Consider the following 144179-nt stretch of genomic DNA (forward strand, 5'->3'; position numbering starts at 1 on the left):
GCCTCCGTAAGCGGATTCTGCATACGGCCGTGAGAGCCTGGCATAATTTAGATCGCTACCTGTAATCCGTATTTTACAAGAAGCCCCGGGAACGCTCGCCTTCATGCAGTTCCAGGAGCAGCTTGTTGAGCGCCTTCTATGTGAGACCGCTGCACCGCAGCAAGATTACAAAGCCTTACAGCGCCACTTTTTACACCCCATATCCGCCGCTGAGGTTACGAAATACCCTCAAGCAAGAGAGGAGGGGGGATACCCGGTTTTCTTGCCCCATGTGCCCAACCCAACCAGCCTCCGTAATTACCCCTGTCTTTGGACATAAAACGCAGTTTATATTATTACCTTTATCTAATATTTAGGGAATGGCAAAAAATGGGGATGGCGGGGGGGGGGGGGGGGGGAGAAATATTTTTAGGAAGTAACATTTTTTTCCGTATAAGTGGGCAATGGGGCCTGGAATTTATTCAGTTCTGCCCTGAAATCCAGCGGGCATTCCCTCCATTATGGGCCTAGCCATGTGTCCTGTAAGTAGATTAGGGCCACAAGGGGTATGTTTCTGAACACGGGACAAACGGGGGGGTCCATTTTGGGGTGAAGATCTTCATTCATATGTACACTGTACAAAAAAAACCTGCTTTTAAATTGACACAATTGCCAAAAAAATGAAAATCATAATTTTTTCCTTCTGCTTGGCTTAGATTCATTCAAAAACTGTGAAGTCAAAAAAGTCATCGTACCCCTAAATAAATTCGTTAAGGGGTCTACTTTTCAAAATGGGGTCACTTGTGGGGGTTCTCCATCGTTTTGGTCACTCAATGGCTCTACAAGTGGGCAATAGGGCCTAAATCTCCTTCAAGCAAAATTTCTGTTCCGAAAGCCACCGGTTGCTCCTTTCATTTTGGGCCCCATTGTGCATACAGACATACGATTAGGGCCACAATGTGTATGTTTCTGAGCACGGGACAAACAGGGGTATTCATTTTGGGGTGCAAGTCCTCATCCATATATGTGGGGTACAAAAAAAAATGCTTTTGAAATGACAGAATTACCGGAAAAATGAAAATCGTAATTTTTTCCTTCTGCTTGGCTTAGATTCATTCAAAAACTGTGAAGTCAAAAAGTCATTGTACCCCTAGATAAATTCGTTAAGGGGTCTACTTTTCAAAATGGGGTTACTTGTGGGCGTTCTCCATCGTTTTGGTCCCTCAATGGCTCTACAAGTGTGCAAAAGGGCCTAAATCTCCTTCAAGCTAAATTTCTGTTCCGAAAGCTACCGGTTGCTCCTTTCATTTTGGGCCCCATTGTGCAGCCAGACGTAAGATTAGGGCCACAATGGGTATGTTTCTGAGCACAGGACAAACAGGGGTATCCATTCTGGGGTGCAAATCCTAATTTTCATGTGTACTATAGAAAAAAGTCCTATCTTTAAAATGACATATTTGCAAAAATATGAAATTTTAGTTTTTCTCTTCTAAATTGCATTGACTCCTGAAAAAAAACTGTGGGGTTAAAATACTCCTGACACCCCTCAGTGAATACCTTAAAGGGTGTAGTTTTTAAAATGGGGTCACTTGTGGGGGTATCTATTATTTTGACTCCTATGAGCCTTTCCAATCTTGGTTTGGTGTAGGAAAACAAAGTGTTCCTCAAAATGCTGAAAAGTAATGTTAAATTTGTACGTCTCCTAAATGGTTAAAAAAAATGAAAGTTTTTCCAATGTGCGCCCAAAATAAAGTAAACGGATGGAAATATATATCTTAACAAAAATTTCTATATTATGTTTGCACATATTTGAGATATTGCAGTTGGAAATGTGAAAAAATGACGATTTTTTTCAAAATTTTCCCAATTTTAGCGCTTTTAATAAATAAACACAAATTCTATCGGTCTTTTTTTCCGCCTAGATGAAGTACAACATGTGGCGAAAAAACAGTGTCAGAATCGCTTGGATATGCAAAACCTTTCAGGTGTTTTTCCATGCTAAAGTGACACGTGTCAGATTAGCAAAATTTGGCCTGGTCATTAGGGAGCAAACAGGCTTGGTCACTAAGGGGTTAAACAGCAGAGAATTCCATGCAGGAAAAAGTGTCATCCACGCTTGCTTGCAGAATAAAATATATAATCTTCCTTTATTTAGACATATTTAATATTGCCAGGTATACACCTCTCTGGACCAGACGTGTATCGGCTACACAGAGCCTTCGTCAGTGGCCAGGTATACACATCTCTGGACCAGACGCGTATCAGCTGCACAGAGCCTTCGTCAGTGGCCAGGTATACACCTCTCTGGACCAGACGTGTATCGGCTGCACAGAGCCTTCGTCAGTGGCCAGGTATACACATCTCTGGACCAGACGCGTATCGGCTGCACAGAGCCTTCGTCAGTGGGATGATCTGAATAGAGTGTGGGACCAGCTTAAAGGGGTGGAACAGAACAAATAATTACAATGGCTGTCAGCTGTACAGGCTATAGGGCAAAAGGGAAAATATACAAAAAACATCAAACTATTGCTGGTAGGATAATACATGGAAACAACATATATGCTCATGCTTTCACTTATCTTTTCACAAAGAGAAATAAGGAAAAGTTTATTTTTTTGTTTTGTTTTTCCTGAACATGCAGGCTAACTTCTTTATAAAGGGGAGCTCAGTATAATGCCATCGCATAGCAAGGGAAATCTTTATGGCCCTCTATATATATATTTTTATCAACTCAATTGTGAGGTTTAACTCAACAGATACAAACATAGTGCAACTAGGGGTTAATCTCGCAACAATTGAAATATATGAAGCCTTGGCAGAGCGCCCCATTTTGCGTTATATTGCTATGTGTGCGATTTGTGTTTATTACAAGTTTCATTTATAAGCATTATCCTACCAGCAATAGTTTGATGTTTCTTGTATATTTTCCCTTTTGCCCTATAGCCTGTACAGCTGACAGTCATTGTAATTATTTGTTCTGTTCCACCTATTTAAGCCGGTCCCACACTCTATTCAGATCATCCCACTGACGAAGGCTCTGTGCAACCGATACGCGGCTGGTCCAGAGAGGTGTATACCTGGCCACTGACGAAGGCTCTGTGCAGCCGATACACGTCTGGTCCAGAGAGGTGTATACCTGGCCACTGACGAAGGCTCTGTGCAGCCGATACGCCTCTGGTCCAGAGAGGTGTATACCTGGCCACTGACGAAGGCTCTGTGCAGCCGATACACATCTGGTCCAGAGAGGTGTATACCTGGCAATATTAAATATGTCTAATTAAAGGAAGATTATATATTTTATTCTGCAAGCAAGCGTGGATGACACTTTTTCCTGCATGGAATTCTCTGCTGATGACGCAGACATCAGGGACACGTCATCACTTCCCGCCAAAGATGGCCCCCCGCACCGGAACACACTGTCTGCATTCGTTCCCTTCTCACCCCATGGTATGACATTTTGTTGTTTGTAATTTACCCTATATATAGCGATGAAAACTTGGGATCACTTATGCTTGACAAAGGCGTTTATTACGCCGAAACGCGTGGCATTTGCATTTATTCTGTTTGTTTTTTTAAAAAGAAGCATGCTACCTCTCCTGATTTTAATAGAATAAACCTCCTGATATATGAGTGAGGTTTTATGTCGTTTTGAACGGGGGAATCATATAAGTAGCGCAGAGGCAACTTTTTACTGTTAGGCCTCATGTCCACGGGCAAAAGAAGAATTAAAATCCGCAGCGGATTTTAACTCTTCTCCCGCGCGCGGATCCGCACCCCGTAGGGATGCATTGACCACCCGCGGGTAGATAAATACCCGCGGATGGTCAATAAAAGGGATTTTTTTTAAATGGAGCATGAAAAAAGCTCGACCATGCTCCATTTTCGTGCGGGTCTCCCGCGGGCTTCTATTGAAGCCTATGGAAGCCGTTCGGATCTGCGGGAGACCTAAAATAGGAATTTAAAAGAATTAACTCACCCGCAGCGGATCTTTCTTGCTTTGGCTCGGCGGATGTGCCCGGTGCATCTGCGCAGCACGTCGGCAACGTGCCGGCGACGTGCCGCCGGTGTGACAAGTTCATCCGCCAGCCGAAAAAGAAGATCCGGCCGTGAGGAAGAGAAGACCCTCCCGGCCCGCTGCGGGTGAGTTAATTCTTTTAAATTCCTATTTTTAGGCCTCATGTCCGCGGGGCAGGAGGGACCCGCTGCAGATTCTAGATGTAGAATCCGTAGCGGGCCTGATTTTCCCCGTGGACATGAGGCCTTAGAGTATTTCATTGACACCCGGCCTTATACAAGGAACAGAGTATTGGTTTGGCCTGCGGCTCTCCAGTTGACTGGATTTTGGACGAACCCCAGATAAAGGAATTGCCCACTTGGATCTTTGCTGCAGATATGGTCACCTGCAGGTGACATGTTGAGCATCGGGTGAGTTTGATATTTACTATTCTACTTACTTTAAAATAGTGAGTTTCTTGAGGTGCAAGGCGCTCTCCTTGATACACATTTCTTTTCAACCTCTGAAGAATGGACCCCTCAGAACTCCTTCCCCACTCTCAGACACTCACATTTATAGCCTCATACCACGTGACAGGACCTAAATTGATACATTCACAGGCAATTTGCAGGCCCTTGCAAACACTTAACCCATCACACGCTGCAGCTGTGCAATACACATAAGAGCATGACTAGACAGATTTGCACAGTACACCAACATAAGACATGACCCGGGGATAACGGAGTTGTCGCTGCTATGACCTTCCCTCACCATTTCCCCACCTACCATTCGCCGCACAAACCACCGACACCATCTGTTGGATAAATTTGGCCACAGCAGCCATTTTATTATCACAAACAACATTAATACATTTAAAACTTATTTCACCCCAACCTCAATAATAACAATATCCCCCAAATGTAACCTGGAAGAGGACCTTGGAGCCCTCCCCCTGTCTCTACCACATCCTGCCGCTTCACACCAACAAGGGGATAGCTGTCCCGGCCACCCGCCGCAACTTGGCTGACTCAGGCGACGCTATCCCCAAAACCTTTTCTAAACTTTTCCTCCCGCCGCAGGTCGGCAGACTCGGGAGACCGACGACACTCTCCCTTAACCTCCGGCCGCCGTCTCTTACCGACCCCGAGGCCGGCTAGCCACCCCTGGCTAGCCTCTCCCCCCGACTATCAGGGCTCCGCCCTGTAACCCCGGAGGCGACAGGCCACAAATTACAACAAAGGAGGGGAAAAGGGGGCTATGTAGCCCCTGCCATTCCCCCACTACCTTCTATACGGGCTCCAAGGGTCCCTCTCCCTCCCCCGCCACTGCAAGCGAGGCTCGACCCCCTTGAGCCTGCGCCGCCCTCCACACCACCAGCGCGCGCTCAATGCCCTCCTGCAAACCCTCCATCCATAAGTCCATCCCGATGTCATTCAGATGGACGCCATCTGACCTCCAATAGTTGCCAGTACCTTTCTCCAGGTCTATGTGCCGCACTGCTATCCCCCTTTTCCCCCCCACAAATCGCGAGACTTCTTTATTTAGCTTCACCCTCGCTCTGTTTAGGCCCTTTTCTGAAAGCGCTCCCCTCCAAACTTTCCTTGGCACAATTTCGGACCAAACCACCACTACTCCCGGGTATGACGCTTGTAACCTAAGGAAGTCATACCGAATGTCCCTTGATAGGTCCCTAAATCTCCTCTTCCCCAAGTCATTCCCCCCCGCATGTATCACCAATACATCCGGTGCCCTGTCCCATCTCACCCTCCTTTCCACCTCCTCTAAAACAGTGCCCCAAGACATGCCTCTAATCCCCAGCCACCTAATTAATGCTTCACTCTTAGGGAACCTTAATTGTCTGCCGTTGGGCCGCACCCCCGCTCTCTCCGCCCCCCAGAAGACATATGAATGGCCCAAGATCCACACTAAGGCTGGGTGACCATCTGCAAAACAAAGAAACAACGGTACAATTTGTTAACAACCGCCCCTATATGCCCCCCCCCCCCCAGCCTTAAAGCAGGTGGGGGCGTACATAAGATTCAAAACGTCCTGACTCCCAACGCCCTATTCTCTTTATCGCTTCCACTCCCATGCCTCTTACTGACGCCTCCGTTGCTGCTCCCACCCTAAATGAATGTGACCCAAACTGCCCTTTGTCAAACCCCGCTACCTCCAATGCCTGTTTAAATATTGCTATGAATTGAAAACGGGATAAAAATTGGCCATTCTCATGGCGCAACAAGGGGCCTGACCGAAATTCTAACCCTCCACTATACTGTTCCCATGTCCTCCTGGGGCACATAAAGGCCCCTGGCACCTCGCCTAGCTGGATTACCTGTCCCCGACCCTGCTGGTCCGTCTTAGATCGACGAATCCGCAACTCCAACCTCCCTTCTACTACCCTTACGTCCTCTGCCTGCAATCCGCCCCCGGAAGTCTTGCTGGGAGACACCAACTCATTTATCCTGAATGCACCGAAAAATGCCAGTGAAAAGGCCACCCTGAACAACCGCCTCTCAGACTCGCTCCCGCACACAATGTCCAATGCTCTACCCAATTTCTCCAAGACGTCAAAGGAAACCGGCCACCTAGTGTCTAAACTCCCCCTACCTTTCCTTAAACCCTTCATCGCCTGTTTCACCAAAAAATTCTTTGTCGCATCCCCCACCCCCCTTAACTTAAAACCAAATGCTATCCCCGCTATAAATTGATTTACTTGTGCCACTGATCTACCCAATTCAGCGCTTCTCCCCAACCAGCTCAACAGCAGGCCTACTCTATCGTCCTCTGAATGTGCGCCCCCCCCTTGCCTCAACCAGTCTTCCCACTCGCGCCACGCTGCGCCATACGCTGCCCTAGTTCGCCGAGCCAGTGACCGCTCTATCAGGCCCCCCACTGCTCGCTTACCACGTTCCAGATTTGATCCGGGCATTTCCTCCCCACCAGCTCTGCACCCGGCGCCAGTGTCCGGAACCGCTCCCACTGAAACCGAGAGAGAGCATCCACAATTGAATTTTCGACACCTGGAACGTGAGCCGCCACCACCCACATGTTTAGTGACAACGCTTGGAGCACTAAGTGACGCAGCAAGTTTACCACAGGGGGGGGATGACGCCGAAAGGCTGTTAATTACCTGCACCACCCCCATATTATCGCAGTGGAATTTTACTTTTCTATCACGGAAGTGGTCACCCCACAGCATGATGGCCACCACTATTGGGAATAACTCCAATAGCACTAAATTCCGTACCAAGCCTTCTTGCTTCCACCGCTCCGGCCATTCCCCTGCGCACCATCTACCTTGGAAATAGGCCCCGAACCCTGCACTGCCTGCCGCATCAGTATATAACTCCCAGTCCACATTATTGCTGACCTCCCCCATGATTACCGACCTGCCATTATATTTTTTAAGGAAGGTGGACCACACTGCAAGGTCTGCCTTGTGACTGGCCCCCAAACGGATAAAATGGTGGGGTGCACGAATCCCCGCCGTTGCTGACGCCAGCCGTCTACAAAACACCCGGCCCATGGGCATGATCCTGCAGGCAAAGTTCAGCTTGCCTAACAGTGACTGCAGCCCTCTTAGCGTGATTTTTTTCCCTCCTTGCGCCGCGCGTACTTCCTCCCGTAAGTCACACAATTTATCTTCTGGTAAACGACACACCATTGCCACTGAATCGATGGTGATGCCCAGAAAACTTAAACAGGTAGTGGGCCCCTCCGTCTTATCAGGTGCTAACGGCACCCCGAACCGCCTCGCCACCCACTGTAAGGTGCCCAGCAAGCTCGCACAAACAGGCGATCCCCTGGGCCCCACACACAAAAAATCATCCAGGTAATGAATGATCGACTGCACAGCCGCCGTATCCTTCACCACCCATTCTACAAATGAACTAAATGCTTCGAAGTATGCACATGAGATGGAACATCCCATGGGTAAACAACGATCCGCAAAATAATCCCCTTCCCAAAAACACCCCAACAACCTAACACTTTCTTGTGTTACCGGGAGCAGGCGAAAGGCTGATTCAACGTCAGCCTTCGCCATCAATGCTCCCTTCCCGTATATTCTAATCCACTGAAGCGCCGCATCGAACGACGTATACACCACCGAACATAGCTCAGGGTCTATTCCGTCGTTCACCGATGCGCCCTTTGGATACGATAAGTGGTGAATTAGCCGAAATTTATTCGGCTCCTTCTTTGGAACCACCCCCAAAGGCAACACCACGAAATCTTGCACCGGCGGTTCTTTAAACGGCCCCGCCATGCGCCCCAAACTCACTTCCTTTTTTAACTTTTCCGTCACCACTCCCGGATAATCTAACGCCGATCGTAAGTTTTTTAACGAAAAGGGGACCCCATGTAACGGGGGAGGGATGTGAAAACCATCCCTAAAACCCTTAAACAGCAACTCCGCCTTCTCTCTATCAGGGTATCTACTTAGATGAGGTACCATCTCTTCCAGAATCACCGGGGTCATCCCTCTTTGTAAAACCGCCGGGACCCTTTCCCTTTCCTTTCTTAAAACATTTAGCTGCCCCGTGGGACCCTGCGCTACAATCGGAGCAGGCATGGCGAAACTTGCACGTTGCACCGAACTTGCACTGCCCCTCATTGTACTGCCAACAGTACCCGGGCCTACTTCCCCCCGCTGAGCTCCCCTGCCCCCCTGCCGAGCTAGAGGCCAGGCCGAATGACCCGGCACTGCCCTGAAAGGGCTGTCCAAATCGCGCGGGGGCCATTACTCTCAACCATAATCCTATGTCTTTATGCTCCCATCTGATAGATGGGCGCACCGCTTTACGCTGCCTGAACTGCTCATCATAGCGCAGCCAGGTCTGTCCCCCGTATACCTTATATGCCTCACCTATTGAGTCCATATAGCAAAAAAGGCCGGAACAATTGTCCGGCGCTTTTTCGCCTATCACGCTCGCTAAAATGGCAAACGCCTGCAGCCAATTAGCGAAAGTCTGGGGAATTAGGCGCCATCTCCTCTTCTCCTCCTCTTCTTTCTTAAACTCCGTTCTTTTCCCCTTGTCCAAATTAAATTTTTCCAAGGGGAGGAGGGAGAATATCTCGACATATTCATCCTTCCAAATCTTTTCCCTCACCTCTTTTTTGAGATGGGCCCCCAGCGGTCCCTCAAAGCAGACGTATACTTCGCCTTTCGCTTTGTCATCTAACCGTATACCCTCCCCGTCCTTTTCTGTCTGTACCGCCACCGTAACCCCCGATACTGCCCCTACCTCCGTAGTACCCGCTATAGCCCCCGTTTGGAGGCTTTCCCCGGTGACTTGTGATGCCACTACGGGCCCCCGTTCTGCCAACGGGGGGGGGGTTGCATGGATCCCATCGCCTGTCCTACCCCAGTCCCCCCAGCAAGCGGTCCTACCAGTCCGATCCCCATGCTGGATGACGCACTGCACGGCGAGCTCCATGCTGTGACAGGCGACGGGTTATAGCCCCCCCCCTGCCTTCTCAGGAAATCTAACATAAACCCCAGCAATGCACCTGCCTCGCCGCCTACGCCTGGTGTGGTTCCTGTCGCTGCGCTACCCCCCGCCACTTGCGCAATGCTATTCCCCACATGCTCTGCGCGGCTAACATTGCTGGACATACTGTACATAGAGCTTAACTCACCTGGCTGCGTAGGGGCTGTGAACCCACCAGCCGCCGAACCTCCAGATTGATTTTCTTCCTGCCCTCCGCTGTGCTGCGACCGCTCTGCCGGAACCGCAACCGCCTCCGCTCTTCTCGGCCCCGCTTGACCGTGGGTCACCTCTGTCATTGTCCACCGCCTTCCTGATGCGTTCGCCGTCTGACCCAGAGATGTTCCGGGCCGCTCCACACCTGACCCGCTGCAGGGCTGTTCTCGTCCTGCAGAGCCGCCCCCTCCTCTCTCTCTGCATTCAGATTAGCGTTCGGCCCCGCCCCCCTCTCAGCACGGGGCCTCGCGCTGTACGCCGCACTCTTCCGTTTCGCGGGAGTTCTCCCCGCCTTGCTCCCCCTGCCTGTTGGTGTTGCCGGGGGGAGCCTACTACGCGGGGGGGCCGGGGAGGGACTCCGCATCCTCTGCCTGCGTGAGGGACCGTGCTCGGGGCTCAACCTTTCTGGCGCACGGGCCCTCCGCGGCCTAAGCTCTTTTGTGTGCCCCGCTGGTGCTGCCGCCGCCGGCCCCGCACCCCTAGTTAACCTCCTTCCTTCCACCCGATCCGCTCCCGTCATCTCCGAGTCTCCTGCCGCCACCTCTTGTGTTGCTGCCGATGCCACATTGGTAGCATTTGATGATGGACCTGCCGCTGCGCCGAGTGCTTCATCCAAGAGCTCTAAGAGCCACTCAAGACCCCTTTCTTCCGCCGCTGCCCGGATTCTGGAAAGGACCGCCTCCATCTCTTCGGGAACTGCAATCTTCGGGCGCTTCCTTGCTGCGTTCGTTGCTGCTCTCCTCCTCTTCCTGCTTCACCGCTCAGGACGGAGTCTCCCCGCTTTTGCCGCTGTGCGGGGCCCACGTGTCTTCCAGCGCTTCGAGTAAGCCGCCCGTCCTCTGCACACTTCACCGTCTGCCGTTCGCCGCCCCGGCTTGTTCCTCTCAGCGCTCGTCACCCGCCGCCTTCAATCGCCGCTCCCGCTTCTTTTTTCAGTGCTCACCCTTCTTCAGCGCTCGATACCCCGCTCCTCTTCTCGCGCCCGCCTCTCTTGCTTCAGCGCTCGCCGACACTGCTTCCGCACCCGCCGCTCCTGCTTCAGCGCTCGACGATCCTCTTCAGCGCTCGCCGCTCCACCTTCCGCGCTCGCCGATACTTGATCTCCGCTCGCCGCTCTCCGAACTCCGCCACTCTTCTCCTTGTTCTTCTTCCTGCAGTTTTCGCTCTTTTGCTTGCTTCCCCTCTTCTTCTTTTCGCCGCTCTGGGCCTCTCCCGTGCTTGCTGCTTCTTATATAGTGCCTCCCGGTTGAGGCCACGCCCCCTCCCAGAACCCACTGCGCCTGATGACGCCTCTCCTCCCCGTTAACCCTTTCATGCCGCCTCCCGCCCTGCGGGCTTCCGGCTCCGGCGGTTCTGGACATGTATGAGATTATGGAGTGAACCAGGAAAGCATGTACTGGGCCACTACACAATCCTAACCCTGGGGCCGACCCACAAAGTACCTCATATGGGCTGGGGCCTATTCTGTTAGGTATGTACCCTACGGAGAAGACTGCCAGGGGGAGACACCCGGTCCATGGTCTATTGGGCTCTGCCATGGCCTTCTGGATCGTGGTTTTTAAGGTACCATTTAAGCTCTCTGCTCTACCTCTGCTTTGTGGATGGTACGGGGCATAAAAGGCCTGTTCTACCCCCAAGGCTTTCATTACTTTCTGTATCACTTCTCCTGTGGAGGGAGTACCTCGGTCACTCTCAGTTATCCCTGGTACACTGTACCGGAATACCACCTCAGATATCAGTTCTTGGCGGTCCTGAGCGGGAAAACCCCAGTCGATCAAACGAGGATAGGTTATCAATAAAAATAGCCCAGAAAAGCCCTTCAATCCACAATCAGGCTCTGGTGGTGGCTTATCTCCTAGGGAATAAAAGGATGGGGTATTAAAAATGAACATCCCTATCCGTCTTTTCCTTGACATCAGTCAGGTGACAGTTGAGCTACCCTAATACCCATTAGAGAGTCGTCTGGCCCTGCCGTTATCAGCAGGTTTGGATGACTAAACTTTAATATGTATGGGGACCTTAGGCTTCCTTCATATGGGTGACACGAAAAAAAAAAGATTGCTCACCTATTCTGGTGGCACCCATCCATCGCTGCAGTCTCAGTATCTGCCACTCGGAACCCAGCGGAAGCGGTGGGCGGTCATGTGTCATTCATTGTGCATGTGACCACTCAGCCATTTGTAGGAAGGTGATCGGGTGCCCGCTGGTATACACTGGGATCGCAGGTGAAGCCACTGCTCCATCCCCTGCCTACTGGCCGGCGCTTGGAATTGCAGGAGCAGCTCCTATTGATTTCAATAAAGGCTGTTGCTGCAGTTGCAAGCGCCGGCCACTACACAGCTGTCGGAGCAGCGGCTCCTGCTGCGCCCCAGTGTATATCAGTGCTGTTAGTGGGCGGTCAAACAACCCTTGACAACCTATTCTGAGGATAGGTCAATAACCCTTTCCAATCAATTTTTGGATAGAGGGTTTCCTAGAGGGCTTGTGATTTCTGCCGTTTTATATAACGGCGCCATCTACTGACTATATTCAATAACTACATGATGGGATGTGTGGGAGCAGCCCGACGAGTGGCCGGCAGAATAATATAAGTATACACTGTCTAACAAGCATACATCTTCCGATATTGGAGCTGTACTGACTTCAGTGGTTAACATATTTGTTATCCCGAATCCTGTAAGAGTCTGATTTATTAAAATAACCCCCAATTTCTCCCACACAGTGACCGTCTTCAGACACCGTGCCGGAGTTCCACTTTTTTAGTCACCCAGTCTGCAAGAAAAATGTTATACAAAGTGATCACAAAGCTGTATGTGGCCCAAAACAGAACCAACGGAAACTTCAGGCTGCCGCACAAAAACTGCACCGTCACACAGCTGCATCGATGGAGAAATACCGTGATGGGGCTCAAAAGATGGGGGCAGTCATGTTCTTATTTCTTAAAAACATGGAAATTTGGTATCGCCGTATTCATACTGATCCACAAAATAAAGTTAACGTCATTTTTTCTGTACTATTGACGTCATGAAAACAAGACCCCTTAACAACAGTGGGATTGGGTTTTTTCAGTTCATTTTATGGCACCCTTGTAAAATACACCTCGCCCTCACATGGCAGTGCCATCTGATACACCAGAGAGTTGCGTCTCAGTCGTAACATCTATACTCCTTTTTTATTTAGGAGAAGCCATGTTCACATCAAAGCTGTTGACCCTCGTCCTAGTGGTCCAACCACAACCAATTTTGCTGGGCATGAAGAAATGTGGCTTTGGTGCCAGTTGGTGGAATGGGTTTGGTGGTAAAGTACAGGACGGAGAAACAATCTAGCATGCTGCAAAACAGTGAATATGGGGTCTGAATACAAATTACTTCCCAACATACAACTTCCATTGAAAGGATGAGACTGTTATATATGATCAGACAGAGCAATCCAATCCTTAGGCTCCGACTACTAGAGGGGAGGCTCAACTAGGAAGGTCCAGAAAACAAACCCGCATGCTTTAATTAAGCTGCGGGCGCCCATGAATAGCCTATGGGCGGCTTGAACTCCGAATCATCCGCGCAAGTGACCCACGTGGATCCTGGGACATGAGCCCTAAAATAGAATTCAAGTTTCCCACACAATATGCGAATAGCTGTAGGATATTCCATAGACGGACCCGTACTGTCTATGCTGCCCCCATTGCATAATCCAGCCCCTCTCTTGATCGGTGATGTGGATGACATCTCCTACATCATCCACAGCACTGTCCGAATCTGATGCATGCGCCGTGACCACACACCAGCGCATGCGCAGAAAAATCACTTGAGTGCATCCACAATAGGGCCCGGCGATCCCACACTGCAGCCCCGCAGTCCTTCCGGTCTTTGTTGTGGACCGGCTACCACCTGATCACTGTAGCCAATTAGAGGCCTCAGTAGTCCGGTATCCTTCTCCTGGCATAGATGCTGCTAGTGGATATGCCAGGAGAACAACAGCTGGCCCTTGCAGCGGTCAGGTGGTAGTCGTTCCACAACACAGATCGGGAGGACTGGGGGGGCTGCAGCGCTGGATCGCCGGGTCTGTCAGCGGATAAGTCCCTCTATGATGTTATTTTAGCATGCGCAGACATAAAGCCCCATTCACTGGAGCGCATTTTCGGTCCATATTTTTTACTGACTGAATACGGACGGCGCACAAACCCCCCTAATTTGTTGTATTCAGATGTGCGGTTTTTGGGGGTATTTCTTAAATGTGAACTTATGTTGCGCAAAAAAATTAAATAAAATGGAAATACGTCCTACTATATTCCATATTCACGGGCCAAAATCACCCAATAAAGTCTATAAAGAACATTTTTTGCACGCTCCGTTTTCTGTGGATTGTGACAAAATGGACATCACATGGGCCTTCTTGCTTTTTTTTTCGCCCACACATGAAAAACAGCTGACACATGGATGCAGCATGGACATAAGAATAAAACACACGCACGGACAACCCCTATACGGCCGGCTCCACACGGGCGAACACATATTTGCAAGCGATGGGACACTGTGAATTTGCGGAATGAGCAATGCTTTTTTGCACGCGCATTGAAGTATCGTACTATATATTCGGCCCCGCAGGACATGTTCATTTGTGTGCGGCAAACAAAAACACCCCAATTGAAATGGCTAATTAGTTCCCGAGGTGTTCTTTTCCCAGTGCGATTACAGTGTTTCACGCATCTCCATGCGTATTGTGTGCCCCCATTGACTTCTATGGGGACCTGTGGTGCGCAAATGTGCAGAAAAATAGAGCAATGTTTTATCTTTCTTTTGCGTAAGCGAAATGTAAATGAAGTCATTGAGATCAGCGGGTTCTGTTCTCTGCATATTGCAGTGTGAAGCCAGCCTAACTGAATGGCTGCCCGTCTGGCCACATGGCATCGCCCGCCCTATATATATAGCGGGGTTATCTCTGCACTGACACACTGGATACATACATCCTCCTACTCACCAATAACCTCCGCACGCCGCGGTCAGGGGAAAAACTTTATCAGCACAACCTATTTAAAAAAAAATAGAATTTGAAGCAGCAAAATCTACAATGAAAAACAGCAGCCGAGGCGAAACCGCGAGAGGCCAGCGGCGCGGTCTAGACCCAGATAGACCCCGCAGCGGTGCGCCTAGTGCCGGGTTATATGGCTGTACCCACCAGTAACATCACAGTGCACAACACCAAGGCTTGTATACACCGGTTAGTAAAAGGTCTCCGCAAATCCTTGAGTCATCCTCTTATGGAAAGATGATTCTTAGTGATATCTGGGCGGTGACCACTATGGGAGTTGTAGTGGCGGCCATATTGATTGTGACCCAACTTTCCCAGAAACAGAATGACTCAAGTCCATAGACTTTCACTGCCTCCATTCACCACGTGTTGCACACAGGAAAAAGGCGTGCAAAATACGGGGTGACAAGACCCCTTGTGAATGAGACCTTCTGTACACACATCGCTTCTGCAGGAATTCTAGTTATTGTCCTAAACTACAGTTCCCAGCAGGCATTGCCAGACTGACAGTCTAACTAATCGCACACCTATCTGAATTTTAAAGATACAGAAACTTTTCTAATCAAAAGCATAATTCAACCAGACAACATCAAAAGAATTGCCTAGAAGTATAACTCAATAGTATGTGAGCGCAGAGCCCGTCCATATCAGTCCGCTGGTCGGCTTCAGCATAGAACACTGTAGATGAGAGACAAATAGAAAGGCAGGAAAAAAAGGAATTAGGCCTCATGTCCACGGGCTTAAAATCTGCAGAGTTTCTCCCACATGCGGATCCGCGCCCCATAGGGATGCATTGGACACCCGCAGGTAGTTAAATATCTGCGGATGTCATTTTTCCCGTCAGGCGCGGATCCGCGTGCCAGAAAAAAAAATGACATGCTCCATTTTAGTGCGGGTCTCCCGCAGGCTTCTATTGAAGCCTATGGAAGCTGTCCGGATCCACGGGAGACCCGTACCAGAATTAAACTCACCTGCTCCGGACGATACAGTTCTTCCCTTCGCGACCGGAAACCTCTTTCTTCGGCCCGGCGGATGTGCCCGCCGCTGGTGTGTCGAGCACATCTGCCGGGCCGAAGAAATAAGATCCGGCCATGAAGGAAGGAAGATCTGCATCGTCCGGAGCAGGGGAGTTTATTCTGATTTTTAGGCCTCATGTCCATGGGGCAGGAGGGACCCGCTGCGGATTCTATATGAAGAATCCGTGGCGGGCCTGTTTTTTCCCCGTGGACATGAGGCCTTATAGACCTGCTTAGGGAGATTAAAGGGGCTCTCCATTTGTGTACATAAAGTTAATTGAAGCACGAACGGGACGTTCTACTGTTAGAGGAAAGACAGTTCCATCACCAACACAGAAGGATGTTCTTTACTGTAAGAGCAGTGTAACTGTGGGACACAAAATCCACAAACAAGGCCATCAACTAACTTTATTGAATGTTCCTGGAGAATCACAGATACAAGTAAAGCTTACATCACAGTGTAAGGAAAAGTTCTGCAACTTTCTAATATAGTTTGCATTTCAATTTTAAATATTCAAGATCTTTGCCTGCTGTCAGTGAATAGAAACATTGTTTATACCTCAAGGCTTATAAACCTGCCCTTGATCATGTGCTGCTCCTGGCATGTTACAATGTATCAGAGCTCTCCCTTCTAGTGGGCGGTGCAGCTGTGTGAGCAGGATACGTTTTCAAACTCTGTGTTTGCATTCACTGAAAGCAAGCAGAGATTTTGAAAATTGTCAGCAAGTGATACACATATATTAGCAGTTGTAGACCTTTTCATTATACAGTAGCAAGAGTAATTCTGTAGAGACCTCTGGCAGGATGCACTCGGCATTAAGTACCCGATGGCGGCCGTCAGTTGGCTGTAAACAACCTCATTTTCTCAGCAAGGAGCTGGGATCAGAAGAAAAACCTGATACAGTCCAAAGCCGATCTCCTCCTCCATCAGGGGCGAGAATAAATTGACTTCTTCGTTAAAATAGCAAGGGAGGGTCCTGCTGCCCAGATACCCGATGAGCGCCTCTATGACCTGTAGTAAGCGGTCGGCTATACTAGACTCTGACCAATCAGATGAGTCATTACTGACATGGAGAACAACACGTCTTAGATGGGTTGAAGACAGTTGGCCAAGTCCTGAGCGCTAGATTCACACTGGGTGCAGCAATCTAAATGATTTATCAGTCTGTGTAAAAGGGCCCTTATGGTGCTCATAGTGCACCATGGACCATGGGTGAAGTGGCTTGGAATGGACTTTAGCACTTTCTTATGCTGCGTTTACATGGGACGATTATCGTTCAGTTTCACCCTCTCCAATCCAGTGCTGGACGTCGTCTGACATTGAGATTTCCCTGTGAAGCTTCCATGTAGGGCGAAGTCTGACACATGTTTATAATAATATGCAGAAGAGAGCAGAAAGAAACATATGCTATATACATTGTATGCAGTTAGAGGATGTCTCTGTATGGCACTTCATTACAGAGATAGATATCTATCTATCTCATATATAGCTCATATCTATCTAATCTATCTATTTCATATACATTTAGCATTTATCTAATATTTATCCCATATCTGTCTGTCTGTCTATCTAATATCTATCTAGCTCATATATATCTATATCATATGTCCCTATCTATCTTATAATTGATATCTACCTGTCTCATATGTATGTATCAATCTATCTAATACCTATATATCTATCTATCTCATATCTGTCTATCTCATATCTAGCTATTTATCTCACTATCTATTTCACTGTCTATCTAGCTGATATCTATCTCATATGTATGTATCATTTATCTATCGCATATATCTCATATCTATCTATCTAATATTGATCTATCGAATTCATATCTAATGTCTATCTTATATCTATTTATATATCTAATATCTATCTCATATCTATCTAATCTATCTATTTCATATACATTTAGCATTTATCTAATATTTATCTCATATCTGTCTGTCTATCTAATATCTATCTAGCTCATATATATCTATATCATATGTCCCTATCTATCTTACTATCTATCTAATAATTGATATCTACCTGTCTCATATGTATCAATTAGAGATGAGCGAGCGTACTCGGAAAAGCACTACTCGCTCGAGTAATTTGCTTTATCCGAGTATCGCTGTGCTCGTCCCTGAAGATTCGGGTGCCGGCACGGAGCGGGGAGCTGCAGGGGAGAGCGGGGAGGAACGGAGGTAGGATCTTTCTCTCCCTCTCTCCCGCCCGCTCTCCCCTGCTCCCCGCTGCGACTCACCTGTCAGCCGCAGCGGCACCCGAATCTTCAGACCCGAGCACAGCGATACTCGGATAAAGCACATTACTCGAGCGAGTAGTGCTTTTCCGAGTACGCTCGCTCATCTCTAGTATCAATCTATCTAATACCTATATATCTATCTATCTCATATCTAGCTATTTATCTCACTATCTATTTCACTGTCTATCTAGCTGATATCTATCTCATATGTATGTATCATTTATCTATCTCATATATCTCATATCTATCTATCTAATATTGATCTATCAAATTCATATCTAATGTCTATCTTATATCTATTTATATATCTAATATCTATATATCTATCTATCTATCTCATATCTGTCTATCTCATATCTAGCTATTTATCTCGCTATCTATTTCACTATCTATCTAGCTGATATCTATCTCATATGTATGTATCATTTATCTATCTCATATATCTCATATCTATCTATCTAATATTGATCTATCAAATTCATATCTAATGTCTATCTTATATCTATTTATATATCTAATTGATATCTATCTAATCTATATGTATCTCATATGTATGTATCAATCTAATATCTATATATCTATCTAATATCTATGTATCTCATATTTCTCCATCTATCTATCTATCTATGATTAAGGAAATTAGAAATTAATAGTCTTATTATATAAATGTATGTGTAGTGGCCTGAGAGGTCCTACAGGATAGTAACATAATCGCAGGTCCTAAAACACCTGGTTATGTACTCCTCCGAAGACATGACCGATATCAACGTGAGAAAGACCCTGTCTTTCTCCTTTCTTCATGGGCGATAGGCTATTCTGCCCAATAACGCTGGCTCCTGATTGGTTGCTGTTAATAAAAATCCCTGATTGGTGGAGGAGATGCAAGCCCGGGAAAGTGAGCTGCGCGAGACAGGATGTGAGGAGGACTTAGAGAGAAAGTGTGGGAGAAGAGACAGGAAGTGAAGGAGGAGTTTGAGGAGTAGTCATCTGGAGGTCGACAGGGAAGGAGGTGTGCAGCGGTGCTGCAGAATCGAATGTTACCTGGAGTGAAGAGTGAGAGACCATAAGCTGCAGAACAAAGTGCAGGATGGAGGAGAAAAGCTTGGATCTTTCTACACAACTGTGAGGATATATGTATATATTGCCATATGTTTTTTATGCTTTTATACCCATATGCAAGTTCTATTCAATTCCAAATGAGAAAACTTAATCTGTCGCCTTACATCAGATATTCCAAAGGCCTTGCAAGGCGAAGACAAAATGTATCTTAAACACCGCAAGGAAGAACCGGATACGAAGGCCGTGTGCTTGGCTGTTTTCCCAGAAGCGCCGTATCTAGATAACGACTGTTCAACTACGTATATAACTTTCACTGTCTCAGGCGGAAATCCGGACTTTACATATATGGTTATGCGGTGAATTTGAGCCAATGAGACCATCATCCATTCCTAGTGATGAGACCAAAGGGTATAAGATCCTATGTAATCTGTAATAAAGGGCGCAGTCATGTCCCCGTGTGAGGAACTATAACAGACCTCCGTGTGTGGTGTCTCTTCTTTACCGCCGGCAGCGGGGCATTGGGGTGGGCCTGATTGGTGCTGTACGCAGAATTTCCCTGACACAACAGTGAGTGATACGAGGCCCTGCTAAATCTAAAGTCAGGGAAAATACAAGTAACCCCATTCTCCATAACTACAAATGTCCGTAAAGCAATCCTTTGGACACAACGCTCAGATAACTTAGACTGATGGGATTCTGTCTTGAGTAAACTTAAACAAAAAGAGAGCGAGAGTGTTGAAAATAAAGTTGCTTGTGATGTTGATGTACTGGAAGAACGTTATTTTAATGCTGAACTTAACCCTGCATCACAGTGGACTGTGTAATTTCTTTGTTATTTAACACGTTGCTGAGTAAACTGTGTACCTTCAGTTTGCAACTAAGCTACAGTGGACTTGTCTCAATTATTTCATTACCATCTACTGAAGTTCACCCCCCAAAAGGTACTGGCGTCACCGTGACACAACCGTTAACTTAATTGCTAAAGTTATTATCCCTGTTCCACTGCGCGGCTGAGCTGGGCCGTTTTGCCACCATTGTAGGCAGAGTTCACAGAGCCACTCGTGACATCCATCTTCATTACCCGCGGTCTCCCACGCATTAGTCTGCCTGCTGCCTGGACGCCGGATATTTTATATCAATATACATATTGTGAGGGATTAGCGTTTAGGATCGGTTGCACCCTGGGCATAAGCAGTCAGAGACAGTGACACATAGGATAAAGTCTTTAGTCCAGGCTTTTCCTGGGTTTATTTCCAAGCAAACAAAAGCAAAATACAGGCCTTAACATCAGGCAAACGCAAAGTAAATCCTGCTCGTCTGAGCACTTACTATACATGTAGCGTCTCTGTCTACACACTGGTAACAAAGTGGCTCCTGCACACAGCCAGCCAGGACTCTCAGACCTGCAGGGGTCTCAGCTCTCCTCCTGGCCCTGTAGGCCCAGGCTTTATATGGCCTGGTACCAGCCCCACCTGGTACGTGGGAGTGACCATCCCACCCTTCACTTTGGTCACTCCAGGAAAAGCCGGCCCGGATTATGTGGCTTGGAGCCACTTACATACTACAGCGTGTTAGTGGCTTAATGCTACTAACACTATACTGCCGGCTTCCTCCACCGAGCCCAGGCTGCTCGGTGGCACGCATCTGACCAAGCGCTCCCCAAGGCAGCATAGGAGAGCATCCTCGGTGACACATACCTGCCCTCCAGCACCTTGCCGGTCACTGTCTCACATACCCTCTATTCTGACTCAATAACATGGCTGTAAGCGTATCGGCTGAAGTAACTTCTCTTGTAGTTATGAACCAGTACTCACACCAGGTATATGTTGTCAGACAGCATCCAACTCGACTGCAGAGGCATGGGAGAAGATTCCAGGGTTTATTCAGGTATCTTGTATAATGCACATTCAGCAGTAGGTAAAAAGAGTGATGGTTAGCCAGAGCACAGAGTAGAGACCTAAGACATAGGCTATAGACAGGAAACTCCCCAGCAGGAGGAAAGGGAGGGGTTATGCAACACAGGGGGGTACAGAGAGCCAGGAGGGACAAACTAAAGAAGGCAAGCACTTACAGATACAGTACAGGTTATACATGTCAATGAATAGAGTCAGGTAGATGAGACATGACACTCCCCGTCTGAAATCTTTAGATTTCACTGAATACTGTTTTGACATAATGTCCTTCAAAGTCCAGAAATTCTTGTTTAACCTAAAAAACAAGTAAACGAATGCAACAGCAATAATAAATGAACAAATCAACTGTTGTGGCAAAGGTAATCTACAGGTGGACTTCTTCAGTTTCTCTCGGTTGCAGTCTGCGGTGATATGCTCCCCGCCATGAGCTGTGTAGGATAATCAAGCTTCCTTAGCTGACTTCCTTCCTTGGAAGAAGAAGTACTAGTTCACTGATTGGACGGAAGAAAACTCTTACAGTGCCTCCTTTTGTCACTTTGACTTCCACTTTTCGAATTTTCCCATCGTCGTTAGGGATGACCTTGGTGACGAGACCCATGGGCCATTCGTTCCGGTGAACCTCTTTGTCTTTCAGAAGAACAAGATCACCAACCTGGAGATTGGGTTTTGGAGTCTGCCACTTCTGACGACTTTGAAGGGTGTGTAGATACTCCATCTTCCAACGGTGCCAGAACACATTGGAGAGATGTTGAACTTGTTTCCACTGACGTCTGTAAATGTCACTACAGTCAAAGTTGCCTGGAGGAATAGTAGCAGTCCCAATTTTCTGGGTGAGGAGCGTGGCTGGAGTAAGAATAAATGGAGAATCAGGGTCTGAAGATACCGGAACTAGTGGTCTTGCGTTGATGATAGCAGAAACCTCAGCAAAAAGGATGACCAATGTTTCATGAGTGAGTATCGACGACTTGTGATCCATTAACATTGAATCAAGTATTCTTCTTGTAACGCCAATCATGCGCTCCCAAGCTCCTCCCATATGAGATGAATGCGGAGGGTTAAATACCCAGGTACATCCATTGTTGAGCAAGAAGTTGCCTAGTTGTAGTTCCTTGCAGGCTCCTACGAAGTTAGTCCCACAGTCGGACCTCAGCTGTTTGACTGGTCCACGAATGGAGAAGAATCTTCTAAGAGCATTGATGAAACAGGAAGAATCCATAGACTCAATCACTTCAATATGTACTGCACGAATGCTAAGACAGGTGAACAGCACAGCCCATCTTTTGCTATTTGCGGCGCCACCACGCGTCCTTCGTGTGACTACGGACCACGGACCAAAGACATCCACACCAACATAAGTAAAAGGGGGATCGGTACTTAACCGATCTGCTGGTAAGTTCGCCATTTGCTGTTGTTGTTGTCTTCCCCTTAGCTTGTGACACTTGACACATTTATGGAGTACGGAGGAAATGCTTCTCTTCATTCCTACGATCCATAAACCGGCTGACCTGATGGCACCTTCAGTGAACTGTCTGCCTTGGTGATGCACTTGATCATGGTGGTGTCGGATTAGCAAGGTAGCGATATAATGTCCACCTGGTATGATGATGGGGTTCTGTTCTTTATTGCATAGATCGGATTTCTCTATCCGACCACCCACTCTGAGCAATTTGTGGTGGTCAACTACTGGGTTGAGTTTATAGAGTGCGCTGCTCTTGGGCGGACTGATGCCCTTCGAGATATTGTCTATCTCTGAGTGATACACCTCTTGCTGTGTACACTGGATGATGATTTGTTCAGCAAGTTCAAATTCTGTGACTGTAGGGTGTGCTTTACACATATGCCAACCACTACACTTTGACGATGCGTTCTTTGCAAAACACTGAGCAATGTGAGTTAGTCTGCCAATAGCTTGCACGAGAGATCTCCATGTCGAGAAACGTTCAAAGCGATGTGACTTCAGCTTCACCTTAGAAGTTACAGAAGTGTAAAGTGTAGAACTTAGGGCTCTGATTTCCTTGTCAGACGCAGGGTCCACCAGATCATAGATGGCATTGGTAGGTAACAAACAAGGATCTTCGTATAGAAAACTTGGAGGTGAAGACCATATGTGGTCTAGCAGATCTGATGTTGGTGCGGCTCTTGTTCCCCGGTCGGCTGGATTAAGTTCTGTAGGGATGTAATGCCACTGGTTAGGGGTGGAGAAACTTCTGATCCTTTCTACTCGGTGTCCTACATACACGTAGAATTGTTTTGTTTGGTTGTGTATATAACCGAGAACAACCTTACTGTCTGTGTAAAAGGTGAATGAATCAAATGCGACGTCCATTTCATCCCTTATCACTTCGGCGATCTCTACTGCTAGCACGGCTGCACAGAGTTCAAGTCTTGGTATGGAATGCGCAGGTTTTGGGGTTAGTTTGGCCTTACCTAGTACGAATCCACAGTGTAGCTCATTGTTGGCTCCTGAGATCTTCAGATAGGCCACTGCGGCTATGGCTTCCATTGATGCATCAGAGAAGATGTGTATTTCCCTTTTGACAGCAGCTGAAAGAGAACTGGGAGCATAACAGCGCGGTACTTGGAGTTGTTCTAATACTTTCAAGGACCTTTTCCATTTTTCCCACCTTTGTTGTTTCTCAACAGGTAAGGGAGCGTCCCAATCCATATTCTCAGTAGTAAGCTGTCTCAGAAGTATCTTGCCCTGAATAGTGATGGGGGCTATGAATCCGAGAGGATCATAAAAACTGTTCACGACCGATAAAACTCCACGCTTGGTGAAAGGTTTGTTGCAAGCTAATACTTGAAATATAAATGTATCTTGTTCGATATTCCAGAGCAATCCTAGGCTGCGTTGTATAGGAAGAACCTCAGAGCTGAGGTCAAGGTCCCGCAAGTTGATTGCATGATCGTCAGATGGAAAGGCCTTCATTACTTCCTTGCTGTTGGAGGTAATCTTGTGAAGCCTAAGGTTTGCGGCAGACAGCATTTCCTTGGTTCTGGTGAGGAGATCAATCGCCTCTGCGCTTGTGGGTAAGGATTTAAGTCCGTCGTCTACGTAGAAGTTCTTCTCGACGAATTGCCGAGCATCCGATCCGTGCTCCTTCTCACCTTCTTGGGCTGTCCTCCTCAGTCCATAGATTGCTACAGCAGGTGATGGACTGTTGCCAAAGACATGTACCTTCATCCGGTAATCTATGACCTCTTTGCTGACATCATTGTCCTTGTGCCATAGAAACCTGAGATAGTTTCTGTCATCTTCCTTAACGATGAAGCAATGGAACATCTGCTGGATGTCAGCCATAACCGCAACGGGTTCTTGTCTGAAGCGAATTAGAACGCCCATGAGGCTGTTGTTTAGGTTAGGGCCTGTGAGGAGAAGGTTGTTGAGAGAGACACCTTCATGCTGAGCACTGGAATCAAACACAACTCTGATTTGTTCAGGCTTGCGGGGGTGATACACGCCAAAGGACGGAAGGTACCAGCATTCTTCTCCTTCCCTTACCGGTGGCGCAGGTTCTGCATGGTCTCTATCGAATACCTTCTGCATGAAGTCTACGAAATGTTTTTTCATTACTGGTTTTCTCTCAAGAGTGCGTTTCAGAGAGGAGAATCTAGTGGTAGCTTGCTGCCTATTGTTAGGTAGCTTTACTCTTGGAGAACGGAAGGGTAAGGGAGCTACCCAGCTATTGGAGTCATCTTGGGTGAATTCCCTTTCCATGACCTTGAGAAATTCAATGTCTTCTCTAGCAGGTGCCAACTTGTTATGGTCACTTGTTGTATTGAACACTGTTGATCCAAGACTGTCATCCCAGAGGAAAGTGTTTGTACTGTCTTGTTGGTCGTGGTGCCACTTACTGTTAGTCAGTTTCTCCCTTCACCCGATAATGGTGTGGGCATGGATGAAAATAAGTACCGCGACCATTTGGCAAGATGTGTGTTTTAAATGAGGAAATCTTGGTTGGCTTTTTCATCTTGTCTATACAGACATTGCCTATGATGACCCATCCTAAGTCAAGGCGCTGGGCAAATGGTGCATCATGAGGTCCATTAATTTGCTGACGTATTTTGTGCACCCTAAGAATGTCTCTACCCAGCAGAAGTAGAATCTCTGCGCTCTTGTCAAGGGCTGGTATTTCGTTAGCTATAGCCCTTAGGTGGGGATGATGGAAAGCGGCCTCTGGTGTAGGGATCTCTCCCCTATTGGATGGTATCTGATTACATTCAACAAGTGTGGGCAAGGGTATCTCAAGGTTGCCCTTAAGAGAGGCTACTACAAGTCCGCTGGCTCTTCTCCCCGAGACCTCTGTCACTCCACTACATGTACCCAAGGTGTATGGGTAAACATCTCCCTTTATGTTAAACAAATCAAAGAGTTCTGACCTTGCAAGTGATCGGTTGCTCTGGTCATCGAGGATGGTGTACACCTTCATAGTCCTTTCTGGTTGACCCTGGGGGTACACATCGACTAGGCATATCCTTGCACAGGACTGGTCACAAATGCCTTCTCCACAGACTTCTGTGCATGAAGAAGATACAGTGGTAGGACTTTCTGCTTGATCTGTGTTCTCCCCGCCGTACGTTGGTGGGGTAGGGAAACTTGTAGCTGGTGCGGTTCTAGGTTGAGATGGATGAAGAGCTTGTACATGATCTTCACGACCACACTCAATGCATTTGATGGCATTTTTACAGTCTTTAGCGATGTGTTCAGTAGAAGCGCAACATCTGAAACATACCCCAAACTTCTTTAGAAGCTCCTTGCGTTCCTGGAGTGGTTTCTTCCTGAAGCCGATGCACTTCTTGAGGGGATGAGGCTTCTTATGTAAGGGACACAGGCGATTAGGGTTTTCAACCTTTTCATCTTGATTGCTCTTGTAACTGACTCCCTGTGAAGCTGACAAAGTAGAGGGAAAAATATCAGTCTTTTTTACTGACACTGGACCTCTGCGGCCTTTGTAGTCGATGCGTGGGTTGTCAGACTTGAATGGATGTGGACCGGGATTGGATTCCTCATAGGAGAAGCTTGGATCGTTCTTGGATTCTGCAATGTTTTTGATGAACTCACAGAAGTAGGAAAATGGAGGAAAGGAGACTTGATTTTCTCTCTTATATCTTGACCCCAGAGCGGTCCACTTCTCTTGAAGGTTGTATGGCAGCTTTGACACGATTGGGTTTACTCCACGAGCAGTGTCCAGGTAACTGAGGCCAGGTAGGTGAGTGTCTCCCTTGGCCAGCTGTAGCTCTAGCAGTAAGTCACAGAGCTCTTGGAATTTCTGATTGTCTTTACCAGATATCCTTGGAAAGGCTTGCAGACGTTTGAACAGAGCGTTTTCTATTGCTTCAGGACTACCATAGGTTCTCTCCAGTCTCTCCCAAGCGGCTGCAAGGCCTGCTGCTGGATTTTCAATGTGGACAGATCTGAGTCTCTTTACTCGTTCTGTAGACTGTGGGCCAAGCCACCGGATCAGTAGATCTAGTTCTTCCGAAGCAGTAATGCCGAGATCGTGAGTTGCAGTTCTGAAGGCACATTTCCAGCCTCTGTAATTCTCAGGCTGGTCGTCGAACCTTATCAGTCCTGTCTTGGTGAGCTCACGACGTACCATGTATTTTGCAAACTCTGACATGTCGGTTTTCTCTGACTTCAGGTGTGAAATTGGTTGAGTGGTGCTAATCACATCGTTTGTGGTGTTTTGCATGAGAGACGTAGGTACATATGGGGCTGCCAGGGTATTCAGCCTGGGAGCTGGTTTGAAGTCCATAGGTTTGGTGACATGTGGATATGGAACCGTGTAATTGCTAGAGGTTTGGAGAACCGCTGGTATTTTGAATTGTCCATGAATACCGGTATATTGAGCTTGCTGGGGTGCAGAGCCTTGGTGCTCCATATAGGATGGAAGGTTGGTGTGAGGAACAAGCGGAGTTCTGTGCTGACCTTGCATGCCTGGTGCTGTGGAAGGATGTGCGGCCTGCCGCTCTGGAGAGACGTCTGTTTTGTCTGGAATGTTTGCGGCAGGTGGGGAATTGAAGCATTGGCTTAGTACATAGTCTCTTGTACGCTTGAGAGGTTCCTCTGCATCCATTCCGCTGAAGTCAATGCTGTCTCTTTCGCTCTGACTCGCGGCTTGTTCTAAAACTCTTAACCTTGCTACGGCTGTAGCATGTTCGCATTGTTTCTCCAGAGCCTCTATTTCCGCCTTTCTATGTGCAGCTTCCACTTCTGCCTTTCTATGTGCAGCTTCCACTTCCGCTTCCTTATGTGCAGCTTCCACTTCTGCTTCCTTATGCGCAGCTTCCACTTCCGCTCTCTTCTGCGCAAAGACGGCCTGTATCTTAGTCGCTTCCGCTTCTACGCGTGCTTTTAGAAGCTGCTCACTGAGGGTGGAATGCTTTGAAGATCGTGACCTAGATGTACGCTTGGAGTGCCTGGTAGAGTCAGAAATGTGAGATGACACCTTCTGAAGTTGCGCAATTCTCACTTCTGTCTTAGACTTAATGTCGCGTACTAAGCTGTCTCTTCCTACACTGAGATGTTGGAAGCTTTGCAATTCCTCTATGGAATCCTCTGTGTTTAATTTTCTCAAAGCATTTTCGTACTCCTGGACCTTTATATTATAATGTTCATACGTTGCACGAAGCTGTTGCAGGGCTCCCTCTAGTGGTGACACGTGGAGTGAAGACAGACTCTGCTGAATGTTGGAGACATGACTTAGTAATGTTTCCCACAGTTTTAAAATGTCAGAGGAAAGTTCCTGCTTGAGACTTTCAAGGTTCTCTCTAACTTTCCAGGTTGGCTTAGTAGAGCGCCTGTCTCTCTCACTAGACTGCAGACTAGGGTCCATGCTAGTTTGTGCCTCAGAGTGTCCTTCAGCCATGATGCAGCACACAGGATGGAGGTAACACTGAGGAGAGTTATAACTTGGTGGGAGATTATGAGCTGCAGCTGTGGTTGTATGTGGAGCTGCTGGAGGAGTCTTTACAGCGGTGTCTGGCTGGATTTATACATTCTTTTTACTATTCTGACTCAATAACATGGCTGTAAGCGTATCGGCTGAAGTAACTTCTCTTGTAGTTATGGACCAGTACTCACACCAGGTATATGTTGTCAGACAGCATCCAACTCCACTGCAGAGGCATGGGAGAAGATTCCAGGGTTTATTCAGGTATCTTGTATAATGCACATTCAGCAGTAGGTAAAAAGAGTGATGGTTAGCCAGAGCACAGAGTAGAGACCTAAGACATAGGCTATAGACAGGAAACTCCCCAGCAGGAGGAAAGGGAGGGGTTATGCAACACAGGGGGGTACAGAGAGCCAGGAGGGACAAACTAAAGAAGGCAAGCACTTACAGATACAGTACAGGTTATACATGTCAATGAATAGAGTCAGGTAGATGAGACATGACACCCTCCCCCTCTGTTCGAGCCTGTGGGGTCGGACACCTTTCGCCGTCATGCAATGCGTCCTTGATAAGGCATCGGCATTGCCCTGTAGCTTTCCGGCCCTGTGCTCTACCGAAAAACTAAAGTTTTGAAGGGTCAGGAACCATCTAGTGACTCTGGCATTTCTTTCTTTTGCCTGTGACATCCAGGTTAAGGGGGAGTGGTCCGTGATCAGCCTGAAGTGCCGACCTAGCAGGTAGTATTTTAGGGATTCCAGGGCCCACTTGATGGCTAGGCACTCCCGTTCAACAATACTGTAATTTTTTTCTGGCAGCGTGAGCTTGCTGCTCAGATATATCACGGGATGTTCCTCTCCCTCTACTTCTTGGGACAGAACTGCTCCCAGTCCCACATCGGACGCGTCTGTTTGGACAATAAATTCTCGTTTAAAATTGGGTGTGACTAACACTGGACGTTTACAGATGGCCCGTTTTAACTCTTGGAACGCCTTTTCTGCGTCAGGGTTCCACTTGACCATGACTGACTTACTGTTCTTGATCAAGTCTGTTAGGGGCGCTGCTATGCTTGCAAAGTTTTGCACGAACCGCCTATAGTACCCTACAATGCCTAAAAAGGCTCTCACCTGCTTTTTAGTTGTGGGTTGTGGCCAGTTCTGAACGGCTTCAACTTTATTGACCTGGGGTTTTATAATACCCCTACCTATTATATACCCCAGGTATCGGGCTTCTTCAAGACCCAGGGCGCACTTCTTTGGGTTTGCTGTGAGCCCTGCTTTTCTACACCTCTGGGACCGCACCATGGGGGGTGCTCACTGCAGTCAGGGCTTCTCTGTCCTTCCATGGCTTAATTAGGTTTACATGGTACAATTGTTCTGGTTTCCGACTACCTGGCTGGTATACCTTATAATTTACCTCTCCGACTTTCTCAATTATGTCATAGGGCCCTTGCCATTTTGCTAGGAATTTACTTTCTAGGGTGGGCACCAACACTAGTACCCGATCCCCAGGGTTGAAGGTTCTCACCTTGGCGGACCGGTTATATACCCGGCTTTGGGCTTCTTGAGCCTGCTGTAAATGTTCTTTAACAATGGGCATGACCGCCACGATTCGATCTTGCATGAGGGAGATGTGTTCCATAACACTCCTGTAGGGGGTGGACTCGTGCTCCCAGGTCTCCTTAGCTACATCAAGGAGCCCTCGGGGATGTCTACCATACACTAATTCAAAGGGGTAGAACCCAGTGGAGGATTGTGGGACTTCACGGATTGAGAACATCAAATATGGCAGCAGACAGTCCCAGTCCTTCCCATCCTTATTGACTACCTTTTTTAGCATGCTTTTCAGGGTCTTATTAAATCTCTCAACCAGACCATCCGTCTGTGGGTGGTACACCGACGTCCGTAAGTGCTTAATATTCAGCAGCTTACACAATTCCTTCATGACTTTTGACATAAAGGGGGTTCCTTGGTCCGTCAGGATCTCTTTTGGTATGCCCGTGCAGGAGAACATGTGAAGTAGTTCCTTTGCAATACCCTTGGATGACGTATTGCGTCAAGGACCGGCTTCGGGGTAACGGGTGGCATAGTCTACAACCACTAATATATGTTGGTGACCCCGGGCAGACTTTACCAAGGGCCCAACTAGGTCCATAGCGACCCGCTCAAACGGCATCTCTATGATGGGCAAGGGCACTAAGGGGCTCCGGTAATGGGGCATAGGAGCTGTTATCTGACACTCCGGGCACGACTCACAGTAACCTTTTACATCACCATGTACCCCCGGCCAGAAAAAACGCTGAAGGATGCGTTCCTTAGTGTTTTCGCTCCCGAGATGACCTCCCAGCACATGCTTGTGCGCCAGGTCTAAGACCATCCTACGATAGGCCTGAGGTATCACCAGCTGTTCCACAACCTCCCCACGGACCTTGTTAACCTGATACAACAATTCTTGGTTGACTGCAAGGTGTGGAAACACAGTATCAGCCCCTGGGAATTGAGGCTCCCCATTTATCACTTTAACATTTTCCCTAGCTTTTACTAAGGTGGGGTCTCGGAGCTGCTCAGTTCTGAAATTGGCACGTGAGACCTCTAAGTCAGGCATAGCAACTACTTCATCCTGTACCTCCGTCTCACCCGCCAAAACTGTTAAAGGAAAGTTATCCCCATTCTCTTGGGTCACCCCTACTGCTGGAACCGTACCCTCAGGGTCAAACGGTTCGGGACACACATCATGCACATTTGCATCATCATGAACCTTATTTGCAGACGACCCTCGGTGTCGCCACAAGTCCCAAAATAGGGGAAAGTCTCTCCCGAGGATCACGGTGTGCATTAGGGATTTTACGACGCCCACCTCATGGGTGGCAAGTCCACACGGAGTATCAAGTCGTACGAGGGCAATAGGATACTCCTTGGTGCCCCCATGCACACAAACAACCCCCATGCGTCGGCTGGTGAAGGTTGTGGGATCGACCAGGCTGGAGTGCACCAGCGTAACCAAGCTCCCTGAGTCCAGTAGAGCTGTCACCGCAAAGTCATTCACCTTTAGGTGACATAATGGTCGATCAGTCTGTGACGCAGTCTCTGCAGAACATACTGGCCGGGCGAACATCGACCTCCGCCGGGCAGAGTCACAGTCCATTGGTTCCACGGTAAGTGGACAGTTGGCGGCAATATGCCCGGGCTCACGACAGCACCAACATAGTATGGGGCCCCGGTCCCCTTGGCGTTCTACCCGGGACCGGACTGTCCCGTTGGGACTCCTCTTCTGTCCCACATGATCCCCCTCTGAGCCGCCTCCCTTTGGGACATTTTTGACACCCCTTACATACGGAACAGTCTTACCCGGTGCTCCGGCCGATTTGCTGTACCCGGGGTTGGAACGTCGAGGAGGCACGGCTTGCAGGAAGTCCTCTGTGGCTTTATACCTCTCAACGAGGCTCACGAGTTGGTGCACGTCCTGGGGACCTCCTTGTCCCACCCAGCGCTGGATTGCGGTGGGCAGCGAGCGTATAAACTTATCCAGAACCACTTTCTGTACGATCTCTGCCGGGGACGACTCCTCCGGCTGCAGCCACTTTCTCACCAGGTGGAACAGGTCGTACATCTGGGAGCGAGCTGGCAGGTGGTCAGCAAAAGTCCAGGCATGTACGCGTCGGGCCCGCATATGGGTGTCCACGCCCAAGCGTGCCAGGATCTCACCTTTGAGCCTATTATAGTCCTTGGCATCCTGGTCACCGAGGTCAAAGTAGGCCTTTTGGGGTTCTCCCGTCAGGAAAGGCGCTACTACCTCAGCCCACTGAGGCGCCGGTAACTTCTCCCTCTCGGCGACTCTCTCAAAGACCGCGAGATAGGCCTCGATGTTATCGGTGGCCGTCATCTTTTGTAAGGCCGCCTGTACCGCGGTACGGGTGGTGGGGAGCGAACCAGACGACCTCTGCGCACCTTGCGCCAGGAGAGCATTAGTCTCGGCCTGAGCTCTCATGGCCTCCTCATGGATCTTTTGCTGCTGGGCCAATGCTTGCTGTTGCTGCATGTTCATTTGTACCAGCTGCTTTATCAGTTCCTCCATCTTGGCTGTATCTGATGGCTGTGACGTTGCAGCTTTCACCCAGGACATGGGGGTTACAGCACTCTCCAGTCAATCTCTCTTGGGCGGTTGCCCTTAGCAACGGTTCACCAGCTGCCGCAGTAAAATGTCCATTACTTGGTGTATGTCTCTTTAAGACCGATGCCCGCATCCAAACACCATATGTGAGGGATTAGCGTTTAGGATCGGTTGCACCCTGGGCATAAGCAGTCAGAGACAGTGACACATAGGATAAAGTCTTTAGTCCAGGCTTTGCCTGGGTTTATTTCCAAGCAAACAAAAGCAAAATACAGGCCTTAACATCAGGCAAACACAAAGTAAATCCTGCTCGTCTGAGCACTTACTATACATGTAGCGTCCCTGTCTACACACTGGTAACAAAGTGGCTCCTGCACACAGCCAGCCAGGACTCTCAGACCTGCAGGGGTCTCAGCTCTCCTCCTGGCCCTGTAGGCCCAGGCTTTATATGGCCTGGTACCAGCCCCACCTGGTACGTGGGAGTGACCATCCCACCCTTCACTTTGGTCACTCCAGGAAAAGTCGGCCCGGATTATGTGGCTTGGAGCCACTTACATACTACAGCGTGTTAGTGGCTTAATGCTACTAACACTATACTGCCGGCTTCCTCCACCGAGCCCAGGCTGCTCGGTGGCACGCATCTGACCAAGCGCTCCCCAAGGCAGCATAGGAGAGCATCCTTGGTGACACATACCTGCCCTCCAGCACCTTGCCGGTCACCGTCTCACAATATATTTACAGGATTATTATAAATCAGTTTCCCAACGTGAAAATCTCATAACTCACGTTTAATTTTCAAAAAAGTGCTAATAAAATCATCATGCCATCATTTCTATGCATCTCTGTTGAGTAACTCCAAGGAATCCACAACGCTATTTCCCACCCAAAATATATAAGCGCTGTGGAATTTGCAGGTTGCAGGGAAATTGGATTTGAAAGGGTTAAACATGAGCCAATGACTGGACGCGAACGAGCATTGTGTGGTTTTTGTTTGTCATTGAGTTTCAGCTGACATGAAAATCAACGCCAGGCGGTGTGTCGGTCGGGCAGTTTAAACACTGAATGATGAGCGCCCGAGCGACGCTAGTGCGAGTGAGCTGGTGATCTCGTCAACAGCTCGTACCATGGGACAAACGAGAATTGTGAGATTCTCGGCCCACGTAAAGGGCATTACAGTGTTTTCACTACAGCTGAGGATGACAAGCCGGCGCTGATATATCCAGCTATGCTGATAATTCCATTATGGTTCTACATCGAAGCTGTGCTATATTGGACTGTGGAGCTGTCATAGCCATCTTGCTAAAGCTGGACAGCAGTGATCAGATAAGCAAAAAGTAAATTGTCAGTGTCCCTGCTAGGGAGTCTATGGGTGAAGCAGCAGTGGCCTTCTTGCTAAAAGTCGCACTGTTAAAAAGTTACCTTTTTTGCCTCATTGCCAACTTGGAAAGTGGTGCACTATAATGGGAGAAGCACATTAGGCTTCCTAATCAGACAGGCATTCATTGTTCTGCATTCTATGAGCTGTGTTTGGTCTTTTTATGGGCACATTGTGCCAACACTGGGGCAGAACGCTGTGCTGTAGAGCCTGCATCCCAATTAATGGGGGGGAGCTATTTAAACCATAGGATGTGTGCAAGGTAAGCATCCTTCTCTCTCTGCCTATTGCTGATCAGTGATTCTTTTGTAGAATTATATCTAGTGAGGACTTCAAAAAGACATCATGCATCTTGTAAGAATTGTGTAATACCACTTCCAGATGGCTGTCAAGATTGGCTTTGCAGTAAAGGTTTTTTCTTTTTTGCCTAACCTTCCTTAGTATTGAAGGTAAGAGATTTTAATCTATAATCCTATCCTTCTCCTTAGGGGACTTTCTAAATTGGGAGTCAGCACTAGCTTCCTCTACCACCTATCAGGGGATGATGTCCTGGGTAAAGGACCTTGTTCGCACATCCATGAGGGAGCTACGCGAGAACTTGCAAGACCAGGGATCTTCTCAAGAGTGCCGATGGGGTAAAAGTCTAACTTCCTGCCCCTCTGAAAGAGATTTTCAAGTCAGTAAATGAAGTTGGCTGCTCCTCTTCAGAGGTGAGGAGCTAACAGAGTTGCAATTTCCTTTTGATCACATTGAGAAGATTTAAAAGCCTGAACTCACAGGTACAGGCATTGTTGATACCGGGTCAAGTCTCATTTCGCTAGGTGATGACAGGTCCAGGGATGATGTCTGCAACTAACAGGCTGTTTCATGGACTATATGGCACTTCAGGGTCCTACAGAAATGGTTCACATTCGGGAAAAGCTGAACATATGGGTTGATTATCTAAGCTGGTTTCAACTGATTCCAGGTAAGTCGGCACTATACCCAAAAGTGTTTGCTGTCAGGTCAATTTTGGGCAGATCCCATCTGCCCACCAGCTGTTGAATGAGGGCCAACACTAAGCTTGAGAAATTTAACTCTATCACCGGGAGAAACCGTACTTGCTAGATGCCTTTTCCATCGTGCGGAACGTTCAGCTGGCTTCTGTGTTGCCTCTTGTGCCGATGGTCTCAAGAGTCCTGGCAAAGGTCAGGCAAGACCAAGCCCCAGTGATTGCCGTCATACCATTTTGGCCGTGAAGAGCGTGGTTTCCCCTGCTCCTGAGGATGAGACAAGAAACCTAATGGAGTCTTCCGCTTAGACCGCACATGGTGTACCAGAACAGGTTGTTGTCCAAGGACATTAATATATTCAGCCTGACGACCTGGAGATTGACGGGTCCCTATTAGGGAAACCTAGGCCAGTCAGACTCAGTAGTCTCAACCTTGATGGCTGCCTGAGGTGTTGCAAAAAATAAGGCCTACTCCATTATGGTGTCCACCTTTAAATATGGTGTGACCAAAGAAGGCTTTCAGCAGAACAACCCTCCATAGCAAGCCTGTTATAATTCTTAATAGGATGTATTTGAAAAAGGGCTTAGACTTAATACTATTAGGGCGCCCACCCACTGGCGTTTGCGATTTTCGTGCGTGAAAAACGCAGCATTTTCTGGGCGTTTTTGGCGCGTTTTCGCGCCTTTTCCGTTCATTTCCATTGACATTCATGGGTGCATTAAGAGAAAAATAAGGACACATATGCAACTGACCGTTCCTATGTTAAAAATTCCAACGGACTGAAAAAAAAAACGCCAGTGGACAGGAACACAATCAAAACTAATTGCTCTTGAGAAAAAACGCAAAACGCAAAGGGTGGGCGCCCTTAGGGTTCAGGGCTCGACTTTATCAGCTTTCTTTGGAAAATCTCTTGCCAAGCAACCATGGTAAAAAAAAGGGTTTCTGGTGGCCATCCAAAAGCTTTGTCAATCCACAACCAATCTTTTTTTCAAAACAGGACCTGCTGTTGGTACTAAGAAGATTGCATGAACCACTCTGAGCCATTGCAGAAGCAGAGTTATCATCTCTTACAGAAAGGTTGTATTCTTAGTACCAATTACATCGGCCAATAGGATGAGTGAATTGCAAGCACTAGCTGTAAAAGAACCCTTTCTATTGTTTCACCAAGACAAGGTGCTACTAAGAACTCTCCTCTCATTCAAACCCAAGTGTCCTTCCCATACCAACATTGAACCATTCTTGGAGAAGGAAAGGCACTACAGACACTGAATGTATAAAAAAAAGGGGGTTTGGTCCTGTGTTAGCCAGTAGAGCAAAGTGTGATTGTTCTCATTAAGAGAAACCAGTTAATCTTGTAGCTATGATACCTTTTAATGGCCAACAAAAATACATGATATACTACATAGTAACATAGTATGTAAGGCCGAATGAAGACAATGTCCATCTAGTCCAGCCTGTCTATCCTACTGTGTTGATCCAGAGGAAGGCAAAAAACCCCAAGGCCAGAAGCCAATTAGCCCTTTTGGGGGAAAAATTCCTTCCCGACTCCCTAATGGCAATCAGACTGTTCCCTGGATCAACCCCTAATAGTTCCTACCTGCCTATATACCAGGATTGACACTTAACCTAATATTTATATCCTGTAATATCCTTCTTCTCCAGAAAGACATCAAGTCCCCTTTTAAACTCCTCTATGGATTTTGCCATCACCACTTCCTCTGGTAGAGAGTTCCACAGTCTAACTGCTCTTACAGTAAAGAATCCCCTTCTATGTTGGTGATGAAACCTACTTTCCTCTAATCGTAGCGGATGTCCTCTTGTTACCGTTATGGTCCTGGGTGTAAACAGATCGCGGGAGAGATCCATGTGTTGTCCCCTCATGTACTTATACATGGTTATTTGGTCGCCTCTTAACCTTCTTTTTTCTAGAGTAAATAGTCCCAGTTTGGATAGCCTCTCAGGGTATTCCAGTCCCGTCATTCCATGTATTAGTTTAGTTGCCCTTCTTTGAACCCCTTCAAGCACTGTGACATCTTTCCTGAGCACCGGTGTCCAGAATTGTACGCAGTATTCCATGTGAGGCCTGACAAGTGCCTTATATAATGGAAGGATAACGTTCTCGTCCTTCGCCCCTATACCTCTTTTAATGCACCCCAAGACTTTATTTGCCTTTGCAGCAGCTGACTGGCATTGGTTACTCCAGTTTAGTCTATTATCCACTAATACCCCCAGATCCTTTTCCATATCACTTTTCCCTAGTGGTACCCCATTAAGTGAATATTTGTGACATCCGTTCCTGCTGCCCATGTGCATAGTCTTACATTTTTCAACATTGAACTTCATTTGCCATTTTCCTGCCCAATCTCCCAGCTTATCCAGGTCCGTTTGTAGCCGCACGTTGTCCTCCGTTGCATTATTTTATTGTATAATTTTGTGTCATCTGCAAATATTGATATTTTACTGTGCAGCCCCTCTATCAGGTCATTGATAAATATGTTGAACAGAGTGGGGCCTAGTACTGAACCCTGTGGCACCCCGCTAGCGACTGTGGGCCAATCAGAGTATGAGCCATTTATTACCACCCTCTGCTTTCTATCATTGACCCAATTTTTTACCCACTTACACACGTTTTCACCCAGTCCGAGCTGCCTCATTTTGTATATTAGCCTATTATGTGGCACGGTGTCAAAGGCTTTAGAGAAGTCCAGATATACAAGATCAATAGATTCTCCCTGGTCCAGCTTAGAGCTTACTTCATCATAGAAACTGATCAGATTTGTTTGACATGAGCGACCCTTCATGAATCCATGCTGTTGAGGAGTTATTCCCTTAATCTCCTTGAGGTACTCATCGATGGCGTCTCTCAGAATCCCCTCGAAATTTTTTCCCGTTACTGAAGTGAGACTTACTGGCCTGTAGTTACCAGGCTCACTTTTGCTCCCTTTTTTGTAAATTGGAACCACATTGGCAATGCGCCAATCCAATGGTACAACACCGGTCTTGATAGTGTCTAGAAATATTAGGTATAGCGGCCTAGCTATCTCGTCACTTAGTTCCTTTAGTATCCTTGGGTGTAATCTATCTGGGCCCGGCGATTTATCAATTTTAGTTTTCTTTAGACGCTTCCGCACCTCCTCCTGCGTCAGGTATGAGATATTTTGTGAGGGGTTCGTTTTATTCCCCTGCATCTCGTGTGGCATTTCCTTTTCTTTGGTGAATACACTTGAGAAGAAACTGTTTAGTAGATTTGCTTTCCCTTCGTCTTCATCAATGATTTCTCCTGCATTGTTTTTTAAAGGGCCAGCGCTCTCCCTGCAAATCCTTTTGCTGTTAATGTAGTTGAAAAATAGCTTTGGGTTGTTTTTGCTCTCTTTTGCGATCCGTCTTTCTGCTTCCTCCTTGGCAGTTTTGATCGTATCTTTGCATATTTTGTTTTTTTCCCTTTACGATTTTAGCGCTTCTTCGCTGCCTTGTTGCTTTAGTAGTTTGAACGCTTTCTTCTTTTCGTTTATTGCCCCTCGTACCGTCTTGTCGAGCCACATTGGTTTCCTTTTAGCTGAGTTTCTTTTATTTTTAAAGGGAATGGACTGCTCACATGAGGCGATTAGGATCCTTTTGAACTTTTCCCATTTGTCCTCCGTACTGATATTTTTGAGGATGTTGTCCCAATTAATGTTACCGATAGTAGTTCTAAGCTCATCAAATTTTGCTTTACTAAAGTTTAGTTTCTTTGCCACTCCCTGATAAAGCTTCCTATTGATTGACAGCTGGAAGTTGATTATATTGTGGTCGCTGTTCCCCAAGTGCCCCTCAACCTGCACCCCCTTTATACGTTCCGGTTTGTTGGTTAGTACTAGGTCCAGAATGGCCCTCCCTCTTGTTGGTTCCTGCACAAGTTGGTTCAGGTAATTGTCTTTAATTACTCTCAAGAACTTATCACCCCTGTGAGATTTGCAGGTTTCGTTCTCCCATGTTATATCTGGATAATTAAAGTCCCCCATGATAATTACTTTGTTTCGCTTTGACACCTCTTCTATCTGCCTTAGTAGTAAGTTTTCATTTTCTTCTGTTGCTTTTGGTGGTCGATAGAAGACCCCTATCAGGATTTTGTTATTTTTTCCTCCCTGTATTTCTACCCACAGAGATTCCACCTGTTCGTCTCCTACCCCTATATCCTCCCGTAGCCTCGGCTTCAAGTTTGATTTGACGTACAGACATACCCCTCCCCCTTTCTGGTTCCTTCGGTCTCTTCTGAAGAGATTGTACCCCTGCAAATTTACCGCACAATCGCACTTATCATCAAGCCATGTTTCAGTAATTCCGACTATATCATAGTTTTCATCAGTCATTCTCGCTTCAAGCTCACCTACTTTACCGATCAGACTTCGTGCATTCGTGGTCATACAATTTATATCATTTTTTTTGTTTTTTAAATTTGTTTTGTTGCTATTCGTACTTATGGCTGATCTATCAGTTCTAACTGTACTAACCCCACCCCCTGCTCGACCCCCATTCCCTTTACTTGGACCCGGATCGCTAGTTACACTGGCTACCCCACTATTTCTCATTTTACCCTCCCCCCCAGTCCCTAGTTTAAACACTCCTCCAGCCTTCTAGCCATCTTTTCCCCCAGCACAGCTGCACCCTCCCCATTAAGATGCAGCCCGTCCCTACGGTAGAGCCTGTAGCCGACAGGAAAGTCAGCCCAGTTCTCCAGGAACCCAAATCCCTCCTTCTTACACCAACTCCGGAGCCACTTGTTTGCCTCCCTAAGTTCCTGCTGCCTTTCTAGTGTGGCTTTAGGTACAGGTAGTATTTCCGAGAAAACTACCCTGGAGGTCCTCGCCCTAAGCTTGGACCCTAAGTCCCTGAAATCATTTTTGAGGGCCCTCCATTGACCTCTAACTTGTTCATTGGTGCCAACGTGCACCATGACTGCTGGATCCTCACCAGTCCCTCCCAGTAATCTGTCAATCCGATCCGCGATGTGTCGAACTCGAGCGCCAGGAAAACAACACACCGTTCAACGATCCCGGTCTTTATGGCAGATTGCCCACTCTGTCCCCCTAATAATTGAGTCTCCCACCACTAGAACCTGTCTAGCCTGCCCTGCGCTCCCCGTCCCCGTCTCACTGGAGCAGTCATCCCCCTGGCGTTCAGAGGGCACCTTCAAGTCACAGCATCACAGAATAATTTGGGGGTATAAATTTATGGCAATGTCTGATACCCTCAAGAATGGAATGAACCTCAGCCCGGGATTCTTGCATAAGTGGAGAATATGAAAGGTCTGAAGAAAGTCAAGACTTTGTCCTCTTCACAACCATTGTCTGTGTTTTGTTTTTCTAATAAAAATTCTGAAATTTATTGTAGGAATGTTGTCATCCAATAGGTGGTGCTACAGAGCTAGTATTACCATCTTTCCATGTGCAGTTCAAGTAAAAATAAGAGGCATCATAAAACTGTCACATTCTGCAGCTCAGTGGACTAATTAAGCATCTGTGTCTTTGTTTAGATTGAGCGATAAACTAAAACCAAAAAACGTTGAGCTATCACCTTGCGCTTCAAGCGGGGGATGCAGAAGACAAGCCGTATCGCTTGTCTTCTGCATCCAGCTTTTCTCTGCTTGGAGCGCTGAGCTGTTATACAGCTGAGCGCTCCGAGCGGGGTATGAAGAAGGCAGCTGGACAGCTGTGTTCTTCATACCTCGCCTGTCTTCAGGTAGCGGGATACAGCTGAAACAATAGTATCAGCTGTATCCCGCTGTGAATCACTGATAAGTTGTTGCTGAAGGATCAGCAATCAGTTAACGAAAACTGCACAATCTCAGTGCAGTTAGACCGAACGATTATCGCTCAAAAGATGGCTTTGAGCGATTTGAGGGAAAATCGGTGTCCAAGTCAGCCTTAAGTCTCAAATTTCTGTTTGTGAACATTTATTTAGATCAAAAGGTGTATCTCCCACCCCTCCCCCTCACCTCCGCATCTGTGTGTTATAATTGTGTGCCATCCAAACCAGTTTCATTTTAGCCTGATGAAGTGTGGATAACAGAACCATCCGAAAGCCTGCTGTAACATCATGTATTTTTGTTAGCCATTAAAAGGTATCATATCTACAAGATTGCCTGGTTTCTCTTACTGAGAACAATCACACTGGACATTGGATGTAAGCAGAAGTCTAAGGATCTATCTGGCCCGGACAGAAGACTTCTGGAGGACAGATCATCTTTTGTGCTCAATAGTGGCCCAAAAAAGGGGGATAAGACCTCAAAATTAACCATAGCTTGATGGTGGCTACCAGATCTTGTTATAGCAGAAAGGAATATTTCCCTCTGATGGAATTCAGGTTCATTCTACTAGACCAACAGCAACTTTATGAGCAGGAGGTGCTCAAGTTCCAACTGAAAGCATCTGCCGGGTGACATGGTGGAGAACTCTTAATACCTCCATTTGCCATTATAGACTAGACTTCTCAGCAAGGGAAGAATCTTCCGTTGGACCTTCAATATAAAATTTTTGGTATTTCCCACCCTTAAGAAATTGTGCTATAATATATATACACACTAATATATATATATATATATATATATATATATATATATATATATATATATATATATATATATATATAATATATATATATGAGCTGCTGTTTCAGATGGTAGAATTTATTATGCTGGCCTTTGTTGCTGTAGTCCAAACAGCAGCACTTAACTTCCCTCCCAATCAAGTTTTTTTTTAGTTAATGCTTCTGGTACCTTCTTTTAAAATACACAAAGGGGGAGGGGCTTAGGATCCTTTTATAGGGTTGCTCTATACCTTTTAACTCTTCGTGTCATCTGTTCAAAACATGAGGTAGGGGAATAAATATGTATATGCTCTGCTTTTGAACTACAGGAAAGAAGAACATATTAAACTCACCCTATATAACCACCTTATAATGTGGCAGGCTTAGGTACAGCGGATCTGTTCTAGTTTACCTATAAATAATGCAGTCACCATATAATGTACTCAATTAACAGCTCTCTACAGTGATAGTCGTTACAGTGCAGTTACCTCCAGTGATCACAGGTGACATTTCAGCTTGGAATCGTCCATATACGGTTTTCTTCTCTCTATAGAGAATAGGGACTTTCACCTTACCCCCCCATGAATGACCCAACTCCGTAATAGGGACTCCCTCTCCCCATATGCATGCCCCTACTGGGTAATTATGACACTCCCATATGCATGGCCCCACTCTGTAATAGGGACTCCCTCCTTACCCCCCCATAAATGACCCCACTCGGTAATAGGGACTCCCCCCCCCTAATATTCATGGCCCCACTTGGTAATAGGAACTCCCCTCCCCCTTCCCTCAAATGACCAAACTCAGTAATAGGGTCTTTCTCCCCCCCCCTTCCCCATCCCTATATGCATCGCCCCACTAGGTAATAGGGACCCCGCCCATATGCATTTCCCCACTCAGTAATAGGGATTCACCCATCCTCCACATGCATGGCCTCACTAGATAACAGGGACTCCCGCCAATGTAAATAAACCACATATTGGCTTAACAAAGCAGTTAGCAACCGAAACGTTGTCTTTTCTTACATGGGCTCAATAAAGACTCAGTCCCTTTTATGGATGTGACAATTACCTCATATACACGGACACCCTAGGATACTGCTTTAGAGGTAACAAATGTGTGGGACCCCCCTCATATGCATGGCCCCACTTACCACCCATTAATGACCCAACTCTGTAATAGGGACTCTCCACCCCCACCCCCCATATGCATGGCCCCACTCGGTAATAGGGACTCTCCCGTATGCATTGCTCCACTCGGTAATAGGGACACCCCCCTTACCCCTCATAAATGACCCAACTCATTATTAGGGACTCCCCCCCCATATGCATAACCCAACTTGGTAAAAGGAACTCCCTCCCCCCTCTCCCCCATATGCATGGCCCCACTAGATAATAGGGACTTCCCCCTTACCTCCTGAATGACCCAACTCGGTAATAGGGACTTACATCCCCCCCCCCCATATGCATAGCCCCACTCGGTAATAGGGACTCCCCTCCCTCCCCTATATGTAGGCCCCACAAGGTGATAGGGACACCCCCCCATGCATGCCCCCACTCGGTAATAGGGACTTCCCTGCCCCCATGCATAGCCCAACTCGTAATAGGGACTCCCTCCACGCATGGCCCTACTCAGTGATATGGTCTCCCCTCCCATATGCATTGCCCCACTCAGTAATAGGGTTTCCCCTCCCATATGCATGGCCCCACTCGGTAATAGGGTTTCCCCTCCCATATGCATGGCCCCACTCGGTAATAGGGTTTCCCCTCCCATATGCATGGCCCCACTCGGTAATAGGGTCCCCCCCCCCAATGTATTGCCCCACTCGATAACAGGGACCCCCCTTTACCATATGCATGGCCCTACTGGGTAATAGGGACTACCCCCCTATGCATGGCCCCACTAGGTAATAGGGACTCACCACTTACCCCCATCCATTGTACGTCTCTCTACCCAAGACAAGATATATCTCAAACTACACACTCAACATGTTGATTCTGGTGTGTGCATACACCAATAAATACCTCTCCCCAGACACGACTATCTGCCTTGGCTCTCGGTCCACAACAATGATGGTTCAGAAGTCATGTCTGAAAGAATCACACACTGTATACTCCTGACTGAAGGAATTAAAATGAAATTGAATCTAAATATTCATACATTCAGTATTTTCCTGACACTCGGGAATAGGGATCCCCTATGTGGCCCCACTTGGTAATAGAGATCCCACTATGTAGACCCACCTTTATAATGAGACACCCTCTGTGGTCCCGCCTAATAATTGGACCCTCTGTGTAGGCCCATCTAGTAAAAGGGATCCCTCTACATAGATTCACCCTTAGAGGCCCCACCTAATAATTGGACCCTCTGTGTGGCCCCATCTAGTAACAGAACTCCCTTTATCACCCCAGAACTGGTATCTGATCCATGGTAGAGATTACCTTCATCATTAATACACACAATAGCAGTCTGGCAATGTTACACGCATAGCTTCGTTACTCCTCCTCTCCCCGATACTCGCTGTACTCCGAGCACTGGAGCCAGGAGGAGGAGTAAAAAAGCTATACGGTGCACATCGCACGCAGCATCAGACAGCTAGTGCGTGTATTAATGATGAAGGTAATCTCCACTACAGACCTAATCAGGTGTGGGGGTCATTAAGGTGCCAAAAGCCCGACAGCGCTGTTACCTCCTCGCCCCCAGCCTAGACTTTAAGCAATGACCCGTACACAAATTGGCTGCCATTTACCTGCCAGAAGACGTATTCCTCCACTGCTATAAATCATGAAATGTCCTTATTTTTGGAAGAGGGTAAATACAGAAGAAAAGGTGATAAGAAGTCATGGGGCAGTAATAGTATTCTTTAGGATGTCTGTCCATGTGCAATGCGGGCAGAGACTGGGAATGGAAGGGAGACAGTCAGTAGGTCGTTGTCTCAGACCTCGAAGCGGAAGGTCTGGTCGGTGTCAGACATCTCCCTCTTATAACAGGCATCAAGTAATTCATTGTGAGCCACAGTGAGATGGTTCTTCCAGCCGCCGCAAATTCCTAGAAAGGCAGAAGTGCAGGATTTAGTGACCCTAAGTAACACGCTATCAGTAGTTAATAGTAACGCGGAAATAGACGGTACCTTTCCTCATGAAAGGAGAGACCTCGTGGTCCATAACATGGGTCGGGATGGAGCTGTAGTTGGCCATGTGGTTTTACTTCATGGTCTTGAAGGTTGTACGCTGGTAGATCTTCTCCAGAACATCCTCAGGTAGATACTTCCCCATGTACTTCATCACCTTCCTGATCTCACGTTTTGAGTCCTGTACCAAGGAGATGGAGAAGTTTAGAAAAACCGCCTCAACCCCTCATCCAAGGGTACGTCAAGGGTAAGAAAGTTGCACAGAATTTGTAGAGTATCATTAAAGGAGCTGTACAAGAATTTCAAGTTATTCCCTATCCACAGGGCAAAGTGTAACTTGCTGATCGATGGGTCTCATGTCCCCCATCCTCCTCAGTGCGATGTTACTGCACCCCCCAGTAAGGAAGAGACTGAATGAAGCGCTGGTCATATAAGTATACCAGTGATACATTCACTTCTCGCTCGGGTATTTCCATCAGCCCCATTGAAGTGAATGGAGTACTGACCGCACATGAGCAGCCAATGCTGCATTCAGAGTGACGTCACTGCGGGGAGAGAAGCGATCCCCATAAGGACAGGAGAGCAGGACATGGGAGTCCTGTTCTCAAGATTGGCGGGGGTCTCAGAGGTGAGACCCCCATTAATCAGTTATTCCCTATCATGTGGTTAGTGGATAACTTGAAATTCTCTTCTGCGCAGCAACGACCCCAGTTGGGACTAGTTGAACAGCCAGCGTCTTCTTCTTGTTGAACTGAGCCAAATGATCTGGCTCAGCAAAAAGCGAAAAAAACTGTCATCATTGCAGGTTATGTGGGCTTAGAGCGGCATCTATGGGTGTGTGGTACCGCTCCATGAAGTCCTACTCCCCCCCCCCCCCCATCGTTTACTTACAGGAGCCGGCTCGTTAGCGGCCGGCCCATCACTACTAACAGGGACTGTGCAATTCTATGAAACCAAAGGTTACTCGGTGACTAAATGTACCTTCATACTGCGCAGCAGGGGTGCTATAACATTGCTGCTTCCTGGGTCACTGTACTGACCGCAGGAGACGGGAGAGAGGAGACATGTTAAACTCTACATAGAGCGCTCAGCATCAAGCAACAGACAGCGCAACGCATGTGGGATTGTTAGGCTGAAGCCTGTATTGGGTGGCGGCTGGGCACTTTAGTAAGCAGAATCAAAGAAGGGGCACTATAAGCAGATGGGGCCACAGAGGGGACACTAGTAGTAACTGGGGCCACAGTGGGGACAACTAGGAATTAGGGCCATAGATGGGGCAATATTACAAATTTGGGCATTAATAGGAAGCTGGGCCTTAGAAGGGACACTACTAGGAAGCAGGGCCACAGAGGGGACATTATGGGGAATTGGTAAAGTCATCTTGGTATTCTGGGTCGGATGGAGAAGAAAAGGGAAAGTGAACAACTCCAGTCAGAGAGGACATAACCTGTTATCATTAGAGGTAACGGTACTGTAATTACTGATATGGTCTGCAGAGAGCCTGTCTAGAGCAGATATCTACCACTATATAGCGGCAATATTGGTCTTTGTATAGTATTTTTCTCAGTAACAGTATGGCGGTATTATTTGGCTCTTATATAGTTTCACTATTAGCAGTACTGATCTTTGCAGTGGTCTTACTTTAGTAACACTATGGTGGTATTAGTTACTATATGGTGATACTATGTGATCATGGTGGGTCCTTTTTTTCTTGTTAAGATGTTGGTATGTAGATATCTTGGTTCTGTTATTGTATCTATGGAATGAGCTTGGTTCTGGTATTGTCTCTGTAGTAAATATCAGATTATTATAGAACTTTAGACTCCTTGGGGTCCACAGTTTCCAGACAGGCCAAGACCCTTGGTAACCATAATCGGCCCCTGGTGTGCACAATATAGCTACTGATTTGGCTAACCCCCGTCTGTCTAATATAAAGTGAACATTATCTTGGTCATTTCCAGGGTGCTCTGCACTCGGATCTAATCCACAATGGATACCTAGGATGAGTAAATATCTATTGCTACCTCTAACAGGTCCTCGTAGAACAGGTAGAGGACGTCCTTCTGCTGTCTGATCTTCCACCAGCACTTCACATGGTCACTCCATGGCCCAAAGGCAACTATGGGAGAAAGGACAAGTATGAGCATGGACAGGACATCTAGAAGGTGCCTGCTGAGGGTCGTAATTCTATAACAGCGGGGGTCTCACAGGCTGCAGACCACCGGTTTAGTAACTGGTATGTGTTTGGTAGAGGAAGCATTTCCTTGCACCAGAGAAGGCTGCAGTCCAGTTCCCCTACTGCAGACCCCTATAGGAGTTAACCCTTATGCTACCAGCATAATGAGAGGATACATTACTTGTACCTGTTCCTTTTAGGATCTTCTAGATATTCTTCAAGTGTCCCCGGATCTGGGTGCACATAGGACATGCGATAAAAGTGATAATATGACACAAATACATCCTTAGGGTTCCGAGCCACGTAAATTATCTGCAGGGAGAAAAGGCGACAAGAAGTTACTGATTCTGCCATGAAAGGAGGGCGAACTAGAGATAGAGATGTGATCGGCCTGATGAGGGAACACATTGAGTTATGAACCAGGCTCTACGCAAGAGAGATGGCCCTGGGTATAGGAGCAGGGGGTGATCAGGGTCTACAGAAGGGGAGAAAGCTATTGAACGTGTATGACCACCTTAACTCCTTGACACTAAATGGCATACATATACGCCCACCAGCGGCGGGGTTTGTATGGATGGTGAGCCGATCCTGCTCCATACACAGCGAGGGCCAACTACCTCTGACACCATCCACAACAACTGCAAGCAGCAGTCACACCACTTTTGACAGCGGAATTCAAATGACCCAATCGGCATTAGGGTGTCCCGAATGGCCCCGCAGTGATGGGATTGTGCAACACTCCAGAGGGGTGACCCTGAGCACCTGGCTAACGTGAAGACCTGGGAAGGTTAAGTGCTGAGGTGTCACTCGCCATGCTCTGGTCCCAGAGGGATGACATGCTTCCAAGGCCAGTGTAGATTGCATGCCAGGCTTCCATACTCCTTTGGCTGGGAGTGCCAATAAAGGGGATGATGGTGGTGTGTGTGGGTGTTGTAGTAGATATCACTTGTGATGCAACCTTTCCCACATACCATTATTCTATGCGGCGGAGTAATAAACACAGAGAAAGATATAGATATATAACCTCGAGTCCCTAGGAACAGTTAAGGCCCAGTATAACTTTTACCTGAAAAAAGACTTGCACAGGTATTACAGGTACAAGTCACTTGACGTACTGACAGGCTATAGCTCAGAGGTAGGGAGGATACACAGGATCAATATAGTCCAGAGGAGGAGGGGGGGGGGGGTAAGGAGTCCCCCCACAGACTCTTTGGCAGGCAGTTACTCCAGAAAAAGCTTAGCCTAGATACACCCCACATACGCATGGGTGTCACAATCAAGCACCTCTGTGCGGTGATCCTAGAGTCGGATGGCTGCATAGAAAAACACCTGTATTGTGAATGGGTACCTGCTTTTTTTTTTTTTTTTTTTTTTAAGAAGTTGGGGTCGGTTCTCTCTCCTCACATCAACACTACATGGTGAACATAATAAACATTTAAATACTAATAAATAAAAAAAGGCAAAATTGCACTTCTATTGGTCATCCCATCTCCAAGTAGAAACTTAATGAAGTGATCAAAAAGTCGTATGAACTCCAAAATGGTATCAATAGAATCTGCAGTTCATCCCACAAAAAAAAAATTAAAAAATAAAATTATATATGTATAAATTTGGTATCGTCGTAATCCTACTGACCCACGGAATAAAGTTATCATGTAATTTTTGCCGCTGTGTGTACACTGTAAAAAGAATTCCCTCCCAACAAAGATATTAAAAATTGTGTCTTCTTCCATTTTACACCATATATAAATGTTTACAATAATGTGAATGATACATTAAAAATAGTAGAATTGAAAAATATAACTTGCCCCACAAAAATAAGCCCTCAGACAGCCACATTGTTGGAAAAATAAGAGTTAAGATTTTTCGTAAGTGGGAGAAGAAGCAAAAAAAAAAAAGACAGTGCCTTTAAGGCACAGTTATCAAACACAAGGACCGCTGCCTCATTTTATGTGGCTCGCGGCGTGCCGACAGACGCTCACCACTGTAGTGATTACCAGCTGGGGTGCCATAGCTCCCCACTGGAAATCACATTGGCAGCGCTGATTCTGGTGCACACTCTGACGTCAGTGTGCAGCCAGGATCCTCCTCCCCTGAGTCCTCTGCTCCTCAGTTCCGCAGGAGAGGACTCAGGGAGGAAGTGTGCCAGGCTACACACTGACGTCAGTGTGCATCCAGGCTCAGCGCGAGCAGAGGGGGAGTGGTGCTGACAGCAAGGAGGAAGTATATGGGTTGGGGTTAATATTGTTATGGGGTTAATATTACTGACGGGGATTTATTACTATGGGGGGTTACTATTACTGTGGGGGTACCCTGTTACTACTGCGGCTACTATGAGAGTCACTATGACTACTGCGACCACTATAGGGGGGAGAGGGAGGTGAGGGTGTCACCATTAGGGCTCGTTCACGAGGGCGTAATAGTGTTTCGGTCGTACAAACACACTGCGTATTTCCACAATAGAGAAAAAAAAAACGCAGATGGGCCCACTGAAAGAGCGCGCAAATAAGCAGTGAATACACAGGTTTCCTGCGCATTCACCATGTATTTGCGCGGCCCATTCACTTTAATGGCCTATTGCGGTACGTAGTATGTAACATAATAGGTCATGCTTTGTGAAAATCTATATTCATGTGAATGACTAATTGAAATCAATGGCTTCTATTCACTGCATATTTTGTACGCAAATACGCTGGTGTGAACAGGACCTCACTATACTGTCTTACAATCGGCCCTTTGAAGGTCACTATAAGCCTGATATGGCCCTCGGTGAAAATGAGTTTGACACCCCTGCTTTAAGGGAAAAAGAGACTGTGCAACTCTTTATATAGGCTGTTTGCAGGCAAGTAGGCAGATTAGGTTCTACAGCAAGTCCAATAGACCTGGATACATTGTAGTAGGGGACCAAACTCTACAAGACAGATTTTGGTCAAGCAAGAACTGGACCAGACTCTTCCAATAGGCACTGCAAAAAAATGGACCGGGTTCTAGGGGAAGACAGATAGCTAAAGAATCAGGCTGTAAAGAAGGAAAGACCGACCTGTTATATAGACCAGTCTGTGTAATCTAATGAGAGGTAGACCGCATCATACAAGCCTTCTATACTGATAAATCAAGAACTACAGCAACAGTTATAGGCCAGCCATTATAGCATGGGAGGGAAAATGTAAAAGGCCTGGCTATAAGGGGAGGAAAAACGGGGATTCACACCAAAGTGAAGGAAATCAAGACTCCATATCAAACCAGACTCCAGTGAGATCAGCTGTGGTCTACAAAGAACTCACTACCTTGGACTTCTTCTACCAGAAGCTGCTTGGCAGGAGGTGCACGGATAAATGAGTTTTAATCACACGGGGAGAGTCCATAGCATCAAGGATCTCCGTTCCTGAGGAAGAGGTGACAAGTTGGACTTATGTATGAAGGAATGTGATGACAACATAAGACATGGACTCCTACAAGGCCGATGGTTCATCAAGGCTTTGGTGTTATCTGCTCATTTGTTGGGAAATTCAAACCCCAAAAAACACTGTAAAATAACTTTATTGGCACCACTAACCTGACGGCATGTCAGGCACCGCATACTCCAGAAAGGGCACCCACTCAAATATGGCTCCACGTTGGCTTTTTGCAACATCTCCATTTTGGAGCATTAAGTCCACAACCTCCCTCACCCAAGTGGTACCTGTAAAGAGTCAACATCTATTGAGCATGATCATGTGAAGGTCCCCATTGTCAATGGTAATTAGAGGAGTTGTGGGAATTGACACTGTGCACGGTGCCAATAGTCATGGGTTACTGCTCTACGACTTCAGTTATTGAAAACAGTCTGTAACTTTTGTTGTTAAGTGCAGTTATGCTAGAGAGATAATTCCACACCAAGTCAGGTATGTCTCCTGCCATCAAGCACACCATGAACACAGCTCAGCCATACTGGAGGAAATGGCTGGCATGTCACTGACCGCCAAGGGCGCTCAGCAGCTGACCAGGAGGAACCCGCCCTGCCGGCAGCCTCCTAAATAGCCCCTGCACCCGACCCAGACCAGGAAGCTTCTCTATTCTGCCTGCCCCAGTCTTCCACACCAGTGTGGAAATCACCATGTGTCAAGCAGCTTAGGCTGCCTGTCCACGGGCATTGCGGTCACCGCAGGAAACGGTAGACGGATCTCCGCTGTCAGCCTATCTGACAGCTAGGCTGACCATGGAGAATCACAACTATTCGCGAAAGCTTCAGACAGCGTGATTTGCCAGCGATTTACCGCCGGCATCACGCCCATGGACACCAGATGCGTTTATGCAAACAAACCCATTCAAGTCAATGGGTTCTATTCACTACATATTGTACGTGCAAACACTTTGCAAATACATTCGTGTGATGCAGGCATAAGGCTGGTGGTCCATGGGCGGGTTTGGATTGTATTCCCTGTAGTGATAATTCGGCCGCAGGGAACGCAGTGAACCAGGGGCATACCTAAAGGCGTACCACGGGCCTGGGTGCAAAAGTTCAGCTTGGGCCGTCCGCCCTCCCCCCCCAGGCCCTTTCCCCCCCCTCCCTATACCTGAGGGCCAATGCCCACGTGCAGATTTTATTTATAAAACTGGGGCGTGGCCCCCGCAAGGAGATCCGTGCCTCTTGCTGCCCATAGGGATGCATTAGCATCAGTAAGGCAGCTAAAAGCATGCAGATGAATTCCTTCCTGGCGTGCGGGTCGCATGCACGAGAAGGAATCGCAGCGTGCTCCATTTTCCTGTGGATCTGCCACACAGGCGGCTCCCGCCTGCTTCCTTTGAAGCCTATGGAAGATGTCCGTATCCGCAGCTGTTTTTGTGCTGTGCCGCGGATATGCGGAAAGACAGATTTTTAAAAAGAAATTGGTGCGCATGTGCAGGATTCAGCAGTGAAATCCGTGCGTGCGAGTGGACATGAGGCCAGATTGATACTAGATAGATACCCCGGGGCCTGGACTACTTCTGTGGTGAGGAGAGCAGCTGTACACAGTGTCAGCAGGAGGGAAGCAGCAAGGAGAGGACCTCATCATCCATGCTCCATGCCATGCTGTGCACGAGTCTGTGTCCTCTCTGCTCCTTCCCTCATCCCCCCTCCTCTTCCCCTGTCCTCATCTAGTCCTTCCTCCTCCTACTCTCGTCTCTGGCTCATGCTGTCGGCCAGACCGCACTAATGAGGCGGCCGCAGACAGTGCGATCTGAAAGTGTACCTGTATATGGTGGAGGACGGCCTCTGGGCCCCCTCAAGCACAGGGGCTGGGTCGCCGGTTCAACCCCTGACAGTATGCGCATGCCCCCTGTCCACGAGTGGAGAATCATTGCGATTCTTCGCTGCAGCCAGCAAGTCGCAGCATGCTGTGATTTGCTGCGATTTTCTGCGGTCAGCCTATCTGTCAGATAGGCTGACAGCGGAGATCCGTCTGACAGCCCCTGCTCCCATATGGCAGAGATCTGCCGCAAGATACCGCAACGCCCGTGGACAGGCAGCCTAAAGATGGTATTATGAAGCACTCAGGAGCGGGGCAGAGCACACAAGGGCAGGTTTATAGGGTAGGTCAGAGGTAGCGACAAGTCAGACCCGCAACAAGACTGGTGAAGCTACAAGGACAGTGGAAGAGGAGCGGTGCCACATACCGATACCCCAGCCAGCAGTGCTACTACCTGAAGAGAAGAGACTCTGGGACTGACAAGGATAGGGACGCCCCTGTGTATAAAGTTCCTCAGTCTCACCAGATTTCGGGTATGTAGCGATCAGCAAGTCCTCTTCTCTGGCCTGGAAACACTGAACACTCTCCCAGTTTTCTGCAAAAGGCCCTAGGAGGGGCATCCCACCGACCACCTTCATCGCAGGACGATTAGCCATGGCTGTAGCCTATATAAGAGAAGAGAATGCAGCTCTGGATGTGACTAGAGCATAATTATAGAACTTGTTTAACCCTTCCTGCTGCAGCCTTTCTCCGTTCTTTGGTGTACCCCATAATGTGCTGGAAAACTCTGAAGTATTAATGTGTGAAAAGACCTAGGAAATAAAATTGTGCCATTATTGGGGGGGGTTACAAGTTTTAATTTTCTTTCTAATATTTAATAAAAAACTCCTATAAACTTGTTTTTAATGGGATTTAAACTTGCAATCTTTTGATCGCTCATACAGTATACTGCAGTACAATAGTATTGCATTATACCGCGTTCTGAAAGGGTAATCTATGAAGGTGTGCCTTGATAGATGGTCATTCATGGCATCCCTGGGGGCCTTCAGGAGGCCCTAGGCTGCCATGACAACCGATCCTAACTCTCCGATAACACTGAAGGCAGAGTGGGACGTTCAGGACCTCCAAACGCCGATTGGGGCATTTAAATGATGCAATGAGAGAGTGTGCAATGTACCAAATTGATAACACTTTTACCTTTTCAGTTGGAATTAGGAGGTGGTTGAGCGTTGGGTCTCACAGGGTGTATACCGGTGTGTAGGGTCCCCCAAAGGGCGCAAGGCCAAGACAGCCAGACTAGAGAAACCCAAAAGTGTGAGGCAGGAGCAGCGTTGTGCCTGCGGTGGAGCACCACCCGCCTGCAGGCTCCTTCACATCAGCATATCTGAGCAGTGCATTTGTAGTAGACATGAAGATTAGTTAGCGTAAAATGTCTATTGATTTGTAATAAACTAGAAGTATTGCACAGCTGTAGTGATTTAACTCTGTAGAGGCTAATGGCTGCATAATTTCATTATGGTAATTGCAGGACAATGGCATGATGAAAGATGTGTGTTTTATAACTTTAGCCTAATATAAAGCTCCACTACATAAGGAAAGAGTTAAATCACATTCCTATACTGTGTGTTTTACTTGTATGTATTTTGGGCGTTCTCCTCCCACCTCCCCCCACCTTCAACTTCTCCAACAAAGGAATTACTTTAAAGGGGTTGTCTCGAGGAAGCAGTGAATTTTTTTTTTGCCCAGTCCCCCTAATTAAGCATACATTACTAAGCCCCCCTGTAAATGACTTTTCTAGCTGGTTTGTACTTACAGTTCCAGCGTTTCAGCAACTTATAAAAATTTTCCCAAGATGGCCGCCGGCTCTTTTCCCATCGCTTGCTGTAGCCCGACGTGCGCGCTCCCGAGACGCTACCAGCTGTGTCTCCCTGACAACCAGACGCCCCGCAGCCGCCGACCGGACCCCGGGATTGAACGCGGCCGACCAGTCACCCATCGCCAGGGAGCAGGTAACCGGCGCTAGCCCCCGGCTCCCCAGCGCTACGCCCCGTCTCTCCAGTGCTACGCCCCGGCTCCCAAGCGCTACGCTCCGGCTCCCCAGCGGTAGGCCTCGGGGCCCAGCGGTAGGCCCCGGGGCCCAGCGGTAGGCTCTGGGGCCCAGCGGTAGGCTCCGGGGCCACAGCAGTAGGCTCGGGGGCTCAGCGGTAGGCTCCGGGGCCACAATGGTAGGCTCCGGGGCCACAGCGGCAGTCAGTCACGCGTCACCCCCGTCAGTCCGTCACCGATCACTTACCTGGGCGGCTGGGCTGGGCTGGGCTGGGCAGCTCTGCTGGAGGGCTGGGTGGCTCTGCACCTTCCTCTAAGAGAGGATGGTAGCAGAATGGCCGCTCCAGCGCGCTCCCGAGAAGATACAGCTCGTCTGCGCATGCGCAAAAGAGCTGTAGCGGCGAGCACACTGAAGCGGCTCGTGCTCAGAGCAGAAGACCGGACTGCGCAAGCGCGTCTAAAAAAGCAAGCCGCCAGCGAATTTAGACGGAACCATGGAGACGAGGACGCTAGCAACGGAGCAGGTAAGTGAATAACTTCTGTATGGCTCATAATTAATGCACGATGTATATTACAAAGTGCATTAATATGGCCATACAGAAGTGTATAGCCCCACTTGATTTCGCGAGACAACCCCTTTAACTGACCGCATGCTGAGAGGACAAAGTCCACACGTACACTGGACTTGAGAGAAGGTGGGGAGGGAGGCAGGGAATTCTATATGACCCAGCGAATAAGAATATGTATACGTTACTGATGTAATCTGTTATACGCCCATAAAGGGCAGGTATTATGTGTTTCAATAAATTAGGGCTCTGGAATTGTAACTCCAGAGAGCTGTTTGAGATTCAAGGCTGATGACTTTTGTCGGATTGGTTTCTTTCATTATGTGTGCACACTATACAATTAGGAAGCTACAGAATACCCTGAAACCTGCTGGAGAAAAATATGATCCAGTACAATTTGGCGTCCCTTGGTGGGCCGGGTAGATTTGTGATTTTTTTTTTATTCTGGAAAGATACAGAGACTGGTAGATAAAACGCAGAACTCAGGGGCCCGAAAATCTACGGAATATGGTAAGATAGCTTTATGTTAATCTACCTGTGTGAGATGACTTCTGTCTGTTTATCTGCCCACCTCTACAGCCAGAGTAATAAATCACTGAAAGGCAGGTAATATAGTTCTGTCTACCCGATTATCACCGTTTAACCTGTCTAGTGGTATTCTGTATGCTGTGAATGTTGTGTCTGAGGCGGTTAAAGATTGTGTATACAAGACCAAGAGACAGATTCTGTGAGGGTTAATGTGTCAGAAGGGCGGACTTGGCTGTATAAGCCTGAGGGAGCGCGCCCAGGGCGCACTCTCCTATGTAATAGTGCACGGTTTGCTCTAATACACTTGGAGAGCGAGGCCAGGAAAATTTTAAATAGGCGTATGCACTTGTATGATCGAGCGTGGTATATGCTCTCATACGTAAGGAGGGATACGCAGGGGTTAAAATAGGCGTATTTACCTGTATGATCGAGCGTGTTATGTTCTCATATGTGGAAAGGGATACGCGGGGATTATAGCCGTGGTGTGAGACGGCTTGATACTCCAAATACTGTTAGTCTTGGTCACTGAATATAATCGTCAGTCTTTGTGTATAGTCAAAGGTCTTGTTTAAAGAATGTGCAGTGTTTGTTACTGGGGGTTTTACTGATAAGAGAGTGGGCTGATGTTAAGCCACTGAGCATTTCTCAGTTAACCCGTCTGTTCCTTTTGTTTTGTGTTTATACAGTTAATGTACATTGTGATTTGCGAGGTAAGAAGAGATAGGTGGAATCTAGTAAAGTTTTACTGCGTCCAGAAATTTCAAATAGGATAGAATGAGCAGGCAGAATAGAATACGGCATAGATCTAGGTTGTCTAGGAATTCTAGAGAATGGTGGGAAAAAAAGCAAGCAAAGATAAGGATCAGGAAAGTTGCTGAAAGAAAGGAATGTTGGGTTGTAGACAGACCGCAGAAAAGTTTTCAGAAGATAAGCAGGAGGCCCTGGCAGACAGAATGGTGCTTTAGATTGCTAGGAGGTTGTATAATGTAGGAAAGGGGTTCGCGAGCAGAATTGGGGGGGGGGGGGAGTGTAGTGGGGGATGTGTATTGCCTGTATCATGAACAATGTAATGCCTTTGTGTTGACTATAGCCCATCCCTATAATGGCGGCTGCACTTGCAATGTTTAAAACCCCCACATAGTGTGACTCTGCAGCAAGTGTGGTGAGCCCTGCCCCCATCCTGAAATTACTTCCCCCCATTTGCTCACTTTCAGGGTGTGTGACGTTACTTCCGGTCATTCCGATCCGGGACAGGACTAAGCCCCTGCCCCTTCCTCCTCCAGCAGCCATCTTGCCTCACCTGGGCCTTTCTGCCTCTGGTGGCCCCTTTCTGCCTCTGGTGGCCATCTTGCTGCACTTGGGAGGCCTACATTCCCCAATGCCACTGTATCTAGTGCTAACATCAAGATTGTCTGAAGTAAGGTCTTGTTTGACCAGACTTTGTTACACTCCAAAATGTGGCCACCTTGGATGTGTGATAAGTTCAGGGAAACAAACCTTTGTTCTTTGTGAAGATGCAGCTTAGGACATAGTAGATGACTAAGCTGGTTTATAGTGTATAGAAGATTGGAGTTGATGCATGGAGGACAGAAGCCGTGAACCCATGAGTAGGGGACGCCCTCTCATGGTGTGTTCCCAGGGGCTCTGTTTTCCGCTGCCTGCTTCTCCAATGGATGTTCAGACAGATGATGTTAAAGGGGTTGTCCCGCGGCAGCAAGTGGGTCTATACACTTCTGTATGGCCATAATAATGCACTTTGTAATGTACATTGTGCATTAATTATGAGCCATACAGAAGTTATAAAAAGTTTTATACTTACCTGCTCCGTTGCTAGCGTCCTCGTTCCCATGGAGCCGACTAATTTTCGCCCTTCGATGGCCAAATTAGCCGCGCTTGCGCAGTCCAGGTCTTCTCCTGTTCTCTATGGGGCTCCGTGTAGCTCCGCCCCGTCACGTGCCGATTCCAGCCAATCAGGAGGCTGGAATCGGCAATGGACCGCACAGAAGAGCTGCGGTCCACGGAGGAAGAGGTTCCCGGCGGCCATCTTCACCGGTAAGTATAGAAGTCACCGGAGCGCGGGGATTAAGGTAAGCGCTCCGGTAAGCTTTCTTTAGGTCCCTGCATCGGGGTTGTCTCGCGCCGAACGGGGGGGGGGGGTTGAAAAAAAAAAAACCCGTTTCGGCGCGGGACAACCCCTTTAAGGAAGGATCCTACAGATGGAATAATTTCCCTACAGTCACCCAGCAAACTTTTTCACGTAATTTGACGAAGTAGTTTTGGTTTTTACGTGAGAAAGAGGGACTTAATTGCTCAGAGTAGGATGTCAATTCATCCGCATTCTTTTTAGTTTTTTTCCTTATGTCTTTGTATATTCTAGTGTCAGTCTACACTGAAGGTATAATTATATTCTGACAGGATAGTGAAAGTTAAACGGTGAAATTCCCTGGATGCTATTTCACTGGGTGGCTGTAAATTTTGCTTGCGTTGCGCCTCCTTGTGTTAGAAATGCTAACTGCGACTTGAAAAAAAAGGATATTTTCGCTCAGACTTCGCTGCATACAATGTCACCTTGACCTACAAAGTGCTTGTTTTTGTGCCTCTTGGTTTCCTTTTTCAACGTTGTACTAGTTTGAACCCGACTACTCTTTTTTCAATTGAGTATTCCGGTTCAAAGGGGGGAGGCATAGGTGATCTAGGTCATAGGTGATCTAGGTGTTGTAGATCAGCTATTGGATTTTTAAAAAATAAATAAATAAAATAAAAAGGAAATAAATGATTTTGTGCTACAAGACTCTGATCCATGTGAAATAGAACATCAACATGATTATTTAGTACTGATACAGCAAGAAACTGCAGGTATGCAAACAGTTACTGGAACCCCTGTTGACAATGCATATGTTGAGCTTTTTGCAGATGGTACTAGGGTGAGGATTGATGACTCCACATCGGATATGCAGTGGTCACACAACAAGATGTCCTAGAAGCAGAAGCTCTGCCTCCGCATGTCTCAGCACAAGAAGCGGAACTGAAAGCCCTCACTGAGGCATGTAGAGTGGCGAAAGGTAAGGCGGCAACCCTTTACACTGACTCCTGGTATGCATCTGGCATAGCTCATGATTACGGCCCAATATGGAAGGCCAGACAGTTTTTTACCTTAGCAGGACAACCAATTGAGAATGGTGCAGCGGTGCAGAGTCTCATGGAGGCCCTACTACTACCTGGCAGAGGAGAGTTCACACGGATTCCTACAATGGAGAAGTGAGAGACGACACCCTCGCCGACAGCACAGCAAAGGCAGCGGCCCTCAAGCCGTGGAAGAAAGAAGAAAAGATACTGACAGCATGAGTCAGTGGCAAAAACTTTGGACATTGACAGAATTTGGACTTTGATATGCTAAAGACTTTACAGTTACAAGCCAGCAAGGAAGGAAAGGATAAATGGACTAAAATGGGAGCAGCAGAAATAGAACCGTGTATGGTGAACAGTCAACAGCACTTGCCTACCACAGTTCCTGTATCCCATGATGGCCCAGCTGACGCACGGAAAGACCCACCTAGTAAAGCAGCAATGACGTCGATGCTTGAAAGAGGACGAGCGACTCCTGGGTTCTCTGTAGCTGCTGCATCATTTGTCCAGTTTAGCATGATCTATGCCATAGGTGAGACAGGGCAGAAGTAAATTTGCCACATCACACTTGCCTAGACCACTCTACCCATTTCAGGGATTGCAAATTGACTACATTCAGCTCCCACTTGTTGGGAAGTATGAATATGCGCTTGTTGTTGTTGATGTCTTTGCAGGTTGGAGGCCGACCCTGTTACCAAGGCAAACAAGTAAGTAACCGCAAAGAAGCTCATGAACGAGGTAAACTGTGAATATGGGGTACCAGAAGTGATTCAGAGTCAGACAGAGGTACAAACTTCGCAGGTGAATGTAACATGTCATGTCTGCTCTGGGTGTATCCCAGGCCTGTTGCACACTCTACCACCCTTAGAGTAGTGGAAAGGTGGAGAGACTTGGTGGCACGCTAAAAAGCACGATACTTAAAATGACGCCGAGAATGGGGCTACTTTGGAAAGACTGTCATCCAATAGCCCTATTCAGTGTTAGATATGAACCCAGGGGGGATCATGCATTATCTCCCTACGAGATTGTTTGGGCTAGCCCCAAGGCTAGGTTGCTACTATCCTCAGTAGTTACAATTACAATCTGATGTGTTGACTAAGTATGTGATGTCCGTTGTTAAAGCACTAACCAAAACCTATGCACAGGTGTTCTCTTCCAGACTTAGAGGCAGACACTGCGACACATATCTTGCAGCCTGGGGATTGGGTGTGTGTCAAGAAGTTCCTCAGGAAGCACCCTCTTGAGCCCCGATTTGATGGTCCCTACCAGGTGCTTCTGACTACTGCCACAGCTGTGAAACTAGCCGAAAGACCTATATGGATCCACGCTTCATACTGTAAGAAAGCCTCAGATCCGGGAGACCAGTCTTAGTTGTGCCGAGGACATTACTCTGGTTGGGGCTAGTGAGAGAGGAGGGTGGCAACTGGAATCCTTAGTCGGAAGAATATGAGGGTACGGTTACCTTCTGGTATAACTCGTCCAACACTCAAGTGGCCGCATATTCCTTCGACTATTGTACTGTGGTCCAGTGTCTAGGCGCAAAATCCCACCGCAGATCAGATTTAGCTCAGTCCAGCTGGTTATATGACTTATATACCCGGGGAATACAATATGTTTGCGCCACTGATAATGTCTGGGGAGAAGACTGCCGTTATTGGGGATCAGTGGGATGGAACACAGGAACTGACTGGTCCTATAAAGTGCCTTAAATAAGAATAATAAGGATAGCGGGAAATCCCTAATGAGTAGTATGACCCTCCTTAAGACAGTGGGTATTGGAAGGCTGAACTTAGTATGTTACTTGGTTTTAATATGGTTCTTACACTAACCATGAAAAATCCAAGCCCGGGGGACTTACAGTTTGGGGACATACCGGTACGGGAGGACAGATCCCTTAGGGAAGTTTAAAATAAGGTATATGGTAGATGCTCCCGAATGGAGGCCTTCACTTAGTCCTCTGCCCATAATTAACCCTCTCCGCCGTAAGATAAAGACCTTAAAGAACATGATGATCATAGCCGACCCTACCTTTGAGGACACCTTGACAGAAGAGACTGGCTACTCCGACCAGAATCTCTGGTTGGAGTTGATGAGGTACAATGATAACAAGAGCAACAAGTCTAACTGTTGCGTGTGCGGTAGTGCCCGACCACACTCAGGGATGGTCCCCCTAAATCTCACTGTAGATGCTAAAGAGTGTTTCCTTAGTTTCGTCATTAACACTTCCACCAATTACACTGTTTGTGAGAAGTGGAAAAAGGAATACTCTATAACTACTTAAGTGTTTTGCACCAGAGAGAGTATTACTGACTACCCTGGAAACTACACCTGCCATGCAAACGGGCAGGGGGGAGGGAGATTTTTGGGGAATTCACTAACGGGTATTGCTCCTCCTACGGTACGATAGGAGGGGAATGGATGCAGAATCAGGTCCAGTCCTTAGGAGACGTTTACTGGCTTTGTGGGAACATGAGGTGCAGGACCCGCCTGGAAGGTAATTGGGCAGGGGAGTGTGCCTTAGTAAAGCACTTATGCTCCTCCACATCCTGTCAGACAGCATTGAGGATAATGAGGTTACCCCCAATAGTTACTTTATCTCGATCCAACTCTGCTGTGTTCTGTGGTTATCCTGTCATGTTGGTCTATCCTTGTTTTCTGCATAGGTACGGCGGTTCCTTCCAGTCTTGTCACTAGGCAGTATAGGGTCAGTGTTGGCGGCCTGGACCTGACCACCTTCAGGGCTATCTCCAGGAGGGACATTGGTGTGGGTGAAGATCAGGGAGTCCCACGCTGTGCGTACCTGTGCACACTACTAGTATTGTAACATTACACTAGAGCGAGAAGAAAGACCCCTGGTGGTAGTTTTGATCTTCACGCATACATTGACGTCATAGGACAGCCAAGGGGGGTACCTGACGAGTTTTAAAAATTAGAGGCCGAGTTAAAGCTGGATTCGAGTCCATTTTTCCGATCATTATGGTAAATAAAATGTTGACTGGATTAATTATGTTTATTATAATTAGCAGCGGTTTATAAATTACACTGGAGATGCCTTATAGGGACTAGTTGACCAATTAGGACTTACCTCGACTATGACTTTTCAAAATAGAATGGCCTTAGATATGATTTTAACTGAAAAAGGGGAGTGTCTGTAAGATGATAGGGGAGACTTGTTGTACCTACATCTCAGACGACACGTGACCCGCGGGTAAAGACGCAGTTGCCATTAAGAAGCTGACCGTACTAACTAAAAAGAGCTAACCTTCGGGACCAGTACTTTCCATGGATGAGTGGTGGCAAAGGATCCTGGCTCAGATAGCTGTTGCTGTTGTATGTGAACTGATTATCTTTTCCGTTCTAGTCTGCTGTGTTATCCCGTGTCAGAGAGACCTGTGAAACTGATGCTGGAAAAGCCGCTTCCACAATGAGTTTGCTGGATGTATCTCCAGAAGGAGTGGACAAGTCCTACACCGCCTTGAAGACCCTAAATCGAACCTTCAACGTGCTCCAGTTATAGGCTCACGCGCAGAGAACTGGGAAAACTTGACGGGGAGAGTTAGAGAATAGACATTTTAAGGGGGGATTGTAGTAGACATGATGATTAGTTAGCGTAAAATGTCTATTGATTTGTAATAAACTAGATGTATTACGCAGCTGTAGTGATTTAACTCTGTAGAGGCAAATGGCTGCATAATCTCATTATGGTAATTGCTGGACAATGGCATAGTGAAAGATGTGTGTGTTTTATAATGTTAGACTAATACAAAGTTCCACAGCAGCTTCTAAGAGTTAAATCACAATACTATATGTATACTTGTATTCATTATTGGGTGCTTCCCCAGCTCTACCTCCCCCAGACTGAAACTTCTCAAAGGAATTCCTTTAGCTTGAGCGCATGCTGAGAGGACAAAGTCCACAGGTACACTTGAGACTTGAGAGAAGGTGGGGAGGGGGGCGGGGAATTCTATATGACCCAGCGAATAAGAATATGTGTATGTTACTGATGTAATCTGTTGCACGCCCATAAAGGGCAGGTAAATGTGTTTCAATAAATTAGGGCTCTGGGAATTGTAACTCCGGAGAGCTGGTTGAGATTCAAGGCTGATGGCTTGTGTCCGATTGGTTTCTTTCATTATCTGTGCAATTAGGAAGCTACAGAATACCCTGAAACCTGCTGGAGGAAAATAAGATCCAGTACAATGGAGCATGCTGCGGGTGATTTGCCGCACGTGCGATCCACACGGTAGGGAAAAAGGACACCCGCAGGTATTTACTTACCTGCGGGTGTCCAATGCATCCCTATGGGCGTGGATCACGTGTGCGGGACACCAGCGCGGATTTCCTAAATCTATTTAACCAGTGGACATGAGGCCTAAAGAGGTGAAATCTGCTGTGGATATGGACCAAAATACGCATCAAAATCCACAGAAACTGGTACAGAAAATCCCCCCAAATCGGGCGTGTGTGAACAGCCCCCAGGGGGGCCGCTGCTCATGGGCCAGTGCTCAGTGGCCGGCCGGTCCCTGCTGAGCAGGATAGAGTCACACGCTCTCGGCTCGGGTCACTTTCTACAATCTGCTTTGGGCTCTCAAATGGGTTTTCTTCCTACTTACAGCAGCGGCAGCGTTTAGCGCCATTTTATGTTATTCGCCGTTTCTGTATCACTTGGTTTATTTCAGAGGAAACAGGAATTCCCGGATGGTAACTTTCATCACATTCAGCCGCGTTCAGATGGGCGTATTTTACTTCCGTATTTGGTCCGTGTTTTGCGGACTGTAATGCGGCGCTAATGTAAATCTGTGCATCTCTTCACTCCGACGTATTTTTCGCAGCCATTTTTTGAAAATTCAGCATTTTTTCTGTTTTCGCCTCGTTTTGTTGTTCTTTCCTATTGGACAAATCTGGATCGGTATTCGTCCAGTAAGAGAAAATATGCGGAATCCAAAACCTCCAATGCTGATGGCGTCCGGCTGTGATGTCACCTGCAGCATGTGCGTATGACGGATATGTATTGTGGGCGTGTGATAATATGCGCGGCTCAGCCTTAGGCCTGCGTCACACCAGCGGCAGCGGATTTGCGTTCGCATTTGTGCTGCGGTTTTTCGGAATGAGCGTTGCGTATTTGTGCGTGCAGAAAAACACGTAACGATGCCGCAGCCAGTGAAATGGCCAATCAGTGTAATGGACTCACGATGAGTTCTCTTCCTGTGCAAATGTGGAGGAAAATGGAGCGAGCCGCGTTTATTGTTTGAGATATGGAATTACGCAAGCAAAACCGCACTTGTGCGTGAACGCATACGGGCTCTATGTTCTGTATATCGCGCGCACAAAATGTTCAGACGCAAAAACCGCATGCAAATGTGCCCATTTGTGGCAAGTCTCAGGGCGGAGTCACACGGGCGCATTTGCGCATTACATTTTCGTCTGTGCGATATGCTGAGAACAGAACCGCTGATTTCAGTGAATTTGCGCACAAGCGCTTTTTTTGCGTACACAATTACGTTGCACGAACAAACAGCGCGCTCTATTTCCCTGCGCAGTAAATGAACATGTTTGGCGCACATCAAATAATTTGGCCGTTTTGCTGGCTGGAAGCGTCGGCGGTCGTTTTTCACACACAATTGCGCACGACTTGCTTGTGCAAAAAGTTCAGTAAAACCTGCAGTTGTGGCGCAAATACTCATCCGCAAAAACACGTCCGCGCGTGAATCCGGTCCGGGACCAACGCCCTGGGGGTGCGGCCCAATACATAGCCGTGGCTAGTAACACCGCGCACATTGCGGCTATGTCCGCACGGATTTGCAGAATTCGCCCCTCATCTGACGAGGTGAATCGGCACAAGATCCGGCGCTATGATTGGCATTCGGCGGACCCACAATCCCCTCCGCAGTCAATGTCCGCGGCGGATCTCGTCCCCGGCGTGTGGATGACAGTGCGAGGGGCCATGTGGTACATCCATGGCAGATCCCCTGCGTGTGAACACGGCCTAAGGCCTCTCACACGGGCGCAGTTAGCTGCGTGCCAGGAGGTATGCAGTGACATGGGTACTTGCTGCGTGCCGCCATGCCCCGTACCCAGTATTGATGGGTATGTGTGCCAACATGGGGCGCGCCATGATGTTTTGCGCACGTATTTCTCATGCTGAGTCACAGTAAAGTCTATGGGAGATCGGTCCTGCGTATTACACCACACACTGCAGACGTAATACAGTGACCAGACGCTGGGGGGAGGGATTGCTAGTCCAGCAATGTCCTGCCCTCTTCTGCCATCTGAGGTAATATCCCCCACACTGTGGCCCCCGGGGCCCCTGCACGGACATATAGCGGGGCATGTATCACTCTCTCACGTTCTCCTTCCTTCATCCCGGCTGTCACTTTGACAGAAACTGCGTTTTCCCGCGTGAAATTTGCCGTCCTCTCATTGGCTGGCGAGAAGGAGTACTTGACAGTGATTGGCCAATCGCTGCGTGTGCCTCTGGATGATTGGACAGTAAGATTTCAGCACCCAGCTATGGCTGTCAGACTGTGCCGCGTTGTGGGACCGGGAGCAGACAGGGGGCGGCGGAGAGATGAGTGACCGGGGAGGGTGTACGGGGGGCAGCCCGGGGGTCCACAGAGGAGCTGGGGGCGCGGAGGGGGGCGCGGGCGGGCTGTACTGTGATATCAAGTTGGCTGTCATTGAGGTCCGCCTCGGCGGACGGGGATTGTCTGAGCGAAGGAAGGTCGGCTTCAGCCCCGGCGGACGAGGGTTGTCGGGGGAAGGTCGGCTTCAGCCCCGGCGGACGAGGGTTGTCGGGGGAAGGTCGGCTTCAGCCCCGGCGGACGAGGGTTGTCGGGGGAAGGTCGGCCTCTGCCCTGGCGGACGAGGGTTGTCGGGGGAAGGTCGGCCTCAGCCCCGGCGGACGAGGGTTGTCGGGGGAAGGTCGGCCTCTGCCCCTGCGGTCGGGTGCTGTCAGGAGGAGGGGGAGGAGGTCACCTTTGCCCCGGCAGATGGGGATTTAGTTTGTGGTACCGTTCTTTAAGTAGTGTGATTGCTGGTGAGCCGCAGCGGGTACAAAGGTTGGTCCCAGTTGCCCCTTAACCCTTTAAGGACGCCGTCCTCTTTTCCATCTTGGTTTTTCCCGCCTCCGTTATTGCCCGTTGCTGTCGCTGTTATCAGGGTGTTTTGTTGTAGTTTTCCGCGGTTCCATATAATGTACAGGAATCCTAAATGCAGTAAGATGAATAATCCGACATTCCGCCGTTTTCTCGTTTGTCTCGTTTCTACGGCACAAAAACCGCAACAAAAGTGACAGAACGTTATTTTCTGTGAGATTCTTGTTTTTCAGCCATTTAATGTTTTTGAGTTGTTCTGCCGCCGTCCTCCGACCGCTGTATCTTAGTTATTTCCCCGTTGCTGTGCGAGGGTTCATTCTGCGCGGTACGTCCTGTTGTTTGCGTTGCCGCCATCTTGGAATACATACAACTGTTTGATCGCTTCTCATTGCATTTTTACTTTCAGACGGGGGGGGGGGGGGGGGCATTTCTGGTGTTCTGTACTATTTTTCTCCCGGCCGTTTACCATGTGACATAAATAACGTGTTACTCTGATAGATCAGACTCTTACGGACGCGGCGATACCAGATATGGATTTTTGTTTTATTACTCAGGTTTTTATTGTAAACATGGAAAAAAATTTTTTTAAACTTATCATTTTTTTTAATAATTAGTACAACTTTTTTCACATTTTTTCCTTTTTAGCCCCCACAGGGGACCACAGCTGGCGATGCTTTACATCATACTGCGATCGGGCATCCCCACGGGGGCGGCTTGAAAGGCATTCTGCCAAGACAGCCCTGGGGCCTTTCAGAAGACCCCCAGTTGCCATGACACCCACACTGCTCCCTGCGATCTCATCTCGGGTAGGGGGGCAATATGGGACCACTGAACACCATTGAGGGCATTTAAAGTGTAAATAGTGCCAAGCAGCCACGTGGCTGATTGCAGCTATTGCCCGCAGGTGTCCGCTGTAATAAAGATCCGGCGCCCTGCAGCGTTAAGGGGTTAAAGAGCGCTTTGCCTTGTTCCCTCAGAGCCCGGTATCTGGGTGTTTGGTCCGGCTTCGCAGAGGATTACCCGGACCGGATACAACTCTGGGAGTAAACAAGAATGCTTCCATTCATTAACAGCAAGCAAAGATCTTGAAATGCTGCAGAATTAAAGCTTTGTGTTTTGTCTTTGCTCCAGGGGTGAAGTATCTGAGGCAGGATGACGGCCGACTCCCCGGTGATGAATGGCGGGCATGCCGATCTGTGGGCATCTCATAACCAGATGGTCCTGGAACCTCCTGAAACAAATGGTCCAGAGGTCAGACATCGAGGCGCTCCGCTCTGACTGCACTATAGGCGCTTCTACACAGAAGACGGATCCCTGCTGGCTGTAATGAGCGGCTGACAGTATAGCCGGCCGATCAGTCCTCGCTCTGCCGCTCGCGGCGCGGAGGATCACTAGTATTGGGGGGAACGGTCACTAATATTGGTGATCCTTCACCAGCAGCAGCTCTTGTCCGCAGCCGCCCCCCTAATTACACGGAGGATGTCCTGCCCACGGATAAGACCCAGTCAGCCGGTGAGCGGGCGTTCTGGATGTTCATCAGCTGATTGGGGCGCATTCAGGCGGGCGGATGATCGGGGAGATAACCTTCTGACAAATGTTTGTTCCCATGTAAAAGGGTCTTACAGAATGACCCGCACATCCAAGTCTCCAAGGCATCTTGGTTCCCTCCATCAGGTAATAGATGCCGGGTGCTGACCACTAATGGTACGTCACAGAAGGGGAAACCTAAAACAATCACAGGTAACGGCCATATACTTACTGACTAAGGAGGGCAGATTGCTGCATCCTCTCACCATGCAGGTAGCAGACTACCAGATGAGGGAGCTAATTACACCTGTGAGGGACACCGATGAGACAGCCACTCACACAGCCTCCTATATAGTGGGGGTGGCTGCTTGGTGTATACTCCCACACAGAGTAAATACAAAGTGGCAGACCATTCTGATACATGTAGTGCACCATGCAGACCAGCAACCTATTAATGACGCCATAATAGTTTGGCAGGTTGCCCTGCACTTCCATCAGTGAACCACATTGGTACTGCCACGCTGGGCTCCCCCTGGAGTCTTAAAGCCGCACTGCATGTGAATGATAGATAATAAATGCAAGGCATTAGTTGGATTTTGGCCAAGATACATCGGCCCACTAACCTCGTCAAGGTTCCTTGCATGTAGTGTCCCTCACAGGTGTAATTAGCTCCCTCATCTGGTAGTCTGCTACCTGCATGGTGAGAGGATGCAGCAATCTGCCCTCCTTAGGGCTTATTCAGACGACCGTATATCGACCGCGTATTCACGCAGGCCGATATACGGCGTCTCTCTCTGCAGGGGGAGGAGGCTGGAAGAGCCAGGAGCAGTGCTCTGAGCTCCCGCCCCCTCTCTGCCTCCTCTCCACCCCTCTGCACTATTTGCAATGAGAGGAGGTGGGACGGGGGCGGTGCTAATTAAAAAAAAACCCCACAACTTAGCCCCGCCCTGTCCCGCCTCCTCTCATTGCAGATAGTGCCAAGGGGCGGAGAGGGGGTGGAGAGGAGGCAGAGAGGTGGCAGGAGCTCAGAGCACTGCTCCCGACTCTTCCTCCTCCCCCTGCAGAGAGAGACAATCCCGGCAGCGGTGTCCATCATGGAATGGGAGTAACATTTTGTAATTTAGTGAAATGTCTAAATGTGAGTATTGTTTTAGCTTATGTTATGCTTGAAAAGGGCGAGCTTAGGAACGTGCCGAAACGTGTTGCATGTAAAATAAAGAAGTAATATACGGACGGCAGAGTCCTACAGCGTATCCTTGGATCCATGAGCGCGGGGAACTTTTTGTTTATTTTTTGGATTGCTGCTTTGTATCACAGCCCGTGGTGGGCTGCATCCCTTAGTCGACTCTTCGCAATTCGGATTTGGAACCCAGGGTGGTTTACGGGCGATCGTGGATATGGGGTGCCAGCGGGCTCTCAGGTTGGGAGTCCCGCTGAGCACCAGGTGAGTTTGTTCATTATTCACCGAGATTGAAATCTCTAAAAACTATGAGCCGCTGACACCCAACCTTTATATACTGCAGAGAGAGACGGCGGGAATACCCGGCCGAAATACCGTCGTCTGCATAAGCCCTCAGTCTGTAAGTATATGGCCATTTCCTGTGATTGTTGTTGTGCTGACCACTAATGGAATCCATTACGGTGGCCATCGCAGTTGTCATCCAGCTTTCCATGGATTCTGCATGTCATGGACACCTGCATTATGCCATGTTACACTCCACAGTATTGGAGGTCTTTGTGCCATTCGGGCTGCTTTCATGCAGGCAAGAAAATCCCGCGTTGCGAGACGCACGACTATGAGCCCTGTTCTCTTGGTTGGGGTAATATGCATGAGCTTTTTGTTCTCCTCCCCCGCTGCATGTCTTATCTCTGGGCGCCTCACCCCTTGTTTTTAATGGGGCTGGATATATTACACAGCGTGCTATGCGAGGTTTCCCATTGGATCGCAGCCGCACTGAAGTCATGGGAGGCGTTTTTGACACACATGCCCAGCATCCGCGGGGACATCGCACAAGCGTGATACTCGGACCAGTTTCCTTGCCCCAAATAGCGCTCGGCCGTGTGACACTAGTCTCAGTGGGGAAACTAAAGCCTGATGTAACCCTCCAGTCCTAGACAACCCAACATGGCCGCACTGGATCTCTATCTGCTGCACACTGTGAATGAGTACACATCGGTAGTCTAAGACACTACACCTGTTGTGATTGGCCAGCGTTGCCCACGTGCGCAGCATTAACCAGTCGGAGCAGCGTGCCGTGTCTCAGGATGTGGTCATTTACACATGGAGGTTTGGATGTGGATTTTGAAACCAGAACCAGGCGAGGCTCATAAAGGGAGAGACTCAAGGACGGACTGCGCATGTGAACACATCCTTAGACTGCGGCTGCACACTAACACACATGCGCATCAGATGGGCATAGCGGTCCGGCCGTCTGTTTGTCCGGGGCTGGAGGGTCGCTTTAAGGGAGTATTCCTATATTATACACTGGTGATATGTTGCTGATGGAGGTCGGCACTTTACCATCTCTGGGCTCCTCGCTGGTTGATGAAGTGACTGCAGCACTGATCTAGCACTGTGGCCCCTTCACTGCTTATCCGTGTCCAACAGCGCCCTCACCAGGCATTGTGCAGAAACTACAGTGTGGCCTGGTCACTTATATAGGGCTGGCTACACTTCCCTCACAGACGGGGGTCTTTTGTACGTGTTCCTGACTGAATAAAGGTTGCCAGAAGATGCGGACATCCGGGGTATTGTGGATGTGTTGTGGAGCGCTGGATCCGTCACCTGATGGACTTTATTGCTCTAATCTCCTTATAACTTCTGGTTTCAGGTTCCCCTGCAAACGTTGCAGTGTACACGGCTCTGGTGGAGCCTCATGGACGGATCATGGGACTGGACCTGCCTGATGGGGGGCACCTTACCCATGGCTTCATGACTGGCAAGAAGAAAACCTCTGCCACATCCATCTTCTTTGGATCTATGCCGTACCGGGTAAGCAGCCATTGCAGCGGGTCCTTGCAGAGCTCTAGTGATGGCCGTTACACTGAGGGCATCCTTGTATGTCACTTATTCTCTGGTTTCATGCACTCTGTCTATATGGCTCTTCTATTATGAGATGATTTATGCGGCTGCGTTTCAGGTGAATCCAAACGCCGGTTATATAGACTGCGACAGACTAGAGGAAGATGCCCGCTTGTTTCATCCCAAACTAATGATTGCTGGTGAGCACTACAACTGCCATCCTCTAGTTACATCAATTCTACAAATGGCTCACCTGCATTGCTGCAAAAGTTTACAATAAGGGGCCAACTTTTTCCTTGCTGTTATTGTGGCTTGAGAGGTCGGCAAAGAGCGTAATGTTCTGGAAGGAGCTGGTAATGCCCGCAGTTGTCTCGAGGCCCGCATCAGTTGGTCTTTAATATGAAAAAAGGGGATTCGTGCAATACTGTCTCGAGGGCAGGAAGTCGGAAGATTCTGAGCTCTTGGTAGTTTGTGGGCTCGGTCGATGGTAAGATCTAAAGAGGAACACTGTGGGATGACCGCCCGGATCAGGCGAGTTCAGTAGGGGGTGTTGATTCTGGGATACCTCTGGATTTGACGTTATTCCGGCGGTTTCTATCCTCGATATCCGCCGACTTGTTTCGCAAAGTTTCAACTTCTTCTTCTTAGTTGTGATGTGAGTCCACCAATGAGTTGTGGGCGAATTCTCCCATTTTACGCTCTGTATGGTACACTTGACCTCCCAATTCTTCCACCGACGCACTTATGCCAGCGAGGCTGTTGGCAATGTCTTTTTGTATTGAGGTGGGTAATGCCAGCATTGCTTCCTTCATCAACATTTCAGAGGCTGCTTGGTTGTAAGCTGGCATATCTTGTAGGGTCATTTCGGGCGAGTAATCGGGATTAGAGGAGTAGCGAGCTCGCTGCCTCAAGGGCTGGAAGAGTTTGATTTCTTGTTCTTTGTCACTTCTGTATTGGATGGCGAGTTCTGCTTTCCTCTCTTGCTGCTAGTCACGGCATAGTTGGCAGAGGAGATGTCGGTGTGGTTTTTGCATGCCCGGTTTGGGTGGCTGTTGTCAGCTATGGGTGCCAATTTACTCAGAGACTCCTCAGGAGAAGTTGCGTGAGGAGGGGCTCGTATGTCTGAAGAGGCATCATCCTCCCATGCTGGGTTATTGTGATCTTCCAGGAAAGTACCTGGCTTATGGAGTTCAGCATTTGAACTGGCCCAGGAAGCAGACACTGTATTGGTGAAGGCTTTAATTGTCGGCTTAAGACGGCTGTCAGCGTCCGCCCCAGGGCTGGCGGCCCAAAGACTGGCAGGAGATGCCTCCCGAAAGGGACTTCCCCTGCCCGCGGGGGCCCCAAAGGTAGGGTGCAGGCATTTATTGGGGCTTGAAGAAGCGATCCCGGCTGGGAGCCCCGCTACTGAGACAGTCCGGGGGCAGTCCACCATGTCAGCAGAAGTTGTATGCACCCGGTCTAAGTGAGCGGCAGCACTAACAGCAAGCGGCGCAGCTGCGTGCCCGGGAAGAGCAGGAGAGCCTTCATGCGTCTGGACGAGCTGTCACTGCCTGCCTCCATACAGATCGCGGCCGAAGATCCCGCAGGTGTGGCACGGGAGGCTCCGGGACTCTGGTTCGAGCAGCCCTCGGCGCCGGCATCAGGGTGCATAGCAGGGAAATCCACTGGGGAGCCGACCACATCAGCGGCAGGGGAATCTCCCGGCTTCTGCTTTGAGCGGCAGCCCTCCATATCAGCGGCGACCACTGTCAGCAGTGTCTCACACGGTGAAACAGAGGGGAGATTCCTCCTTCCTGGAGGTAGTTTGGGAAAGCTTCTTCCTCCGCCGTGGCCCATGTCTCCCCCAGCAGGTCCTATTATGGCGTCCTGTGGCCCCTCCTCTCCCACGGAGCACAGGAATCCGGGTCCGCCATCTTTAAGCTCCTCTCGCCGGCTTCGTGTGGCATAAAAGTTTCTTGGGGGAGAGCTTTTTCACCCTTTTGGGCATATTGTAAGAGGGTGGTGGTCTCCAGGGGTAGAATGGCGGTGATTTGAGCTGGTTTTGCCGTCGCTTGTTCAGTCACTAGACAGATTAGGAGGAGAGCTGTGACAACGTGCGTCCATCCAGCTCCCCTTCCAGGCCACGCCCCCTGTGCCTTCTCCTTTTGTACACTGTGATGTTGGGACCACCACAACCCACAAGGCCCTGTGCGGCTGCCGAGCTGGCGTTATCTGTTACTGAAAGGGTGAGTTGTCCTCCTCAGGGGGATTGAATGAGGGACTTTTACGAATGCTGAACTAATGGGATTTCTTCAGGAGTTCGCAGTCTGGATCCAAAGACGGGGAAGAAAATGCTGTACAATTATGAGTCTGATTAATCAGCTGTGTTTCCTGGCTTACAAGGTGGACCCCATAATCACGCTATTGCAGGTACGACCCACCGACATTAAATGGGCTTTATGGTGTATCCACCACCCACCAAACCTTTCTGGTTTCATCCGATATATTCCATATGGTGATTTATTCCAGGTATTGCTGTGACACAAACAAGCTATGACCGCAGAGTTCAGGTTGTAGCAGAAACGGGTCATCTCTAATTGCCGGGCGTTGGCAAGGGCATTGGAAGAACTTGGTTCTCACATTGAGACTGGTGGGATGCGTTACAGTTTCTGCATTATGATGATATAGAAGCAGATGTGCCGATACACGGGGGGAATGTAAGAAATCACTACTGCTCATCAATGAGCGGGATGTTCTATATGTACAGGTCCGCTACTAAGTAACTGTGAGGAACATGAAGCAGTATGTGGCACCCGGTGACATCAGGTGTTTGTTTAAAGGGGTTTTCTGGGTCTTCCATATTGTCATAGGTCATCTATATCTAATCAGTGGGGTGGGCTGACTTCTGGCATCAGCTTTTTAATAGGACTGCGATGCTTGGGTGAGCGCTGCGGCCTCTTTATTGTATACCAGGCTCAGTGTTGCGCAGTGTGTAGTGCTGGTTCCTTGTATTGCAGCTCAGTCCATTCACTTGAATGGGGCAGAGTTATATAAATGTCATGGCACGGATGAATGTGACATCACCGTCTGAGGAAGGCGGCCTGCAAGAATTCTCACAGCGGGATGCGACCCATGCCCCGGTATTCACCTATACTCACCCGTCTGGCATCTACTCTCTCTGCACTGGGATGTGCCGGCTGGCGCACAGCTGCTCATGCGCAGTGCAGAGTCGGCGCGTCAGCGGTGACGTTTCTGTGCGGGCCTCTGGGAAGCTTACACAAAAATAGGATGTGCCGTGATTTGTTTACCGTGTCAAATCATGGCTGTCTGCATATTACATTATCTAATACAATCCTATGGCAGCGGGCACAGGCGGAAATTCTGCGGGAAATCGTGCCACGGCATTTCTGCCTGTGTGCAGAGGGCTGAAGAGGTCATAGAGCTCACCCCTTTAACTCGTGGTTCTGAACTCTGTTACATTGTTTCTGGTTTTTAACCTGTTCCTAGTCTACTTGCTGCTCCTACTGCTTGTGTACAAACTGGCTAGCTTGGTGCCTGCGGGAGGGGAACAGCTGGCAGGAGGAGCTCACACTTTATTGCTTAGTGTCTGCCCCCTAGTGGCAGTAGCTATACCCCATGGTCCTAAGCTGTCCCCCAATAGACGAGACAGAGATTTTATTTTAGAGGCTTTAGTGTTTTTTTGCTTTTATTTATTTCCTATGGAGGTAAGTATATTAACGCCGGACCGTAAGCAGGCGGCACTTAGAGAAAAAGGCAACAGGGACCAAAAAGAGAATATATACCAAATGTAAGGAAATAACACACTGAAGGAGCGTGGCATTGTGTTTGAGGGCCCACTGCCCACTTGTAGAGCCCTTGAGTGGCCAAAAACAGAGACACCCCCCCCCCCCCCACAAATGACCCCATTTTGAAAACTAGACCCCTCTTCGAATTCCCCTAGGGGGGTGCAGCGTATTTTGACCGCACAGTTTTTGAATGAATCTAAGCAAATCAGAAGGAAAAAAATAGCAATTTTTCATTTTTTTGGCAATTGTGTCATTTTAAAAGCAGTTTTTTTTTAATTGTACAGCACACATCAGAATGAAGACTTTCACCCCAAAATGGATACCCCTGTTTGTCCTGTGTTCAGAGACATACCCATTGTGGCCCTAATCTTATGTCTGGATGCACAACGGGGCCCAAACCGAACTGAGTATCAAACTTCAACTGTCTTTTACCTGATGGCCATTGAGACGGCTCACCGCGGCCCTCGGTCACTGCTACAGGCTCTCCGCTACCTTCAGTAGCCAGGAGCAAGGACGTTTTACATTTCCCGGGCCCTCCCCAGCTTCTGCGCTTGTGTCTGCTATTTTGGCACAGACGCATGCGCCAAAGCTGGGGAAAGGTCCGCTGTTAAAGATCTTGTCGGGGACATCGCCGGATGCCTTAGGTAACTAATTTCCCTTCACGGATCAGATCAGAGATGGGGGGTGAAACTTACTTTTTTTTACTTTTACGTTATTGCTGTTTTTCTATTGAATAGCGACATTAACGCGACAAAGGACCACGCCCCCCCCTCCCCCTCTGATATGTAATTTCATCTCTCCTCATAGATATGATCCATGAGAGGAGATGAAACAAACTTTTTTTTTTTTTTTACACTTTTTTTTTAGCTTTAACATGATTGCTTTTATCCATTGGATAGCAGCGGTCATGTGACTGGGAACCGCATACAACGGCTCCTGGTGACAGCTCCCTGCTCTCGGCTACTCATACTAGCCGGGAGCAGAGAGCTTTTACATTTCCCTGGCCTGCCAGCCCTGTGTACATAACATAATGATGTCTGGCGCACATACGCAGACCCCGGCGTCTGGTCCTTGAGGACCAGAACGCTGCGGGACATCACGGAGGACGGGGGTGAGTATTCTCAGCTCCTCTCACGGATCCGGTCCGTAAGGGGAGCTGAAACTTTAACTTTTTTAACTTTGTATTGACTTTAATGCAATCGCCGGTATCCAGGTGGATAGCGGCAATTGTGTGACCGGGGAAAACTTTCCATGTCAGCTTCAGGTTGTCAGCTACTTCCGGCAGCTGGCAGCATGGAGCTGTCATGTCCATAGCCTGCAGGTCTTTAATCCCCAGAGAAAGCGTGTTTTTACGACCCTGGGGATTAAAGCCCAGCAAACCAGGGAGCAAAAAAAATTGGGGTGGTCACTAAGGGGTTAAAGGGTTTGCTCTGTTTCTTGTGTTTTTTGCTGTAGATGGCAGACAGCGCCGTACATTGCACAGTGGCCTGGGTTGGTACTGCATGCTGAGTCTTATTGAAGTGAGTAGATGAAAAAAAGAGAAAAGTGCTCCCCGTCTCTCCCCGTGTTACACCCTCTTCATGTCGGCTTGGTTTATCACTTCGGCAGCTTCACCGCTCAGTCCTCCACGGCAATAACGATCAGGAATAAGATGCAGAAAAAAACTTGCTGCTTTTAAAAGGGAAAAACATCCAAAGCCTTTATTACATCAGTGTGAACATGTTTAAAGGTCAGATGTAGAGATGAGCGAGTATACTCGTTTCGAGTAATTACTCGATCGAGCACTGCGATTTTCGAGTACTTCTGTACTCGGATGAAAAGATTCGGAGCGGCGGGGGGAGGCGTGGCGGAGCGGGGGGTAGCAGCGGGGAACAGGGGGGAGCCCTCTCTCTCTCCCTCTCTCCCCCACTCCCCGCTGCAACCCCCCACTCACCCACGGCGCCCCCCGAATCTTTTCACCCGAGTACGGAAGTACTCGAAAATTGCGGCGCTCGGGCGAAAAAGGGGCGTGGCCGAGTAGGCTCGCTCATCTCTAGTCAGATGCAAAGACAGAAGGCGTTTCAATCCGCAGTACGAATCTGGATCACCTTCATCACAGACTGCATCACTTTCTTCTGTATCTGAATATTTAAAACCAATTAGTAGCAGCTGACATATTAACCCTTGCATCCCACCGACCAGAGCGGCCGAGTATAAAGCAGAATTGCATAAATACCGCAAAATACACAGAAGAAAAAGTAAGCTTTATTATGTGAATGAATAAGATATTAAATCATGTACAGAAATAATAACTGCCCCCCCCCCAGCCCCAATAGGTTCCTAACAAATGTATAACAGATCAGACCTACAATTTGTGAGACCCGCACAGTAATAGGGCGTGCCGCGATTTGTTTGCCGCGTGTGTTTTTTACACGGACAAATGGCGGCCGTCTGCCTAGGATTGCGTTTTCTAATGCAATCCTATGGCAGCTTCCACGGGCGGAAATTCTGCGGGAAATCCCGCCGCGGAATTTCCGCCCATGTGCAGGGGTCTTTTGAAGAACACTCAGGGGCTGGCTGCCAAATTTTAACCTGGGGGCAAGCAGACAGCACTGGTCCTTGAGTGGAGACCCTCATACACGAAAAATGGGAACTGTGTGCAGAAATTGTCCGACAGACGTAAGAGACATCCATCCGCCTGCAGAATGCAAATACATAAAGGGGTTTTCCAGGTACAAACCTATTGATGGCCGATCCTCAGGTTAGGTCATCAATAGTTAATCACTTGGGATCTCTGGTGATGCACTGATCGCCCAGCCCGCTGTCAATGCAGCAGCCCCAAGCGTCGTCATAGGAGAGGACAGCCAAAATGTCATAGATGGCTTCACTTTGACTGAAATCAATGCAAGCTGAAGCATCTATTACACTTCTGTCTCTTCTGCCTCTGACACCGGCATGACAGTTTGTTACATTAGTGCATGGGGAAGGGGCTGTCCAGGGGTGGTACAACTAGGACAACCCCTTTAATCACATTAATCCTTGCCTGTGGCTGGCCCTAATATGTGAATGTAAAAAATACAATATACTGCAATACTGGAGTATTGCAGTATATTGTAGAAGTGATCAAACAATTGTAAGTTCATGTCCCCTGAGAACACCAAAAATTGTATAACTTAAGTGAAATAAAGTGGAAAATGTAAAAATATTCTTTCTATATTTTTCCACAAAATGATAAAAAACAAACATATTTGTCATCACCGCATCTGAAAAAGCCTGAACTTTCTAAGGCTGCTTGTCCACGGCTGTGACAGAATATCGCTAGTGATATTCCACCACAGGGGAGGAGGGGGCGCACTGACAGGCCTCCATGATGAGCCTATCTGATAGATGGTCTCACTGAGGCAGATCACAACATGCCGCGATTTCAGTCCTGCGAGCGGAGAATCGCTATGATTCTCTTCTTCTAGACGCCAGGCTGCACTTTCTGTAGTTAGCCTATGGAAAGCGTGTCATGCGAGGTCTGCGGGCGATTTATCATCGCGGATCTCACAATGACAACTCGCCCGTGGACGGACGGCCTGAGTATCGCATTATTTATCAAACACTGTCAGAAAACACAAGTATATAATGCCATAATAGCCCGTCTGGGCCCCCGACTTCACAAGTAAAATTATATAAAAGTGATGGAAAGTTGTCTGTACTCCAAAATAGCACTAAAACTACAGAAACCAAGTCCCCCCCCCCCCCCCCTTCCCCCATTGATGGAAAAGTAAAGATGTCGCGGGGCTCAGAATCGAACTAGGAAAAGTTTACTTCTAAGAAGTAAACAATGAAAAAACTCTAAATCTGGAATCCTGGTAACGGTGCCGGCGTACAGGATGAAGGGGGTGTCATTTGTAAGTCACCATTTACACCACCAAATATCACATATATGCGTTTTTTTTCCATTTCACCCCACTTAAAAATGTATAATTATATGGCACATTAAATGGTACAATTAAAAACTGCAACTTGTCCTACAAAGTACAAGCAGGCGCTCCGTGGCTGCCGGCGGGCAAAGGAAGGGCTCAAAAACAGTTATAGCTTGGAACGGGGGGATGAAAAAAACAGGAACCCGAAAAATCTCTAGTAGTAAAGCATTAAATGTGACCCCAGTGTGCGGGGCACGGAGATAAAACATTACTTTATTATAGTCGGAATACAGCAGATAAAGCATTTTCTATCATTTAGGGGGAAAACTAATAAAACTGAAAGATAAAGTAATCTTCCTAAATGTTGTGTGAATGTGGCCGGAAGCAGAATAATGGCGTCACTTCAGCTCTACGGCGTCACATCTCACACCATGATATAAGGATATCCATATAGTGAGTCTGCAGCTACATCTGTCACCATGGCGACAGCATCCGTGACCAACCAATAGGATCGCAGGATTGGAGTTTGAAAGTCTTCCAACTGTCACTTGTGCTCAGTCTGTTAGAGCTCAGCAGTGAGTGACGACGGACAGCCGCACGTTTCTGCGTGATCTCAGGTAATGGAATGATGTCTCTTCTATGTTCTAAGGGGTTGTGCCAAGTTATACAGTTATCCCGAATTATCAGTGGGGGTCCGATTGCTCCATTCACTCAGGGACTGACCAGAACTGTGTTCTTGGGATCGGTGGGTTTCCCAGCAGTCGGACCCCCGCTGATCATAAAGTTACCCCGTCCTGTGGATCCTGTGGAGAGGAGGCTCTTTATAACTTGGCACAACCCCTTTAATTCACAGTTCTAGAAAGTTCCTGATGACTCCATTGTATTATTCCCCTGTAATGTAACCCAAAGACGCCTCCAGTATAAGCACTTGTGGGTGGAGCCGGGCGGTTATGTAATAAGCGAATATTAATATGTATACAAGGCTGATTTTGTGGGGTCACATATCTATATGAGGACTTAATGGACCATATAATGTATTGGAAGACTTTTATGAAAGAACTTTTCTCACCACTTTTTTCTTTGTGCTTTGGATGTGATGCAGGTTATCAGAGACAATGTGGACTACAGAGCCCAGCAGCCTCGGCTTTGGATCAGGTAGGACTCTTCATTGTCTTCATCATCTGCTGTGAGGGATGGCTCTGCCAGGGCCGGGACAACGGGTAGGCAGGGGGCAAAATAACCCATGCAAGAGGGCTCCAGGGTACACAACATATGTTTTGGCCCCACAGCTGCCTTTGTCCGGGGCGCCCCCTTGCATTGGTTATGTGTTTTTATTTATAAATGTGTAATTACAATAAAGATCTTGTTTTATATTATGGTGTGATACGGGGTTTTCTTTTTTGGTTTTTGTCTTGTTGTGTGGCCATGTTTATGGGAATTTTTCCCTGGTCACCAATTGGCTGAATGTGTCCAGGTTTTTTTTGCCTTCTTCTGGATCAACAATGTTAGGGCTAGGCGCAGTGTAATATTATTATACATGTAATAACAGTGTAATATTAGTATACATGTAATAACAGTGTAATATTAGTATACATGTAATATTAGTAATTACTCTTGTTTCCTATTAGAAACATGAGTAATACTGTAAAAATATAGTAGTTTATGGTTTAAAATATAGTAATATTGAGGAATAATAGCATAGCAGTAATAACCGTGCGATACTAGCAAATAGGAACAATAGTAATAATACTCTATTATATTATAAATACTATTATATTATTTTCTTAATTGCTTAAAGGGGTTGTCCCGCGAAAGCAAGTGGGTCTATACACTTCTGTATGGCCATATTAATGCACTTTGTAATGTACATTGTGCATTAATTATGAGCCATACAGAAGTTATAAGAAGTTATTCACTTACCTGTTCCGTTGCTAGCGTCCTCGTCTCCATGGTGCCGTCTAATTTTCAGCGTCTAATCTCCAGATTAGACGCGCTTGCGCAGTCCGGTCTTCTTCTTTTGTCAATGGGGCCGCTCGTGCAGGAGAGCGGCTCCGTGTAGCTCCGCCCCGTCACGCGCCGATTCCAGCCAATCAGGAGGCTGGAATCGGCAATGGACCGCACAGAAGCCCTGCGGTCCACGGAGGGAGAAGATCCCGGCGGCCATCTTCACCGGGTAAGTAAGAAGTCACCGGAGCGCGGGGATTCAGGTAAGCGCTGTGCGTTTTTCTTTTAAAGTCCCTGCATCGGGTTTGTCTCGCGCCGAACGGGGGGGCTGTTGAAAAAAAACAAAACCCGTTTCGGCGCGGGACAACCCCTTTAAGAATCTTTGATCCGGGGTTCTAGGACTGATCGCCTCTTTCCCGGGGTCAAAAAGGAATTTTTCCCTGGTCACCAATTGGCTGAATGTGTCCAGGGTGTTTTCGCCTTCTTCTGGATCAACAATGTTAGGGTTAGGCATCTTAGAATTAGTAATAGAACAACATAGTACACTGATAATAGCAGTAACCTTATAATACTAGTCATCGGGTACAAATGGTCTAATGAGTCTAGCAGTAGTCTGTAGCTTTATATACAACATAATGGCGTTAGACTAACAATAGCATAATAGTGATGGAATGATAATACTAGTGATATTATAACAACACTGATAGTAAAACAGTGTAATAATACTAGCGATATAATAAAAGTATATACTGGAAATAAACGATAACCCTAGACATATATCCTGTGTGCCGTCTCGTTTTTTCTAGTATACAAGAAAGATGATGTGTGAGATTTGGGTAAAAGGGGCCTTTTTATCCTGAAACAGCGCCACTCTTGTCAATATGTGGCATCTGGTATCACAGCTCATGCCCAGTCAGATCCATTATTCCCATCTCATACAAACTCTTTAAAGAGAACTTGTCCCCTCCTATGAGCACCACAAACTAAGACACATGCTTATAGGACAGGTCCGGCGGAGTCCGGGGATGTAATGTATATACTCCCCATTCCTATACTGTCGCACGCGCTCCACTGTTCTCTATGGGAGTGCGCACACAGAGTGAATGAAGAGTCACGCTGATAGAGGGAGCATTGACTTCCTGGGGAGCCTGGTAAGTATAAACATTACATCCCGGGACTCCGCAGGACCTGCCCTATAAGCATCATACTTAGTTTATGGTGCCTATAGAAGGTGACAGCTACCCTTGAATTCTACAAGGTCCACATATATGTTACAGTTCCTGTTTAGTTCTACCAATTTAACCGTATAAACATTTCCATTTGTAACATTTATTAAATCTTTAATTCCTTGTAAATGGGGCCCCGTGTAGGAATCTCAGTAGGGCCACTTAACTCCAATTACATTCATTCCCTGTCAGCATATCTTCTATCCAGCTATAAAGACTGACAGGGATGGAAACCGTGCGAAATACAGACCAAAGAGGTCTCCTCCTCACATATTGGGCCGTATGGTTCTGTCCTGGCTCCATCCTGGTTTCTGTCCCTATATAGCATTCTGCATCGAAGATGGAAACCTGGGGTGTTTTTAAACTTCTCCCATTTGTCATTTGTCCTTATTTTTGAGGCTGCTGTCCCAATTAAAGTTACCGATAGTAATTCTAAGCTGATCAAACTTTGCTTTACTGAAGTTTAGTTTTTTTTGTCGCTCCCTGATAAGGCTTCTTATTGAATGACAGCTGGATATTAATTATATTGTGGTCACTATTTTCCAAGTGCCCCTCAACCTGCACCCCCATGATTTGGTCTGGTTTGTTAGTTAATAATTCCAGAGTGGCCCTCCTCTAGTTTCTCTCTCACAAGTTGGGAAAGGTAGACGTCTTTAATTGTTCTCAATTTGAGAGTTTTGTCTTTGCATGTTATATTTGGATAATTAAAGTCCCCTATAATAATTACTTCATTGCGGTTTGTCATCTCTTCTATTTGCCTAAATAATAAGATTTCCGTTTCTTCTGCTGCTTTTGGTGGCCTATAGAAAGCCCTTATTAGGATTTAGCTCTTTTTTTTTCTCCCTGTATTTCTACCCACAGAGATGCTACGCTTTTATCTCCTGCACCTAGATAGCCTTGGCATTAGGTAGGATTTAACATAAACACAGTCCTCCCCCTTCTTGTTCCCCATGGTCTTGTCTGAAGAGATTGTTACCCTGTAAATTCACCGCTCAATCGCACTTATCAATCCATGTTTCCGTTATTCCCACTATGTCGTAATTTTCATCAGACATTCTCGCTTCGAGCGCATCCACTTTACCAATCAGACTTCGTGCATTCGTTACCATACAATTTATATGGTTGTTGTTGATCTTTATATTCATTTAGCTACTAATGGTACTATTAGCTATTCTGTCAGTTCTAACTGCTTAACCCCCACTCCCATTACTTGGTCCCAAGTTGCTATCTACACTGTACCCTCTGCTTCTTTTTGCCCTCCCTCCCAGTCCCTAGTTTAAACACTCCTCCAGCCTTCTAGCCATCTTCTCCCCCAGCACAGCTGCACCCTCCCCATTAAGATGTAGCCCGTCCCTACTGTAGGGCCTCTAGCCGACAGCACAGTCAGCCCAGTTCTCCAGGAACCCAAACCCCTCCTTCTTACACCAACTCCGGAGCCGCTTGTTAACCTCTCTAAGATCATGCTGCTTTTCTAGTGTGGCTTTTGGTGCACACAGTATTTCCGAGAAAACTACCTTGGAGGTCGTCACCCTAAGCCTGGATTCTAGATCTCTGAAATAGTTTTTGAAGGCTCTCCATTGATCTCTCATTTGTTCATTGGTGCCGATGTGCACCATGACCACTGGATCCTCACCAGTCCCTCCCAGTAATCTGTCAACCTGATCCGCAGTGTGTCGAACTCGAGCGCCAGGAAGACAACACAGTGTTCGACAATCCCGGTCTTTGTGGCAGATTGCGCCATCTATCCCCCTTATAATTGAGTCCACCACCACTAGGACCTGTCTAGACTGCTCTGTGCTCCCTGTCCCCTTCTCACTGGAGCAGTCATCTCCCTGGTGTTCAGAGGGCATGTCGTGCCGCAGCGGTGCTGGCTCTGTAATGGCATCCCCCTCATCCGCCAACTTTGCAAACTTTTTGGGTTGTTGTGCCAGTTCAGGACTAGCCTCCCCGGTTGTCTTCCCTCTACCCCCTCCCCCCCTTCTAACTGTCACCCAGCTAGCTGCCTGCTCTTCCGTACTACCATCCGCCCCCGCCTCTACCCCAGCGAGTGCCTGCTCAGTGAGCACCAAACTTCTTTCCATGATGTCAATGGATCTCAGTGTCGCCGATCACTCATTCAGATCCAGGATTTGGGCTTCTAAATGTGCGACGTGCACGCATCTTGTGCAACAGTATGCACCCTCGATCGGCTGATCAAGGACCGCATACATTGCACAAGTAGCACACTGGATGACATTGCCAGGCATGAAGATCATCCTAATGGGGATCTACAATTTACTTCTGGCAGTAGTGAAGATAGACTAGATCACACTCCAAACACACCTCTGCCCATTGGCAATTGCTCACACTTTTTTTTTTTTTTTAAATGCGCACACACTTACTGCTTGCTCTCATTCAGTCACCCAATTTTGCTTCACTTACATCGCACTCACACACAGACCCTTACTGACGGGCCCTCACACACAGGCACTTACTGACGGGCCCTCACACACAGGCACTTACTGGCGGGCCCTCACACACAGGCACTTACTGGCGGGCCCTCACACACAGGCACTTACTGGCGGGCCCTCACACACAGGCACTTACTGGCGGGCCCTCACACACAGGCACTTACTGGCGGGCCCTCACACACAGGCACTTACTGGCGGGCACTCACACACAGGCACTTACTGACGGGCCCTCACACACAGGCACTTACTGACGGGCCCTCACACGCAGACACTTACTGACGGGCACTCACACGCAGACATAGACACTGACGGGCCCTCACACACAGGCACTTATGGGCGGGCCCTCACACAGAATATACTTATCAGCCCTTAGCAGCAGCAGCAGACTCCTCTTCAGCAGCCCATAATGTCAGGCTCAGCGTCCAGACCCCTCTCCCTGCAGCCGCACTCTCTGCCCTGATGCCGCTCCGGGATCTGCTCCACTACCTCTGCCCGCTAGACGGATCCTTCAGTGGGAAATCCTCCAACGGCTCCCTCGGTCTCCTGGCGACGGCTCCTGTGCCGCTCTGATGGCCCCTTCCACCCTGCTCCCGGCTTGCTTCTGGCGTCTGACGTCCTTTCCGGTCAGATGCTTCTTTCTCCGCTTCCAACACACCATTTTGAATTAAGCTTGGTAGAACGTTTTGTGAGGCCAAAATAGTTACAAAAACTTTTACGTGAGAATTTAATAAAGAAATGGGCCTAAAAGTTCCAGGAGTCGTGTGCGGCTTACCTGCTTTCCAGAGTGTGATAATTGATGCGTTTAGCATTTCGGAGGGAAGCGAGCCCTGAACTGTGTGGTTAAAGATCTTCAAAAGATATGGGGCAAGACTGCTGGCAAATTAAAGAATATTCATTAGATAGACCATCCGGTCTCCTGAAGGTAGCCGAGAGGCAGGAGATGTCACCGGGGACTGCGGTGAGCGGTCCCTGGCCCTGTGATCGCTGTTATTCATGTGGCACATGCACAGAAGCTCGGAGAGCCTAGCAAATCTAAAAGTCCCCTGCACCCGGCTGTCAAAGATAGCTGAGTGCAGGGAGATGTTACTGGTCACATGATCACTGTTATCCATCGGATAACGGGGATCAGGTAAAGTTAAAAAGTGTAAAAAAAAAAGTTAGTTTCATCTCCCCTTACGCATCGTATCCGTGAGGGGAGATGACATTACATAACTAAGATCCCTGGGCCGGGCTCATAGCTGGGATCCACTGCGGGCCTCCGCAAGCGGATTCCACATACAGCTATGTGAGCCCGGCATTATTTAGAGCGCTACCTGTAATTTACAAGAAGCCCCGGGAACGCTCGCCTTCCTGCAGTTCCAGGAGCAGCTTGTTGAGCGCCTTCTGTGTGAGACCGCCGCACCTCAGCAAGCTTACAAAGCCTCACAGAGCGCCACCTTTTACACCCCATCTCTGCGGCCGAGTTCAAGCAATACCCCCCAAAAAAGCGAGAGAGAAGGGGGATACATGGTTTTATTGCCCCATGTGTCCATCCCAACCAGCCTCCGGAATTACCCCTGTCTTCGGACATAGCACACAGTTTTACATTATTATTTTTATCTAAGATTCAGGGAACGCCAAAAAATGGGGCGAAGGGGGGGGGGGGGGGGGTTATTTTCAGGCAGTCAAATTTTGTTACTGCACAAGTGGGCAATGGGACCTGGGATTTATTCAGTTGTGCCGTGAAATCCAACTGGTGTTCCCTCCGTTATAGGCCTAGCCATGTGTCCTGTAAGTAGATTGGGGCTGCAGTGAGTATGTTTCTGAAAAAACAGGGGTATCCATTTTGGGGTGAATTCATTCATGTGTGTGATGTACAAAAAAAGCTGTTTTTAAATTGACACAATTGCCAAAAAAAAATGAAAATCGTAATGTTTTCCTTCTGCTTTGCTTAGATTCATTCAAATACTGTAGGGTCAAAATATGCAGTACACCCCTAGATGAATTTGTTACGGGGTCTAGTTTTCAAAATGGGGTCATTTGTTGGGGTTCTCTGTTGTTTTGGCTGCTCAATGGCTCTACAAGTGGGCAATGGGGCATAGAATTTATTCAGTTGTGCCCTGAAAGCCAAGGGGTGTTCCCTCTATTATAGGCTTCGCCATGTGTCCTGTATGCAGATTAGGGCCACAATGGGTATGTTTTTGAACACGGGACAAGCAGGGGTATCAAATTTGGGGTGCAAGTCTTCATTCATGTGTGTGCTGTACAAAAAAAGCTGTTTTTAAAATGACACAATTGCCAAAAGAATGAAAATCATAATTATTTTTTTCTGCTTTGAAGAAGACCCTAGATTAATTCGTTAAGGGTCTAGTTTTCAAAATGGGGTCATTTGTGGGGGTTCTCCATCATGTTGGTGGCTCAAGGGCTCTACAAGTGGGCAATGGGGCCTAAATCACCTGCAAGCAAAATGTTTGTTCTGAAAGCCACTGGCTGCTCCTTTTGGTTCGGGCCCCGTTGTTCATCTAGACATAAGATTAGGGCCACAATGGGTATGTCTCTGAACACGGGAGAAACTGGGGGATCCATTTTGAGGTGTAATTTCTCATTTTCATGTGCACTATAGGAAAAAATCCTGTCTTTAAAATGACATATTTGTAAAATAATTAAAAATCTTTTAGTCGCCGTATGGGACTTTAACTAGTGATCACCTGATCTCATGTACAATATTCTGCAATACATCATCATTAACCCCGTCCCTCCATATGACATAAGGGTACGTCATGGCTGCGGGGTACTTCCCACAACTGGACGTACCCTGACGTCATGTGGATAGCACAAGATCATAAGCCATCTCGCGCTATCCAGTAGTGGGAGCCGGCTGTCACTGATAGCCGGCCTCCTGCTGCAACAGCGGGGGACATCGGAGATGCGCCCCCTGCTGTTAACCCCTTCCCTGCCGCGATCTATGTAGATCACGGCATAGGAAGAGTTCACAGAGGAAGCGCACTCCCTCTGTGATGTTATCGGGCTCTCATGATATAATCGCAGAGAGCCCGGCTGCTTGCCATGGTAACAGGATGCCAGATACCAGCGTCCTGTATTGCTGTTGCCTATGATCGCTGTAATAAGTGATCAGGCATTGCAGGAGAGAAGTTCTGCAATGTCTTATCATAGCGATCAGAGCTTGTATGGTGTAAATCCCTCAGAGGGACACAAATGGTGTAAAAAAAAAAAAGATCAAAATAATGTACAAAAATTAAAAATGTAAAAAAAACCCTTTTTTGAGGCTGTTTCTCATATTATCATAAAAAATCCCACATATTTGGTATTGTTGTGTCATTAATGAAGCGTACAATAAGTTGAACATGCTTTTTATCCTGCACGGCAAAAAACGTTAAAAAGAAAACACTAAAAAACTGAGGCAAAATGCTAATTTTTAGCATTTTGCCTCCCAAAACCACAAAATAAATGATCAAAAAAAGCCGTATGTACCCCAAAATGGTACCAATAAAAACTACAGCTTCTCTTGCAAAAAATAAGCCCCCACAGAGCTCCATACATGGAAATATAAAAAAGTTATAGGACTTTGAATGCAGAATTAGAAAAAAAAAGATTTCTAAAAAAAAAAGCGTTTTTATTGCAGAGGAGTGCAAAAACCTAAAAAAATATAAGAATTTTGGAATCCTCGTAATTGTACCAGCCCGTAGAAAGAGTAGTTCGCATCATTAATGCTGCATAATTAACGCTTTAAAAAAAAAAAATCTATGGCAGATTTATTGCGTTTTTTCTCCCTGCGATCAAAAAAAAATACTAAAAATACCCAAAACTGGAACCGATAAAAGCTACAGTTTGCTATGCAAAAAACAAGCCCTCATACGGCCGCGTCGACGGAAAATAAAAAAGTTATGGCTTTTGAAATATGGCGATTAAAATCTGCCAAAAATCGTTGCGTCCTTAAGCCCAAAATAGGTCCTGTCCTTAAGGGGTTAAGGATGCTTCTATACGGAGAGATGCACAGAAAAAAACAGTGTGATGTGAGAGAAAAATTGTAGCAAATTTTTAGTTGATTCTGTTGAAGAATCGGCCATTCTTCCCTTTGGGTGCAGAACAATAAATAATGGACCTGTGAGTTTCATGCGGTAGGTTTTTTTCTCCCATAGGGAATAAAGGGTGATTTTCCCCCATATTTTTCACACAATGCGAGTGCCATGTCGGGGGCCGTGTCTGTCACTCGTAAGCACTGTTTGAAGCAATTACTTGGAAGGTAATTACCCCGTGCTAAGGTACCTTTACACTAGGAGGTTAGTATAAAAACATTTGGGGAACTTGTCCTATGAGAACCATAACTTTGTTTATAGCTGCTGACAGATCCCCTTAGGCCTCATGTCCACGGGGAAAATCAGGAGGATCCATAGCGGGTCCCACCTGCCCCGCGGACATGAGCGCTTAAAATAAGAATTAACTCACCCGCAGGGCCAATCAGGGGCAGCTCTCAGCTGTCATTCAGCTGAGAGCTGCCCCTGAGCCAATCAGAGGAAGCACTCACTCACCTATTCATGAATTCATGAATGGGTGGTGAGTGAGAGCTGCCTCTAATTGGTCAGGCTGTGACCAATCAGAGGCAGCTTATTCAGCAGGCAGGGATTTTAAATCCCCGGCTGCTGAATACTACAGAGAGCAGTTCAGGAGAACAGCCGGCGGCCGCGGCTGAACTCCGTCTGCCGGGACCAGGTGAGGATATATTTTTTTTTTATTTTTACACATTTCTGGATGAATTGCAGGGAAGGGCTTATATATTTAAGCGCTTCCCAACAATTCATCCCGCGATCGCCGGCAGCCCATTGCTTTCAATGGAGCCAGCTGTATTGCCGGCTCCATTGAATTCAATGGGTAAACATCGTTCTTCTCTGCCACAGCTGTTACAGCTGTGGCAGAGAAGAATGATTTGTCTTCTATATGTTCTCAATGGGGTCGGCGCTGCTGCCGCTGGCCCCATTGAGCGCATATAGAGAAGAGAACACAAATCGCAGATCGCAGATAGGTGCGATCTGCGATTTCTGTTCTATAATTTATCGGACGAGTGCATAAAAAGCGCTCATGTGTCTGATACCATTGCAAAGCAATGGTTTTATAAAATCGCCGAACGCATGCGCATGCGCAAATCGTGGCAAAAAACGCCCGTGTGACTAAGGCCTTACAATGTAATCCTTTTTTTGCAACAGGCTTCATCTGAGGTGAGTATAGCATTAATAGGTTTTGCACCTTGGTCGTATGTTAGTGTCAGCTGCCACATAACTGAGACTACTTTTGCGAGTAACGGCTTGGGTACCCCGCAGCGAAGACCAAATGCCCCTTTGAGGTGCAAGAGGTGAAAACCGGGGTATCCCAAGTGCAGCCTCCAGATTTAGCCCAAAGCCAAATCAGTTTGTGGCAAAGCGGGTCCACATCCGCTTGCTGACCTAACGGTGCCCAGTTGTAGGTTTTAGGCACCGACCACAATAATGTGAGCCATTACCTGTGAACGGTGAGGAACTTGCTGTTTTGTTTGAAAATGTAATATTAGTTTAAGGATTAAGGTAAAAGTTGTAAACTTGTCCGGTCTGCATATGTGATATTGATGAGCTCTACTAGATGGTCCTTCTATTTCTCCTAGATAGTCAGCAGATTGAAAGAACATTTTTTTCTACCTACCTTTAATGGTAGAAAGCACACCACGTTTGGAGATGGAAAGGTGGGCTAGAGGGGATATGGAGGAGGCCTATGCGTTTTAGTTTAAATTTTTTGCTAGGTGTGCATTCATCTGTTTGCTGGCAATCTAGGAAAAATAGCTACAAAGTGTCGGGCCAAAGGTGTAATTGTAGTGGGTGGAAAGTTTGTGTTTTACTTGGGCCTTTGGACCTTAGGGATCCCTTCATAATAATAATAAAATAATAGTAATCCTTATTTGTGTAGCGCCATGGGCGGCTTGCTCATCAGCACTGAGATGTGTCACGGTGGCATGTTCTTTGGGGCTGAGGAGGGAGTGGACTGTATCGAAAAGTGGTTAGGGGTGTGGGATAGTGAGGAGACTTATGAGCAGATCAGCAGTATAGATCATTTTAATTGAAGGCCTTGTCAGAAACTTTGTATAGTTGTCCAATAGATAAAAGTTAGAACTTTACGTAATTGTATTGCACGTTACTCTTTGGAAGCATAGTAATGGCTCACAATGTAATCCTTTTTTTGCAACAGGCTTCGTCTGAGGTGAGTATAGCATTAATAGGTTTTGCACCTTGGTCTTATGTTAGTGTCAGCTGCCACATAACTGAGACTACTTTTGCGAGTAACGGCTTGGGTACCCCGCAGTGAAGACCAAATGCCCCTTTGAGGTGCAGGAGGTGAAAACCGGGGTATCCCAAGTGCAGCCTCCAGATTTAGCCCAAAGCCAAATCAGTTTGTGGCAAAGCGGGTCCACATCCGCTTGCTGACCTAACGGTGCCCAGTTGTAGGTTTTAGGCACCGACCACAATAATGTGAGCCATTACCTGTGAACGGTGAGGAACTTGCTGTTTTGTTTGAAAATGTAATATTAGTTTAAGGATTAGGGTAAAAGTTGTCAACTTGGCCGGTCTGCATATGTGATATTGAGGAGCTCTACTAGATGGTCCTTCTATTTCTCCTACATAGTCAGCAGATTGAAAGAACATTTTTTTCTACCTACCTTTAATGGTAGAAAGCACACCACGTTTGGAGATGGAAAGGTGGGCTAGAGGGGATATGGAGGAGGCCTATGCGTTTTAGTTTAAATTTTTTGCTAGGTGTGCATTCATCTGTTTGCTGGCAATCTAGGAAAAATAGCTACAAAGTGTCGGGCCAAAGGTGTAATTGTAGTGGGTGGAAAGTTTGTGTTTTACTTGGGCCTTTGGACCTTAGGGATACCTTCATAATAATAATAAAATAATAAACCTTATTTGTGTAGCGCCATGGGCGGCTTGCTCTTCAGCACTGCGATCTGTCACGGTGGCATCTTCTTTGGGGCTGAGGAGGGAGTGGACTGTATCGAAAAGTGGTTAGGGGTGTGGGATAGTGAGGAGACTTATGAGCAGATCAGCAGTATAGATCATTTTAATTGAAGGCCTTGTCAGAAACTTTGTATAGTTGGCCAATAGATAAAAGTTAGAACTTTACGTAATTGTAATGCACGTTGCTCTTAGGAAGCATAGTAATGGCTCACAATGTAATCCTTTTTTTTGCAACAGGCTTCATCTGAGGTGAGTATAGCATTAATAGGTTTTGCACCTTGGTCTTATGTTAGTGTCAGCTGCCACATAACTGAGACTACTTTTGCGAGTAACGGCTTGGGTACCCCGCAGCGAAGACCAAATGCCCCTTTGAGGTGCAGGAGGTGAAAACCGGGGTATCCCAAGTGCAGCCTCCAGATTTAGCCCAAAGCCAAATCAGTTTGTGGCAAAGCGGGTCCACATCCGCTTGCTGACCTAACGGTGCCCAGTTGTAGGTTTTAGGCACCGACCACAATAATGTGAGCCATTACCTGTGAACGGTGAGGAACTTGCTGTTTTGTTTGAAAATGTAATATTAGTTTAAGGATTAGGGTAAAAGTTGTAAACTTGTCCGGTCTGCATATGTCATATTGAGGAGCTCTACTAGATGGTCCTTCTATTTCTCCTAGATAGTCAGCAGATTGAAAGAACATTTTTTTCTACCTACCTTTAATGGTAGAAAGCACACCACGTTTGGAGATGGAAAGGTGGGCTAGAGGGGATATGGAGGAGGCCTATGCGTTTTAGTTTAAATTTTTTGCTAGGTGTGCATTCATCTGTTTGCTGGCAATCTAGGAAAAATAGCTACAAAGTGTCGGGCCAAAGGTGTAATTGTAGTGGGTGGAAAGTTTGTGTTTTACTTGGGCCTTTGGACCTTAGGGATACCTTCATAATAATAATAAAATAATAAACCTTATTTGTGTAGCGCCATGGGTGGCTTGCTCTTCAGCACTGAGATGCGTCACGGTGGCATGTTCTTTGGGGCTGAGGAGGGAGTGGACTGTATCGAAAAGTGGTTAGGGGTGTGGGATAGTGAGGAGACTTATGAGCAGATCAGCAGTATAGATCATTTTAATTGAAGGCCTTGTTAGAAACTTTGTATAGTTGTGCAATAGATAAAAGTTAGAACTTTACGTAATTGTATTGCACGTTGCTCTTAGGAAGCATAGTAATGGCTCACAATGTAATCCTTTTTTTTGCAACAGGCTTCGTCTGAGGTGAGTATAGCATTAATAGGTTTTGCACCTTGGTCTTATGTTAGTGTCAGCTGCCACATAACTGAGACTACTTTTGCGAGTAACGGCTTGGGTACCCCGCAGCGAAGACCAAATGCCCCTTTGAGGTGCAAGAGGTGAAAACCGGGGTATCCCAAGTGCAGCCTCCAGATTTAGCCCAAAGCCAAATCAGTTTGTGGCAAAGCGGGTCCACATCCGCTTGCTGACCTAACGGTGCCCAGTTGTAGGTTTTAGGCACCGACCACAATAATGTGAGCCATTACCTGTGAACGGTGAGGAACTTGCTGTTTTGTTTGAAAATGTAATATTAGTTTAAGGATTAGGGTAAAAGTTGTAAACTTGTCCGGTCTGCATATGTGATATTGATGAGCTCTACTAGATGGTCCTTCTATTTCTCCTAGATAGTCAGCAGATTGAAAGAACATTTTTTTCTACCTACCTTTAATGGTAGAAAGCACACCACGTTTGGAGATGGAAAGGTGGGCTAGAGGGGATATGGAGGAGGCCTATGCGTTTTAGTTTAAATTTTTTGCTAGGTGTGCATTCATCTGTTTGCTGGCAATCTAGGAAAAATAGCTACAAAGTGTCGGGCCAAAGGTGTAATTGTAGTGGGTGGAAAGTTTGTGTTTTACTTGGGCCTTTGGACCTTAGGGATCCCTTCATAATAATAATAAAATAATAGTAATCCTTATTTGTGTAGCGCCATGGGCGGCTTGCTCATCAGCACTGAGATGTGTCACAGTGGCATGTTCTTTGGGGCTGAGGAGGGAGTGGACTGTATCGAAAAGTGGTTTGGGGTGTGGGATAGTGAGGAGACTTATGAGCAGATCAGCAGTATAGATCATTTTAATTGAAGGCCTTGTCAGAAACTTTGTCTAGTTGTCCAATAGATAAAAGTTAGAACTTTACGTAATTGTATTGCACGTTGCTCTTAGGAAGCATAGTAATGGCTCACAATGTAATCCTTTTTTTTGCAACAGGCTTCGTCTGAGGTGAGTATAGCATTAATAGGTTTTGCACCTTGGTCTTATGTTAGTGTCAGCTGCCACATAACTGAGACTACTTTTGCGAGTAACGGCTTGGGTACCCCGCAGCGAAGACCAAATGCCCCTTTGAGGTGCAAGAGGTGAAAACCGGGGTATCCCAAGTGCAGCCTCCAGATTTAGCCCAAAGCCAAATCAGTTTGTGGCAAAGCGGGTCCACATCCGCTTGCTGACCTAACGGTGCCCAGTTGTAGGTTTTAGGCACCGACCACAATAATGTGAGCCATTACCTGTGAACGGTGAGGAACTTGCTGTTTTCTTTGAAAATGTAATATTAGTTTAAGGATTAGGGTAAAAGTTGTAAACTTGGCCGGTCTGCATATGTGATATTGATGAGCTCTACTAGATGGTCCTTCTATTTCTCCTAGATAGTCAGCAAATTGAAAGAACATTTTTTTCTACCTACCTTTAATGGTAGAAAGCACACCACGTTTGGAGATGGAAAGGTGGGCTAGAGGGGATATGGAGGAGGCCTATGCGTTTTAGTTTAAATTTTTTGCTAGGTGTGCATTCATCTGTTTGCTGGCAATCTAGGAAAAATAGCTACAAAGTGTCGGGCCAAAGGTCTAATTGTAGTGGGTGGAAAGTTTGTGTTTTACTTGGGCCTTTGGACCTTAGGGATTCCTTCATAATACTAATAAAATAATAGTAATCCTTATTTGTGTAGCGCCATGGGCGGCTTGCTCTTCAGCACTGCGATCTGTCACGGGGGCCAGTTCTTTGGGGCTTAGGAGGGAGTGGACTGTATCGAAAAGTGGTTTGGGGTGTGGGATAGTGAGGAGACTTATGAGCAGATCAGCAGTATAGATCATTTTAATTGAAGGCCTTGTCAGAAACTTTGTATAGTTGGCCAATAGATAAAAGTTAGAACTTTACGTAATTGTAATGCACGTTGCTCTTAGGAAGCATAGTAATGGCTCACAATGTAATCCTTTTTTTGCAACAGGCTTCGTCTGAGGTGAGTATAGCATTAATAGGTTTTGCACCTTGGTCTTATGTTAGTGTCAGCTGCCACATAACTGAGACTACTTTTGCGAGTAACGGCTTGGGTACCCCGCAGCGAAGACCAAATGCCCCTTTGAGGTGCAGGAGGTGAAAACCGGGGTATCCCAAGTGCAGCCTCCAGATTTAGCCCAAAGCCAAATCAGTTTGTGGCAAAGCGGGTCCACATCCGCTTGCTGACCTAACGGTGCCCAGTTGTAGGTTTTAGGCACCGACCACAATAATGTGAGCCATTACCTGTGAACGGTGAGGAACTTGCTGTTTTGTTTGAAAATGTAATATTAGTTTAAGGATTAGGGTAAAAGTTGTAAACTTGGCCGGTCTGCATATGTAATATTGAGGAGCTCTACTAGATGGTCCTTCTATTTCTCCTACATAGTCAGCAGATTGAAAGAACATTTTTTTCTACCTACCTTTAATGGTAGAAAGCACACCACGTTTGGAGATGGAAAGGTGGGCTAGAGGGGATATGGAGGAGGCCTATGCGTTTTAGTTTAAATTTTTTGCTAGGTGTGCATTCATCTGTTTGCTGGCAATCTAGGAAAAATAGCTACAAAGTGTCGGGCCAGAGGTGTAATTGTAGTGGGTGGAAAGTTTGTGTTTTACTTGGGCCTTTGGACCTTAGGGATACCTTCATAATAATAATAAAATAATAAACCTTATTTGTGTAGCGCCATGGGTGGCTTGCTCTTCAGCACTGAGATGCGTCACGGTGGCATGTTCTTTGGGGCTGAGGAGGGAGTGGACTGTATCGAAAAGTGGTTTGGGGTGTGGGATAGTGAGGAGACTTATGAGCAGATCAGCAGTATAGATTATTTTAATTGAAGGCCTTGTCAGAAACTTTGTATAGTTGGCCAATAGATAAAAGTTAGAACTTTACGTAATTGTATTGCACGTTGCTCTTAGGAAGCATAGTAATGGCTCACAATGTAATCCTTTTTTTTGCAACAGGCTTCATCTGAGGTGAGTATAGCATTAATAGGTTTTGCACCTTGGTCTTATGTTAGTGTCAGCTGCCACATAACTGAGACTACTTTTGCGAGTAACGGCTTGGGTACCCCGCAGCGAAGACCAAATGCCCCTTTGAGGTGCAGGAGGTGAAAACCGGGGTATCCCAAGTGCAGCCTCCAGATTTAGCCCAAAGCCAAATCAGTTTGTGGCAAAGCGGGTCCACATCCGCTTGCTGACCTAACGGTGCCCAGTTGTAGGTTTTAGGCACCGACCACAATAATGTGAGCCATTACCTGTGAACGGTGAGGAACTTGCTGTTTTGTTTGAAAATGTAATATTAGTTTAAGGATTAGGGTAAAAGTTGTAAACTTGGCCGGTCTGCATATGTGATATTGAGGAGCTCTACTAGATGGTCCTTCTATTTCTCCTACATAGTCAGCAGATTGAAAGAACATTTTTTTCTACCTACCTTTAATGGTAGAAAGCACACCACGTTTGGAGATGGAAAGGTGGGCTAGAGGGGATATGGAGGAGGCCTATGCGTTTTAGTTTAAATTTTTTGCTAGGTGTGCATTCATCTGTTTGCTGGCAATCTAGGAAAAATAGCTACAAAGTGTCGGGCCAAAGGTGTAATTGTAGTGGGTGGAAAGTTTGTGTTTTACTTGGGCCTTTGGACCTTAGGGATCCCTTCATAATAATAATAAAATAATAAACCTTATTTGTGTAGCGCCATGGGTGGCTTGCTCTTCAGCACTGAGATGCGTCACGGTGGCATGTTCTTTGGGGCTGAGGAGCGAGTGGACTGTATCGAAAAGTGATTAGGGGTGTGGGATAGTGAGGAGACTTATGAGCAGATCAGCAGTATAGATCATTTTAATTGAAGGCCTTGTCAGAAACTTTGTATAGTTGTCCAATAGATAAAAGTTAGAACTTTACGTAAATGTATTGCACGTTGCTCTTAGGAAGCATAGTAATGGCTCACAATGTAATCCTTTTTTTTGCAACAGGCTTCATCTGAGGTGAGTATAGCATTAATAGGTTTTGCACCTTGGTCTTATGTTAGTGTCAGCTGCCACATAACTGAGACTACTTTTGCGAGTAACGGCTTGGGTACCCCGCAGCGAAGACCAAATGCCCCTTTGAGGTGCAGGAGGTGAAAACCGGGGTATCCCAAGTGCAGCCTCCAGATTTAGCCCAAAGCCAAATCAGTTTGTGGCAAAGCGGGTCCACATCCGCTTGCTGACCTAACGGTGCCCAGTTGTAGGTTTTAGGCACCGACCACAATAATGTGAGCCATTACCTGTGAACGGTGAGGAACTTGCTGTTTTGGTTGAAAATGTAATATTAGTTTAAGGATTAGGGTAAAAGTTGTCAACTTGGCCGGTCTGCATATGTGATATTGAGGAGCTCTACTAGATGGTCCTTCTATTTCTCCTAGATAGTCAGCAAATTGAAAGAACATTTTTTTCTACCTACCTTTAATGGTAGAAAGCACACCACGTTTGGAGATGGAAAGGTGGGCTAGAGGGGATATGGAGGAGGCCTATGCGTTTTAGTTTAAATTTTTTGCTAGGTGTGCATTCATCTGTTTACTGGCAATCTAGGAAAAATAGCTACAAAGTGTCGGGCCAGAGGTGTAATTGTAGTGGGTGGAAAGTTTGTGTTTTACTTGGGCCTTTGGACCTTAGGGATTCCTTCATAATACTAATAAAATAATAGTAATCCTTATTTGTGTAGCGCCATGGGCGGCTTGCTCTTCAGCACTGCGATCTGTCACGGGGGCCAGTTCTTTGGGGCTTAGGAGGGAGTGGACTGTATCGAAAAGTGGTTTGGGGTGTGGGATAGTGAGGAGACTTATGAGCAGATCAGCAGTATAGATCATTTTAATTGAAGGCCTTGTCAGAAACTTTGTATAGTTGTCCAATAGATAAAAGTTAGAACTTTACGTAAATGTATTGCACGTTGCTCTTAGGAAGCATAGTAATGGCTCACAATGTAATCCTTTTTTTTGCAACAGGCTTCATCTGAGGTGAGTATAGCATTAATAGGTTTTGCACCTTGGTCTTATGTTAGTGTCAGCTGCCACATAACTGAGGCTACTTTTGCGAGTAACGGCTTGGGTACCCAGCAGCGAAGACCAAATGCCCCTTTAAGGTGCAAGAGGTGAAAACCGGGGTATCCCAAGTGCAGCCTCCAGATTTAGCCCAAAGCCAAATCAGTTTGTGGCAAAGCGGGTCCACATCCGCTTGCTGACCTAACGGTGCCCAGTTGTAGGTTTTAGGCACCGACCACAATAATGTGAGCCATTACCTGTGAACGGTGAGGAACTTGCTGTTTTGTTTGAAAATGTAATATTAGTTTAAGGATTAGGGTAAAAGTTGTAAACTTGGCCGGTCTGCATATGTGATATTGAGGAGCTCTACTGGATGGTCCTTCTATTTCTCCTAGATAGTCAGCAGATTGAAAGAACATTTTTTTCTACCTACCTTTAATGGTAGAAAGCACACCACGTTTGGAGATGGAAAGGTGGGCTAGAGGGGATATGGAGGAGGCCTATGCGTTTTCGTTTACATTTTTTGCTAGGTTTGCATTCATCTGTTTGCTGGCAATCTAGGAAAAATAGCTACAAAGTGTCGGGCCAAAGGTGTAATTGTAGTGGGTGGAAAGTTTGTGTTTTACTTGGGCCTTTGGACCTTAGGGATACCTTCATAATAATAATAAAATAATAAACCTTATTTGTGTAGCGCCATGGGTGGCTTGCTCTTCAGCACTGAGATGCGTCACGGTGGCATGTTCTTTGGGGCTGAGGAGGGAGTGGACTGTATCGAAAAGTGGTTTGGGGTGTGGGATAGTGAGGAGACTTATGAGCAGATCAGCAGTATAGATCACTTTAATTGAAGGCCTTGTCAGAAACTTTGTATAGTTGTCCAATAGATAAAAGTTAGAACTTTACGTAAATGTATTGCACGTTGCTCTTAGGAAGCATAGTAATGGCTCACAATGTAATCCTTTTTTTTGCAACAGGCTTCATCTGAGGTGAGTATAGCATTAATAGGTTTTGCACCTTGGTCTTATGTTAGTGTCAGCTGCCACATAACTGAGACTACTTTTGCGAGTAACGGCTTGGGTACCCCGCAGCGAAGACCAAATGCCCCTTTGAGGTGCAAGAGGTGAAAACCGGGGTATCCCAAGTGCAGCCTCCAGATTTAGCCCAAAGCCAAATCAGTTTGTGGCAAAGCGGGTCCACATCCGCTTGCTGACCTAACGGTGCCCAGTTGTAGGTTTTAGGCACCGACCACAATAATGTGAGCCATTACCTGTGAACGGTGAGGAACTTGCTGTTTTGTTTGAAAATGTAATATTAGTTTAAGGATTAGGGTAAAAGTTGTAAACTTGGCCGGTCTGCATATGTGATATTGAGGAGCTCTACTAGATGGTCCTTCTATTTCTCCTAGATAGTCAGCAGATTGAAAGAACATTTTTTTCTACCTACCTTTAATGGTAGAATGCACACCACGTTTGGAGATGGAAAGGTGGGCTAGAGAGGATATGGAGGAGGCCTATGCGTTTTAGTTTAAATTTTTTGCTAGGTGTGCATTCATCTGTTTGCTGGCAATCTAGGAAAAATAGCTACAAAGTGTCGGGCCAAAGGTGTAATTGTAGTGGGTGGAAAGTTTGTGTTTTACTTGGGCCTTTGGACCTTTGGGATCCCTTCATAATAATAATAAAATAATAAACCTTATTTGTGTAGCGCCATGGGTGGCTTGCTCTTCAGCACTGAGATGCGTCACGGTGGCATGTTCTTTGGGGCTGAGGAGGGACTGGACTGTATCGAAAAGTGGTTTGGGGTGTGGGATAGTGAGGAGACTTATGAGCAGATCAGCAGTATAGATCACTTTAATTGAAGGCCTTGTCAGAAACTTTGTATAGTTGTCCAATAGATAAAAGTTAGAACTTTACGTAATTGTAATGCACGTTGCTCTTAGGAAGCATAGTAATGGCTCACAATGTAATCCTTTTTTTTGCAACAGGCTTCGTCTGAGGTGAGTATAGCATTAATAGGTTTTGCACCTTGGTCTTATGTTAGTGTCAGCTGCCACATAACTGGGACTACTTTTGCGAGTAACGGCTTGGGTACCCAGCAGCGAAGACCAAATGCCCCTTTAAGGTGCAAGAGGTGAAAACCGGGGTATCCCAAGTGCAGCCTCCAGATTTAGCCCAAAGCCAAATCAGTTTGTGGCAAAGCGGGTCCACATCCGCTTGCTGACCTAACGGTGCCCAGTTGTAGGTTTTAGGCACCGACCACAATAATGTGAGCCATTACCTGTGAACGGTGAGGAACTTGCTGTTTTGTTTGAAAATGTAATATTAGTTTAAGGATTAGGGTAAAAGTTGTCAACTTGGCCGGTCTGCATATGTGATATTGAGGAGCTCTACTAGATGGTCCTTCTATTTCTCCTAGATAGTCAGCAAATTGAAAGAACATTTTTTTCTACCTACCTTTAATGGTAGAAAGCACACCACGTTTGGAGATGGAAAGGTGGGCTAGAGGGGATATGGAGGAGGCCTATGCGTTTTAGTTTAAATTTTTTGCTAGGTGTGCATTCATCTGTTTGCTGGCAATCTAGGAAAAATAGCTACAAAGTGTCGGGCCAAAGGTGTAATTGTAGTGGGTGGAAAGTTTGTGTTTTACTTGGGCCTTTGGACCTTAGGGATACCTTCATAATAATAATAAAATAATAGTAATCCTTATTTGTGTAGCGCCATGGGTGGCTTGCTCTTCAGCACTGAGATGCGTCACGGTGGCATGTTCTTTGGGGCTGAGGAGGGAGTGGACTGTATCGAAAAGTGGTTAGGGGTGTGGGATAGTGAGGAGACTTATGAGCAGATCAGCAGTATAGATCATTTTAATTGAAGGCCTTGTCAGAAACTTTGTATAGTTGTCCAATAGATAAAAGTTAGAACTTTACGTAAATGTATTGCACGTTGCTCTTAGGAAGCATAGTAATGGCTCACAATGTAATCCTTTTTTTTGCAACAGGCTTCATCTGAGGTGAGTATAGCATTAATAGGTTTTGCACCTTGGTCTTATGTTAGTGTCAGCTGCCACATAACTGAGACTACTTTTGCGAGTAACGGCTTGGGTACCCCGCAGCGAAGACCAAATGCCCCTTTGAGGTGCAAGAGGTGAAAACCGGGGTATCCCAAGTGCAGCCTCCAGATTTAGCCCAAAGCCAAATCAGTTTGTGGCAAAGCGGGTCCACATCCGCTTGCTGACCTAACGGTGCCCAGTTGTAGGTTTTAGGCACCGACCACAATAATGTGAGCCATTACCTGTGAACGGTGAGGAACTTGCTGTTTTGTTTGAAAATGTAATATTAGTTTAAGGATTAGGGTAAAAGTTGTCAACTTGGCCGGTCTGCATATGTGATATTGATGAGCTCTACTAGATGGTCCTTCTATTTCTCCTACATAGTCAGCAGATTAAAAGAACATTTTTTTCTACCTACCTTTAATGGTAGAAAGCACACCACGTTTGGAGATGGAAAGGTGGGCTAGAGGGGATATGGAGGAGGCCTATGCGTTTTAGTTTAAATTTTTTGCTAGGTGTGCATTCATCTGTTTGCTGGCAATCTAGGAAAAATAGCTACAAAGTGTCGGGCCAAAGGTGTAATTGTAGTGGGTGGAAAGTTTGTGTTTTACTTGGGCCTTTGGACCTTAGGGATACCTTCATAATAATAATAAAATAATAGTAATCCTTATTTGTGTAGCGCCATGGGTGGCTTGCTCTTCAGCACTCAGATGCGTCATGGTGGCCTGTTCTTTGGGGCTGAGGAGGGAGTGGACTGTATCGAAAAGTGGTTTGGGGTGTGGGATAGTGAGGAGACTTATGAGCAGATCAGCAGTATAGATCATTTTAATTGAAGGCCTTGTCAGAAACTTTGTATAGTTGTCCAATAGATAAAAGTTAGAACTTTACGTAAATGTATTGCACGTTGCTCTTAGGAAGCATAGTAATGGCTCACAATGTAATCCTTTTTTTTGCAACAGGCTTCGTCTGAGGTGAGTATAGCATTAATAGGTTTTGCACCTTGGTCTTATGTTAGTGTCAGCTGCCACATAACTGAGACTACTTTTGCGAGTAACGGCTTGGGTACCCCGCAGCGAAGACCAAATGCCCCTTTGAGGTGCAAGAGGTGAAAACCGGGGTATCCCAAGTGCAGCCTCCAGATTTAGCCCAAAGCCAAATCAGTTTGTGGCAAAGCGGGTCCACATCCGCTTGCTGACCTAACCGTGCCCAGTTGTAGGTTTTAGGCACCGACCACAATAATGTGAGCCATTACCTGTGAACGGTGAGGAACTTGCTGTTTTGTTTGAAAATGTAATATTAGTTTAAGGATTAGGGTAAAAGTTGTAAACTTGGCCGGTCTGCATATGTGATATTGAGGAGCTCTACTAGATGGTCCTTCTATTTCTCCTAGATAGTCAGCAGATTGAAAGAACATTTTTTTCTACCTACCTTTAATGGTAGAAAGCACACCACGTTTGGAGATGGAAAGGTGGGCTAGAGGGGATATGGAGGAGGCCTATGCGTTTTCGTTTAAATTTTTTGCTAGGTGTGCATTCATCTGTTTGCTGGCAATCTAGGAAAAATAGCTACAAAGTGTCGGGCCAAAGGTGTAATTGTAGTGGGTGGAAAGTTTGTGTTTTACTTGGGCCTTTGGACCTTAGGGATCCCTTCATAATAATAATAATAAAATAATAATAATCCTTATTTGTGTAGCGCCATGGGTGGCTTGCTCTTCAGCACTGAGATGCGTCACGGTGGCATGTTCTTTGGGGCTGAGGAGGGAGTGGACTATATAGAAAAGTGGTTTGGGGTGTGGGATAGTGAGGAGACTTATGAGCAGATCAGCAGTATAGATCATTTTAATTGAAGGCCTTGTCAGAAACTTTGTATAGTTGTCCAATAGATAAAAGTTAGAACTTTACGTAAATGTATTGCACGTTGCTCTTAGGAAGCATAGTAATGGCTCACAATGTAATCCTTTTTTTTGCAACAGGCTTCATCTGAGGTGAGTATAGCATTAATAGGTTTTGCACCTTGGTCTTATGTTAGTGTCAGCTGCCACATAACTGAGACTACTTTTGCGAGTAACGGCTTGGGTACCCCGCAGCGAAGACCAAATGCCCCTTTGAGGTGCAAGAGGTGAAAACCGGGGTATCCCAAGTGCAACCTCCAGATTTAGCCCAAAGCCAAATCAGTTTGTGGCAAAGCGGGTCCACATCCGCTTGCTGACCTAACGGTGCCCAGTTGTAGGTTTTAGGCACCGACCACAATAATGTGAGCCATTACCTGTGAACGGTGAGGAACTTGCTGTTTTGTTTGAAAATGTAATATTAGTTTAAGGATTAGGGTAAAAGTTGTAAACTTGTCCGGTCTGCATATGTGATATTGAGGAGCTCTACTAGATGGTCCTTCTATTTCTCCTAGATAGTCAGCAGATTGAAAGAACATTTTTTTCTACCTACCTTTAATGGTAGAAAGCACACCACGTTTGGAGATGGAAAGGTGGGCTAGAGGGGATATGGAGGAGGCCTATGCGTTTTAGTTTAAATTTTTTGCTAGGTGTGCATTCATCTGTTTGCTGGCAATCTAGGAAAAATAGCTACAAAGTGTCGGGCCAAAGGTGTAATTGTAGTGGGTGGAAAGTTTGTGTTTTTACTTGGGCCTTTGGACCTTAGGGATTCCTTCATAATACTAATAAAATAATAGTAATCCTTATTTGTGTAGCGCCATGGGCGGCTTGCTCTTCAGCACTGCGATCTGTCACGGTGGCATGTTCTTTGGGGCTTAGGAGGGAGTGGACTGTATCGAAAAGTGGTTTGGGGTGTGGGATAGTGAGGAGACTTATGAGCAGATCAGCAGTATAGATCATTTTAATTGAAGGCCTTGTCAGAAACTTTGTATAGTTGTCCAATAGATAAAAGTTAGAACTTTACGTAATTGTAATGCACGTTGCTCTTAGGAAGCATAGTAATGGCTCACAATGTAATCCTTTTTTTTGCAACAGGCTTCGTCTGAGGTGAGTATAGCATTAATAGGTTTTGCACCTTGGTCTTATGTTAGTGTCAGCTGCCACATAACTGAGACTACTTTTGCGAGTAACGGCTTGGGTACCCAGCAGCGAAGACCAAATGCCCCTTTAAGGTGCAAGAGGTGAAAACCGGGGTATCCCAAGTGCAGCCTCCAGATTTAGCCCAAAGCCAAATCAGTTTGTGGCAAAGCGGGTCCACATCCGCTTGCTGACCTAACGGTGCCCAGTTGTAGGTTTTAGGCACCGACCACAATAATGTGAGCCATTACCTGTGAACGGTGAGGAACTTGCTGTTTTGTTTGAAAATGTAATATTAGTTTAAGGATTAGGGTAAAAGTTGTAAACTTGTCCGGTCTGCATATGTGATATTGAGGAGCTCTACTAGATGGTCCTTCTATTTCTCCTAGATAGTCAGCAGATTGAAAGAACATTTTTTTCTACCTACCTTTAATGGTAGAAAGCACACCACGTTTGGAGATGGAAAGGTGGGCTAGAGGGGATATGGAGGAGGCCTATGCGTTTTAGTTTAAATTTTTTGCTAGGTGTGCATTCATCTGTTTGCTGGCAATCTAGGAAAAATAGCTACAAAGTGTCGGGCCAAAGGTGTAATTGTAGTGGGTGGAAAGTTTGTGTTTTACTTGGGCCTTTGGACCTTAGGGATCCCTTCATAATAATAATAAAATAATAATAATCCTTATTTGTGTAGCGCCATGGGTGGCTTGCTCTTCAGCACTGAGATGCGTCACGGTGGCCAGTTCTTTGGGGCTGAGGAGGGAGTGGACTATATAGAAAAGTGGTTTGGGGTGTGGGATAGTGAGGAGACTTATGAGCAGATCAGCAGTATAGATCATTTTAATTGAAGGCCTTGTCAGAAACTTTGTATAGTTGTCCAATAGATAAAAGTTAGAACTTTACGTAAATGTATTGCACGTTGCTCTTAGGAAGCATAGTAATGGCTCACAATGTAATCCTTTTTTTTGCAACAGGCTTCATCTGAGGTGAGTATAGCATTAATAGGTTTTGCACCTTGGTCTTATGTTAGTGTCAGCTGCCACATAACTGAGACTACTTTTGCGAGTAACGGCTTGGGTACCCCGCAGCGAAGACCAAATGCCCCTTTGAGGTGCAAGAGGTGAAAACCGGGGTATCCCAAGTGCAGCCTCCAGATTTAGCCCAAAGCCAAATCAGTTTGTGGCAAAGCGGGTCCACATCCGCTTGCTGACCTAACGGTGCCCAGTTGTAGGTTTTAGGCACCGACCACAATAATGTGAGCCATTACCTGTGAACGGTGAGGAACTTGCTGTTTTGTTTGAAAATGTAATATTAGTTTAAGGATTAGGGTAAAAGTTGTAAACTTGTCCGGTCTGCATATGTGATATTGATGAGCTCTACTAGATGGTCCTTCTATTTCTCCTACATAGTCAGCAGATTGAAAGAACATTTTTTTCTACCTACCTTTAATGGTAGAAAGCACACCACGTTTGGAGATGGAAAGGTGGGCTAGAGGGGATATGGAGGAGGCCTATGCGTTTTAGTTTAAATTTTTTGCTAGGTGTGCATTCATCTGTTTGCTGGCAATCTAGGAAAAATAGCTACAAAGTGTCGGGCCAAAGGTGTAATTGTAGTGGGTGGAAAGTTTGTGTTTTACTTGGGCCTTTGGACCTTAGGGATACCTTCATAATAATAATAAAATAATAGTAATCCTTATTTGTGTAGCGCCATGGGCGGCTTGCTCTTCAGCACTCAGATGCGTCATGGTGGCCTGTTCTTTGGGGCTGAGGAGGGAGTGGACTGTATCGAAAAGTGGTTTGGGGTGTGGGATAGTGAGGAGACTTATGAGCAGATCAGCAGTATAGATCATTTTAATTGAAGGCCTTGTCAGAAACTTTGTATAGTTGTCCAATAGATAAAAGTTAGAACTTTACGTAAATGTATTGCACGTTGCTCTTAGGAAGCATAGTAATGGCTCACAATGTAATCCTTTTTTTTGCAACAGGCTTCATCTGAGGTGAGTATAGCATTAATAGGTTTTGCACCTTGGTCTTATGTTAGTGTCAGCTGCCACATAACTGAGACTACTTTTGCGAGTAACGGCTTGGGTACCCCGCAGCGAAGACCAAATGCCCCTTTGAGGTGCAAGAGGTGAAAACCGGGGTATCCCAAGTGCAGCCTCCAGATTTAGCCCAAAGCCAAATCAGTTTGTGGCAAAGCGGGTCCACATCCGCTTGCTGACCTAACGGTGCCCAGTTGTAGGTTTTAGGCACCGACCACAATAATGTGAGCCATTACCTGTGAACGGTGAGGAACTTGCTGTTTTGTTTGAAAATGTAATATTAGTTTAAGGATTAGGGTAAAAGTTGTCAACTTGGCCGGTCTGCATATGTGATATTGAGGAGCTCTACTAGATGGTCCTTCTATTTCTCCTAGATAGTCAGCAGATTGAAAGAACATTTTTTTCTACCTACCTTTAATGGTAGAAAGCACACCACGTTTGGAGATGGAAAGGTGGGCTAGAGGGGATATGGAGGAGGCCTATGCGTTTTAGTTTAAATTTTTTGCTAGGTGTGCATTCATCTGTTTGCTGGCAATCTAGGAAAAATAGCTACAAAGTGTCGGGCCAAAGGTGTAATTGTAGTGGGTGGAAAGTTTGTGTTTTACTTGGGCCTTTGGACCTTTGGGATCCCTTCATAATAATAATAAAATAATAAACCTTATTTGTGTAGCGCCATGGGTGGCTTGCTCTTTAGCACTGAGATGCGTCACGGTGGCATGTTCTTTGGGGCTGAGGAGGGAGTGGACTGTATCGAAAAGTGGTTTGGGGTGTGGGATAGTGAGGAGACTTATGAGCAGATCAGCAGTATAGATCATTTTAATTGAAGGCCTTGTCAGAAACTTTGTATAGTTGTCCAATAGATAAAAGTTAGAACTTTACGTAAATGTATTGCACGTTGCTCTTAGGAAGCATAGTAATGGCTCACAATGTAATCCTTTTTTTTGCAACAGGCTTCATCTGAGGTGAGTATAGCATTAATAGGTTTTGCACCTTGGTCTTATGTTAGTGTCAGCTGCCACATAACTGAGACTACTTTTGCGAGTAACGGCTTGGGTACCCCGCAGCGAAGACCAAATGCCCCTTTGAGGTGCAAGAGGTGAAAACCGGGGTATCCCAAGTGCAGCCTCCAGATTTAGCCCAAAGCCAAATCAGTTTGTGGCAAAGCGGGTCCACATCCGCTTGCTGACCTAACGGTGCCCAGTTGTAGGTTTTAGGCACCGACCACAATAATGTGAGCCATTACCTGTGAACGGTGAGGAACTTGCTGTTTTGTTTGAAAATGCAATATTAGTTTAAGGATTAGGGTAAAAGTTGTCAACTTGGCCGGTCTGCATATGTGATATTGAGGAGCTCTACTAGATGGTCCTTCTATTTCTCCTAGATAGTCAGCAGATTGAAAGAACATTTTTTTCTACCTACCTTTAATGGTAGAAAGCACACCACGTTTGGAGATGGAAAGGTGGGCTAGAGGGGATATGGAGGAGGCCTATGCGTTTTAGTTTAAATTTTTTGCTAGGTGTGCATTCATCTGTTTGCTGGCAATCTAGGAAAAATAGCTACAAAGTGTCGGGCCAAAGGTGTAATTGTAGTGGGTGGAAAGTTTGTGTTTTACTTGGGCCTTTGGACCTTTGGGATCCCTTCATAATAATAATAAAATAATAAACCTTATTTGTGTAGCGCCATGGGTGGCTTGCTCTTCAGCACTCAGATGCGTCATGGTGGCCTGTTCTTTGGGGCTGAGGAGGGAGTGGACTGTATCGAAAAGTGGTTTGGGGTGTGGGATAGTGAGGAGACTTATGAGCAGATCAGCAGTATAGATCATTTTAATTGAAGGCCTTGTCAGAAACTTTGTATAGTTGGCCAATAGATAAAAGTTAGAACTTTACGTAAATGTATTGCACGTTGCTCTTAGGAAGCATAGTAATGGCTCACAATGTAATCCTTTTTTTTGCAACAGGCTTCATCTGAGGTGAGTATAGCATTAATAGGTTTTGCACCTTGGTCTTATGTTAGTGTCAGCTGCCACATAACTGAGACTACTTTTGCGAGTAACGGCTTGGGTACCCCGCAGCGAAGACCAAATGCCCCTTTGAGGTGCAAGAGGTGAAAACCGGGGTATCCCAAGTGCAGCCTCCAGATTTAGCCCAAAGCCAAATCAGTTTGTGGCAAAGCGGGTCCACATCCGCTTGCTGACCTAACGGTGCCCAGTTGTAGGTTTTAGGCACCGACCACAATAATGTGAGCCATTACCTGTGAACGGTGAGGAACTTGCTGTTTTGTTTGAAAATGTAATATTAGTTTAAGGATTAGGGTAAAAGTTGTCAACTTGGCCGGTCTGCATATGTGATATTGATGAGCTCTACTAGATGGTCCTTCTATTTCTCCTACATAGTCAGCAGATTAAAAGAACATTTTTTTCTACCTACCTTTAATGGTAGAAAGCACACCACGTTTGGAGATGGAAAGGTGGGCTAGAGGGGATATGGAGGAGGCCTATGCGTTTTAGTTTAAATTTTTTGCTAGGTGTGCATTCATCTGTTTGCTGGCAATCTAGGAAAAATAGCTACAAAGTGTCGGGCCAAAGGTGTAATTGTAGTGGGTGGAAAGTTTGTGTTTTACTTGGGCCTTTGGACCTTAGGGATACCTTCATAATAATAATAAAATAATAGTAATCCTTATTTGTGTAGCGCCATGGGTGGCTTGCTCTTCAGCACTCAGATGCGTCATGGTGGCCTGTTCTTTGGGGCTGAGGAGGGAGTGGACTGTATCGAAAAGTGGTTTGGGGTGTGGGATAGTGAGGAGACTTATGAGCAGATCAGCAGTATAGATCATTTTAATTGAAGGCCTTGTCAGAAACTTTGTATAGTTGTCCAATAGATAAAAGTTAGAACTTTACGTAAATGTATTGCACGTTGCTCTTAGGAAGCATAGTAATGGCTCACAATGTAATCCTTTTTTTTGCAACAGGCTTCATCTGAGGTGAGTATAGCATTAATAGGTTTTGCACCTTGGTCTTATGTTAGTGTCAGCTGCCACATAACTGAGACTACTTTTGCGAGTAACGGCTTGGGTACCCCGCAGCGAAGACCAAATGCCCCTTTGAGGTGCAAGAGGTGAAAACCGGGGTATCCCAAGTGCAGCCTCCAGATTTAGCCCAAAGCCAAATCAGTTTGTGGCAAAGCGGGTCCACATCCGCTTGCTGACCTAACCGTGCCCAGTTGTAGGTTTTAGGCACCGACCACAATAATGTGAGCCATTACCTGTGAACGGTGAGGAACTTGCTGTTTTGTTTGAAAATGTAATATTAGTTTAAGGATTAGGGTAAAAGTTGTAAACTTGGCCGGTCTGCATATGTGATATTGAGGAGCTCTACTAGATGGTCCTTCTATTTCTCCTAGATAGTCAGCAGATTGAAAGAACATTTTTTTCTACCTACCTTTAATGGTAGAAAGCACACCACGTTTGGAGATGGAAAGGTGGGCTAGAGGGGATATGGAGGAGGCCTATGCGTTTTAGTTTAAATTTTTTGCTAGGTGTGCATTCATCTGTTTGCTGGCAATCTAGGAAAAATAGCTACAAAGTGTCGGGCCAAAGGTGTAATTGTAGTGGGTGGAAAGTTTGTGTTTTACTTGGGCCTTTGGACCTTAGGGATCCCTTCATAATAATAATAAAATAATAAACCTTATTTGTGTAGCGCCATGGGTGGCTTGCTCTTCAGCACTGAGATGCGTCACGGTGGCATGTTCTTTGGGGCTGAGGAGGGAGTGGACTGTATCGAAAAGTGGCTTGGGGTGTGGGATAGTGAGGAGACTTATGAGCAGATCAGCAGTATAGATCATTTTAATTGAAGGCCTTGTCAGAAACTTTGTATAGTTGGCCAATAGATAAAAGTTAGAACTTTACGTAAATGTATTGCACGTTGCTCTTAGGAAGCATAGTAATGGCTCACAATGTAATCCTTTTTTTTGCAACAGGCTTCGTCTGAGGTGAGTATAGCATTAATAGGTTTTGCACCTTGGTCTTATGTTAGTGTCAGCTGCCACATAACTGAGACTACTTTTGCGAGTAACGGCTTGGGTACCCCGCAGCGAAGACCAAATGCCCCTTTGAGGTGCAAGAGGTGAAAACCGGGGTATCCCAAGTGCAGCCTCCAGATTTAGCCCAAAGCCAAATCAGTTTGTGGCAAAGCGGGTCCACATCCGCTTGCTGACCTAACGGTGCCCAGTTGTAGGTTTTAGGCACCGACCACAATAATGTGAGCCATTACCTGTGAACGGTGAGGAACTTGCTGTTTTGTTTGAAAATGTAATATTAGTTTAAGGATTAGGGTAAAAGTTGTAAACTTGTCCGGTCTGCATATGTGATATTGATGAGCTCTACTAGATGGTCCTTCTATTTCTCCTACATAGTCAGCAGATTGAAAGAACATTTTTTTCTACCTACCTTTAATGGTAGAAAGCACACCACGTTTGGAGATGGAAAGGTGGGCTAGAGGGGATATGGAGGAGGCCTATGCGTTTTAGTTTAAATTTTTTGCTAGGTGTGCATTCATCTGTTTGCTGGCAATCTAGGAAAAATAGCTACAAAGTGTCGGGCCAAAGGTGTAATTGTAGTGGGTGGAAAGTTTGTGTTTTACTTGGGCCTTTGGACCTTAGGGATTCCTTCATAATAATAATAAAATAATAGTAATCCTTATTTGTGTAGCGCCATGGGTGGCTTGCTCATCAGCACTGAGATGTGTCACGGTGGCATGTTCTTTGGGGCTGAGGAGGGAGTGGACTGTATAGAAAAGTGGTTTGGGGTGTGGGATAGTGAGGAGACTTATGAGCAGATCAGCAGTATAGATCATTTTAATTGAAGGCCTTGTCAGAAACTTTGTATAGTTGGCCAATAGATAAAAGTTAGAACTTTACGTAATTGTAATGCACGTTGCTCTTAGGAAGCATAGTAATGGCTCACAATGTAATCCTTTTTTTTGCAACAGGCTTCATCTGAGGTGAGTATAGCATTAATAGGTTTTGCACCTTGGTCTTATGTTAGTGTCAGCTGCCACATAACTGAGACTACTTTTGCGAGTAACGGCTTGGGTACCCCGCAGCGAAGACCAAATGCCCCTTTGAGGTGCAAGAGGTGAAAACCGGGGTATCCCAAGTGCAGCCTCCAGATTTAGCCCAAAGCCAAATCAGTTTGTGGCAAAGCGGGTCCACATCCGCTTGCTGACCTAACGGTGCCCAGTTGTAGGTTTTAGGCACCGACCACAATAATGTGAGCCATTACCTGTGAACGGTGAGGAACTTGCTGTTTTGTTTGAAAATGTAATATTAGTTTAAGGATTAGGGTAAAAGTTGTAAACTTGGCCGGTCTGCATATGTGATATTGAGGAGCTCTACTAGATGGTCCTTCTATTTCTCCTAGATAGTCAGCAGATTGAAAGAACATTTTTTTCTACCTACCTTTAATGGTAGAAAGCACACCACGTTTGGAGATGGAAAGGTGGGCTAGAGGGGATATGGAGGAGGCCTATGCGTTTTAGTTTAAATTTTTTGCTAGGTGTGCATTCATCTGTTTGCTGGCAATCTAGGAAAAATAGCTACAAAGTGTCGGGCCAAAGGTGTAATTGTAGTGGGTGGAAAGTTTGTGTTTTACTTGGGCCTTTGGACCTTAGGGATCCCTTCATAATAATAATAAAATAATAATAATCCTTATTTGTGTAGCGCCATGGGTGGCTTGCTCTTCAGCACTGAGATGCGTCACGGTGGCCAGTTCTTTGGGGCTGAGGAGGGAGTGGACTATATAGAAAAGTGGTTTGGGGTGTGGGATAGTGAGGAGACTTATGAGCAGATCAGCAGTATAGATCATTTTAATTGAAGGCCTTGTCAGAAACTTTGTATAGTTGTCCAATAGATAAAAGTTAGAACTTTACGTAAATGTATTGCACGTTGCTCTTAGGAAGCATAGTAATGGCTCACAATGTAATCCTTTTTTTTGCAACAGGCTTCATCTGAGGTGAGTATAGCATTAATAGGTTTTGCACCTTGGTCTTATTTTAGTGTCAGCTGCCACATAACTGAGACTACTTTTGCGAGTAACGGCTTGGGTACCCCGCAGCGAAGACCAAATGCCCCTTTGAGGTGCAAGAGGTGAAAACCGGGGTATCCCAAGTGCAGCCTCCAGATTTAGCCCAAAGCCAAATCAGTTTGTGGCAAAGCGGGTCCACATCCGCTTGCTGACCTAACGGTGCCCAGTTGTAGGTTTTAGGCACCGACCACAATAATGTGAGCCATTACCTGTGAACGGTGAGGAACTTGCTGTTTTGTTTGAAAATGTAATATTAGTTTAAGGATTAGGGTAAAAGTTGTAAACTTGTCCGGTCTGCATATGTGATATTGAGGAGCTCTACTAGATGGTCCTTCTATTTCTCCTACATAGTCAGCAGATTGAAAGAACATTTTTTTCTACCTACCTTTAATGGTAGAAAGCACACCACGTTTGGAGATGGAAAGGTGGGCTAGAGGGGATATGGAGGAGGCCTATGCGTTTTAGTTTAAATTTTTTGCTAGGTGTGCATTCATCTGTTTGCTGGCAATCTAGGAAAAATAGCTACAAAGTGTCGGGCCAAAGGTGTAATTGTAGTGGGTGAAAAGTTTGTGTTTTACTTGGGCCTTTGGACCTTTGGGATCCCTTCATAATAATAATAAAATAATAAACCTTATTTGTGTAGCGCCATGGGTGGCTTGCTCTTCAGCACTGAGATGCGTCACGGTGGCATGTTCTTTGGGGCTGAGGAGGGAGTGGACTGTATCGAAAAGTGGCTTGGGGTGTGGGATAGTGAGGAGACTTATGAGCAGATCAGCAGTATAGATCATTTTAATTGAAGGCCTTGTCAGAAACTTTGTATAGTTGGCCAATAGATAAAAGTTAGAACTTTACGTAAATGTATTGCACGTTGCTCTTAGGAAGCATAGTAATGGCTCACAATGTAATCCTTTTTTTTGCAACAGGCTTCATCTGAGGTGAGTATAGCATTAATAGGTTTTGCACCTTGGTCTTATGTTAGTGTCAGCTGCCACATAACTGAGACTACTTTTGCGAGTAACGGCTTGGGTACCCCGCAGCGAAGACCAAATGCCCCTTTGAGGTGCAAGAGGTGAAAACCGGGGTATCCCAAGTGCAGCCTCCAGATTTAGCCCAAAGCCAAATCAGTTTGTGGCAAAGCGGGTCCACATCCGCTTGCTGACCTAACGGTGCCCAGTTGTAGGTTTTAGGCACCGACCACAATAATGTGAGCCATTACCTGTGAACGGTGAGGAACTTGCTGTTTTGTTTGAAAATGTAATATTAGTTTAAGGATTAGGGTAAAAGTTGTCAACTTGGCCGGTCTGCATATGTGATATTGAGGAGCTCTACTAGATGGTCCTTCTATTTCTCCTAGATAGTCAGCAAATTGAAAGAACATTTTTTTCTACCTACCTTTAATGGTAGAAAGCACACCACGTTTGGAGATGGAAAGGTGGGCTAGAGGGGATATGGAGGAGGCCTATGCGTTTTAGTTTAAATTTTTTGCTAGGTGTGCATTCATCTGTTTGCTGGCAATCTAGGAAAAATAGCTACAAAGTGTCGGGCCAAAGGTGTAATTGTAGTGGGTGGAAAGTTTGTGTTTTACTTGGGCCTTTGGACCTTAGGGATCCCTTCATAATAATAATAAAATAATAGTAATCCTTATTTGTGTAGCGCCATGGGTGGCTTGCTCTTCAGCACTGAGATGCGTCACGGTGGCCAGTTCTTTGGGGCTGAGGAGGGAGTGGACTATATAGAAAAGTGGTTTGGGGTGTGGGATAGTGAGGAGACTTATGAGCAGATCAGCAGTATAGATCATTTTAATTGAAGGCCTTGTCAGAAACTTTGTATAGTTGTCCAATAGATAAAAGTTAGAACTTTACGTAAATGTATTGCACGTTGCTCTTAGGAAGCATAGTAATGGCTCACAATGTAATCCTTTTTTTTGCAACAGGCTTCATCTGAGGTGAGTATAGCATTAATAGGTTTTGCACCTTGGTCTTATGTTAGTGTCAGCTGCCACATAACTGAGACTACTTTTGCGAGTAACGGCTTGGGTACCCCGCAGCGAAGACCAAATGCCCCTTTGAGGTGCAAGAGGTGAAAACCGGGGTATCCCAAGTGCAGCCTCCAGATTTAGCCCAAAGCCAAATCAGTTTGTGGCAAAGCGGGTCCACATCCGCTTGCTGACCTAACGGTGCCCAGTTGTAGGTTTTAGGCACCGACCACAATAATGTGAGCCATTACCTGTGAACGGTGAGGAACTTGCTGTTTTGTTTGAAAATGTAATATTAGTTTAAGGATTAGGGTAAAAGTTGTAAACTTGGCCGGTCTGCATATGTGATATTGAGGAGCTCTACTAGATGGTCCTTCTATTTCTCCTAGATAGTCAGCAGATTGAAAGAACATTTTTTTCTACCTACCTTTAATGGTAGAAAGCACACCACGTTTGGAGATGGAAAGGTGGGCTAGAGGGGATATGGAGGAGGCCTATGCGTTTTAGTTTACATTTTTTGCTAGGTGTGCATTCATCTGTTTGCTGGCAATCTAGGAAAAAAAACTACAAAGTGTCGGGCCAAAGGTGTAATTGTAGTGGGTGGAAAGTTTGTGTTTTACTTGGGCCTTTGGACCTTAGGGATTACTTCATAATACTAATAAAATAATAAACCTTATTTGTGTAGCGCCATGGGTGGCTTGCTCTTCAGCACTGCGATCTGTCACGGGGGCCAGTTCTTTGGGGCTGAGGAGGGAGTGGACTGTATCGAAAAGTGGTTTGGGGTGTGGGATAGTGAGGAGACTTATGAGCAGATCAGCAGTATAGATCATTTTAATTGAAGGCCTTGTCAGAAACTTTGTATAGTTGGCCAATAGATAAAAGTTAGAACTTTACGTAAATGTATTGCACGTTGCTCTTAGGAAGCATAGTAATGGCTCACAATGTAATCCTTTTTTTTGCAACAGGCTTCATCTGAGGTGAGTATAGCATTAATAGGTTTTGCACCTTGGTCTTATGTTAGTGTCAGCTGCCACATAACTGAGACTACTTTTGCGAGTAACAGCTTGGGTACCCCGCAGCGAAGACCAAATGCCCCTTTGAGGTGCAGGAGGTGAAAACCGGGGTATCCCAAGTGCAGCCTCCAGATTTAGCCCAAAGCCAAATCAGTTTGTGGCAAAGCGGGTCCACATCTGCTTGCTGACCTAACGGTGCCCAGTTGTAGGTTTTAGGCACCGACCACAATAATGTGAGCCATTACCTGTGAACGGTGAGGAACTTGCTGTTTTGTTTGAAAATGTAATATTAGTTTAAGGATTAGGGTAAAAGTTGTAAACTTGGCCGGTCTGCATATGTGATATTGAGGAGCTCTACTAGATGGTCCTTCTATTTCTCCTAGATAGTCAGCAAATTGAAAGAACATTTTTTTCTACCTACCTTTAATGGTAGAAAGCACACCACGTTTGGAGATGGAAAGGTGGGCTAGAGGGGATATGGAGGAGGCCTATGCGTTTTAGTTTAAATTTTTTGCTAGGTGTGCATTCATCTGTTTGCTGGCAATCTAGGAAAAATAGCTACAAAGTGTCGGGCCAAAGTTGTAATTGTAGTGGGAGGAAAGTTTGTGTTTTACTTGGGCCTTTGGACCTTAGGGATCCCTTCATAATAATAATAAAATAATAAACCTTATTTGTGTAGCGCCATGGGTGGCTTGCTCTTCAGCACTGAGATGCGTCACGGTGGCATGTTCTTTGGGGCTGAGGAGGGAGTGGACTGTATCGAAAAGTGGCTTGGGGTGTGGGATAGTGAGGAGACTTATGAGCAGATCAGCAGTATAGATCATTTTAATTGAAGGCCTTGTCAGAAACTTTGTATAGTTGTCCAATAGATAAAAGTTAGAACTTTACGTAAATGTATTGCACGTTGCTCTTAGGAAGCATAGTAATGGCTCACAATGTAATCCTTTTTTTTGCAACAGGCTTCGTCTGAGGTGAGTATAGCATTAATAGGTTTTGCACCTTGGTCTTATGTTAGTGTCAGCTGCCACATAACTGAGACTACTTTTGCGAGTAACGGCTTGGGTACCCAGCAGCGAAGACCAAATGCCCCTTTAAGGTGCAAGAGGTGAAAACCGGGGTATCCCAAGTGCAGCCTCCAGATTTAGCCCAAAGCCAAATCAGTTTGTGGCAAAGCGGGTCCACATCCGCTTGCTGGCCTAACGGTGCCCAGTTGTAGGTTTTAGGCACCGACCACAATAATGTGAGCCATTACCTGTGAACGGTGAGGAACTTGCTGTTTTGTTTGAAAATGTAATATTAGTTTAAGGATTAGGGTAAAAGTTGTAAACTTGGCCGGTCTGCATATGTGATATTGAGGAGCTCTACTAGATGGTCCTTCTATTTCTCCTAGATAGTCAGCAGATTGAAAGAACATTTTTTTCTACCTACCTTTAATGGTAGAAAGCACACCACGTTTGGAGATGGAAAGGTGGGCTAGAGGGGATATGGAGGAGGCCTATGCGTTTTAGTTTAAATTTTTTGCTAGGTGTGCATTCATCTGTTTGCTGGCAATCTAGGAAAAATAGCTACAAAGTGTCGGGCCAAAGGTGTAATTGTAGTGGGTGGAAAGTTTGTGTTTTACTTGGGCCTTTGGACCTTAGGGATCCCTTCATAATAATAATAAAATAATAATCCTTATTTGTGTAGCGCCATGGGTGGCTTGCTCTTCAGCACTGAGATGCGTCACGGTGGCCAGTTCTTTGGGGCTGAGGAGGGAGTGGACTATATAGAAAAGTGGTTTGGGGTGTGGGATAGTGAGGAGACTTATGAGCAGATCAGCAGTATAGATCATTTTAATTGAAGGCCTTGTCAGAAACTTTGTATAGTTGTCCAATAGATAAAAGTTAGAACTTTACGTAAATGTATTGCACGTTGCTCTTAGGAAGCATAGTAATGGCTCACAATGTAATCCTTTTTTTTGCAACAGGCTTCATCTGAGGTGAGTATAGCATTAATAGGTTTTGCACCTTGGTCTTATGTTAGTGTCAGCTGCCACATAACTGAGACTACTTTTGCGAGTAACGGCTTGGGTACCCCGCAGCGAAGACCAAATGCCCCTTTGAGGTGCAGGAGGTGAAAACCGGGGTATCCCAAGTGCAGCCTCCAGATTTAGCCCAAAGCCAAATCAGTTTGTGGCAAAGCGGGTCCACATCCGCTTGCTGACCTAACGGTGCCCAGTTGTAGGTTTTAGGCACCGACCACAATAATGTGAGCCATTACCTGTGAACGGTGAGGAACTTGCTGTTTTGTTTGAAAATGTAATATTAGTTTAAGGATTAGGGTAAAAGTTGTAAACTTGGCCGGTCTGCATATGTGATATTGAGGAGCTCTACTAGATGGTCCTTCTATTTCTCCTAGATAGTCAGCAAATTGAAAGAACATTTTTTTCTACCTACCTTTAATGGTAGAAAGCACACCACGTTTGGAGATGGAAAGGTGGGCTAGAGGGGATATGGAGGAGGCCTATGCGTTTTAGTTTACATTTTTTGCTAGGTGTGCATTCATCTGTTTGCTGGCAATCTAGGAAAAATAGCTACAAAATGTCGGGCCAAAGGTGTAATTGTAGTGGGTGGAAAGTTTGTGTTTTACTTGGGCCTTTGGACCTTAGGGATCCCTTCATAATAATAATAAAATAATAAACCTTATTTGTGTAGCGCCATGGGCGGCTTGCTCTTCAGCACTGAGATGCGTCACGGTGGCATGTTCTTTGGGGCTGAGGAGGGAGTGGACTGTATCGAAAAGTGGTTTGGGGTGTGGGATAGTGAGGAGACTTATGAGCAGATCAGCAGTATAGATCATTTTAATTGAAGGCCTTGTCAGAAACTTTGTATAGTTGTCCAATAGATAAAAGTTAGAACTTTACGTAAATGTATTGCACGTTGCTCTTAGGAAGCATAGTAATGGCTCACAATGTAATCCTTTTTTTTGCAACAGGCTTCATCTGAGGTGAGTATAGCATTAATAGGTTTTGCACCTTGGTCTTATGTTAGTGTCAGCTGCCACATAACTGAGACTACTTTTGCGAGTAACGGCTTGGGTACCCCGCAGCGAAGACCAAATGCCCCTTTGAGGTGCAGGAGGTGAAAACCGGGGTATCCCAAGTGCAGCCTCCAGATTTAGCCCAAAGCCAAATCAGTTTGTGGCAAAGCGGGTCCACATCCGCTTGCTGACCTAACGGTGCCCAGTTCTAAGTTTTAGGCACCGACCACATTAATGTGAGCCATTACCTGTGAACGGTGAGGAACTTGCTGTTTTGTTTGAAAATGTAATATTAGTTTAAGGATTAGGGTAAAAATTGTAAACTTGTCCAGTCTGCATATGTAATATTGAGGAGCTATACTAGATGGTCCTTCTATTTCTCCTAGATAGTCAGCAGATTGAAAGAACATTTTTTTCTACCTACCTTTAATGGTAGAAAGCACACCACGTTTGGAGATGGAAAGGTGGGCTAGAGGGGATATGGAGGAGGCCTATGCGTTTTAGTTTAAATTTTTTGCTAGGTGTGCATTCATCTGTTTGCTGGCAATCTAGGAAAAATAGCTACAAAGTGTCGGGCCAAAGGTGTAATTGTAGTGGGTGGAAAGTTTGTGTTTTACTTGGGCCTTTGGACCTTAGGGATCCCTTCATAATAATAATAAAATAATAGTAATCCTTATTTGTGTAGCGCCATGGGCGTCTTGCTCATCAGCACTGAGATGTGTCACGGTGGCATGTTCTTTGGGGCTGAGGAGGGAGTGGACTGTATCGAAAAGTGGTTAGGGGTGTGGGATAGTGAGGAGACTTATGAGCAGATCAGCAGTATAGATCATTTTAATTGAAGGCCTTGTCAGAAACTTTGTATAGTTGGCCAATAGATAAAAGTTAGAAGTTTACATAATTGTAATGCACCTTGCTCTTAGGAAACATAGTAATGGCTCACAATGTAATCCTTTTTTTGCAACAGGCTTCATCTGAGGTGAGTATAGCATTAATAGGTTTTGCACCTTGGTCTTATGTTAGTGTCAGCTGCCACATAACTGAGACTACTTTTGCGAGTAACGGCTTGGGTACCCCGCAGCGAAGACCAAATGCCCCTTTGAGGTGCAAGAGGTGAAAACCGGGGTATCCCAAGTGCAGCCTCCAGATTTAGCCCAAAGCCAAATCAGTTTGTGGCAAAGCGGGTCCACATCCGCTTGCTGACCTAACGGTGCCCAGTTCTAGGTTTTAGGCACCGATCACATTAAAGTTTGAAATTTGAAAATACCTTTTCAATATATGAAGAGGTGTGCAAGTCTTTATATATTAGGCGCATAGTGAAAATTATTTTATGACTGGTATTTAAAATGCCGGGCTTTATACATTTCCCTTAATATATATAATGGGAGGATAGTGATGTCACATGTACACTGACTGATCACTGCATTAGGAACAGCTGTCACGTGATCAATATTGGCGTACCACGTGACGGCCGTATCACAAACTGCTCCCTGATAATGTGCTGACCTCTCCTCTGCACAGCAGAAGACAAAATTTTACTGTAATGGGTAATGGTTGTGACTTGAGTGACTTTGACTGCAGGCAGATTGTTGGTGCACGGATGTGTGGTGCCAGGTTTTTATGAAAAAGTTTCACTTACTGCGGTTCAGGAACAGCCAATATCAAGAGTGTACCAAAACTGGATGGAAATATGTCATTCAAAAGATTACACTTCTGCAGGCCATGTGTGGTTGATCCTAAAGGTGATCTTTGGATGCCATGTCTGCTATCTCAGCATTGACTTGTTACAGTGGACCAACAGACCCAGCAGTACAACAGCGGGGAAGTTAGACAAATTTCCACAGTGTGTTGCGTGTTATCGATGCTGGATTGGAGTCGCAGGTGTTGTAGCAGAGCCGGTCACTAGAGAGTAGTCAGAATAGCCAAGAGTTGTTATCAGGAAGTCACAGTATGCAGTACAAATGGATGAGACGAAAGCGTAGTCAAAGGTCAGCAGCAGGAGGTATCGATATGCAGTATAAATGGGATGAGAGAAGCATAATCAATGGAAGACATCAACCTGCTTCGGTTCTCGTGTGGCTTCAGTTCTCGGCGAAGGGCTCAGTGTGGATTGTTGGAAGGAATAAGGGGTGTTAGTACCCCAACCCCGCAGTCTCTCTTTTCACCATTCGGAAAGTCTCTGGTCAATCCAGATGCACAGTTGAATGAAGTCTTCCAGGTTGTCTGGAGTCTCCCCTCTGGCAAGTTCATCCTTTACACGATATGATAATCTCCAACAAAATTGGCTCTGTTGTGCAGCTAGATTCCACGTGGTATCAATCACCCTGTGCCAAAACTCTGCTGTATACTCTGCAACGGAACGTTGCCACTGTTAGAGGTTATGTAATCTCCCTTCAGCCATGGCACAGTGGTACGGATCATCAAAAATATGAACCATAGCAGTAGTGAAGGCATCTAGGCTGTCAAGCATATTACTATTAGTCTCTATGTATGGCAAGGCCCATGCGAGTGCCTCATCAGTGAGCAGGTTAATGATGAAAAACACCTTCTTCCTGTCACTGGCAAACAAGGTGGGCTGCATCTGGAAATATATCTGGCATTTATAGTGTACAGAAGTCAATGTACCGGTCTTTCTAGATGTTTTTGAATGGTCTATGTTGTCTTGTGTTGTCAGTGTCTCCCATGTGAGTGAATATGATGTGTATTGTACAGCTGTAGCACTGAATGGGTTACTGTCTGGGTTATGTCTGGAAATGTATCTTTTGTATGTCATGTGACCTTGTCATATGCATGAGTGAGTTTTTTTTACTCTTTTGGTCTTTCCTATCAGCTTTCTGTTTGGGATACTCAAGTCAGGAGCCTGTCTGCACACAGACACCTTTTGGCCCATCTACAGATGGCCAGGTCGGATCCCCTGCAAGAAATCTCCTGCAGGCACCAATGCGGCTCTCACCTTCTCCTGCGGCTCCGGCTCTGTGACGTTCTGGCTGCCGGCCATCCCGTGCATGCGCAGAGCAGAGCCAAGGCACCGAGAGTGATATTTCTGTGCAGGACTCTGCGAGACCCACACAGAAATAGAGCATGCCACAATTTGTTTTCCGTGTATATTTTCACGTGGACAAATCGTGTCCATCTGCCTAGGATTGCGTTTTGTAATGCAATCTTATGCAGGTGGGCAGGGGCAGAAATTCTGCAGGGTAGGGAAGATGGAGGAAGCTGAGCAGATGAGATATGTGTGTCTTGGGTCCCTTCTACCCAGGCCCCATCACTGAAAAGCAAGAGAGGAGCTGCAAGTCTGCCAGACCCCACTGGGCAGCACTGAAAGTATGTCCCACCCCGTAAGTGTGAACCGATAGAGAGTTGGAGAGTGCAAGTTAACCCTTTCCAATCCACTGTCTGACCTCTAAAGACATTATGATTTAAGGCTGTACAGCTCGAATGTTGGAAGACGTCCGTCGGGGTTCTCTTACTGAAAATTGCCAGCCTCTCTGCTGTCGGAGTCTATCCAATGTGTCACCTCACGCAGTACTGGCTTTAGTCACCATATAGCGCCTTTGTATAACACCAGAAAAAGAGTAAGCCCCTTAGAAAAACCAGGATACAAATTGGATTAGAAAGGGTTAAAGAGTGGCTGGGATCAGAGAACCACAGATAACTAGGCCTGTGTAATCCCTCTGTCCTCCCATGATTCCTCCGTCACACCACGAGTCTTCCTGCACCAGTGTCTTGCCGGACTTTGTATGGACTGTTTTTCAAGTTTCTGCAAGTAAACAGCTTTACCGCCCGTTCCTGGTTCAACCTTTGTAAATCAACTGTGTGTGCGTGGACTCTTTATTATACCCTTCAGAATTCACCGCAGAGGATGGAATGGTGGCATCACATGTGACTGTGGTATACCACTATTGAGTTTCCCTATTTAATAGCCTGTTCTCAGCTCCTTGGACGTGTCCCCAGTTACCCTCTGGGTGGGAGACGGTAGGGTCCCATGACAAGGCCCAAACTCTCCCCTGCTGTCTCCTAGGTTGAGGCTCGCTCCTCGGACGCTGCAGATTGATTTAAGAAACCTCTGTATTGGCAACGATCTTCAGTAAATTTTGGTGGCAATGGCATGTGGACGTCTGGCCCTGAATTGTGCATCTCCACGACTTACCTCTGTAACCCCTCGATCTCAGGAGGCACAGAACTCTTGGAGCTCTGTGACCTATTTCCTGAGCATGGCTACTAAGGACTCCATTTTAGGGAACGTGATTTTCTTGTTGCGTCTTACCGATGCTGAATTGGAGCCGCAGGTGTAGTAGCCGAGCCGGTCACTGGAGAGTAGTCAGCATAGCCGGGAGTCGTTATTGGGAAGTCACAGTGTGCAGTACAAATAGATGAGATGGAAGCGTAGTCAAAGGTCAGCAGCAGTAGGTATCAGTATGCTTGTAGAGGAGCTGAAGGAAGAGGCGCTTGATCACGGTGGTGCAACACAATAATCACACACTGGATCTGAGGCATGGTCAGGCTTTTATAGGAAGTCCTAATTAGTAGCAGGGCGGAGTCAGAACTGGGAGACAGGAAGTGGATTTAGCAGAAGCAAGGAAACCTAGCCCTGACACAATGACCATGTGGCATACTTTGCATCTACACAGGCTCAAAAGAAGGAGGATTACAAGGATGGTCCCTTGTCATCGCCAACAATGCCTCACATGGGCTCAGGAAAGATTTCAATGGATCATGGCAGAGTGATGATTCCTGTTTCCTACAGAACCATATGATGAAGGTGTATCCATGGAGTCAATAGGCCAGTGGTTGTGATGTCAGGGTCTAGGGAACATTTTCCTGTCTCGAACCTGCAACCTCCTATATGATCATGTCATAAACACAATGACATGATCATGTACGAGGTTGCATGTTCGAGACAGGAAACCAAGTAATCTTGTAGATATGACTAACAAAAATACATGATGTTATAGCGAGTATTCAAACCTACTTAGGACTCATGCTCAGGCATAATGAAACAGATCTGGATGGTATATATATATATATATATATATATATATATATATATATATATATATATATATATATACAAACTAGCCGTACCTGGCCACATGTTGCTGTGGCTCAGTCTGGTTAAATGGAATAGCTGTAATGGGGCTGCACGTCCGATATACAAAAAAAAGAAAAAGTGCACAACTGCTCCTAGCAGCGACAACAGTAATGCACTAGGTGAGCTGTGGTCCTAAGAAGGACCGTTGGGGTTCTTGTAGACGCTAACACTCTCCCTATAGCAGCAGCAGCAGCACTCTCCCTAATCTCTGCCAGCGTGCGTCTGTGGCGAGCCGCGGGCGGCCCCACTTTAAGTACTCGGCGGTCACCTGATCTCACCAGCCACTCACTGCTGTGGGGTGGGATAGGGCTGGAACGTCACAGGAGGAAGTTGTAATGCCTTCCCTGCATGTCTATTGGCCAGAAACTGGTGCAAATCTTTCAGGGAAGGAAATGGAATTGACTCGAACACCGCGTGGTGCTCGTCTCGAGTAACGAGCATCTCGAACACCCTAATACTGGAACGAGCATCAAGCTCGGACGAGTACGCTCGCTCATCTCTAATAATTAACCCCTTCATCTACTTCCACAACAGTGTTGCCATGTGACTGCATTGCTTTAAATGTTAGACTGATGATATTAGGTTCGTAGACGTTTTTGTTCTTGGCCACAAGAATAGCTCGTTCTCTCAGCCAATCAGGATTCTTAGAATTGGCTTGAATATTGGGAAATTCTTTTTTAACCAATTCTTCTTTTGACATCACTAAATTGCAGACGTTATGAGGCAGTGAAATTCGTCCTGAGGTCCGATCAACCAGCACCTATCCATTCCCAATCTCCAGCAACTGATGTGAGAATATCTCGGCTGATCGATCTTCTGCAGCTGGACACGCATATCTGGAGTTCATTTTTCCGTCTTTACCTGTCGCCACAAAGTAGAGTATTTCAGGCAAGCATTTATTTATCCGCTGGTGGTGATCGAGGAATTACAGGTAATGTTTGCCTGAAATCTCCTGCAAGCAATATTAATGCGTTCCCAAATGGTCTGATGTTTCCACACAAATCTTGCAATGATCGATCCATTTTTTTTTTTGTGCGCCATTGTGCAATCATCCCAAACAATAAACTTGCATTTCTGCAATACTTTTCTCATGCCGGATGCTTTGAAAATGTTGCACGTGGGAGTTTCAATGAATTTGCATGTTCAATGGCAATTTCAAAGCGGAATGAGCAGTTTTTCCAAAAAATCATGTTTTTACCTGTAACAGGTGTGAGAGCTATATAATAGTAGGTATATAAAAATACGCACGTATTTGAATGCAACGTTGTGTCCAAATTTCAAAGCAATCGGTGAAGAACTTTCGGAGATTTAAGATTTTGAACAAACGAACATTTACATTTTTATTTATATAGATATACGCATATTAAGAGGCACAGACATAGCTAGATTAATTTGCACTTAAAACAACACTGCTTCCAAGTTTTTCTGTACCTCTTTCCATACTCCCCGAAGCGTATCTGTGGCGACATCAGCTGCAGGACAGACCGAAGAAGTAGGGATTGCTGTAAGGAAGCGAGGATGCTGACCGTATACACAAAAAAATGGAGATACCCCAGTGGAAGAACAAGGGCGGTTGTTTAGTGCAAACTCTGCCAACGGCAGGAACTCTGCCCACTGATGAGCCTTTTCGCTAGCAAACAACCGTAAATATTGCACTAAATCTTGGTTCTTCCGCTCAGTCTGACCATTAGTTTGCGGGTGGAATGTTGAAGAGAAGGAAAGCGACGTTCCCAGGTTTCTGCAGAAGGCACGCCAAAACTGCGACACAAACTGAACCCCGCGATCAGATACAATATTTTGGGGAACCCCATGTAGTCGAATTATTTCTTTTACAAAAATCTTGGCAAATTCTTTTGCCGAAGGTAGCTTCTTTAACGCCACAAAATGTGCCATCTTTGAGAACCCGGTCGACCACCACTAAAATAGTGGTGCACTTCTGGGATTCTGGTAGATCAGTTATGAAATCTACCGACAACTGCGACCATGGACTGGAAGGAACCGGTAGCGGTCTCAGGGGACCCTCCGGAGGACGCCGCTGACTCTTATTGCGAGCACAGACCGAGCATCCCCTAACAAAGTTGCGGATCTCCTGAGACATGCCTGGCCACCAGAAGTGTCTGGAACAAAGATCCAGGGTCCCCTGAAACCCTGGATGCCCTGCGAGAACCGACGAGTGAGATTCATCCATGACTCTAAGACGTAAGGTCTCTGGCACAAACCATCTGCCCTCCAGCACCCCCGAAGGAGCGTCCTGCTGAGCATTCTGTAGTTGAGGGACGAAGTTAGACTCTACAGCTGCCACCACCACGCCAGGGGCCAAGATATTCTCGGGAGTCATAGTCTCACTATCTGGCACCCCGAAACTCTGTGACAGGGCATCCGCCTTCACGTTCTTCTCTCCTGGGATATATGTCATGACGAAATTAAACCTGGCGAAGAACAACGCCCACCTGGCTTGACGAGCTGTGAGTCTTTTAGCATTGGCGAGATATACCAGATTCTTGTGATCAGTATACACGGTAATTGGGTGTCTAGCACCCTCAAGATGGTGTCGCCACTCTTCCAGAGCCCATTTGATAGCCAGTAGTTCACGGTTACCCACGTCATAGTTGCGTTCTGCTGAATTAAACTTCCGCGAAAAGAACGCACATGGGCTATACCCAGATCTCCCACTGACTTCCTGCGACAATACTGCTCCTCTCCCCACTTCAGACGCATCTACCTCAATGAAAAAGGGTAGTCGTGCGTCCGGCTGTATTAGCACCGGGGCAGTCGTAAATGGCCCTTTTAGATGACTAAAGGCCTCAAGGGCTGCAGGCGACCATTTTTCCAAGTCGACCCCCTTCTTAGTCAGATCGGTCAGGGGTTGAGCAATAACCGAGTAATTCCTAATGAATTTGCGGTAAAAATTTGCAAAACCTAAGAACCGCTGGAGAGCCTTAAGGTTGTCTGGTCTGACCCATTGGGAGATTGCTGCTACTTTATCAGACTCCATCTGAATCTCCGTGGGTGAAATTACATAACCAAGGAAGATACTTGTTTAGAACCAAATGTGCATTTCTCTAACTTTGATACTCGCGCAAACGGGTCAGGACCAACCTCTGGTGCCGCACATGTGAATCCCAGTCAGGCGAGTACACCAGAATGTCATCAAGATATATGACCAGAAATACCCCCAGGAAGTCATGAAAGACCGCGTTCATAAAACCCTGAAACACAGCGGGGGCGTTACAGAGTCTGAAAGGCATGACCAGACATTCAAAATGTCCTAACGGGGTGTTGAACGCCGTCTTCCATTCATCTCCCTCTCTAATGCGAATTAAATTGTAAGCCCCCCGTAAGTCCAGTTTGGAGAACCAGTGGGCCCCTACCACCTGATTCAACAAGTCAGGAATTAGGGGCAAGGAGCACTGGTTCTTCACTGTGATTTTATTCAAGGCCCGATAATCCAAACAAGGCCTTAGTGTCCCGTCCTTCTTCTCTACAAAGAAGAGACCTGCCCCGGCAGGGGACCTGGACGGCCAGATATGTCGGTTTGCCAGAGCCTCTGAGATATAGGACTTGAGGGCCTCATGCTCATGGCCTGACAAATTGAAAATGGCTCCCTTAGGGATGAGACTGTCGGGAATCAGATCAATACCATAGTCCCACTCCCTATGGGGAGGCAAAGCCTCAGACAGTTTTTTGGAGAATACATCCTGAAAGTCTGACAAATACTCCGGAATGAGCACTGTATCTGCGGAGCACATGGCTATAGTAGATAGGTGATTATGACAGGATGATCCCCAATGAGTCAATTCCCAGGTGGACCAATCAAATTGGGGATTGTGCAGTGCCAACCAGGGCATACCAAGCACCACATCAACCGACATTTTTTCCATAACCAGGAAAGACAGTTCTTCCGAGTGGAGAATCCCCACTGTGAACTGTAATCCTGGGGTCCTCCATCATTCCAGGCCTGTGGAGAGAGGGGTAGCATCAATACAAAATGAATTGGCGTCTTCAGCGCCACAAATTCATCCATCAGGGATCGGACAAAACACAGGCTTATCAAGTTAGCGGCTGCTCCAGAATCAATAAACGCTTGCCCTGATCGGGAAAAATCCCGGAATCTAACCTGACACGGTACCAAAAGTTTAGGAAGTACCTGAAGTCCTAGGCGATGCTCCCTACAATTGCCTAGGACTCTGAGTTTTCCGATGGTTCCGGCTGCGAGCGTTGAGACCTCAGGGGGCAGGTTATCACCCGATGTCTAGCTTTCCCGCAGTAGAGGCAGAGACTATGCAAGAATCGGATCCGGCATCGCTCTTTGGTGTCCAGCGGATCCACCTCCATCGGCTCGGGAACAGAGACTGGTAAGGAAGAAGAGGGACCAGGGCAAACGACCTCCCTGACTCTACGGGCCTGCCTGTCTTGCTTCCTAGACCTGAGCCTCCTATCTGCCTTCACCGCTAGCTCCATTGCCTCCCTTAAAGACCCGGGAACGGGGTGGGAAATCAACAGGTCTTTTACTGCGTCCGAGAGGCACTGCAGAAAAACGTCTTTCAGAGCGCTATCGTTCCATGCCGTATCCCCCGCATAGCGTCTGAAGATGGAGCAATAAGCCTCCACACAAAATGACCCTTGATGCAGCGCCAACAGGCGCGAAACCGCCAACCCCGCTCAGTCCACTTCGTCAAAGATACCCCCGAGTTCCTGGAAAAAGGAGTTCACGGACTGCAGGCAGGAGGAACCCTCGGCGATGGAAAAAGCCCCGCAGCAGGGACATTATAAGCCCGACCCTCTGGGCCTCCGACCCGGAAGAACGGGGGCGCATCCGAAAAAACAAGCGACACGCCTGTTGGAAAACAAAACATTTGTTCCTCTCCCCAGAAAACACCTCGGGAAGAGGGCACTTAGGTTCTGGGCTGGTTAAGGCGTCCGGACCCTGTGACAACACCCGCTGCTCCTGGGCTGCCATATGGGCGGATAAATCCTGGACCACCGGCACCAGGGCTTGCAGCTGGTTCGCAAGGGCGCTGATCGCCTCCATAGAAAACAGTTTAAGGGCCAGTAATTATGTTACGGCACTCTGACCCCCGAGTGCCAGGTGGGGTGCCCTGAACTTCCCGCACCCCACTGTCCCTGCCTACTTGCCTCGGTCCTGGCTAACCCCAGGCGGACAACTGGATGGCGGTCCCTACCCTGGCTAGGGACCTGGCGACTGCACAAGATGGATCTAACTAGTAGGGGACAGAGTGCCGACAGAAAGGCAGATGGAAATGACCGACAGAAAAGGCAGAGCAAAAGCAAAGCTGGAGAAAAAAGGAGCTGACAAACAAACTAGAGGCTGAACTGAGACAGACAGGACCTACTAGACGCTGACAGAACCAATAACTGGCAGTGAGCTCAGGTCACTGCCAGCCTTATAACTGCAAGACTCAGCCCGGGGGCAGAGAGTGGGAGGAGCCGACTCTCCCACAGCTGCATAAGAAAGATGGAGGAGTGCGGGCGGCACCCTACGGGCGGACACGCCCACGCCGCCGCACACTGGCTGCCCCACTCTGCCGGGCGAGCACCGCCTCCAGAGCTCCAGGACGCCGGACCCGACACCAGAGCGACGCGCGCCGACCGCGGGACCCTGCGCCGCCCTGCATGGTAACAAACACCAGACAAGATGAGCAGAGGTCATTTTATTCTTGAGGGTATTAAAAATGTCCATAAATTAATACTCCCAAATTCTTCTGTGACGCTGAGACTTGAAGTTGCCCTTAAATATGATAACTCTCATCCCATCTGTGCTATGTTGTGTCCGTGACTAGAAAAATGTTTAGGCGCAGGTAATTCCGTCTTTCGCTCTTTAATTGAGTGGTGATGAGATCTCATCCTGGCTCTCAGTTTTTGTCCTGTTTCCCCGATATAAAGCCCCCCAACAGGACATTTACTGCACAGGATTAGGTACACAACATTGGACGTGGAACATGTGAATATCCCCGGGATCTTATAGTCCTGCTGTGTGTTGGGGATCCGTATCCTGTCCACAGTCAGTATATGTGAGCAGGTCTTACAGCTCCTTACATTACAGGGATAGGTTCCTTTTTGTGTGTCAGAGGGCAATGCACTCCTGACTATAAACAAACACAATTAGGATATTGTTACACATAATTAACATTTAACAGGTACAAAAGACAATTCAGGTTGTAAATGAATGCGAGGAGGACGATCCTGTGTCTTCCATACAGGGAATAGTAATACTAGATCTAATACCAAAAAGATAAAAGGCCAAAAAGAGTAGAATCTGAATCTAAAAAGTTCTAAAAATGTATACAGGTGTATACAGGTGATTTCATGCTCCTAGAAGCGGAAGGTCAGGTCGGTGTCAGACATCCCCTTCTTGTAATATTCATCAAATATTTCATTTTGAGCCACTGTGAAATGACTCTTCTAGTCTCCGCAGGTTCCTGGAATGAAGGAAGTACAAGATTTAGTGACTAGGATGGCAGACATAGATGTTACTGTAATAGACATTAATGGGAGGTAAGCATTCATACCTTTCCTCATGAAGGGTGAGATGGTTTGGTCCATGACGGAGCTCGGGATGGTGCTGTAGTTGGCCATGGGGTTGTACGCTGGTGGATCTTCTCCAGAACATCATCGGGTAGATCCTTCCCTATGTACTTCATCACTTTTCTGATTTCTCGCTTTGAGTCCTAAGTAGAAGTTTAGAAGTTCTGATCAGCTCTCACAAGACGGCCACATTTGTATAAAGAAGCCTATTCTGACGTAATCTCCTCACCTCTAACATGTCCTCATAGAAGAGGTAGAGAATGTCTCTCTGATGTCTTATTTTCCAAAAGTCCTTAACGTGATAGCCCCATGATCCATAAGAAACTACGGGAGGCAAGCAAGACAAATTACAGGGCATCCCGCAGCCACACATTAGACTCAGATCACATTTTGTGAACACATACAACATACAACGTATGCACCTGGAATTCTCTTGGCATATACACCAAACATAGCATCAGGCCCCCATTCACCCAATGGAGGCCAATAGAGGGTATATTGCCCAACACCCCCATACACATACATACTGAGAGCGGGTGGGCATGTGTTTTGAATGTACAGCAGCGAAAAAGCTGCTGCCAGACCCCTCTGTGCCCTCCAGGCCCCTCTTTCCTCCTGCAGGCCCCTCTTTCCTCCTCCAGACCCCTTTTTCCTCCTCCAGACCACTCATTACGCCTACAAACCACTCTGTGCCCTCCAGACCCCTGTTCTTCTCCAAACTCCTCTGTCCTCCTCCATACCTCTCTGTGCCATCCAGACCCCTCTGTGCCCTCCAGACCCCTCTGTGCCCTCCAGACCCCTCTGTGCCCTCCAGACCCCTCTGTGCCCTCCAGACCCCTCTGTCCTCCTCCATACCCCTCTGTCCTCCTGCAGAGCCCTCTGTGCCCTCCAGACCCCTTTGTCCTCCTCCATACCCCTCTGTCCACCTGCAGATTCCTCTGTGCCCTCCAGACCCCTCTGTCCTCCTTCATACTCCTCTGCCCTCTTGCAGACCCCTCTGTCCTCCTACAGACCCCTCTGTCCTCTTGCAGACCCCTCTGTCCTCTTGCAGACCCCTCTGTCCTCTTGCAGACCCCTCTGTCCTCCTCCAGACCCCTCTGTCCTCCTCCATATTCCTCTATCCTCCAGACCCCTCTGTCCTCCTCCAGACCCCTCTGTCCTCCTCCTTACCCCTCTGTCCTCCTGCAGACCCCTCTGTCTTCCTCCAGACCGCTCTGTTCTCTTGCAGACCCCTCTCTCCTCTTGCAGACCACTCTGTCCTCCTCCAGACCCCTCTGTCCTCCTCCAGACCCCTCTGTCCTCCTCCAGACCCCTCTGTTCTCTTGCAGACCCCTCTGTTCTCTTGCAGACCCCTCTGTCCTCCCCCAGACCCCTCTGTCCTCCCCCAGACCCCTCTGTCCTCCTCCAGACCCCTCTGTGCCCTCCAGACCCCTCTGTGCCCTCCAGACCCCTCTGTCCTCCTCCATACCCCTCTGTCCTCCTGCAGAGCCCTCTGTGCCCTCCAGACCCCTTTGTCCTCCTCCATACCCCTCTGTCCTCCTGCAGATTCCTCTGTGCCCTCCAGACCCCTCTGTCCTCCTTCATACTCCTCTGCCCTCTTGCAGACCCCTCTGTCCTCTTGCAGACCCCTCTGTCCTCCTCCAGACCCCTCTGTCCTCCTCCATATTCCTCTATCCTCCAGACCCCTCTGTCCTCCTCCAGACCCCTCTGTCCTCCTCCTTACCCCTCTGTCCTCCTGCAGACCCCTCTGTGCCCTCCAGAGACCTCTGTCCTCTTGTAGACCCCTCTGTCTTCCTCCAGACCCCTCTGTTCTCTTGCAGACCCCTGTCTCCTCTTGCAGACCACTCTGTCCTCCTCCAGACCCCTCTGTCCTCCTCCAGACCCCTCTGTTCTCTTGCAGACCCCTCTGTCCTCCCCCAGACCCCTCTGTCCTCCCCCAGACCCCTCTGTCCTCCCCCAGACCCCTCTGTCCTCCTCCAGACCCCTCTGTCCTCCTCCAGAGCCCTCTGTGCCCTCCAGACCCCTCTGTCCTCCTTCATACTCCTCTGTCCTCTTGCAGACCCCTCTGTCTTCCTCCAGACCCCTCTGTTCTCTTGCAGACCCCTCTCTCCTCTTGCAGACCACTCTGTCCTCCTCCAGACCCCTCTGTCCTCCTCCAGACCCCTCTGTCCTCCTCCAGACCCCTCTGTCCTCCTCCAGACCCCTCTGTCCTCCTCCAGACCCCTCTGTCCTCCCCCAGACCCCTCTGTTCTCTTGCAGACCCCTCTCTCCTCTTGCAGACCCCTCTGTCCTCCTCCAGACCCCTCTGTCCTCCCCCAGGCCCCTCTGTCCTCCCCCAGACCCCTCTGTCCTCCTCCAGACCCCTCTGTCCTCCTCCAGACCCCTCTGTCCTCCTCCAGACCCCTCTGTCCTCCCCCAGACCCCTCTGTCCTCCCCCAGACCCCTCTGTCTTCCTCCAGACCCCTATGTCCTCCTCTAGACTCCTTGGTGCTGTAACTAGTCACAGGTGAGGGTATGACACGGGTTCAGGATGGCATAATAAACATAGTTATACCTCATAGGAGGGTTCCTGTACTTTTTACTGTAAACTCTCGCTTAAACCAGCAGTACTTTACATAAAGCGGCTCAAAATACATGTTTTTCGTCCTTTGCTGACATATACAGCGCAGTACCTCATTAGTTCCTCCTGGCAGCAAAAAGGCACATGACTTTAAACATATTTTATCAGAATAGCTTTACATCGTATTCCTTGCAGTGTAATTGCTAAATACATCCTTATGCTGGCTATAGGCCCTAACTTCCAATGCCACTTACAGAAGGCGTAAAACATGTCATACACGATACTAAAGTCTAGAGGTCGTCACATCATCAACTAGCGGTTTCACTTTCCGGCTTCATTACTCAATCCCATATACACTCTATGCCATGTGCCTAACTGCACCATTACACCTCATCATTATTACAGTCTATTACATCCCATCAGGCACATTACACCATCGCCATTAACCCTTTATGCATAACATTATAAACATCCCATATACCATTACACTTTAATAACACATAAGTAAACCTTGCAGGACCTTGCTCAACTATTAACTATACTGCCATATTAACCCTTTACATTACCAACAGTCCTGTGAGTCCGTTTACCCCACCACCACAGTGGTGGTGCAATTCTTCTGCACCGCCAATGCAGTGACCAGCCATGTGGGGAGCAAGTCTCCCTCTTCTTCTGTGCACAGTATGGGGTGCTTCACCCCTGGGATACAGCTGGTTCTTCATCTTTTCCCTTATGTCGTCAGGGCTTGCTGGTGGTTTATCTCTGGACAGCTTACCCCCTCCAACTGGCCAACCCCACGATGCTGCTCTACTTTCACACGGTGCGCTGTAAAAAAAAATGCTTCTGTGAGAGAATCCATACAGATGAGTTTTTTATCATCACTTTATGCCGAAGCGAATTACCAGGAGCTCCTGAAATGCCAAATAGTGGCCAGAAGGAGCGATCACCACCTCCCTGACTCCTTAGAAAGGAAAGTATTCCTGAGTATAACAGTGGTACTTGTGGCAAGATCCCGCGCGGAAGATATGCATGTGAGGTTCGTATTAGAGGGGTGTTTAGTCTGAGTGTGTTAGCGGATCGGAGTGAGCCGGCTGGGTGGTGTACAGACAGGAGGGAGGCAATGTATGGTGGCATGGTGCCATGCAGAGCTTTGTGGGTGAGGGTGGGGAGTTTAAATTTAGTTCTGCAATGGATGGGCAGCCAATGCAGCGACTGGCATAGTGCAGAGGTGTCTAAGTAATGGCTGGATAGAAAAAGGAGCCTAGCTGCCGCATTTAGTATGGATTGGAGTGGAGCGAGTCTGGTCCCAGGAAGGCTGATGAATAGCGAGTTGCAGTATTCTAGTCAGTAGTGGATAAGGGCGACCATGAGTGTCTTTAGCGTGTTCGTGGTGAGGAACGGCCGGATTTTAGCAATATTTCTGAGGTGCATGTGGCATGTTTGGGCCAGAGATTGGATATGGGGGGTAAAGGAGAGGTCAGAGTCCAGTGTGACCCCAAGGCAGCTGGCATGCTATCTGGGGGTTATTATGGTGCCAGACACTGGATTGGACATGTTGAGGGGAGGTCGGTTGGAAGGCAGAAAGACGAGAAGGTCAGTTTTAGAGAGGTTAAGATTGAGATAAAGAGAGGACATGGTATTAGAGACAGCGGTCAACATTCAGTGATGTTTTGGAGGAAAGGTTCAGAGATCTCACAGGAAGAGGTGTTTAGTTGGGTGGCGTCAGCGTAGAGATGGTATTGGAGGCCGAATTTAAGGATGGTTTGTCCAATCGGGGCTATATAGATAGAGAAGAGAAGGGGGCCAAGGACTGAGCCCTGATACTGAAGGGGGCTGCTGTTTAGTGCTTATTCCTGCACAGAAGAGTAAATACAGGGTGTCAGGCCACATGGTACGTGTAGTGCACCATTCAGGCCTACAACCTATTGGAGATGCCATACTTGAATCCAGCAGGTTGCCCTGCACCCCACAGGCGAGCCACACTAGCACCCTGGGTGACCCAAGGTTTAACCCCTTAGTGACGAAGCCTGTTTGCGCCTTAGTGACGGAGCCAAATTTTGGAAATCTGACATGCGTCGTTCAACGTGGCATAACTCCGTAAAGGCTTTACATATCCCAGTGATTCTGACATTGTTTTTTCGCCACATGTTGTACTTCATTTAGATTGTAAAAAGAGACCGATATAATTTGTGTATATTTATTAAAAGTACCAATATTGGAAAAATTTTGAAAAAATTGTCATTTTTTTCACATTTTCAACCGTAATATCTCAAATATGTCCAAACATACTGTACAAATTTTTGATAAGATATGTATTTCCATCTGTTTACTTTATTCTGAATGCACACTTGAAAAACTTGTGTTTTTTTTAACCATTTAGAGGACGTACAAATTTAACATTACTTTTCAGCATTTTAAGGAGCACTTTGTTTTCCTGCACCAAGCCAAGTTTGCAGAGGCTCATAAGTGTCAGAATAATAGATACACCCACAAATGACCCCATTTTAAAAACTACACCCCTTAGTGTATTCACTGAGGGGTGTCATGAGTATTTTGACCCCACCAGTTCTTTTCAGGAATTAGTTCAATTTAGGGGACAAAAAATAAAATTTCATATTTTTGCAAATATGTCATTTTAAAGACATATTTTTTTCCTATAGAGCCCATGAAAATGAGGATTTACATACCAAAATGGATACCCCCGTTTCTCCCGTGTTCAGAAACATACCCATTGTGGCCCTAATCTTATGTCTGGATGCATAACGGGAGCCAAAATGAAAGGAGTAGTCGGTGTCTTTCAGAACATAAATTTAGCTTGAAGGCGTTTTAGGCCCCATAGCACTTTTGTAGAGCTCTTGAGTGGCCAAAACCAAAGAGAACCCCCACAAGTGACCCCATTTTGAAAACTAGACCCCTTAACGAATTTATCTAGGGGTGTACTGACCATTTTGACCCCACAGTTTTTGAATGAATTCAAGCCAAGCAAAAGGAAAAAATTGTGATTTTCATTTTTTTGTCAATTCTGTCATTTTAAAAACAGCTGTTTTTGTACAGCACACGCATGAATGAAGCCTTTCATCCCAAAATGGATACCCCTGTTTCTCCCGTGTTCAGAGACATACCCATTGTGGCCCTAATCTTATGTCTGGATGCACAATGGGGCCCAAAACGAAAGGAGTAGTCGGTGGCTTTAAGAACATAGATTTTCCTTGAAGGAGTTTTAGGCCCATAGCACTTTTGTAGAGCTCTTGAGCGGCCAAAATCAAAGAGAACCCCCACAAGTGACCCCATTTTGAAAACTAGACCCCTTAATGAATTTATCTAGGGGTGTACTGCCCATTTTGAGCCCACAGTTTTTGAATGAATTGAAGCAAAGCAAAAGGAAAAAATTGTGATTTTCGTTTTTTTGGCAATTCTGTCGTTTTAAAAACTGCTTTTTTGGTACAGCACACACATGAATGAAGACTTGCACCCCAAAGTGGATACCCCTGTTTGTCCCGTGTTCAGAGACATACCCATTGTGGCCCTAATCTTTTGTCTGGATGCACAACGGGGCGCAAAATGAAAGGAGTAGTCGGTGGCTTTCAGAACAGAAATTTAGCATGAAGGTGATTTAGACCCCATTGCACACTTGTAGAGCCCTTGAGCGGCCAAAACGACAGAGAACCCCCACAAATGATCCCATTTTGAAAACTAGACCCCCTAACAAATTTATCTAGGGGTGTACTGTGTATTTTTACCCTACAATTTTTGAATAAATCTAAGCAAAGCAGTAGGAAAAAAATAACAATTTTCATTTTTTTGGCAGTTGTATCAATTTAAAAACTGTTTTTTTTGTACAGCACACATAGGGATGAAGACTTTCACCCCAAAATGGATACCCCTGTTTGTCCCGTGTTCAGAACCATACCCCTTGTGGCCCTAATCTACTTAAAGGACGCATGGCTAGGCCTATAATGGAAGGAGCACCCGTTGGATTTTAGGGTACAACGGAATAAATTCCAGGCCCCATTGCCCACTTATAGAGTCATTGAGCATCCAAAACTATAAAGACCCCCACAAATATCCCCATTTTAAAAACTAGACCCCTTAACGAATTCATCTAGGGGTGTACTGCGTATTTTGACCACACAGTATTTGAATAAATTTCAGCAAAGCAGAAGAAAAAAATAACAATTTTCATTTTTTTGGCAATTTTGTCAATTTAAAAACTTTTTTTTTTGTACAGTTTACATAGGAATGAAGACGTTCACCCCCAAATGGATACCCCCGTTTGTCCCGTGTTCAAAAACATACCCATTGTGGCCCTAATCTACTTACAGGAAACATGGCAAGGCCTGTAATGGAGGGAACACCAGTTGGATTGCAGGGCACAACTGAATACATTCCAGGCCCCATTGCTCATTTGTACGGAATAAAAATTGACTCCCTAAAATCCCCCCCACCCCCACCCTTTTCAGCGTTCCCCAAATCTTAGATAAAAGTAATAATGTGAACTGTGTAGTATTTCCAAAGACGGGTAATTATGGAGGCTGGTTGGGATGGGCACATGGGGCAATAAAACCGGGTATCCCCCCTCCTCTCATGCTTTTTGGGAGTCATTTTTTTACCTCAGTGGCGGGGATGGGGTGTAAAAAGTGGCGCTCTGTGAGTCTCCGTAAGCTTGATGAGGTGCGGCGGTCTCACACAGAAGGCGCTCAACAAGCTGCTCCTGGAACTGCAGGAAGGCGAGCGTTCCCGGGGCTTCTTGTAAATTGCGTATTACAGGTAGCGGTCTGAATAACGCCGGGCTCACACAGCCGTAGGTGGATCCCGGCTGTGAGCCCGGCTGTGACCCTGCGTACGGCCGCGTAATGTACTGCGCATAACTGCGTACTTACACGGGCGGTCATGCGCAGTACACTTTTTTTTTTGTTGTTTGTATTTCCCGCACCGTCGCTTAGCGATGACGCGGGTACCCGCAGCCCGTATACAACGTAGTTGCGTATGGGCTGCGGGTATATCCATGACCATGGAGCACAATGGGCTCTATGTTGCGGATATCCACGGTAAAATAGAACCTGCTGCGTTCTCTTTTCTGCGAGTGGATTACGCAATTCCAACCCGCTAATGTGAGCGGAATTGTGTAATCCAATGCGATTGATCTGCGTATTACTGCTAATCAAACGCATGCGGAATCCGTAATTCCTATCCGGTCATGTGAGACCGGCCAAAGGTAGATCGCTACCATTTTTTCACGTGACCGGGGACCGCTCAACGAGGCCACCCGTCACTGCTCCAGGCTCTCGGTGACCGTTGGTCGCCGAGAGCAAGGAGATATTAAGTTTCCTGGGCTCCCCGTCTCCTGCGCATGTGTCCGGTGTTTTGCCAGCGGTCGCATGCGCAGAATACGGGAAAGTTCGCGGAAGAAGATTGCGTCGGGGTGCAAATACGGAGGCCTCCGGTAAAAATTTTTATCTCCTCTCACCGATCGCATCAGTGAGGGGAGATGAAGCTTCACCTTTTTTTAACTTTTACGTGATCGCCATTAGTCTTTGGATAACGGCGAACACGTGATCAGGAACCGCTTACCGCGGCCCTCCGTGAAATCTCCAGGCTCTCGGCTAAGTTTTGTAGCCAGGAGCAGGGAGATTTTAAAAAACCACGGCTTTTGCGCATGCGCCTGCCACATTGGTGACGGGCGCGTGCGCAGAAGCTGAGTTGAGGTCCGCGGATAAATCCGCAGGCCTTAGGTACGTCATTTCATCCTCCCTCACGGATATGATCCGTGGGGGGAGATGAAACGCAAGCTTTTTTTAACTTTTTAAACCTTTTTTTTTAGTTTTTGGCACTTTTTTTTTTTACCTTTTACCCCTTTTTTTTATTTTATTTTTTTTACTTTTTGCACTTTTTTTTTTACTTTACATGATCACTGTCATCCATTGGATGACAGTGATCATGTCCCTGGTGACATCCCTCTGCTCCGGGCTACACATGGCAGCCAGGAGCAGAGCAATTTTGAATTTCCCGGGGCTCGAGCCCCTCTGTGCACGCGCCCGATGTCAATCATCGGGCGCGCATGCGCAGACGGGGATTTCGGGTCCCGGGACATCGGGACATCGCAGAGGACCGGGGGTGAGTATCTTCACCTCCCCTCATGGATCCGATCCATGAGGGGAGGTGAAACTTTACTTTTGTTTTACTTTTTAAACTTTTTCGCGATCACCGCTATCGCAATGGATAGCGGCGATCGCGGGCCCGGGGACCGCTCAAAGTGGTCCCCGGTAACACCTCCTGGTTCCCGGCTACCTTCAGGAGCCGGGAGCCAGGAGATTTTAAATTTGCCGGGGACACCCGGGCTTCTGCGCATGCGCGTGACGTCATCGTCAGGCGCGCATGCGCAGAAGGCCGCCGGCGGGTCCGGGAGGACCAGATCTCCGGGGGACACCTCCGACAAGCCGTGTGAGTATTTTCAGCTGCCGTGATGGATCCGATCCATCATAGCAGCTGAATTACTACTTTTTTACACTGTTTTATTTACTTTTTTGCGATCGGCGCTATTCATTTTATAGCGTCGATCGCAATGCCGGGGGGGACTGCCCGCATCCTGGGATGACAGCTCCATGCTGTCGGCTACCTGCGGGCACCGACAGCATGGAGCTGTCACGTCCTCAGGCCAGTGGGCATCAATCCAAAGAGGATGCATAAAACTACGCCCTCTAGGATTAAGGCCCACTTTCTGAGGACGTAGTTTCCCGATGGGGCCGTCGTTAAGGGGTTAAGGCTGCATTGCATGTCATTGATAAATGGGAAATATAGCAACAGACAAAAAAGATGGGTGCTTTCTGTGATTTTTTTTGTATATTGCTTTTCTCACAAGCATCAGAAGCAAACTCATACCTTTCATGCGGCACCAGAACTAACCTCAGTACAGAAATATACAACCCCAGAACCAGAATTAATATATAACTACAGCACCAACCAAGCTCATAACAAATACAGCACCAGAACCAAAAACTATATTTCTTCTCGATATGGCTACTTTCAGACAAACGTATTATTACGGACACATTTTACAGACGATTGTTCTAGCCCAACCGTGGGTCTACTGAGCTAAACTCACAGGATCATAGGGATCTATAAAGTGAGTGGGCTGATCAAAAGCTGGGGGTGTACATAGAAGTCATGGGGCTCCATAGCCAAACTCCCAACATAGCATTTCCTGGGCGTCCGACACAAATATGGTGAGTTCAAAAGTAAAGAGCAACCCCAATCCTATAACAGGGTCCTAAGCTCTTCCCTGTTGTATTTTTTGTGCTGCCATTGTACTGGACAGGTGGCTGCTCCTCTCCATGGGGTTTCTTCTTACAAGTAGGCTGATTAATCTGACATCCTGTATTTTTTCCCAATACCCAGAGTACATCAGTATTTGCTTTGTATGGTACATTGGGCCCTTTTACATGGGCTGACCTGTTGGAAGCAGAAGCTTGACCGTCATCGCTGTGATAATTGTTCCGATGCTTTTTGTTGTTCTGGCACGCCCGTCTTCATTCACAAAAGTTCATCAATGAGCGACTGCCTAAGATGAGACCAGACTCCCCGATTTAGGTGGGACATCCCACTTTGGGACCCTGTGTCCCGCCTTCCGCCTGGACCCCAGCGGGACAGGCATTTGTCCCACTTTCATGACATTTGTCTAGTTTTCTGGTGACATCTGGTCACCATTAAAGTGATTACCAGGCGAGGTGCTGCAGCTCCCTGCCCAGTAATCACTGTGCAGCGCCACGGACCGGATGCATACGCTGACAGCTGTGTGTGTATCTGGGATCGTTCTCACCCCTCCCCTCAGCTCTCCTCTTTGGTGCCACTAGAGAGGAGAAGGAGGGAAGGAGCGCTGTTGCTGGTGCACAGACTTCCGGCTGTCGGTAGCAGTGCTGAGATGTGATCATCTGTGATGTGAAGACCAGGAGATGGGTAAGTATATGGGTCACTGTGTAGGTCACTTGGCTCGTATAGGGGACACAAATACTATGGGTCACAATTATTGCGGGGGCAAGTATAGGGGAACACTAATACTATTGGGTTACTGTGGGGGTCACTATTATTGCTCGGGCGAGTATATGGGAGCACTAATAGTATTAGGGCTTCTGTGGGGGTCATTATTATTTCTGGAGATACTGTGGGGTCACTATTATTGTTGGGGCTTCTGTGGGGGTCAATATTATTGTTGGAGATACTGTCGAGGTCACTATTATTGCTTGGGATACTTTGGGAGTCACTATTATTGCTGGGGATACTGTGGGGTCACTATTATTGCTGGTGCGAGTGCATGGGAGTGTTAATACTATTGGGCTACCGTGGGGGCCACTATTACTGCTTGGGTGAGTAAAGGGGAGCACTAATACTATTGGGGCTACTACAGGTGTCACTACTATTGCTGGGGCTTCTTTGGGGTCACTATTATTACTAGGGATACTGTCGGGGTCACTATTACTGCTGGGGATACTGTGGGGGGTCACTATTATTGTAGGGGCTTCTGTGGGGGTCACTATCATTGCTGGGGATACTGTGGGGGTCACTATTATTGCTGGGGCTTCTGTGGGGTTGCTATTACTGCTGGGGATACTTTGGGGGTTACTATTATTGCTGTGGCTGGTATAGGGGAGCACTAATACTAATGGGGCCACTGTGGGGGGGGGGGTCACTATTATTGCTAGGGCTGGTATAGGGGTCATTATTACTACTGAGGCCACTGTGGGGGTCACGTTTACTACTGCCCTTCATAGTATAGATTAAATAATTTATTTAACCTATACTGTGAAGGGCCTTACTACTTGAATAGATTTTTGCCTCTGTGATTAATCACTTTTACTACTGAGGCTGCTCTGCACATGGCAGCGTACCTCAAGCTGACTTAAGCTATGTTTTTTACATGGCGAAAATGCTGCACCATTGGTGCAGATTTTGACTATGAATCAGCTGCAGATATGCAGCGGCGCTCCACCTCACCTCTTCCGAGGGCTTTCCGCTATCAGCGCTCCCCAGATTCCGGTTCCGCTGTTCAGGTGAGACCACTACAGGTAGCTGGGAACCTGAAGCCAGGGAACGCTGACAGCGGGAAGCCTACAGAGGAGATGAGAGGGAGCGCCGCATAATATGACATCAGCTGTGAGTACACGGCTAATTTCCAGTCAAAATCCGCTGGTAGAGATTTTGAATGTTTTGTGGATGCAGAAATGCTGCAGAATTTGCTCCCTGTCTTTTTCTTAACAGCCCTGTACTTCTTATAACGACAAAGTTAAAATCACACCTTCCATGGATCCAAAATCGATTGCAACGGTCAATCTGGACCGGAGATCAAGAGACGGGTTACATTTGGTAGGAATGCAATGCAAGGAATGGAAAAAAACATCAAATTCATACGTTGTGATAAGCCCCACCCCTGACCACACCCATTTGTCCTGCTTTGAGCTTGGGAAAATGGTCACCTTAGACTGCCTGTTTACACGGCCCATCAGTTGTGCATGCAGAAACTGAAGGATAATCATATAGATTCTCACTGGATGCAGCAATCTAAATGATTTATCAGTCTGTGTAAAAGGGCCCTTATGGTGCTCATAGTGCACCATGGACCATGGGTGAAGTGGCTTTGAATGGACTTTAGCACTTTCTTATGCTGCGTTTACATGGGACGATTATCGTTCAGTTTCACCCTCTCCAATCCAGTGCTGGACGTCGTCTGACATTGAGATTTCCCTGTGAAGCTTCCATGTAGGGCGAAGTCTGACACATGTTTATAATAATATGCAGAAGAGAGCAGAAAGAAACATATGCTATATACATTGTATGCAGTTAGAGGATGTCTCTGTATGGCACTTCATTACAGAGATAGATATCTATCTATCTCATATATAGCTCATATCTATCTAATCTATCTATTTCATATACATTTAGCATTTATCTAATATTTATCTCATATCTGTCTGTCTATCTAATATCTATCTAGCTCATATATATCTATATCATATGTCCCTATCTATCTTATAATTGATATCTACCTGTCTCATATGTATGTATCAATCTATCTAATACCTATATATCTATCTATCTCATATCTGTCTATCTCATATCTAGCTATTTATCTCACTATCTATTTCACTGTCTATCTAGCTGATATCTATCTCATATGTATGTATCATTTATCTATCGCATATATCTCATATCTATCTATCTAATATTGATCTATCGAATTCATATCTAATGTCTATCTTATATCTATTTATATATCTAATATCTATCTCATATCTATCTAATCTATATGTATCTCATATGTATGTACCAATCTAATATCTATATATCTATCTAATATCTATGTATCTCATATTTCTCCATCTATCTATCTATCTATCTATGATTAAGGAAACTAGAAATTAATAGTCTTATTATATAAATGTATGTGTAGTGGCCCAAGAGGTCCTACAGGATAGTAACATAATCGCAGGTCCTATAACACCTGGTTATGTACTCCTCCGAAGACATGAGCGGTATCAACGTGAGAAAGACCCTGTCTTTCCCCTTTCTTCATGGGCGATAGGCTATTCTGCCCAATAACGCTAGCTCCTGATTGGTTGCTGTTAATAAAAATCCCTGATTGGTGGAGGAGATGCAAGCCCGGGAAAGTGAGCTGGGCGAGGCAGGATGTGAGGAGGACTTAGAGAGAAAGTGTGGGAGAAGAGACAGGAAGTGAAGGAGGAGTTTGAGGAGTAGTCATCTGGAGGTCGACGGGGAAGGAGGTGTGCAGCGGTGCTGCAGAAACTAATGTTACCTGGAGTGAAGAGTGAGAGACCATAAGCTGCAGAACAAAGTGCAGGATGGAGGAGAAAAGCTTGGATCTTTCTACACAACTGTGAGGATATATGTATATATTGCCATATGTTTTTTATGCTTTTATACCTGTATGCAAGTTCTATTCAATTCCAAATGAGAAAAACTTAATCTGTCGCCTTACATCAGATATTCCAAAGGCCTTGCAAGGCGAAGACCAAATGTATCTTAAACACCGCAAGGAAGAACCGGATACGAAGGCCGTGTGCTTGGCTGTTTTCCCAGAAGCGCCGTATCTAGATAACGACTGTTCAACTACGTTTATAACTTTCACTGTCTCAGGCGGAAATCCGGACTTTACATATATGGTTATGCGGCGAATTTGAGCCAATGAGACCATCACCCATTCCTAGTGATGAGACCAAAGGGTATAAGATCCCATGTAATCTGTAAAAAAGTGTGCAGTTATGTCCCCGTGTGAGGAACTATACCAGACCTCCGTGTGTGGTGTCTCTTCTTTACCGCCGGCAGCGGGGCATTGGGGTGGGCCTGATTGGTGCTGTACGCAGAATTTCCCTGACAAATGGCGCCCAAATGTGCGGCGGTAAAACCGGAGCCGTGCAGCCCTGTCCACCCGGATCCACGCCACGGGGAAGCCGTCCTGCTGCAAACCGAGCCTGATCAACTCACAGAACTCCAGGTAAGACCGGCATATATTTATGTTGTGTTTTACGCTGAGAGTCTTGCAGCAGGAGGGACTATCTGTGTTTTGTGACCGGACGGGTTGGGTTAAGAGTTCTACATGGTAACTCGTGGGCTTCGGGTTTGCCGTCACGGACCACTGACCGTGATAAGCGCACCAATCGCTCACCCAGGAACTAGTCTGTAGTCTATTTGTACTTTGAAGTCTGTAGCATTTTAACGATAGTGGAGATTGTTTGTTGTATCTGCAGAATTTTTTTCTGTTTCTTTTCATTTAGTCTCATAAGAGAAGGGACCCTCGGTTGTTTTGCCATATATATAAGGGGCTAACAATTTGATTTAAGAGGGATGCATTTTGTGAGACAGGCTTCATAGGAGAAGGGACCCTCGGTTGTTTTGCCTTATATATGGGGCTAACGATTTGATTTCAAAGGGATTCATTCTGTGAGGCTGGTTCCATAGGAGAAGAGACCTTCGGTTGTTTTGCCAGTATATAAGGGGCTGACAATTTGGTTTAAGACGGATACATTCTATGGAGCGTTTTATTATTGTTGTTGTTGTTCTAATATGCGCAAGACCTTATTAAAGAAGACAGAGCCCCTCAAGGGCCGCCGCCGTGCGGATGAATTGGTGGAGGAGAGACAAGGGTCCCAATTTGTAAAATGTAAGAAAACTCTTATGAAAATGTGTGACATGGACCCGCACGGTAGATTACAGTATGGTGACTGGGAGGAGGTCTTTAGGACCAAGAAGAGCGCCTTGAAAGACCAAGGGTTGCTAGAAAGTGCTGAAGTAAGAAGCAGAGAGACAGTCAGAGAAAGTTAAGTATGTACAAGTATTAAGAAAGTATCTGTAAGTGAAATGTTGGAAAGTACAGTAAGTGATCAAGAGGCTGTCGGGAGAGTGTCCACTGAAGGTTACATTGGCAGTTAGGTAGGGAGAGAAGTAAGGGGAACAAGCAAAGTCGAGAGGAAAGTTACAAAGCATGTGATTTGTTGGCAGAGAGAGAGAGGAAAAGGTGTATAATACTAGGTGGATAGATATAGATGTATGTGTGTGTGTATATATGTATATATGTACAAATGGTTAACTGAGCTTGTTTTTAGTGGGAGAAGGATTGTTTACTTGAAGCTGCAGTGTCTTAGTCTAGCTTCTCAAGGCAGAGAGATAACTTTGCAAAGGTGGGGGCTTTCAGACTTCACTCTAAGCTCAGGGTCACAAGGGGGGCTGAAAGATACCCACGCATTCTAAAATATGTCAGCGTTTAATACAGCATATAATAGCTTCAGTAAATAAGAAAGAGAGAATGTCTCTGTCACTCAGCAAACTTTTTCACACAAATTGTCAAAATAGTGCTCATTCACAATCTCATCTCAATAGAATCATGTACTTTATAACGTTATAGCACTCACCTCAATGTCTTTCAACTGATGTATGTATGTTTGTCGCACTTTTTGTCTGTGCATCTGTATGTACTGGTACACCTTCAATGGGGGGTGACGGGGCAGACTTGAGCGCATGGATGGATGAGAGTTAATGCCCAGTGTTCAGGCTGTGATGAATGTAACGTGTGATGCAGATATTGACTGGGGATAATAGTCCCCCCCCCATGCATAAGAGTTTACTTGTTTGTGATGTGGACGTGCAGACTGTTAAGCTTAAATGAAGGTGTGTAGAAAGAAGCAAGCGGCCAGTATCGAGGGGGTGGAGCTAGATGACGTAATGGGTCATCCCTCTTGTCCACAAAGGAGGGGGTAAGAATCTTGAGCAGCTAGTAAAAGTTTTTTTTCTCTCTCAAATTTGATAAGACATTGCAGGCAGGATGAGATTAATAATTAATTCACTTAAAGGATATCACATTTCAAATATGGATAGATGTTTGTAGATTATTCTGCCCCGATGTAACTCATGTCTCTGTTATTGGTGCTAACATCTTACAGGCCTTATCTGCATCCATCAAATATTTTTCCAATGTTGTACTACCTTGAACCCGGCTACTCTTCTTCCAATTGAGTACCCTGGTTCAAAAGGGGGAGGAGAAGGCATAGGTGATCTAGGTATTGCAAATCAGCCATTTTTAAATTTTTTCCCAACAAGGTTCTGATCTATTTGAAATAGAATATCAGCATGATTGTCTAGCATTGATGCAACAAGAAAATTTAAGTTTTAAAAAGTTACTGAAGCCCCTAGTTAACAATGCATATTTTGAGTTGTTTTTTATAGATGGTCCCAGGGTGATTGACGACTCCACACTGGATATGCAGTGGTCACACAACAAGATGTCCTAAAAGCAGAAGCTCTGCCTCCGCATGTCTCAGCACAAGAAGCGGAACTGAAGGCCCTCACTGAGGCATGTAGAGTGGAAGAAGATAAGACAGCAAACATTTACACTG

The 144179-nt window shown here is 46.6% G+C and overlaps 1 pseudogene; it reads right to left on the reverse strand.

Annotated features, from left to right (window-relative positions):
- Positions 1-43655: 43655 nt before the first annotated feature.
- Positions 43656-46154, reverse strand: LOC136578085 (sulfotransferase 1A1-like; annotated as a pseudogene).
- Positions 46155-144179: the final 98025 nt, after the last annotated feature.

This window comes from Eleutherodactylus coqui, chromosome 8 (genome assembly GCF_035609145.1).
Source record: "Eleutherodactylus coqui strain aEleCoq1 chromosome 8, aEleCoq1.hap1, whole genome shotgun sequence".
Taxonomy (NCBI): Eukaryota; Metazoa; Chordata; class Amphibia; order Anura; family Eleutherodactylidae; genus Eleutherodactylus; species Eleutherodactylus coqui.